Source organism: Leucoraja erinacea, chromosome 9, assembly GCF_028641065.1.
Source record: "Leucoraja erinacea ecotype New England chromosome 9, Leri_hhj_1, whole genome shotgun sequence".
Lineage (NCBI taxonomy): Eukaryota > Metazoa > Chordata > Chondrichthyes > Rajiformes > Rajidae > Leucoraja > Leucoraja erinaceus.
Window position 1 is genome coordinate 18,759,595 of NC_073385.1, and position 132,500 is coordinate 18,892,094.

A 132,500-nucleotide genomic window follows, 5' to 3' on the forward strand; every position below is an offset into this window, starting at 1 on the left:
GATCATTTTCGTAAATGTAAAAGAATATAAAGCAGGATAGTGAAAGCTTCTTTATGTATGTGAAGAGGACTAAAGTTGGACCCTTGAAGACCGAAAAAGGTGAATTTATTATGGAAAACAAGAAAATGGCAGACGAGTTGAACAGGTACTTTGGATCTGTCTTCACTAAGGAGGACACAAACAATCTCCCTGATATAGTAGTGGCCAGAGGATCTGGGGTAACGGAGGAACTGAAGGAAATCCACATTAGGCAGGAAATAGTGTTGGATAGACTGATGGGACTGAAGGCTGATAAATCCCCAGGGCCTGATGGTTTGCATCCCAGGGTACTTAAGGAAGTGGCTCTTGAAATTGTGGATTCTTATTCTTAAACACCAACATCGGGAACATGTTTCCTGCCTCGAGCGTGTCCAAACCCTTAATAATCTTATATGTTTCAATAAGATTCCCTCCCATCCTTCTAAATTCCAGAGTGTACAAGCCCAGCCGCTCCATTCTCTCAGCATATGACAGTGCGATACTTGCGTAATTCATGAGTTGTTAGAGAGAGCACTGTATGTGAAACGGACTGCCGGTGGAGGCTATACAACCGAATACAATTACAACTTTGAAACGACTTTTGGGCAGATATGTGGAGAGGAAGGGTTTACAGGGATCCAGGCCAAAGGCATGCAAATGGGACTCGCCCAGTATGTCAACTTGGTCAGCATGGAGCAGGTGGGCAGAGGGGCCTGTTTTTTGTGCTGTTCAGCTCTCTGCTTCAACTCTCTGGGCAGCAGGGCGAAGGCTGCGGATGCCAATAGGATTAACAAACTCATCAGGAAGGCGTTGTGTTCCATAAATCACCGGATTCAGAAAAAAGAGTTTTATCATCGAGAGCTCGCAGAGACCATAGATGTTGGGAGCTCCAACGACGCAGAAGGTTCGATCAGAATCGATCCGATCGTTGGCGCGGGGGAGCTGAGATCCCCCCCATGCAGGAGCTTGATCGCCCAGACGAGGAAGGCTCGACCGCGGGAGAACAAAGAAAGGAAGAGATTGAACCTTTTTATCGCCCTCCATCACAGTGGAGGAGTCACTGTGGTGGATGTTTATGTTAAAATGTATTTTGTGTGTTCTGTTGCTTTTTATTTGCATGACTGACTTGGCAAATGAAATTTCTCGAAAGTTGCAAAACATACTTGGCTAATAAAGTATTATTGTATTGATTCAGTCAGTAATTAATTACACTGCTAAGTAAGGCACGTACACTCACGTATCCCCGAATATGCCCGAACTCACTCGCAAATCCCGAGTACACAGCAGAGCACGCCGCAGGGTGTTTCCACACACACTCACGTAAACCTGTACGCACTCTCAAACTCATCAGAGCACGCCACAGGATGTTTCGTTCTTGATCACCTGGTACCGGTGGCCATGGCTGAGGTTCTCTCACTGAAAGGGCGCCCCAGCATCATCCTTTATGGCATTTCTTATCAGAGCAGACCGCGCGCCACTGCCCCCCTCCCCGAGCCAACCATGTCTGCAACGTTTCTAAGCCACTAGCGGCAGGGGGCGCGGCGGGTCTACCCAAATATTGCTGTTGTGTTTTGTTCACCAACGCTGCGCTTTCTCATAGAATGGCTCGGGAAAGGCTGCGTTCCCAGACAATGCGAGTCCCCTCACATGGACAGGTGCAAGGTCCATTCTAGGAGATAACGTGTCTGAATCCTGTTTTGACGAGGCGAAGGAATGTGAGGCTGCTAATTTAGCTGATAACTCCATTCCACAAATTTAGATGAAATTGTCTCTTAAACCCTTACACTGCAGAAGGCTGGCTCCGTCCTGGGGGAGGTGTCGGATTTATGAGAGGTGGTCTTGGAGGGGAGGTTGCTCTTCAAACTGCGGAGCATCCTCGATAATACAGCTCCCCACTTCCATGACAGACTGGTCAACCTGAGGAGTACCTTCAGCAACAGACTGGCTCCACCAAGATGCAGTACAGAACGCCACAGATCCTTTCCCCCTGTGGCTATCAAACGTACAACTCCTCTATAAACATCGTACCTGTCTAACTGTTAAACGTTGGGTCAGTCCCAGCCTGAACTACTTCATCTGGCAGCTTGTTCCATACACCCACCACCCTTTGTGTGAAAAAGTTACTCCTCAGATTCCTATTAAATCTTTTCCCCTTCAACATGAACCTATGTCCTCTAGTCCTCGATTCCCCTACTCTGGGCAAGAGACTGTGCATCTACCCTATCTATTCCTCCCATAATTTTATACACCTTTATAAAACCACCCCTCACCCTCCCGCACTCCAAGGAATAGAGATCCAGCCTACTTAACCTCTCCTTATAGCTCACACCCTCTAGTCCTGGTAACATCCTCGTAAATCTTCTCTGAACCCTTTCAAGCTTGACAATATATTTCCTATAACATGGTGCTCAGACCTGGACACAATATTCTAAATGCGGTCTCACCAATGTCTTATACAACTGCAACATGACCTCCCAACCTCCATACTCTGACTGATAAAGGCCACTGTGACAAAAGCCTTATCTACCTGATGGATAAGCTCTAAAGGCATACAGGTCTGAAGGTTAATTGACTTTGCTAAAATTGTAAATGGCCCCTAGTGTGTGAGATAGTGCTAGTGTACGGGGTAATCGCTGGTCGGTGAAGGTTCTGTGGGCCAGAGGGCCTGTTTCTGCACATTTTCTAAAATCTAACGGTTTAATCCAGCCGGAGGGCTGTGAAAACTCATTTATTGATTTCATTCAAAACAGAGACCATTAGATTTCAGGGCAATAAAGGAATTGAGTGATCTGCGGACTGTGCATGGAAATGGTCTTGTGATCATTATCTCTTGCTATATTTGCGGGTACTGTGTTTATAGGCTGGTATTCTGCTGCATGTAAGAACTTCATTCTTATTATCAGTACATTTGACAATTTTTTACTCCAAACCCTTGGCATAAGTTTAAGCTGAGAAGGGAAACATTTAAATAGTACCTCAGTTTCCATAGGCCCCCTTCGGTCATGGCTGACCATGGGTGTCTCCATGGTTGGAAGACGCCTGCGCGTGACTTTGTTTAACGTGGGCAGACTGGTGCACAGACAACCAACACACAGTCCTTGACAGATCTGGGTCAGGATCCAGTTGCATGGAGTCCAAGACGACCTCAGTACACGTAACAATTAACTAAACTAATAGTAACCCGAGAGGCAACATTTTTCACAAACGGTGGTGGGTGTATGGAACGAGCTGCCAGAGGAAGTAGTTGAGGCAGGTACTAACACAACATTTAAAAGACATTTGGACAGGTACATGGATAAGAAAGGTTTAGAAGGATATGGGCCAAACACGGGCAAATGGGACTCGCTTAGATGGGGCATCCTGGTCGGCATGGATGAGTTGGGCTGCAGAGCCCGTTTCCATGTTGTATGACTCTATATGGATAGGATAGGTTTAGGGAGCAAAACAAGAAACTGCAGGTGCTGGTTTACAAAAAGAAAAAATACAAAGTGGGTCAGGCAGCACCTCTGGAGAATATGCGTAGGTGACCTTTCGGGTCGGGACCCTTCTTCAGTCTGATTGTAGGGTTAGTCATAGCTACAACCAGGAAACCATGGCCCACCAAGTCCATTCTGATCATCGATCACCTGTTCACACTAGTTCTGTTATCCCACTTTCTCATCCACTCCCTACATACTAGGGGCAATTTACAGACGGCCAATTAACCTACAAACTCGCACGTCTTTGGGATGTGGAGGAAACTAGACCAACTGGAGCCAACCCACGTGATTACTTTCCAGTCTGAAGATGGGTCTGACGCAAATCATCACCCATCCAAGTGCTCCAGAGATGATGTCTGACCTGCTGAGTCACACCAGCGCTTTGTCTTTTACTCAGGATTCTACCATCTGCAGGTCCTCGTGTCTCACTTCTACCTAACATGGCACTGAGGAAGGGAAGAAGTGTAAGGAGATAGCAGATATTAGTAGTAAGCACAAGGTAGTGATTGTGGGAGATTTCAACTTTCCACACATAGACTGGGAAACACATTCTGTAAATGGGCTGGATGGGTTGGAGTTTGTAAAATTTGTGCAGGATAGTTTTTTGCAGCAATACATAGAGGTACCTACTAGAGGAGGGGCAGTGCTGGACCTCCTGTTAGGAAATGAGACGGGACAGGTGGCGGAGGTATGCGTTGGGGAGCACTTCGGGTCCAGTGATTACAATACCATTAGTTTCAATATAATTATGGAGAGGGTCAGAACTGGACCTAGGGTTGAGATTTTTGATTGGAGAAAGGCTAACTTTGATGAGATGCGAGATGATTTAAAAGGAGTGAACTGGGACATTTTGTTTTATGGGAAAGATGTAGAAGAGAAATGGAGGACATTTAAAGGGGAAATTTTAAGAGTACAGAATCTTTATGTTCCTGTTCGGTTGAAAGGAAACAGTAAAAACTGGAAAGAGCCCTGGTTTTCAAGGGAAATTGGACATCTTGTTCGGAAAAAGAGGGAGATCTACAATAATTATAGGCAGCATGAAGTAAATGAGGTGCTTGAGGAGTATAAGGAATGTAAAAAGAATCTTAAGAAAGAAATTAGAAAAGCTAAAAGAAGATATGAGGTTGCTTTGGCAAGTAACTGAAAGTAAATCCAAAGGGTTTCTACAGCTATATTAATAGCAAAAGGATAACGAGGGATAAAATAGGTCCATTGGAGAGACAGAGTGGACAGTTATCTGCAGAGCCAAAAGAGATGGGGGAGATATTGAACAATTTTTTTTCTTCGGTATTCGCCAAGGAGAAGGATATTGAATTATGTGAGGTAAGGGAAACTAGTAGAGTAGCTATGGATACTATGAGGTTCAAAGTAAAAGAAGTACTGACACTTTTGAAAAATATAAAAGTGGATAAGTCTCCAGTCCTGACAGGATATTCCCTAGGACATTGAGGGAAGTTAGTGTAGAAATAGCCGGGGCTATGACAGAAATATTTCAAATGTCATTAGAAACGGGAATAGTCCCCGAGGAGTGGCGTACTGTGCATGTTGTTCCATTGTTTAAAAAGGGTTCTAAGAGTAATCCTAGCAATTATAGACCTGTTAGTTTGACTTCAGTGGTGGGCAAATTAATGGAAAAGAAACTTAGAGACAATATATATAAGCATCTAGATAAACAGGGTCTGATTAGGAACAGTCAACATGGATTTGTGCCTGGAAGGTCATGTTTGACTAATCTTCTTGAATTTTTTGAAGAGGTTACTAGGGAAATTGACGAGGGTAAAGCAGTGGATGTTGTCTATATGGACTTTAGTAAGGCCTTTGACAAGGTTCCTCATGGAAGGTTGGTTAAGAAGGTTCAACTGTTGGGTATAAATGCAGGAATAGCAAGATGGATTCAACAGTGGCTGAATGGGAGAAGCCAGAGGGTAATGGTGGATGGCTGTTTATCGGGTTGGAGGCAGGTGACTAGTGGGGTGCCTCAGGGATCTGTGTTGGGTCCTTTGTTGTTTGTCATGTACATCAATGATCTGGATGAAGGTGTGGTAAATTGGATTAGTAAGTATGCAGGTGATACCAAGATAGGGGGTGTTGTGGATAATGAAGAGGATTTCCAAAGTCTACAGTCATTTAGGCCATTTGGAAAAATGGGCTGAAAGATGGCAGATGGAGTTTAATGCTGATAAATGTGAGGTGCTACACCTTGGCAGGACAAATCAAAATAGGACGTACATGGTAAATGGTAGGGAATTGAAGAATACAGTTGAACAGAGGGATCTGGGTATAACCATGCATAGTTCCTTGAAGGTGGAATCTCATATAGATAGGGTGGTAAAGAAAGCTTTTGGTATGCTAGCCTTTATAAATCAGAGCATTGAGTATAGAAGTTGGGATGTAATGTTAAAATTGTACAAGGCATTGGTGAGACCAAATCTGGAGTATGGTGTACAATTTTGGTCGCCCAATTATAGGAAGGATGTCAACAAAATAGAGAGTACAGAGGAGATTTACTAGAATGTTGCCAGGGTTTCAACAACTAAGTTACAGAGATAGGTTGAATAAATTAGGTCTTTATTCTCTGGAGCGCAGAAGGTTAAGGGGGGACTTGATAGAGGTCTTTAAAATGATGAGAGGGATAGACAGAGTTGATGTGGACAAGCTTTTCCCTTTGAGAATAGGGAAGATTCAAACAAGAGGACATGACTTCAGAATTAAGGGACAGAAGTTTAGGGGTAATATGAGGGGGAATTTCTTTACTCAGAGAGTGGTAGCGGTGTGGAATGAGCTTCCAGTGGAAGTGGTGGAGGCAGGTTCATTGGTATCATTTAAAAATAAATTGGATAGGCATATGGATGAGAAGGGAATGGAGGGTTATGGTATGAGTGCAGGCAGGTGGGACTAAGGGGAAAAAAAAATTGTTCGGCATGGACTTGTAGGGCCGAGATGGCCTGTTTCCGTGCTGTAATTGTTATATGGTTATATGGTCCATTAAAATGTCAGCTGATAACGTTGCAAGGGCAACAGAGTGAGGTGTGGTGCATTTACCGATCTGCCTGCACACCTTAGTGTCTCTTTATCAAGCGGGAGAGTCGATGATTACTGTCACCGGCTCAGAACTGGCTACTCCAGTGGAGATCAGTTCCCAAACCTGCCGACCTTCTGGAATTTCCCGCACAAAGAGGTTGCACTGAGAAACAACACGACCACAGAAAACGTTTTATTTGACATCCCCATTTAATCCACAACCACCACAATCTTGAGTTTCACCCCGGTTCTAAAAACGTAATTGTAAAAAAATCTACAGCATCTGAACGTGAACAGGAAGAAAATAGAACAGTGAGAATTATTAAAGAGCCACGTTATACAAATACATCAAAACCAGGAAATATCATCAGTATAGAACAGTGACTGTAGAACAACTCTACGTCAACGGTATTTGGTCCATTAAATAGAAGGTCGCCACTAAATTGTATTACAATCTATACAGGGGGAAGATATTATCAAAGCATATACAAAATCTCTCTCAAATCTATCACAGATGTTCCACTACCTATTTTCTAATCATGTCTTCCCACCCCCCAATCTCTGAATTCTGGAGTATTTTACGCCCCTATTCTACCGGCGTCACAAACTCTGAGCATTCCTTCCACAATTCTACCAAACTACACTTACAGACAAACAGAACTTTTCCAGACACCTGCAGTTAGACTTTTCAGTCCAAAACAACCAAATAAGAGTTGTGGAGAGGAAAGGCCTCTGATCCCAAATCTTTTCCATCCTTGGCTACACATTCGCTTCTTTACCATGGAGTCCCCATGGATCGTGCTCTTCCCAGCTGCCTCTCATTGACCAACTGAGAGTAGGGAGCAACATGGATATCTGGCATCCCGTGATCCCAAATCATTGTCCATTTTCCCTCCCGGGGCTCACTAATGGTCCAAAATCTGTCGCAACACACAAAGTGCTGAAATAACTCAGTGGGTCAGGCAGCATCTGTGGAGGGAATTGAAGACGACCTTTCTGGTCAGTACCCTCTTCAGACTGGTGGATTTGGATGGGGTGGGGAGAAAGCTGGAAAAGAGCTGAGTTCCTCCAACACTTTGTGCTTTGCTCCAGATTCCAGCATCTTGTGTATCCAAAATCTTGTCAATGAGCCTTTAATGGTCTCCATAATTGGGATCCACCACTCTCAGACGAGGCGATTCTATACATCCACAAATATCTGGGTGAAGACATTTCTCCTCAATTCCATCGTAAATACCTAAGCTCTTATCCTGAGACTGTGACCTCTGGTTCCAGGGCTGAAGCAGTCTCAATCTTTTTGTGAACTCCTCTGTCACCCAATCAAATCACCTCTTCTTGCTGAACTCCTGGCTAATTCTACTCAATGTGAAGAGCACCGATGGACCATAAGCATTAGAAACTCAGATTAGAGTCATAGAGTCATACAGCACAGAAACAGGTCCCTTGACCCAACTCATCCATGACAACCAAAATGCCCTATCTAAGCTAGTACCATTTGCCACATTTGGTCCAAGTGTCTTTTAAATGCTTTTATGGTACCTACCCCAAATACCACCTCTGGCAGCTTGTTCCATACACCATCACCCTCTGAGTTTACAGGAAACAATAAAACTCAACTGGATGTAACGGTGGAACTTTATACGGACTGCCCCCAGGTTAGGGCAGGGCTCCTTACCTGAGAACTGTTCATAAACCCCAATAGTCCGCGATGGAAATAGGGCCACAAACCAAGTTACCACATGGCAGAAGATGTCTGCATACCATGCTGCCAGTCTCCCAAACATTGGTTCCAGCCTTCTAAATGGTTGACCGTATATATATATATAAATGCTGTACATAAGATGGGTGTTCATAAGCTGGGAAGGACCTTAGTAGTAGTCATTGCTATGGTGCCTCTTGTAGCCCCAGGATACCAGTCATATTTAAGAATTTGCACTGACAGCAAACCAAGAAGGAAAACAAACCTCTCAACTAATATGTTACAGAGTGTGAAATAAGTATTGGCATTTACACTTATTAAGTTATATATAAGTTTCACAAACTTATTGTCAAAGGAATCGTAATACCAATGTTTACTCACTGTCGCTCTAAGGCCTTTTGTGGTTAATGACTGTTGACTGGTAGAGCTAGTGATGACAGCTTTTCTCCCAGTGTTACAGCACATCCTCTCCCATTATAATGAAACAGACTGAACAAACACCAGTGAGTGAGTGAGTGGCAAACACCAGCAACCAGCTCACTCTCACACTTTTATTTTAGTAAGCTTTTTGGAGTCATATACTGTAGTAATACCAAAGATCATAGAGCGGAGCAAGATAGTCCACTCCTGCGAAATCCGATGGACTGACGTGTGGTACGCACCGAAGTGTAATTTCAGCCATTTCAGTAAACCCGACCTGACTTCAGTTATGCCTCTCGCAGTGTAATGAGCGTTTCGAGGGAACAGTTTGTGTGTTTTTAATTGTTTTAAATGTTTTTTTTTAATTTTCTTTTTAAATGCAGTAAACCTTCATCAATTTCACCCATCACTGTCAGCATTGCCTTGGTCGCTATTTGTTGAAGTAAGTGTGTGTGTGGAAACTTGCGTGAATGTTAATCTGACTGGAAGCCAATTCTGACTGGACACACGAAAACGGCACATACCTTGTACAGGGAGGAACTGCAGATGCTGGTCTAAACCGAAGACAGACACAAAAGGCTGGAGTAAATCAGCAGATCAGGCAGCATCTCTGGTGAAAAGGAATAGGTGATATTTCGGGTCGACCATGTTGCCATGACCCGTTTGATGTCATCCTTCGCCCTGCTCCTGGTCCTGCTCCAGGCAGGAAGATTGTTCCCGATGTTGGGGAAGTCCAGGAGAAGGGGTCACAGCTTAAGGATAGGGGGGAAATCCTTTTGGACCGAGATGAGAAAAACATTTTTCACACAGAGGGTGGTGAATCTCTGGAACTCTCTGCCACAGAAGGTAGTTGAGGCTAGTTCATTGGCTATATTTAAGAGGGAGTTAGATGTGGCCCTTGTGGCGAAATGGATCAGGGGGTATGGAGAGAAGGCAGGTACGGGATACTGAGTTGGATGATCAGCCATGATCATATTGAATGGGGGTGCAGGCTCGAAGGGCCTACTCCTGCACCTATGTTCTATGTTTCTATGGTCTCGGCCCACACTGATCTGCCGGACATGCTGTGTGTCTGAGTGTGTGTATGTGTTTGTTCGGCGGAGTCTGAGGGGAGAAGTGCCTGCACCAAAAGCAAGCGAACGAAAGCAATGATCATAGAGCGGCATAGGTGACATTTTGGGTCAAGACCCTTCTTCAGACTGACAGTCAAGGGAAAGGGAAACAGGAGATATAGGCATATCTTCCATTCATTTGTACTTAGTACCGTCTATATCTCTTGTTCCTCTTTCCCCTGACTCAGTCTGAAGAAGGGTCTTGATCTGAAATGTCACCTTTGCCATTCTATGATCATTGCTTTCGTCCGTGTGTCTGCGCGTTCGCTCGCTCTTGGTGCCGGCGCTTCTCCCCTCAGACTCTGCCAAACAAACACACACACACAGCATGTCCGGCAGATCGGTGCGGGCCCAGACCAGGAGCTGGGCGAAGGATGACATCAAACGGGTCATGGCAGTTATCGAAAAACTACGGAAATGGTAAGGGGGAAAATTAAAAATAAACATCCGAAGGAAATAGATGTTTAACAAAAAAAAGGGGGGCTGGTGATCGCTCCGTGTCCGTGTCGGGGGGGGGGGGATGGTTTGAGTTCCTCTTTCCACTGACTCAGTCTGAAGACGAGTCTCGACCCGAAATGTCACCTATTCCTTTTGACCTGAAATACCGCCCGACCCGCCGCATTTTGTGTCTATCCTTTAATCTCTCAGCTTGATATAGCAGAATCTTCCTGAATTAGCTAGACGCCATGACAGAAGCAGGTTAGGGAAATGGCGCTGAAGATTACCCATCAGCTACAACGGCCTTTTCGCAGAGTGAACCATCTTGCCCCGCTCTATGATCTTTGGTCATACAACACGTAAACAGGCCCTTTGGCCCAACTCTTCCATGCCATCCAAGTTGCCCCATCTAAGCTAGTCCCATTTGCCAAGTTTGGCCCAGATCCCTTTAAACGCTTCTTATCCATGTACATGACCAAATGTTTACGTAATGTTGTTATAGTACCTGCCTCAACCACCTCTCTGGCAGCTCATTCCGTACACCTACCATCCTCTGTGTGAAAACATGTTTCTATTATAAGCAGCACTGTGGCACAGCAGGTAGAGCTGCTGCCTCCGAGTGCCAGACCCAGGTTTGATCCTGACCTCGGGTGCTGTCTGTGTGGAGTTTGTACATTTTCCCCGTGACTGCATGGGTTTCCTCTGGATGATCTGGTTTCCTCCCACATCCCAAAGACGTGCAGGTTTGTAGGTTAATTGGCCCTCTGTAAATTGCCCCTAGTGTGTAGGGAGTGAATGAGAATGTGGGATAGCACAGAACTAGTGTGAACGGGTAGTCGATGGTTGGCGTGGACTTGGTGGGCCGAAGGGCCATGCTGTGTCTTTATACTAAAACTAAACTAGAAATCTTTCCTTCACAACATAGTTATGTCCTCTGATTCATCGTTACTCTGGGTAAAAGCATTTGTGCAATCACCCTAGCTATTCCCCTCATGATTTTATACATCTCTATAATATCACCCCAGACTCCTATGCTCCAAATAATAAAGTCCTAACATCCTCATAAATCTTCTCTGCACTGTTTCCAGCTTAATGACAAACTTCTTCTAGGAAGGTGTCCAAAACTTAACAAATATTTTCTGTTGGCAGGGAGAATAAAAAGAGCCGGTTTTCTCACAGCCAGGGGACTTATGGAGAGAGGCTGATGGGGTATCATCACAGATTTTCCCACGGACCCCTGGACTAGAATTCCAATAATTTCTGACTCAACATTGAAGTACTTTCTATTGCCTAAGGCTGACACTTTCAAAGCTTTGAAGTCTCGATTATTTTCCTAACAGAAGGATTAATATAAGATAGGTGTCATATGAATTCAACACCATGTTCTCAATCTCTGTCTATTGTTGTATCTACATAGTTGTATTGTTGTAGTTACATAGTCTTAAATTAATAGCTTAGCTGCCTGCATCTTGGATTGATTTGAATGATGCAGCATGGAAACTTCGACTAACCATCGATCACCCGCATATCCATCGAGGTAATAGATTGAAAAAAGTTTCCCCCAACTCCCCACCCCCCACATAAAACAAACCAAGGAAAACTAAAACATACTTTTTAACATATACTAAAAATAACAAAAAGAAAAAGGACAGAGACTGTGGACATGGCAGCCGCCGGTGGTTTAGACTACAACTGATGCCTGTATGGAATTTGTATGTTCTCCCCGTGACCTGCGTGGGTTTTCTCCAAGATCTTCAGTTTCCTCCCATACTCCAAAGACGTACAGGTGTGTAGGTTAATTGACTTGGTGTAAATGTAAATTGTCCCTAGTGGGTGTAGGATAGTGCTGGTCGGCACGGACTCGATGGGCCAAAGTGCTGTATCTCTAAACTAAACTAAATTAAAAGCAGGTATCTCAAAGCTCACGGTCTACCAGACAGCAATGATCCCTGCCCTATTGTACGCCTCTGAGACATGGACTACCTATAACAGGCACCTCAAAGCACATGGTCCACCAGAGAGCATTGGTCCCTGACCTCTTTCAAGCCTGAGACATGGACTACCTATAACACACAGCACCAGGGAGGTGCTACCAATACTACTTTTGCAACATCCTCCATACTTGTTGGTAAAATAAGTGAACCAACATCAGCATCCTCTCACTGGCCAACATTTCTAGCATTGAGGATCCAAGCCATCCACGTCAGCTACTTGTCTGACTACCAGGCACTCCGCAATGGCAGGACATTTCCACGTCAATAAAAATGTTTCAAGGACATTCACAAACCTTCCTTGAGAAAAATATAACATTCTTTGTTGACCTGTGGCAATCCTGGGCCCGAAAAATCGTTGAAAATGGAGAAGGGACGTCCAGGAAAGCGCTGTGGACCTTGAGTTTCGAGAATGGGAGCGCACGGAAGCCAAGCAAAAGCAGCACCTCCTGACTAACCCACCATCACACCCTTCCTGCAGAGTCTGGGGGTTCTGCATTGCTCTCATCCGGCACCTCAGAACCTCTATAACTGGAATGATAACAAGTTGTTTGTAACCCTGAGAGACTGCCAAAGAAGAATATATTAATTTCCAATAATTTCACTGACCATTGTAAGCGTAGGTGCTGATTTTACAGTTGTCTAACTTGTACACTTGCTCAAGATCTCTTTCTACCTCGCTTTGTCCTGCTGGATTGCATTATAAGTGATGAATTAACTGTCTTTTTTGTACTTACAGCGGGAGAGTGATTCCGCACTTATTGGCAGCTTCACACTTATTCCCACTGGCTTTTCAACTTAGCAAATAACGGCACTGCTATGCTGCCAATCTTCAGCACAGGTCTGAAGGGGAAATCGAGAGGACATGGTGGAAATGTGTTCTACTGCTCCTCCAGTGCCCCCTGCTTCTGCACAACCCACTGGTTTTCTGCTTGAATACAAGCCCAGCTCTCAAACACTGAACCAGAGTCCTCAGATACAATGCAATTCTCACCAATCTTACCGCCACAAAAACATTTGTGTCGTATACAAACATTCAGGTGGAATTAAAATTAAATCCCCCCAAAACTTACGAGGCCATCCCCCAACTCACAAACTTTTTTTTTTGGTATTGCTAACTTGACCCCGTTAGTCTCATGATACATAGGCACCCAAGAATTGTCCATGACTCGGGACAAGTCGACCTCAATAAAAACCATTAGCAATTTGAATCTGATTTCCATCAAACTTATTTTCCTTGGATAAAATTGACTTGTATTTAAAAAAAAAAAATCTATAGTATTCCAAAAGTTAACCTGTTGCAGTGTCTCAATTCTCAAAGTGAAGCTCGACACTGTCACCAAATAGTTGGCTTATCGGAATGTACTGAATACTTGAGTGATGAAAACTGCATCGTGAATTGCATCAGGAAAGGGTCTTTCAACAGACAAATGTTATTGTTCTTTATACAAGGGTTTCTTCGTTGAAAGACAGCAGACCAGAGCTCATCTCACGGAGAACACCCAGCTCCCTGGATACAGGCTGAGACATGTTGATTGTCAAGTGACTGCGAGCAGACACAGTTGGCATGATCACCATTATAGCATGCACACTGAGAAGGGGGATGAGCTGGAAGGCCACTGAGTTCCTCTAACCTGGAGGCAGGCCGGCGGGAGGGCAGTCGCCTCAGGTCGCCGGATTCACCTAAAAAGTAAAGGCATACACCACGCCGACCACCACAATGTTGCCGATGGTAGCAATAATCGCAATCCATAACCAGATGGCATCGTTGGAGGGAGGGGCAGGTTCCTCGGGCTGGTTTGCTGAGGGGGCTTCATTCATGTTGGTCGAGGAATTAAAGGGGGAGAACTCGGTGTTGCATTCGTCGATAGGCGAATCCATGAAGGCACCTGTCATAACAGGGATCTGTAAGAGCAAGCATAATACAAAGATACTCAGTGCCATTTCACTCTGTTTATAGAGACCTAACCTTGAAACCAGATCTGCCAGTGAATAGAACCTTGGCTGATGTCTTTTGCCATCCCATTTACAAACCTTGCCCCACATCTCTGGATTACTCCAACTTACAAAACCCTATCAAGCTGCAATGTCACTGACCCTTTCCTTGAGGCGAGTTTCAGTTTTCCATTCCCATTCCGTGTTTCTTGGCTTTGCCCTCGAATGGTCATAGAGTCATAGAGCTGTACAGCACGGAAAAAGAGCCTTCGACCCACCACATCCACGCCGATCAAGTTTTCATATTAGGCTACTCCCATTTTCCTGCAGCTGGCCCATAGTTTTCACTTTAATTTTATGATTTTGGCCTCCATAGTATAGCACAGGAACAGGGCATCAATCTACAATGTCTGTGCCGAACATGATGCCACAATAAAATAATCTCCTCTGCCTGCATATGATCCATACCTCCCCATTCCCTGCATATCCATGTGCCCATGTAAACATAGAAACATAGAAAATAGGTGCAGGAGTAGGCCATTCGGCCCTTCGAGCCTGCACAGCCATTCACATGGCTGATCATCCAACTCAGTATCCTGTACCTGCCTTCTCCCCATATCCCCTGATCCCTTTAGCCACAAGGGCCACATCTAACTCTCTTTTAAATATAGCCAATGAACTGGCCTCAACTACCTTCTGTGGCAGAGAATTCCAGAGATTCACCATTCTCCGTGTAAAAAACGTTTTTCTCATCTCGGTCCTAAAAGATTTCCCCCTTATCCTTAAACTGTGACCCCTTGTTCTGGACTTCCCCAACATTGGGAACAATCTTCCTGCATCTAGCCTGTCCAACCCCTTAAGAATTTTGTAAGTTTCTATAAGATCCCCCCTCAATCTTCTAAGTTCTAGGGAGTACAAACCGAGTCTATCCAGTCTTTCTTCATATGAAAGTCCTGATATCCCAGGAATCAGTCTGGTGAACCTTCTCTATACTCCCTCTATGGCATTTCCTCAGATTAGGAGACCAAAACTGTACGTAATACTCCAGGTGTGGTCTCACCAAGACCCTGTACAACTGCAGTAGAACCTCCCTGCTCCTATACTCAAATCCTTTTGCTATGAATGCTAACATACCATTCACTTTCTTCACTGCCTGCTGCACCTGCATGCCTACTTTCAATGACTGGTGTACCGTGACACCCAGGTCTCCTTGCATCTCCCCTTTTCCTAATCGGCCACCATTCAGATAATAGTCTACTTTCTTGTTTTTGCCACCAAAGTGGATAACCTCACATTTATCCACATTATACTGCATCTGCTATGCATTTGCCCACTCACCCAGCCTACCCAAGTCACCTTGCAGCCTCCTAGCATCCTCCTCACAGCTAACACTGCCCCCCAGCTTCGTGTCATCTGCAAACGTGGAGACGTTGCATTCAATTCCCTCGTCCAAATCATTAATATATATTGTAAATAGCAGGGGTCCCTTAAGGTCTCTTAAATGCCACTATCGTATCTGCCTCCACCACCACCTCTGGGAGCATGTTCTAACTCCTCACCACCACCTCTGGGAGCGTGTTCCAGGTACTCACCACCCCCAATGTAAAATAACTTGCCCTGAACATCTATCTATATATTACTATATATCTCTCATCTTGTTTGTTTCTATGTCTGCCTGTGTGAGTGTCTGTGATGTCCTGAAAACGGTACATTTTTTGGTAGCACTACAATTTTTGGCCCACCTTACTCATCATTGTCCTATGGTGTATCGTGGCAGGTTTAGTTCAGATTGATGGTGTATTTTACAAGTTATTCACATTTTAAACTTTACAAACACCATTTCGACAAAAATCATTTCCATCTGTACTGGCAGTTAGCAGCGTATGACGTCACAATGGGATCTAATTTCCATAAACTGCCCGTCAGCAGTGTTCCACCCACAATTACATCACAATGGGATCCCATTTACAATTTAAAAAACTCAGTTTAAAAAAAACCCAGCAGCTTCCACCTCACAATGACGTCAAGGGGGGTAAGGAGGGGAGAGGGGTTATGGACAGAGGGAGGGAGTCACTGATGGTAGGGGAAAGGAAAGGGAGGGAGAGGGAGAGAGTGGGGGAAAGGATGAGAGGGGAAAGAGGGAGGGTGAAGAGGACGGGGAGCAGGTGCTGGGGATGAAGGGGAATGGAGGAGGATAGGGGTAAGAAGAGGTATGGCGAGGTGCACTTGAAGAGGGTTGCCGTGACTCGTGTCACAGCGGGGATCTCTGGCGTCACATCGGGAGCCCGTCAGCCGCGCCAGCGCAGTTGGGGGCTATGGGGTGAGTGGTGAAATATTGCGTTCGGAGACCAGCCCTCCTGTGTGACAGGGACCCAACGGGTCCCACTTGGTCCAGTATATATTACTAAAACTCTCATCTTTGGGAGATCCCCAAACCCTGCCAAAACGCTACACGACAGCGCTATTTTTGGTCCACATTATTCACCATTGTCCTGTGATGTGCTGTAGTAAGTTTTGTTTAGATTGATGTTATATTTTAAAAGTTATTGGCACTTTAAACTTTACAAACAACACTTTTCCACTTGCCCTGCCCGTCAGCCACGTTCGACGTCACAATTACGTCAAAATGGGATCCCGAATCTCATTTACATTTTTAAAAATCGGCATTTTCAAAAAACTCAGTTTTAAACAAATTCTTCCATTTTCATTAACAGCTAACATTGTGTTTACTAGAGAAAAAACGCGATTTTCATTGAGAATTCCATTTTTTTAAAATTGCGATTTTCATTGTGGAGGTGTGGGATAGGGGGGGAGTTTTGATTTTAAAAAAAATCATGATTTTTATTTTGGGGAGGGGGGGCGTGGGATAGGGGGGAGGTGAGGAGTCGGGGAGCAGCGGTATAAAGGGAGAGGATGGGGGAAGGGAGGGAGAGGGGTTATGGAGAGATGGAGTGACTGGTGGTAGAGGAAAGGAGAGGGTGGGAGAGGTGAGGGAGGGAGGGGAGGAGAAGAGGGGAAAGAAGAGGGAAGGTGAAGAGGACTGGCGTGGGCCAAACCCCGTGGCTGTAGCCAGGCCTGGGCTTTGGGCGCTGGCGAGCGGACACAGACATGGACTGGGCCCTGAGCACAGCTCCAGACTGGGGTAGGAAGAGGGACCTGGGGCAAGGTCTAGGCCACAGCCTCGGCCTCTCCCTTCCCCTCCCGCGGCTCCAGGCCGCTCGGCCCGTCCCTCCCGACAGCTCCCGCCTCAACTACAACTTCATTGCCGACGTGGTAGAGCAAACGGGGCCGGCGGTGGTGTACATCAAAATCCTGGGGGGGGGGGGAGGGGGACTGGGGGGACTGAGGGAGAGGAGGGGGTAGGGAGGGAGATGGAGGGGAAAATGGGGAAGGTGAGGAGGGAGAGTAGGGAAGGAGGAGGGGATAGAGGGAGAGGAGGGGGGAGTGGGGAAGGTAGGGAGTGGGGGATAGAATGAGAGGAGGGCAGTGGGGGAGGTGAGGAGGGAGAATGGGGGGATGGGATAGGGGGGAGGTGAGGAATGGGGAGGAGGGGGTCAGGGAGGTCGAGTTAGGGAGGGGGAGGGGTTATGGAGAGAGGGAGGGAGTGACTGAGGGTAGGGGAAAGGAGAGGGAAAGGTGAGGGAGGGAGTGGAGGAGGGGAGGAGGAGAGGGGAAAGGTGAAGTGGAAGGGGAAGCAGTGCTGGAGGATGAGGGGCAATAGAGGAGGATAGAGGGATGGCGAGATAATGGAGGAGGAGAGGAGGAAGAGGGAGGAGGGGAGGGAGGGGGGTGAGGGGAGAAAGCATAGGAGGGTTGGTGGAAGGTCGGGAGAGGGAGGATATAGAGGAGGGGAATAGGGGACTGAAGAGGGAGAGTGAGATGTGTTCACATTGATCTTATTTTTTACAAGTTATTGCCATATTGAACTTTAAAAACGTCGCAGTTGCGCTCCCACTTGCTAGCTGTGCCTGCGCAGTTGGGGGAGGGTTGCCATGACTCGTGTCACAACAAGGATCTCTGGCATCACAACGGGAACCCATCAGCCCCGCCTGTGCAGTTGGGAGCTATGGGTGAGTGGTGGAATATTGCCTTGGGGGACGGGGCCCAACGGGTGCACACTTGGTCTAGTCTCTTTTAAACCTAGCTTCTCTCACCTTAAAACTATGCCCTCTAGTCATCAACATCTTCACCCTGGGAAAGAACCTCTGACTGTCTACCCTATCTATGCCTCTCATAATTTTATATACTTCTATCAGGTCTCCCTTCAATCTCTGGCGTTCCAGAGGAATCAACCAATGTGTGTCTCACCTCTCCCTGTCGCTAATACCCCCGAATCCATGCATCATTCTGCTAAATCTACTCTGCACCCTCTCCAACGTCTCCACATCCTTCCTGTAATGGGGCGACCAGAACTGCACACAATACTCCAAATGCGGCCTGACCAAAGTCCATGTTCTAAATTCTTTGAATATAGAGGATTACATTTTTAAACATTAAAACTTGAACTGTGTTCACATCAACACAGAAATCACAAACCTAGTTTAATGAATATTTTAAGTCTCCAACTGTATTGTATCTTTAGGCATGGTACATGGTGTTTTCTCCAAATGTGTGTGTTTATATTCTGAAGTTATTGGAGAACTGATTTATGTGAAGTGCCTGCTTTTCAAATAACAATTCAGCAGACAGTTTGGAGCTTGCAGTTTAAAGTCTCATTGCGTAAATAGTTGGTTGTTGTTTCGTAAATAAATCTCTACCTCTCAAAATACACATTTGCCATGTTCCATACATTCTGAAGGCATTATACCAACCAAGCACCGGAACATGGAATCCGCAGGATGTCTTTTTGGACCCCTGATCCAATTCCTTTGGAGATACAAGCCCTTCGGCCCAACGAAGATAGACACAAAATTTTGGAGTAACTCAGCGGGCCAGACAGCATCTATGGAAAGAAGGAATGGGTGACGTTTTGGGTCGAGACCCTTCTTCAGACCCATTCCTTCTCTCCAGAGATGGTGCCCATCCAGCTGAGGTGCTCCAGCATTTTGTGTCTTTCTTCTGTTTAAACCAGCATCTACAGTTCCTTCCTACGCACCTTCAGCCCACGGAGTCCATACCAAAAATTGACCACCCGTTCACGCTAGTTCTATGTTATCCCACTTTCTCATCCACTCCCTACACACTAGAAGCCATAAAACCTACAAACCCACACGACTGGGATGTGGGAGGAAACCGGAGCACCTTAAGGAAACCCACGCAGTCGCAGGAAGAACGTACAAATACCACACAGACAGCACCCAACGTCAGGATCGAACCAGAGTCGCTGGCACTGTGCGCAGTAACTCTACCAGCTGCACCACTGCTCTGCCCAATGTACTCATACGAGATTTGAAATGAAAAGGCAATTATTTACCGCAGCTTTTTACAATATACATTAATATACATTTAGATGAAGGAATTAAAAGTAACATTAGCAAATTTGCAAATGACACAAAGCTGGGTGGCAGTGTGAACTGTGAAGAGGATGCTATGAGGATGCAGGGTCACTTGGACAGGTTGGGTGAGTGGGCAGATGCATGGATAATGTGGATAAATGTAAGGTTATCCACTTTGGTGGCAAGAACAGGAAGGCAGATTATTATGTGAATGGTAAACACAAAATGCTGGAGTAACTCAGCGGGACAGGCAGCATCTCTGGAGAGAAGGAATAGGTGACGTTTCGGGTCGAGACCCTTCTTCAGACTATCTGATTAACTGATTGGTGTCAGGTTACGAAAAGGGGACGTACAACGAGACCTGGGTGTCCTGTACATCAGTCACAGAAAGTAAGCATGCAGGTACAGCAGGCAATGAAGAAAGCTAATGGCATGTTGGCCTTCATAACGAGAGGAGCTGAGAAGAGGAGCCAAGAGGTCCTTCTGCAGTTGTACATAGAAAAAATCTATGTTGTTCTGCCGTTGTTAATAGAAAAAATCACATGTGGTTAAAGTGCACATTGTCCGATTTTAATAAAGGCCATTTTTTACAGGGCCCTGGTGAGACCACACCTGGAGTATTGTGTGCAGTTTTGGTCTCCTAATTTGAGGAAGGACATTCTTACTATTGAGGGAGTGCAGCGTAGTTTCACAAAGTTAATTCCCGGGATGGCGGGACTGTCTTATGCTGAGAGAATGGAGCGGCTGGGCTTGTATACTCTGGAATTTAGAAGGATGAGAGGGTTTTTATTGAAACATATAAGATTATTAAGGGATTAGATGCAGGAAACATGTTCCTGATGTTGGGGGAGTCCAGAACCAGGGGCCACAGTTTAAGAATAAGGGGTAGGCTATTTAGAACTGAGGTGAGGAAAAACGTTTTTACCCAGAGAGTTGTGAATTTATAGAATTCTCTGCCTCAGAAGGCAGTGGAGGCTGATTCACTGGATGCATGCAAAATAGAGTTAGTTAGAGCTCTTAGGGCTAGTGGAATCAAGGGATGTGGCGAGAAGGCAGGAACTGATTGTGGATGATCAGCCATGATCACATTGAATGGCGGTGGTTGCTCGAATGGCCTACTCCTGCACCTATTGTCTATGTATCTAAAGTGCCCTCCATAATGTTTGGGACAAAGACTCATCATTTATTTATTTGCCTCTGTACTCTACAATTTGAGATTTGTAATAGAAAAAGTCACATGCGGTTAAAGTGCACATTGTCAAATTTCAATAAAGGCCATTTTTATACATCTTGGTTTCACCATGTAGAAATTACAAGAGTGTTTATACATAGCCCCCCATTTCAGGGCACCATAATGTTTGGGACACAGCAAGGTCATGTAAATGAAACTAGTCATGTTTAGTATTTTGTTACATGCAATGACTGCTTGAAGTCTGCGATTCATGGACATCACCAGTTGCTGCGTGTCTTCTCTGGTGATGTTCTGCCAGGCCTGTTTTGCCGCCATCTTTAGCTTATGCTTGTTTTGGGGACTAGTCCCCTTCAGTTTTCTCTCCAGCATATAAAAGGCAGTCACACTTGGGTTCAGATCGGGTGGCTGACTTGGCCACTCAAGAATTGACCATTTTTTAGCTTTGAAAAACTCCCTTGTTGCTTTAGAGGTATGTTTGGGATCATTGTCTGGCTGTAGAATGAACTGCCGGACAATGAGTTTTGAGGCATTTGTTTGAACTTAAGCAGTGTCTATACACTTCAGAATTCATTATGCCACTACCATCAGCAGTTGTATCATCAATGAAGATAAGTGAGCCAGTACCTTCAGCAGCCATACATGCCCAGGCCATAACACCCCTGAAGCGGTATGCTTTGGATCATGGGCAGTTCCTTCTCTCCTCCATACTTTGCTGTTGCCGTCACTCTGATATAAGTTAATCTTCGTCTCATCTGTCCACAAGGCCTTTTTCCAGAACTGTGGTTGCTCTTTTAAGTACTTCTTAGCAAACTGTAACCTGGCCATCCTATTTTTGCAGCTAACCAGTGGTTTGCATCTTGCAGTGTAGCCTCTGTATTTCTATTCATGAAGTCTTCTGCGGACAGTAGTCATTGACATATCCACACCTGAAGAGTGTTTCTGATCTGTTGGACAGGGGTTTGGGGAATTTTCTTTATTATAGAGATAATTCTTCTGTCATCAGCTGCAGAAGTGTTCCTTGGCTTGCCAGTCTTTTTGCGATTAGTAAGCTCACCAGTGCTCTCTTTCTTCTTAATGATGTTTCAAACAGTTGATTTTGGTAAGCCTCAGGTTTGGCTGATGTCTCTAACAGTTTTATTCTTGTTTTGGTCTCATAATGGCTTATTTGACTTTCAATGACACAACTTTGGTCCCCATGTTGATAAACAGCAATAAAAAGTTTCCAAAGGTGATGGGAAGACTAGAGGAAAGACTAGGTGCTGAGAGCTCACTTATACCTGCATTAAGGAGGCAATTAAACACACCTGAGCAATTACAAACGCCTGTGAAGCCATGTGTCGCAAACATTATGCTGCCCTGAAATGGGGGGACTATGTATAAACACAGCTGTAATTTCTACAATGGTGAAACCAACATGTAGAAAAATGGCCTTTAATAAAATCTGACAATGTGCACTTTAACCACATGTGATTTTTCTATTACAAATGTCAAATTGTGGAGTACCGAGGCAAATAAATAAATGATGGGTCTTTGTCCCAAACATTATGGAGGGCACTGTATCTATGCAATAGACATGAATATTTAAGTACATGTTGGATTGTTTCCTTCAGAACGCCGGAGGCTGAGAGGAGACCACCATTCAAGCGATCCACCATTGTACCAGTGCCTTAGAATGTCTCTCCAGCTTGCTTGAATGACTACCGAACAGTGGCCCTCATGACCGGTGGTCATGAAATGCTTCGAGAGGCTGATGAAGAACTACATCTGCGCCTTCCTCCCTCGCACCATGGACCCACTGCAGTTCGCATACCGTTCAAACAGATCCACGGATGATGCGGTCTCTCAGGTTTTGCACAGCACTCTATTTCACCTTGACAGCCAGAAGGGGGGCTATGTGAGGATGCTGTTCATTGATTTCAGTTCAGCTTTCAACTCCATAGTCCCCACCAGACTTGCTGAGAAGCTGCTGGAACTGGAGCTGAACACTCCCGTGTGCCTGGGTCGTGGACTTTCTCACCGCCAGGTCCCAGGTAGTCAAGATGGGGAGACATACCTTCAACCCCCTCACCCTGAACACAGAATCCCCCCAGGGTTGTGTCCTTAGCCCCCTACTGTACACCCTGTACACACATAACTGTGTGGCCAGGTTCAGCTCCAACTCCACCATCAGGTTTGCTGATGACACTGTGGTGGTGGGCCTGAACTCCGATAACAATGAGATGGCCTACCTGGAGGAGGTGGCTGACTGGCACTCTGGTGTCAGAACAACAGCCTCCTCTTGAATGTCACTAAAACTAAAGAGCTGATTGCGGACTTTAGAAGGGCACAACAACCGAGGACGTACATGCCACTGGGGATAAATAGGACTACTGTGGATAGGGTGAGCAGCTTCAAATACCTGGCAGTCCACATCACAGAGGATCTGACATGGACAACACACACAGCCGCACTGGTGAGTAAGGCAAGGCAGCCCCTTTACCACCTCAGGCAGCTGAGGAAATTCAGAGTCTCTCTTAGGATCCTTCAATCCTTCTACTCTGGTACAGTAGAATGCATCTTGTCCGGTAACATCTCAATCTGGTTTGGCAACAGCTCTGCCCAGGACAGGAAGGCTCTGCAGAGAGTAGTGCGTTCGGCCGAACACATCATGGGAACTACACTTCCCCCCCTGCAAGACCTATACACCAGGAGATGCAGATCTAGAGCCAACAAGATCAAGAAGGACTCCTACCACCCCAGCAACAGACTGTTCCAGCTGCTACGGTCAGGTAAGCGCCTCCGCTGTCACGCTGCAAAAACAGAGAGGATGAAACGGAATTTCTTCCCACAGGCCATCAGGACTGTAAACTCTAATCTCACCAGGGCGTAATTACCGTTGTGTCTTTTTTTAAAATGTAAATACTGGTTCTATTCTGTTCTGATGTTCTGTGTTTTGCACAATCCTGCAGGCATTGGCATTTTCATTTCACTGTACATCTTGTATGTGCATGTGACAAATAAAGTTGACATGACAGCCCTATTCTCCCGATTAATTACATTTCTACCTTAGTAGAAAGAAGTATTTTTAAAGCTCTGGTCAGGCCTGCCTCTGATATTTAGCATTTTTTCTGTTACTCATTCTCTTAGAAATTTTAAAATACAAAATAAATCTCCATTAAATCATCACTTATTCTTTAATATTCCAGAAACTAAACCTCTACTGTAATCGCTCATAGCCTAACACTTTAGACCCTGTGAACATCCATTTTTCTCCTTCTCCAGAGACAATATATCCTTCCTAAAAGTGTTAAGGGTCACAGCGAGTCATATGGTACAGGAACAGACCTTTCAGCCCAACTCGTCCATGCCGATGCTCCATTTGTCCACGTTTGGTCCATATTGCTTTAAACTAATATTCATGTACCCGATGAGAAGGAATTTCCACTTCCACCTATATTCACCTTTAGACTTTAGAGATACAGCGCGGAAACAGGTCCTTTGGCCCACCGAGTCCATGCTAGCCAGCAATCGCCCCGTACACTAACACTATCCTACAACACTAGGGACAAATTACAATTTTACCAAAGCCAATGAACCTACAATCCTGTACATCTTTGAAGAGTGGGAGTACACCGGAGCACCCGAAGAAAACCCAAGCAGTCACGGGGAGAACGTACAGATTCCATACAGACAACACCTGTGGTCAGGATCGAAGCCGGATCGAAGGGGATGGGGAGCCTAGTAACATGTGGCAAGACAGTAATCTCAGTCACAATGTTAGCCCATAAGGTTGGGTATAGTTCGATCTTCCAACTTATCTCTCATTACAGATCTTGGACATTTTCTCTGTACCTGTAACACTATATTCTGCACTCCCGTATTTTACCCTACGCACTACCTGTTGTATTTGTGTATGGTTGGATTGTACTCATGTCTAGTATGATTTGACTGGATAGTATACAAATAAAGCTTTTCAGGTATCTTGGTATATGCAACAAGAATAAACCAATAACAGGGAACAAAGAGGTTCGTGATTTCACCACGTGAACTGACTGTGGAACATTGGTGTAGACACTAAGGTGCTGGCGTCTTAAGTAAAATACAACCTTTGTTGACGTTTTGATGTGCAGCACAAATTGCTGAGAATATGTTCCTAAGGAACCATTACTTTCTTTGTATTCCAAGTTCTGAAATGCGCCAGTACCTTCTGAAAATGCTCCATGTCTTAATTTGAAGGTGGAATAATATATTTGCTGAAAGCGTGCACCATCAGACTCAGGGACAGCTTTCTCCCCACGTTATCAGGCTTCTGAACGCTCCTTCCATAAGCTAGAGTACTGTCCGATTTTCCTCTACCCAACTGTGCACATTGGATTTTGTCTCTGGAAATTAAACACTACAAAGGTTAGAACTTCCCCTTTCAAGTCTGACTTGATTGTACTTTTGGATAGTATTATCTGATTTGATTGGATAGCATGCAAAACAAAGCTTTTCACTGTACTTTGGTAAACCTAAACCTGGATTATTTGCTACATTCACTGCCCAGGCATGTGAAGTTAACAACATCTTTCTGCTTGGGGATTTGCTACATGCACAGATAACTAATGAACATCTTTACTCATTCATGTGATGAAGAAGGAGCTTTGCTAATCTCTTCCAGAGTGGAATCATTGCCAGCTGTCGACTGTCAGGACAAATTCATGTTGTGCTTTTATATTAACAGGAAATAATTGGGTGCACACAGGTGTGAGGTGGAAATGCTGGGTTCTCCTTTATTCTCACAGTATTAAATGAAGAGGGACTGATGAGGATTTCCACAAAAAGAGCCACAGATAACCCGGTATCAGGATGGACAATAGGTGCAGGAGTAGGCCATTCGGCCCTTCAAGCCAGCACCGCCATTCAATGTGATCATGGCTGATCATCCACAATCAGTACCCCGTTCCTGCCTTCTCCCCATATCCCCTGGCTCCGCTATCTTTAAGAGCCCTATCTGGCTCCCTCTTTAAAGTATCCAGAGAACTGGACTCCACCGCCCTCTGAGGCAGAGAATTCCACAGACTCACAACTCTCTGTGAGAAAGTGTTTCCTCGTCTCCGTTCTAAATGGCTTACCCCTTATTCTTAAACAGTGACCCCTGGTTCTGGACTCCCCCAACATCGGGAACATGTTTCCTGCCTCTACCGTGTCCAAACCCTGAATAATCTTATATGTTTAAATAAGATTCCCTCCCATCCTTCTAAACTCCAGAGTATACAAGCCCAGCCGCTCCATTCTCTCAGCATATGACAGTCCTGCCATCCCGGGAATTAACCTTGTAAACCTATGCTGCACTCCCTCAATAGCTAGAATGTCCTTCCTCAAATTAGAGGACCAAAACTGCACACAACACTCCAGGTATGGTCTCACTAGGGCCATATACCACTGCAGAAGGACCTCTTTGCTCCTATACTCAACTCCTCTTGTTATAAAGGCCAACATGCCATTCGCTTTCTTCACTGCTTGCTGTACCTGCATGCGCACTTTAATTGACTGATGAACAAGGACCCCCCCAGATCCCGTTGTACTTCCCTTTTTCCCAACTTGACACCATTTAGATAGTAATCTGCCTTCCTTTTTTGCATCTGCCCACTCACCCAACCTGTCCAATTCACCCTGCATTCTCATAGCATCCTCCTCACAGTTCACACTGCCACCCAGCTTTGTGTCATCTGCAAATTTGCTAATGTTACTTTGAATCTCTTCATCTAAATCATTGATGTATATTGTAAATAGCTGCGGTCCCAGCACCGAGCTTTGCGGTACCCCACTAGTCACTGCCTGCCATTCTGAATGGGACCCGTTAATCCCTACTCTTTGTTTCCTGTCTGCCAACCAATTTTATATCCATGTCAGCACTCTACTCCCAATACCATGTGCCCTACCTTTGCCCACTAATCTCCTATGTGGGACTTTATCAAATGCTTTCTGAAAGTCCAGGTACACTACATCCACTGGTTCACCCTTGTCCATTTTCCAAGTTGCATCCTCAAAAATTTCCAGAAGATTAATCAGGACGTGTCAGCATCATGTCAGGAAGGGGCATGGTGCTGTTTACGAGAGGATAAAGCAGCCTGGATTAGGTCAGGAGGGCAATAAAATACTGTTTGCAGGATGGAACAGCCAGAACCATACTCAAACTCAATACCACCCAGGGCACAAAGACATAAAGTGAGAGGGGAAAGATTTAATATGAACCTGAGCGGCCATTTTGTTCACTCAGAGGGTGATGGGTAAATCGGCCAGAGGATGTAGTTGAGGCAGGGACTATAACAATATCTACATTTGGACAGATCCAAGGAGAGTAAAGATTTAGAGGGAATAGGCCAAACATGGGCCAATGGGAATGGCAAAGATGGGGAATCTTGGTCGGCATAGACAAGTTGGGCTAAAGGGCCTGTTTACCAAAACATCCCATGGCTGTTTTCTACGCAGATGCTGCCTGACCCGCTGAGTCACTCCAGCATTTTGTGTTTTGCTCAAGTTTCCAGCATTTGCAGTTCCTACTGTCTGCATGTGTGCCTTGACTCCTGAATGAACCCCACTGTGCATTTACTCAGCTGAGTTCCTCCAGCACCTTGTGCTTTGATCAAGATTCCAGCATCTGCAGTTCCTTGTGTCTTCATATCATTCATCTTCTTGACTGCTTGCTGTACCTGCAAAATTCTTGTCAGTGACTGAAGTCCAACAACAAGGCTCTCTTTACACCAACCATTTCCAATCTCTCTTTTTTTTTAAATACTCAACTTTTGGTTTTACCTATTGAAGTGGATAACTTCAGATTTATCCACATGAATTATCCACTCACTCCACATAACTCACAAACCAACCCGGTTTAGTGTCATTGATATACTCAGAAATATGACCTTGGGCATGCTCATCCAAATGATTGACGTATTTTCTGAATAATTGGGACACAACCATGTATTCATGTGGTATCTCACTAGTCAATGCCTGCCACCCTGGAACAATGTAATTTCTTCCTGCTCTCTGTTCCCCGTCTGCCAAATAACATCCATGTGAATTATGAATGTGCATCAGCTAGTACAATCATAGTTTAGGGTTACACAGAAAAGCTGGAGAAACTCAGCGGGTGCAGCAGCATCTATGGAGCGAAGGAAATAGGCAACGTTTCGGGCCGAAACCCTTCTTCAGAAGGGTTTCGGCCCGAAACGTTGCCTATTTCCTTCGCTCCATAGATGCTGCTGCACCCGCTGAGTTTCTCCAGCTTTTCTGTGTAACCTTCGATTCTCCAGCATCTGCAGTTCCCTCTTTAACACAATCATAGTTTAGATTGAACCACTCATATTTAAGGACCATAAAACATAGCACACTGAACAGGACTTTGTGTAGGAAGGAACTGCAGATGCTGGTTTAAACCGAAATCAGACACAAAAAGCTGGAGTAAATCAGGCAGGCAGCATCTCTGGAGGGAAGGAGTGGGTGACGTTTCGGGGCGAGATCTTTCTTCAGACCCAGTCACCCATTCCTTCTCTCCAGAGATACTGCCTACCCCACTGAGTAACTCCAGCTCTTTGTGTCCAACGTCTGTTTATCTAAAAAGCCTCTTAAGCACCACTACCATATCTGCCTCCACCACGACCTTTGGTCACCCCTTATATCAGATCTTCCCTCAACCTCTGGTGTTCCAGAGAAAAGAATCCAACCTCACCTTGTAGCTAATCCAGTAATGTTGTACTGGGGAAGAGCCAATATCTCTGGATATGTGAATGACCTGCATCCCTTTGCTGACCAATACTGTGACCATCCCACTGGCATTTAAGAAACATTTGAATTAGCACCTGGACCTGCAGGGATATGTATTATGTGCAGGTAGATAAAGGTTGGTCTTGGCGTCACGTTTGGCACAGACATTGTGGGCCGAAAGACCGCACTGTTCTGTGTGGGACATCATCGTAAGTTTGTACCAGTGCAGTATGGTTACAGTGCAGTAAGACAGACTAAAATCCATTTCCCTCTACAAATGCTCCCTGACCCGCTGAATTCCCCCAGCACTTTGTGCCTTCGGGGGCAGCACAGTGGCGCATTGCTGCCTTACAGCAGCAGAGACCCGGGTTCAATCTTGACTTTGGGTGTTGTCTGCACAGAGTTTATATGTTCTCCCTGTGATCACGTGGGTTTTCTCCAGGTTCTCTGGTTTCCTCTCAAACTCCGAAGATGTACAGCTTTGGAGTTTAATTGGCTTGTATAAATTGTCCCCAGGGTGTAGGATACCGCTAGTTTACGGGGTGATCGCTGGTCGGCGCGGATTCGGTGGGCCTAAGGGCCTGTTTCAGCGTTGTATCTCTAAAGACTAAAGTTCACCAACAGAAGAGCATCTAATAAAGGGATCTGGTTGCCGTGATTTGTCAGGCTTCTCTCCTTGTAAGAAGTATTCTGCAGAGAAAAAACACTGTCCCTGACTCCATCACTCACTGCTAACCTATGGCAGATGGGAGATCAAACACCAGTTTATGCCAAATATTAATTTCTGCTGTAAATCTCTACAAAGTATTAATAAACAGATCTCCGGATTGACACAATAGCCAGCAAAACAACATTAGGAATTACAAACAAATTCAGACGCTATTAAATTAGAAAGGTATTAAGATAAAATTGTCTGCAGTAGTCTCGGAAAATAGGCTTCAGGAAAGGTCAGCAGATGAGCGGTGGCAAATATTTAAGCAGCAATTTCATAATGCTCAAAAAAATATATCCTAATCAGAAAGGGGAATTCAATAAGAATGATAAATCATGGACACAAAGTACTGGATTAATTCGGCGGGTCAGGCAGTATTTCTGGAGAACATGTACTGGATCTTATACTCAATCCACCAGTTCTCGCAACACTTTTTTACACTCTTGTTCTACACTCTTGGCCATGTGCAGGTCCTCGCTCTGTCTCTCCTGCAGCTCCAGGCCTCACTCACCCAGACCTGCAGTGTACTTCAACAGTACTTTATCCTCCCCGCCTGATCTGGGCCACAATGTCTGAGCTGAACATGATGCTAAGATAAATCAAACTCCTCTGCCAGCACATTTCCTTTGGATCCTTCAGATGTTCCATACTATCCAGAGCTATCCTGTTAACATGGACTCGGTGGGCCGAAGGACCTGTTTCCATGCCGCATCTCGAACCTAAACTACCTCCTCTGGCAGCTTGTTCCATTTACCCACTGAGTGAAAACGTTGCCGCTCAGGTTCCTATTAAATCTTTTCCCCATCTCCTTAAACTTACGTCGTCTGGTTCATGATTCCCCTAACCTGGGTACAGGATTCCGTGAATTGAGAAATGAAGACATCGCAGAGGTCTGATTTGAGTATTAACAATTCAAGCCCATCCCTATGTTTATAATGTATTTTCTTTCCGCAAGGCATTGAACACTCTGTTTTACCCGATTTCCAACGGCATGAGATTTACAGACACACTGCACAATCCATCAGACACATGTTAAATTGACAGTATCCTGGAAGATATTAAACACTATGCAATCTGTGTCAAACATACAACCCTGTGCAACACATCGTTTCCAAGACATTGAGAGGAGGAGGAGGTGAATGATGCGAGTTAAACAAATTACAAATCCACTTAACCTTTTGATCAGAAGATAGCAGCTAAATGTTAAGTGAGCGAAACAAGACATTTGAATCAAAAACATAGAAAATACGTGCAGGAGCCAGCACCGCCATGCAATATGATCATGGCAGATCATACAAAATCAGTACCCCATTCCTGTTTTCTCCCCATATCCTTGATTCCTTTAGCCCAAGGAGCTAAATCTAACTCTCTCTTGAAAACATCCAGTGAATTGGCCTCCACTATCTTCTGTGGCAGAGAATTCCACAGATTCACAACTCTCTGGGTGAAAAGGTTTTCCTAATTTCAGTCCTAAATGGCCTATCCCTTATTCTTAAACTGTGACCTCTGGTTCTGGACTCCCCCAACATCGGGAACATTTTTCCTGCATCTAGCCTGTCCAATCCTTTAAGAATTTTATTTGTTTTTATAAGATCCCCTCTCATCTTTCTAAATTCCAGTGAATATAAGCCCAGTCGATCCATTCTTTCATCATATGTCAGTCCCGCCATCATGAAATGCTTTGAGAGGCTGGTGAAGAATCACATCTGCGCCTTCCTCCCTCGGAACATGGACCCGTTGCAGTTTGCATACCGTCCGAACAGGTCCACGGACGATGCGGTCTCCCAGGTCTTGCACACCGCTCTCTCCCATCTGGACAGCCAGAAGGGGGGCTACGTGAGGATGCTGTTCATAGACTACAGTTCAGCCTTCAACACGATAGTCCCCACCAGACTGGCCGGGAAGCTACTGGAATTGGGGCTCAACACCTCCCTGTGTGCCTGGGTCCTGGACTTTCTCACCGCCAGGCCCCAGGTAGTCAAGATGGGAGGGAATACATCGAAGTCCCTCACCCTGAGCACAGGATCGCCCCAGGGTTGCGTCCTCAGCCCCCTATTGTACTCCCTGTACACACATGACTGTGTGGCTAGGTTCAGCTCCAATTCAATAATTAAGTTTGCTGATGACACTGTGGTGGTGGGCCTGATCTCAGACAATGATGAGAGGGCCTACCGGGAGGAGGTGGCTGATCTAGCACTCTGGTGCCAGGAGAACAGCCTCCTCTTGAACATCAAAAAAACGAAGGAGCTGATCATGGACTTTAGGAGGGCACATCATCCGAGGACGTACACTCCATTGAGTATAAATGGGGATCCTGTGGATAGGGTGAACTGTTTTAAATATCTGGGAGTCCACATCTCTGAGGATATGACATGGGCATCACACGCCTCAGCACTGGTGAGTAAGGCAAGGCAGCGCCTTTACCACCTCAGGCAATTGAGGAAATTCAGAGTGTCTCCGAGGATCCTCCAGTGCTTCTACGCAGCGGCGGTGGAAAGCATCTTGTCCGGGAACATTACCATCTGGTTCGGGAATTGCTCTGCCAAGGACAAGAAGGCTCTGCAGAGAGTAGTGCGTTCGGCCGAACGCACTATGGGAACTTCACTCACCCCCCTGCAGGAACTATACAACAGGAGGTGCAACTCCAGAGCAAACAAAATCATGAGAGACCTCTTCCACCCCTGCAACAGACTGTTCCAGCCGCTACGGTCAGGCAAACGCCTCCGTTGCCATGCAGTGAGAATGGAGAGGTTGAGAAGGAGTTTCTTCCCAGAGGCAATTCGGACTGTAAACGCCTTTCTCACCAGGGACTAACTGTACAGAACGTTTTTCCTTCTATTATTTATTATGTAAAATAATATGTGTGTTATGATTGTGTTTATAATTTGTTTGGTTGTTTTGTTGTTCCGCGAGCATTGCCACTTTCATTTCACTGCACATCTCGTATGTGTATGTGACAAATAAACTTGACTTGACTTGACTTGACTTGACTTGACTTGACTTGACACATAACAATAATGTCCTTCCTCAAATTAGGAGACCAGAACTGCACTCAATACTACTGGTGCGGTCTCACCAGGGCCCTGTACAACTGCAGTAGGGCCCCCTTGCTCCTAAACTCAAATCCTCTCGCAATGAAGGCCGACATGCCATTAGCTTTCTTCACTGCCTGCTGTACCTGCATGCTTACTTTCAGTGACTGACTTACAAGGACACCCATGTCTCGTTGCATCTCCCCTTTTCCAAATCTGACACCCCATTCAGATAATAATCTGCATTCCTGTTCTTGCCATCAAAGTGGATAACCTCACATTTATCCACATTATACTGCATGTATCCACTCACCCAACCGATCCAAGTCACCCTGCAGCCTCATAGCATCCTCATCGCTGCTCACACTGCCATCCAGCTTTGTGTCATCCGCAAACTTGGAGATGTCACATTTAATTCCCTCATCTAAATCGTTAATATATATTGTAAATAACTGGGTCCCTGCACTGAGCCTTGCGACACCCCACTAGTCACTGCCTGTTATTCTGGAAAGGACCCGTTAATTCCTACTCTTTGCTTCCTGTCTGCCAACCAGTTCTCTATCCATGTCAAAACCTTACCCCCAATACCATGTGTTCTAATTTTGCACACTAATCTCTTGTGTGAGACCTTGTCAATGGCTTTGCGAAAGTCCAGATACACACCATCCACTGGCTCTCCCTTATCCATTCTACTTGTTACATTCTCAAAAAGTTCCTGTCACTGCTTTTCAAATGCGTTGCTATTACATCTTTAATAATCGACTCAAGCATCTTCCCCACTACCGATGTAAGGCTAACTGGTCTACAATTCCATTTCTCTCTCTCTCCTTCCTTAAAACCAGGTTGCCAGTAATTAGCGAGGAGGAGAGTTGGTAACAAGTTTGAGCACATTCAAACAGGAGGAACGCCTTCCAAAGGTGCCGCGGAGAACGGCCAGCGGAGCCTCGAGGGTTGACAGAACCTGCGTCTGGCCCATGCGTCGACGGAGCCTGTGGCTGAGGCCTTGGACGGCGCTACGGAGGTGGCCGGAGAGGACCACTATGGAGTGCAACTATTTGCATGAGTGGAGTGCAACTATTTGCATACCTTGACAAGGTATGCGAGCAAAGAATTTCACTGTGACATGTCACGTGTAAGTGACAGTAAAGTATTCAATTCAATTCCTTCCACCTATATTCCTTCCTCTGGTTTCACATTTCATAATCATAATAATCATAATCATACTTTATTAGCCAAGTATGTTTTGCAACATACAAGGAATTTGATTTGCCATACAGTCATACTAATAAAAAGCAACAGAACACAAAATACATTTTAACATAACTATCCACCATAGTGACTCCTCCACATTCCTCACTGTGATGGAAGGTGAAAAAAAGTTAAATCTCTTCCATTCTTTGTTTTCCCGTGGTCAGGGGCCTCTAACCTTCCATTGACGGGACGATCTTACTCCCTTAGCCGGCGGTGGGCCTCCTCGTCAGGGCGATCAAGCTCCTGCATCGGTCGGGAGGGGGGGGGGGGGGGAGGACTCAGCTTCCCCGCACCGAGCGATCTACCTCAGGTCGGGGCTAGTCGAATGTTGTGTGGTTTTGGAGCTTCCCGACTCGTCTCTCCCGAGACTGCGATCTCTTTGAAGTTAAAGTCCATGGTTGGAGCGTCGATCCCAGGCAGGGAATTGGCTCCGATGGCAAGTCCACGTGGTGCTCAAAGTCAGTCCCGAGCAAGGCATCCAGCTCCGCGATGCTACTGCACAGAGCGACCGGAGATACAACCCGGAAAACAATCGCATCTCCAGCAAGGTAAGAGATTACCCCCCCCCCCCCCCAAATTACAAAAACTTTTTTAAACAAATAAAAAATAATCTTAAAAAGATGAAAAGGACAGTTGAGGCTGACATCGAAGCTCCGCCCGGTGGTTCATGCCTCTTCTCCCCTTATTTCACACTTTTATCTTTTCATCTCTGGCAATGGAGAAGGCCCAGGACAGAAAGGTCAGTATGGGAATGTTAAGGGGAGTTGAAATCCCGGGAGTTCCCGTAGGTCTAGGCAGACCGAGCGCAAGTCTAGGCAGACCGAGCGCAAGTGTTCAGCGAAATAATCGGCAAGTGTACTTTGATTTTGCTGATGTACAGGAGGCCATTTCGGGAACACTGGATGCAGTAGTTCTAGGATAGATGAGGTGCATGTGAACCTCAGTCTGTTTATTATGGATTTTACAGAGTGCTGCATTTACTTATCCCTGTCTGAAGAAGGGTCTCGACTCCTCTCTCCAGAGATGCTGCCTGTCTCGCTGAGATACCTCAGCATTTTGTGCCTATCTTCAGTTTAAACCAGCATCTGCAGTTCCTTCCTACACATGCTTACTTATCTGTTGTGCTGCTGCAAGTAAGAATTTCACTGTTCTGTTTCATTGTATTGTATATCTTTATTGTCATTTCCTGAGTATTCACATACCCCAGAAGAAACAAAAAAAACGTGCTCAACCAGTGTCCATTGTGTGCATTGTTGGGGGGGGGGATAGGGGGTTGTAATTCGGGCGCAGAAGGTTGCACCTGATAGAGGTCTTTAAAATGATGAGAGGGATAGACAGAGTTGATGTGGACAAGCTTTTCCCTTTGAGAATAGGGAAGATTCAAACAAGAGGACATGACTTCAGAATTAAGGGACAGAAGTTTAGGGGTAATATGAGGGGGAACTTCTTTACGCAGAGAGTGGTGGCGGTGTGGAATGAGCTCCGTGAGTGGTGGAGGCAGGTTCATTGGTATCATTTAAAAATAAATTGGATAGGCATATGGATGAGAAGGGAATGGAGGGTTATGGTACGAGTGCAGGCAGGTGGGACTAAGGGGAAAAAAATTTGTTCGGCATGGACTTGTAGGGCCGAGATGGCCTGTTTCCATGCTGTAATTGTTATATGGTTATATGGTTATTAAAAATAAATAGAAATAAAAATACATGTATCATGAACAATTTAACACTCTACTAAACATTCAACAGGCGTTCCGATCGGCAGCGGCACAACAGTGGCTCTGCTGCAGTGTGTCCAGGTTGGTGGTTGGTGCGGAGAGTTTGGCAGGGGGCAAAGTCCATTTAGCCGTCTTATATCCTGTGGGAAGAAGCGGAGGAGCATCCTGCTGGAAGGTGCTCCTGTACGCTGATGCAGGAGAAAATGTCATGTGAGGGGTGGTCGGGGTCGCCCATGGAGTGGCTCTGCTGATACATCCAGCCTGTATATGAAGCGAAAGGGAGTGGAGTAATCCTGCTGGCGGTCCACAATCCTGGTTGGAGGTTCGTACGCCTTGCAGCTCCCGAACCAGGAAGTGATGCCGTAGGTCAATGTGCTCTCGATTGTCCCCCTATAAAAAGTCCGTAGGTGTGTAGTGGGGAGACCTGCTTTACGTAGTCTTCGGAGAGGGTGTAGTCGCTGCTGGGCTCTCTTGACCAGTGCTGTGGTGTTGGCCGGGACGTCAGGTGATGTAGTCCTAGGAACTTCACGGCTGTTTCCACATCAGCTCGCGGTGCAGAGGTGCTGTTGTTTCTTCTGCAGGACCATCTCCTTAGTTTTTCGGCAGCACCAACCTGTGAGCAACCACCCCTGTACGCCGCGGTTGTTGATGAGACCCACCACTGTTCTTAACAGCGAACTTGTTGGAAGTTGTTGTTGAGTCCCCAGCAGTAGAAGTCGTGTGTCAGAGACTAAACAGCAGGGGGCTTAGGACACAGCCTTGGGGTGGGCCAGTGCTCACGGCTATGGGTTTTGATGTCCTACTGCCCACCCTGACTGTCTGCTGCCGCTGCGACAGAAAGTTCAGGACCCAGTTGCATGTGCTAGCATCAACCCCCCCATAACTCCAACTTTTCCACCAGGCTGCGGATGATTGTATTAAAAGCAGAGCTGAAGTCTATTGTCCTGGCATTTTTTTTCCATTGAGGTATGGTATTCAGTGTTGTTGAGACTGCTGCAATTTGGATCGATTGGCAGAACTGCGGTGGGTCTAGAATGACAGGTAAAAAGCTTTTGATCTGCTGCTATCCAGTCGCTCATCATCAATGCAGGTCCTTCCTACCACTGGCTTACTTATGGCAGGCTGTTTGTGCTGCTGCACAGGTAAGAATTGGCACTCTTAAGACAGTTGGGCACTGTTTCAGGACATATGACAATAAAATACTATTTACATGAAAGAGCAGCAGGCTGTTCCCCCCCCAATGTCCTGACCGGTATTTAATTATCAATCAACATTCTCAAAGCAGATTATCCGGTCATTATTGCACTGCTTTTGGTAAGAACTTGCTGTGCATACATTGCCTTATCAGAACATGACATGGACTCTGGAGACACAAGGAACTGCAGATGTCGGAATCTTGAGATAAACAGAAAGTCTAGAGTAACTTAGTAGGTCAGGAGTATCTGTGGAAGGAATGGACAGGCAATGTTTTAGGTCAGGACCTCTGTCCAAAGAAAGATACCGAGCTGAAACGTTGTCCATCCATACCATCTACAAATGCTTCCTGACCCACTGTCTTATTCCAACACTTTGTGTTCAGGAACTGGACTCCACCGGCCATATAACCTGTTCCATGTGCCAGTTCTTCTGTGACTGTGAATATTTATATGACAAAGCTCAAACTGCAAGAGCGTAAAAACAAACAATTTGTATAACTGTAACATGATGTATAAATTCCCAAATTCAATACCTCGGCCAATGAACGCAAGAATACCATACGTCTTCTTCACCACTCTACCTATCTATGTCACCACTTTTAGGGAACTTAAATAAAAGCAGAACATTAGCTATCTTGCAGTATTCGGTGCATTAAGGTCATTTCGATACGAAAATCTTTGACAGTGTCCCAACAATCTCCTCCCTTATTTCCCACACTATCCTAGGATAGAACTGGTCAAGTGCCAGGGTTATATACCACTCCTTCAGAGTGTCGGTAGGCTTCAGGATATCTCTGTTCTCTTCTCTGATCTCACAAGCTTCCACTTTTTTCTCCACAGTAAATACAGATGAGAAAGGATTCATTTAAAACCTTATCTATTCTGATCCATCAGGGAATCTACTCTCTCACTATATACTCTCTTCATAAGCTTAGAATTCAAGGGATGTAGGATACATTTAAGATGAAAAACAGGGCACAAAAGGTGTATGAAGGTAAATAAATCTCTCTCAGTAGTCCCTGAATTGTTATTTAAATAATTTTCCAAAAGTGCTATGCGTAAAATGTACAAATTGATTAGTAGGACTGGATGTTGCAATCCCTAAGGTTCTTCACAACTGACACCCGGTATTCTTTGGGGTGACCACTAGGTGATTTTGCTACCAATCAGACACATCTTCAGTTGTGTACCTCAACATCACTGGGTGTTTCGGCCTTTTATCACAAGACACCCTCAGTCGAGGCAGGCCAACCGCAGGGTGATCAGCCCTGGGTGTGTGTCTTATGGTTAGCCTCTAGATGGTCACGTGGCAGCCCAGACAGCATCTTTTCTCTTCAGCCACAGCCAGTGACTGCTCCATTCTGCTTTTTTCCTTCCATCTTCCTCTCTACTGCTGACTGTGGCTGGTTGGGCTCTGGACTCGTGTCCGTTGGTGGAACAGTACTTGGTTCAGCTTCGCCTGGGATGCTGTTACCCTGTGATACCCTGTGGACTGGGCTTCACTCGACTGATTTTGCCTACCTCTTAGAAGGTAATGGTCAATGCAAACTATAGACCTACAACTTTTAGACTTCACTTTAGAGATAAAGTGCTAAAATAGGCCGTTCGGCTCACCGCGTCAGCACCGACCAGGGATCACGCTGTACACTAGTATTCCCTGCACACTAGGGATAATTTACAATTTTACTGAAGCCAATTAAACTACAAACCTGTGCATCTCTTGAGTGTGGGAGGAAACCAGAGCACCCGGAGAAAACCCACATGGTCAAAGGGAGAATGTACAAACTACGTAGTCAGCACCTGTAGTCAGGATCGAACCTGGGTCTCCGGCGCTGTAAGGCAGCAACTCTACTGCTGTGTCACTGTGCCACCCTGTGAGCTCAGAAGTCCATTTCATCCAAGGTGGACTTTAAGAGTCAAGAGTGTTGGAAGGAACTGTAGATGCTGGTTTAAACCGAAGATAGACACAAAAAGCTGGAGTAGCTCAGGCAGCATCTCTGGAGAGAAGGAATGGGTCACGTTTCAGTTCGAGATCCTTCTACAGGGCGTCTCGAGTCGAGATCCTTCTTCAGGGTCAAGAGTGTTTGCTTGTCTTATGTACTGACAATAAAATAATGAAATTCTTATTTGTAGCAGCTTAACATGCCCAAATCACACTGCACACAGATAAATAACATAATTATTAAAATCCCATTTTGGGGTTATTTTGTCTATAGTCCTGCAAATTATAGTGCTTCAAGAGTTAACCTAAGTACTTCAGTGTCTTAATAAAGTGCTGACTGTCGATTTTCTTCCACAGTGCTGCTTGATTTAGAATTAGAATTAGATTCCTTTATTGTCATTCAGACCTTTCGGTCTGAACGAAATTATGTTGCCTGCAGTCATACACAGAACCAATAAAAACAAAACATACAATGAACACAAATTAAACATCCACCACAGTGAGTTCACCAAGCACATCCTCACTGTGATGGAGGCAACGTCTTAGTCTCCGTCTCTTCCCTCCTTGTTCTCCCTCTGCGCTGAGGCGATTGATCCAGGCCGGAGATGTCGCCCTCCAGTCCAGTGGACCTCCGTGGTGATGTTGCCGCCGCCGAAAGCCGGAACGCCGTCTCCGCTCCGAGACGGCCCGCCACAGCATCAGCTCCGGGCCGCCGCCCCAGCTCCAGGCCGCCGCCCCAGCTCCGGGTCCCGCAATCTCCGCTCCGGGCCGCTGCCACCAGCTCCGGGTCCTGCAGTCTCCGCTCCGGGCCGCTGCCCCAGCTCCAGGCCGCCACCCCAACTCCGGGTCCCACAGTCTCCGCTCCAGGCCGCTGCCCCAGCTCCGGGTCCCGCAGTCTCCGCTCCGGGCCGCCGCCCCAGCTCCGGGTCCCGCAGTCTCCGCTCGGGGCCGCTGCCCCAGCTCCGGGTCCCACAGTCTCCGCTCCAGGCCGCTGCCCCAGCTCCGGGCAGCCGCCCCAGCTCCAGGCCACCGCCCCAGCTCCGGGTCCCGCAGTCTCCGCTCCGGGCCGCTGCCCCAGCTCCGGGTCCCGCAGTCTCAGCTCCGAGCCCCGCTGCGTCAGCTCCAGGCCGCCGCCGAAAGCCAGAACGTCGCACCAGCAAGTCGGGCCACCGCTGCCTCAGCCCCGAAGACGGCCAGCCTCTCGTTGGTGAGTCCTGGCTGGCTCTGCCTCCGGAGCCTCGGGGTCAGTCGCAGGCTGGAGGCCGACAGCTCCGCCATTAGGCCTCAGCGCAGACGGAGGCAGAGAAGGGGGATACGCCACACGAAAAAGTCGCATTCCCCCGAAGGAAGAGACAGAGAACATGTTTCACCCCCCCCCACACAACCCAACAAACTAAAACTTAACCAAAATAAGACAAAAAAAACAACAGAAAAAAGTAAAGACAGACGGACTGCAGGCGAGCCGCAGCTGTTAACAGCGCCGCCACTTCCGGAAGACAATTGAGTCCGCTGAGTCCCTCCAGCAGACTGCTTGTTGCTCCAAAAGGTTCTCTCGTGATAACTAATTCTCGAGCTCTGGCAATAAACATCTTTGTTTTCAAGAGAGGGTTAGATTTAGCTCTTATGACTAAAGGAATCAAGGGATTAGGGGAAAAAGCAGGAATGGGATACTGATTTTAGATTATCAGCCATGATAATATTAACTGGCAGTGCTGGCTCGAAGGGCCGAATAACCTACTACTGCACCTATTTTTCTATATTTCTATATCGTTGTAACATGGTAACCAGAATGGTACGCAGTCTATTCTAGCTACAGCTTATTATTTGATTCAGGTCCAATAAAACATCGCTACTCTTGCTGGAAATAACTGAATTTATTACTGTTCAGACGTGAGCCACTTGCATTAATAGTTTGGTGCAGATGGTGTGATTATTAACAAGCGATAGTTCTTTCTTGAACATTGCACCTATTATTAAGAGCAATTCATTTTTCTGTAATAAATATTTGGTTTACAAAAATGAATGACACTATTTTCATTTTTGTTGGATGCTAAGTAAGCTAAAACAGTCGTGCAGCTGGTAGAACTGTTGCCTTGCAGCACCAGAGACCCTGGGTCAATCCTGACATTCAGTGCTGTCTGCGTGGAGTTTGCGTTAGGTTTCTTCTGGGTACTCTGGTTTCCTCCCACATCCCAAAGACGTATGAGTTTGTAGGTTAAGTAATCTATAAATTGTCATCAGGATGTAGGGAATGGATGAGAAAGTGGGATAACATAGAACTAGTGCGAAAGGGTGACTGATGGTCGACGTCGACTCGGTGAGCCAAGGGACCCGTTTCCTTGCTGTATCTTTGAAGTAAACTAAACACTTGGCCATACAAATAGATAGGAAGGCACATGCTGCCTGAAATAATTGAAATTTGCTTCGGACCTTACAGACAGTTTTAGCTGAGGGTTGATGAGAAAGACTTAAGTTTCTCTGGTGTCTTTTAGTAGCTCAGGGTCTTACAAGCCTTTTTGACCAAAGATGTTATGTTCTGAAGCATAATCTCTGAGGTAATTTGAAAACAAACAGAAGACTACAAATAGCAATGGAATCATCATGTTGGCTGCGAAAAAGGGCCAAATGTATTCAAACACCGTATCCCTGCTTCAATTTTTATTGCTCTTGTAATGTTTTGCATTTTGAACGTGTTTCAAATATCCAAGAGATACACAGTAGTAACTCAGGAGTTCTCGAGTGATTCATGAAATGTGCAGCTCAAGAGTTGAAAAGATGTATTGCAAAATTTGAATTGCGTAATCTGAACTATGAAGTCAAATCGAAAAGCATTTAACGCTATAAATATTTAAACTGCTTTTACATCTGCTGTCCATGGGAGATGGCAAGTGAAAGATGTTCTCACGAAGGACAGTATGGACTGAAGAACAGAGACAAGTTCTGGAAACAAACTTTAACAATCAACTGATCTAAGATTGACCTTGAGGAGTCTTCTCGCTATTTAATAGATAGGTGATACAATGTTGTTTCCATCCTGGCACAGAAATAATTTAGATCGAAAGCCATCCCATCATTACGTTGTGGATGTCACAATTAAGTTATGAGATGTGGAGGCCACCATTAATAGTGGCGATGGCAGAGGTCATGCATTTCAAACTGTCAGGCGACTGTGATGTATTGTATTGTATTGTATTCAAATTTATTGTGATTGTCTCAATTTGAGACAACGAAATGAATTTCCCTTACAGGCAGTATCATAAAAAAAAAAAAAAAAAATAAAAATAATAATAAATAAATAATAAAACATATTAAAAATAAAATTGAAATTGAATTTTAAAAAAAGCACAAACACAGAAAGTCCACGACACAACATAACATAAATGGCACCAAGGTGAGGATGGCACCATAGTCCAGCCAGCCTCCCCTCCATGTTCATCCGTGGTCGGGGCCTTCCGAGCACCCGCAGTCGCCGCCCCGGGTGGCCCGATGTTCAGGCCCTCACGCCGGGCTGGTGGAACGGCCGACGCCCGATGGTGAGCATCCTCCTCCTCAGCGGCCCAGACCTCCTGATCAGCCGCCTCCCGCTGCCGGAGTCTGCAGCTCCTGAGTCCACAGGCCGAGCCGGGCAGTCACAGGACCCTGCGCTGTCCATCAGCGCCGCCCGCGTTGGGAGCTCCGCAAACCGCACCTCCAGGATGTCGGTGCAGCAGGTCCAGCACTCCGGGCTCCAGACGGCGACCCCCGGTAAGGCATCGCCAGCCCCGCGATGTTCCAGCGCTGTCCCGCCGCTGCTGGAGCTCCGGTCGATCCCGGCAGGAAAGGCCGCGCCAATCCAGGTAGGTAGGCCGCTGTGGGGGGAGGGGGGGGGGGGCGAGGACGCGACTCGAATAATAGTCGCGTCCTCACCAGGAAGCGGCTGAAGGACGGTATCCCCCGCACCGTGCCCTCTTCCCCCACATAAAAACACCAACAAAACATTAAAAAAACACACTTTTTCAAACTAAATAAACAAAAAAACAAAAAGATACCGGGCTGTAGGTGGAGGCTGCTGACACCAGCGCCACCAGAAGTACAGTACAATGTGGCATTTCTCCAGTCCTTCCATTAAGAATGATCATGTCTGATGAACAACCATTTAAACGATGCATCTGTGCCAAGTACAAGCACCAAACAACAGAAGGCATCACTCGACCGTTAACTCTGTCGCTGCCAACAAAAATCCCAAAGAACATTAGGGAAGGTTAAGCTTTGAGACGAGTGGCCAATAGTTCTGGCCAGAGACTCAAGCTCAATCCTGACCTCTGATGCTGTCTGTGTGGAGTTTGTTTGCTCTCACTGTGACGCTCCGGATGCTCGAATTTTCCCCTACATCTCAAAGACGTGCGGGTTGGTAGCTTAATTGGCCTCTGTAAAAAGTGCCCCCAGTGTGTAGGGAGTGAATGAGAAAGTGGGATAACATAGAATTAGCGTGAACGGGTTATCGATGATCAGCATGAACTCGGTCAATCGAAGGACTTGTTTCCATGCTGTATCATTCAATCAAAAAACATTTAGGTGCTGGAAGAAACAGGGCCTACGTTTCCATGATGTTTTGCATCCTTTCAAGAACTTTAGACTTTAGAGATTGTGTGGAAACAGGCCCTTCAGCACACCAAGTCCACGCCGCCCAGCGATCACCCCGTATACTAATACTATCCCACACACTGGGGATGATTTACAACTTTACCGAAGCCAATTAACTTACAAACCTGTACGTCTTTGGAGTGTGGGAGGAAACCAGAGCACCAGGAGAAATACCCACACAGTCACAGGGAGAACGTACAAACTCTGTACAGACAGCACCTGTAGTCAGGATCGAACCTGGGTCTCTGGCGCTGTGAGGCTGCAACTCCACCATGGCGCCACCGTGCCGCCCTTAAACTTCTCAAAGTGTTTCATCACCAACAACCTTGGCAATCAGAGCTGGTAATTTGTGCACAGCAAATCGCACAAGCAGCACTAGAATGATGACCATCCCACCAGCAGTACTAGAATTATGTCCAACTAAATGGCAAGCATGCCACACACTCTCTTTGTCACATTGTCTACTTGTGCTGCAGTTTTTAAAATGTTTTCACTGCATAATATGTATTGGAATCAAGATATTCAATAGGATTCAATGGGCTGCATTCTTCTGCTGTTCAATAAACTGTCCACATGTAAGGTAGTATTGAGGCAGCATGACACTGACAGTCTTTACAACTGGGTAAACTTCTGCCCCCTCACCTAGAGACAAGAGATCTCATGGAACTATTTCAAAGACTTCTCCCTCACATCCTGCCCAATATACAAATCCCTTCATCACAATACCATATGACCTGGGCAGGTGATGATCAAAAGTAAGTAAGTTTATTGACCAAGTATTCACATACAAGGAATTTGCCTTGGTGCTCCGCCCACAAGTAACAACGTGGCAGTTACGGATGACTCAGAAAACACTAAACATTAATAACAATAAAATATTAATGCTAAAACACCATTGATCAAGCATGTGAACCAACAAAATACCAGATCAAAGGGAGACTACAGATTTTTGGCTGTTGAGTAGAGCAACTACTCGTGGATAAAAGTTGTTTTTATGTCTGGCAGTGGCAGCTCTCCTAAAGTCTACAATCAATTCCACTGTCTTAAGAGCATTGAGCTCTAGGTTGTTGCGACGGCACCAGGACGCCAGCTGTGACACTTCCTGTCTGTAGGCAGATTCCTCCCCATCCTGGATCAGTCCAATCAGGGTTGTGTCGTCCGCAAACTTGAGAAGCTTGACAGAGGTGTCTGTGGAGGTGCAGTCGTTGGTGTAGAAAGATTAGAGGAGAGGAGAACGTACGCAGCCTTGCGGTGCTCCTATGCTGAGCGTTTGTGCGTCAGAGATGTGCTTTCCCAGCCTCGCGATGCTTCCTGTCTGTTAGGAAGCTGGTGATCCACTGACAGAGGTAGAAAAGGGCCAAAAAATAGACATATTGTAGTGGCCTGGATGAGGTCAGGAAAAGGCCAGACGCCAGGCAGGTTCAGAAGTCATTTAATCAATCAAGGCAGATATACAGTATGCCCGCGAGCAGCCCTCGGGAAATCCCGTGGCCAGACAATCATCCCTGTCCCTCAAGAGCCGAGGGGGATGACCCAAGGAGTGGCTTAACCCCCTGGAACAGCCACAGGACCCCCCCCCCCCAAGAACCAGAGGCACGAAACGGACAGGAGGGCGCACGCGGCGACCAGCCTGGGTGTGCGCACAGTAACGGGTAACCGACAAACAGATGCAGGGGATGGAGTAGCCACTGGAGGAGGTACCCTAGACGGAGGGTGCCCTCGCTTACAGGGCCTCACTACCAGCACCGGCCGATCAATGTCAATGTGTGCCGGCTTCAGCCGCGCAACCGAAACAGTCTCATGCCGGCCCCCCCATATCCAGAGCCATGTTCCAGGACCCGGAAGGGATCCTCGTACGGCCGCTGGAGACGTGTCCAATGAGCATCCCTGCGCAGGAAGACAAACTGGTAGTCCTCCAGAGCAGAGGGAACGTGCGGATGGAAGGACCCATGACGAGACGTGGGCACCGGCGTCAGCTTGCCCACTGTCTGCCGAAGACGTTGCAGGGCGTCCGAAGGCTGCTCCACCTGGCGCTATGCCGGCAGGATGAACTGCCCGGGCACTGTCAACGGGGCCCAATACACCAAATCGGCGGAGGAGGAGGCCAAGTCCTCATTGGGTGCAGTGCGGATCCCCAGCAAAACCCATGGCAGAGCGTCCACCGAGTCCGAATCATTGTGCGGTGCCTTCAGGGCATCCTTGAGTTGGCGGTGAAAATGCTCCACCAGTCTGTTCGCCTGCGGATGATACGTCGTCTGATGGTGTAGGCGAATCCCCAGGAGGCGTGCCATATCTGACCACAGTTCCGATGTGAGCTGAGGCCCCCGGTTGGATGTTATGTCCAGCAGCATCCCGAACCGGGCGATCCAGTGCATGTGGTTGAATCGCTGCTGAGGGATGGCGAACTCCTGCAACGGCGCACGAACGTGTCGCCGCACCTTGGCGGTTTGGCACGGGATGCAGGTGTGCGCCCAACGTCCAACCTCCTTGCGCAGCCCATGCCACATGAAGCGGGAGGTTACAAGGGCTGTTGTCGCCCGGATGGAAGGATGAGCAAGTCCGTGGAGCATCTCAAACACCCTGCGTCACCAGGCGAATGGGACGATGGGTCCCGGAAGTCCAGTGGAGACATCGCACAGTAGCGTTGCGCCCCGAGGAACACATACAACGTCCTCCAACTGCAGGCCCGATAACGCCTTGCAATAGACGGCCATTTCCTCGTCGACCAGCTCTGCGGCTGCCAGGGCGGAATAATCAATACCCTTATCGACTTGGAGAACGACTTGAACTGCAGGTCACGGTAAGGCATCAGGCCACCCTGTTGCCTTGGACGAAACGGATGGAGGTGGTGTACTCGGACACATATGCCAACTGCCTCTGCTGCCGCGCAGACCACGGGTCTGAAACCTTGGCAAACGTGAAAGTTAGCGGCTTGTGATCTGTGAAGGCAGTAAAAGTCCTCCCCTCCAGGAAGTAGCAAAAGTGGCGTATGACAGATAGATAGATATAGATAGATATAGATAGATATAGATAGATAGATAGATAGATAGATAGATAGATAGATAGATAGATAGATATGCCATTTATTGTCACTATACATGTACAGTGAAACTGAAAGCTGCTCGTACTCAGTGCATACATACAATTTTACACAAAAAACAAGAAACAGAAAAACAAAACAGAAGGGAGATGGGGGGGGGGGGGAATAGGTGCACAAATTCTACGGCGCTACATACATATATACATATATACAGATGGAAGTCCGTGTTGGGCGGTGTGTAGTCAGTGCATGTGTGGATTTGAATTTATGGTAGATATAATTCTCGGGAAGCAGCTATTCCCGAGTCTGTTTGTCCTGGATTTGATGCACCTATAGCGCCTTCCAGAGGGCAGCAGGTCGAACAGTCCAAACGCAGGATGGGAGCTGTCTTTGGTGATCTTCTTTGCCCTGCTAAGGCAGCGGGAGGTGTAGATGTCCATCAGGGAGGGGAGAGGGCAACCAATGATCCTCTGCGCTGTCCTGGTTACCCTCTGAAGCCTCTCCCTGTCTGCCATGGTGCAGCTGCCATACCATGCTGTAATGCAGTATGTCAGCAGGCTCTCGATGGACGAGCGGTAGAAGGTCAGCAGCAGGTTAGAGTCCAGGTTGTGCTTCCTGAGGACGAGGTACAGAGCAAGGAACTCATGGTCGAAAGCGCTGTAACGGCGCTGAGCACCATTGAGATGCCTGCTGAAGAAGGCGAGTGGCTGCCAGCATCCGTCAACGAGCTGCTCCAACACTGCCCCAACTGCCACCTCAGAAGCATCCACCGTCAGGGCGGTCGGGGCATCCTCTCGTGGATGGACGAGCATCATGACCCCAGCCAGGGCTTCCTTAGCACTCTCGAATGCCGCTACTGCATCGTCGGACCACTCAACCTCTTTGCTATGACCAGCGATCAGGTGGAAAAGCGGGCGCATGATTGCAGCCGCCGCCGGCAAGAAACGGTGATAAAACGCAACCATCCCCACGAATTCCTGCAGGCCCTTAACTATGATTGGACGGAGGAACCGGCGAACAGCATCCACCCTGGCCGACAGAGACACCACCCCTTGTGGAGTTACGTGGTGGCCAAGGAAGTCGATGGCCGTCACCCCAAAACGGCACTTGGACGAGTTGATAGCCAATCCATAGACACTGAGGCGCTGACACAGCTGACAGAGGTGGATGCAGTGCTCCTGCCGTGAGCGGCTGGCCGCGAGTATGTAGTCCAAGTACACAAATACAAAGTCCAGGCCACGGCACATACAGTCCATAAGCCGCTGGAAGGCCTGCGCGGCGTTCTTCAACCCAAACGGCATCGGCAAAAATTCAAACAGTCCAAATGGTGTAATAATTGCTGTCTTAGGGATATCATTGGGGTGGACCAAAATCTGGTTATACCCTCGCACGAGGTCCACCTTGGAGAACACCGATGCTCCGGCCTGATGGGCATTGAAGTCCTGAATGTGCGGGACCGGTTACCTATCGGCCACGGTCGCATCATCCAGGCGAAGGTAATCCCCACGTGCACCAGCCCCTCCTGCTTTGGGGACCATGTGGAGCGGTGACACCCATGGGCTATCGGAGGGGCGCACAATACCCATCGCCGCCATCAGACGGAACTCCTCCCACGCTCGACGGAGCCTGTCCGGTGCGAGACGACGCGCCCGGGCATGTACGGGCGGGCCAGTATTCAGAATATAGTGCTCCACCCCATGCTTGGGGGCGGAGGAGTGGAAGTGGGTTTCGAGGATGTTCGGAAAATCCGCCAGGATACGCGCGAAAGTCACATTCACGGACGACAGGGGACCACCAGGGTGTGCAACCGGATCACCAACGCGGAGGAAGACCGGCTCCAGCGTGACGGAGTACGCCAGGCAATGCCACTTGACATCCACGAGGAGTGAATGGGCTCGAAGGAAGTCGGCGCCCAGCAGCGGCTGGGAAACATCGGCGATGACAAACTTCCACGAAAAGCAGCTGTGGCCAAAGTTGAGGGTGATGGTGCGAACTACATAGGTGCAAAAGGCACTCCTGTTCGCCGCAGTGAGGAAGGGGCCGCTTTTGACCGCACGGATGTCAGCGATGGAGGATGGCAGCACACTCACCTCCGCCCCAGTGTCTACGAGGAACCGACCCCCGGTGCGGCGATCCCAGGCGAAGACACGATGAATGCGGCCGGCCGTCGGAATCACTAACGACCGTCCCCTGTGTTTCCCGGGAACGCACAGTGGGGGGCGATATTGCCTGGCTGCAACTCCCCATCGGTGATGATAATAGCACCAATCCCCTCTGCTGGCGTCTGGTGGAACTGCAGGTGAAGTTGGCTGGGTTGAACCATTGCGACCTGTGCTGGCATCGGGTGGAACTGCAGGCGGGCCTTGCTGGAGGGATGTTCCTGCACAGGAACGCCCGATGGCGGCCTGATTTCGCCCCGGGGGCGAACTTGGAGCTGCGGGAAGGACGGCCAGCACTTCCAGGTCCCGCTGACGGGACATCCACAGCTGGTCGGCGTGCTCAGCCAGCACCTGCGTGTCGGCAAAGGTATCGATGGTGAGCTGCAGGCAGATGTCGGGCGGGAGCTGCTGCAGGTAGGCATATTTAAATAACAAAAACAAGGTTCGTAGTCCCCCATTTCGGCAAGCATGTCCTCTCGGAGGGCCGACGGTCAGCCAGGCCGTCCATTCTGAGAATCCAAGCTGCCCGGTCAAACTCACTAAGGCAAAACCTCCTGATGAGCAGGGCCTTGAGGCCTCTATATTTGTTAGCTGCCGGGGGGCGCTGAGGTAAGGTTTAACCCGCCTCGCAGTCGCCTGGTGAAGAGCGCTGACCACGTAAAAGTAATTAGTTTCATCTACCGTCATTCCTCGCAGAGCAAACAGTGCCTCAGCCTGCTGGAACCATATATCAGGCTCTTCGGTCCGCAAAGTCAGGAGCTTCAGCGCAACGGCGTTGTTTTCCATCACGATGCGTGATGAACATCGGGGTCACCAGTTGTAGTGGCCTGGATGAGGTCAGGAAAAGGCCAGACGCCAAACAGGTTCAGAAGTCGTCTAATCAATCATGGCAGACCCACAGAACGTCCGCGAGCAGCCCTCGGGAAACCCCGTGGCCAGACAATCGTCCCTCTCCCTCAAGAGCCGAGGCGGATGACACAAGAAGTGGCTTGACCCCACCGGGACTGACACAATAGGAGCATAAAATGGAGACAGCTTCTCCTGAACGAGAGCTGCACTGTAAGAGATATTAAAGCAAAGCCTTCTCTGTTCTCAGCTGGGTGCAATGAAACCCTGGCAGGATGTCTTGCTGTTGTTCTGCCTGAAAGTTTGAGCAACATTCCCAAAACACATGATCAGTTCATTCATCTCAGTGCCTTTATTTGGGAAGTCTTGCTCCGCACAGCTGTTGCTATTCCCTGCATTCAAACAGTATCCACATTGCTAAAGTTGGGCTGGAGGGGGTTCCTGTGCTTATACTGATCGAGGATGTTGGAATGGGCAGATGCACCGCTCACCAACTATAGAGAGCAGTCCATACCTCCCATTGGGGACCTTTGAACTTCAATTATATTTTACTGCACTTGATCTTGCACTAAACATTATACGTTTTATACTGTATCTGTACATGGTGGACGGCTTGATTGTAATCAGGTGACTGGATATAGCATGACCAAAAGTCTTCATTATACCTTGGTACACATGACAATAATAAACTAAACGCCTGATGAAATCCAGCAGAGACATGTGAAGTTTAGCATATCGTAGGAAGAACAAGAGAGAGACAAGGAACTGCAGTTGCAGTTGCAGAATCTTGACTAAAACACAAAGTGCTGGAGGAACTTAACGGGTCAGACAGCATCTGTAGAAGGAATGGACAGGTGTTGCAGGATCTTCATGCTCAAAGGCAAAGCAAGGGAAGCCAAACCAGAGGATATAAATCAAAAAGTACAAGACTTGTCCCTCCCTTCTCGCCATTCCCATCTTGCAGAGCATACAGAAGCTTGGAAGTGCGCACCACCCGTCTCAGCCACAGCTTCTTCCCCTCTAATCAGGCTTCTGAACAGTATTTTCATAAGCTAGGGTACTGTCCGATTCACCTCTACTCCATTGCGGACATTGGACTTTGTCACTGGAACTGATGCGCTACAATGCTGTGAACTATATTCTGCACTCTGTACCTTCCCCTTTGCTCGAGCTATTGTACTTGAGTTTGGCATGATTGTATTTAGGTATAGTATTACCTGATTTAATGAGATAGCAAGCAAGCAAACAAAAGCTTTTCACTGTTCCTCCTTACACATGATAATAAACCTAAAGGACAAGGAGATCCTGAGATGTATATTCTCCTGGATTCCTACATGACAACAGGAGCTACACTGCTTTTGTGAGGCTATTGCAAGTCTTGTCTTAGTAGAAGATACAATGAGCTGCAGATGATGGAATCATGAATAGCATGCAAAAAATAGCATGCAAAAATTCCCACTTCGATGAAGCTGTTGAAGATGGTGATGCAGAAGGCACTGCCGCGTGGAACTCCTGCAGTGATGTCCTGGGTATGGGAAGAATTATCTCAAATACCCACCACTATCTTCCTTTGTGCGAGGTGAGACTACAGTGAAGTGACTTTGCCTTGATTCCCATTCACTTCAATTTTAACAGGGTGCTTCAATGCCACACTTGATCCACCACTGCTCTTCTGTTATGAGTTGTCACTCTCAGCTCAGCTAAGGAACCAAGTTCTTTGGTCCAGAATTGGACCAAGATTGTGATGGTTTTAAACTGGGCATCAGTGAACAGAGCAGTCCAAAGAAAAGTCCTGATCTGAAACTTTGCCTATCCATTCCCTTCATGGATGCTGCCTGACCTGTCTAGTTCTTCCAGCCCTTTGTGTTTTGCTCAAGATTCCATCATCTGTATTGTTCCTTGTGTTTCCAATAGTAAGTCCTGCTTGAAGCACCGTTGGCAATGGCTTCCACCTCTTCAGCAGTTATTGTGAGGAGACTAATTTTGTCCTTTTTGTACAGGAGCCATATCTGGGCAATTTTACATATTGTCGGATGGATGCCAGTGTTATAATTGTACTGCGACAGGTTGGCATGTGTGACGGTTAGTTCTGTAGCAATAGTCCAGTGTTATTTTTTTGCTGAGGATAGTCACAAAATGCTGGAGTAACTCAGCGGGACAGGCAGCATCTCTGGAGAGAGGGAATGGGTGACATTTCAGGTTGAGACTCTTCTTCGGACAGAAGGGTCTCGACCCGAAACGTCACCCATTCCCTCTCTCCAGATTATGCCTGTCCCATTGAGTTACTCCAGCATTTTGTGTCTATCTTTGGTGCAAACCTGCAACTGCAGTTCCTTCCTACACATTATTTGTATGCCATCTTGTCCTAAAGACTTTTCTGTATCCAGTGCTCCAAGCCATTTCCTCACATCACACAGAGTGAAACAAATCGTCTGGTGACGGTGGAGATCTCAGGAGGAAGCAGAATTGGAACATCTATTCAACACTTCTTGCTGAACATGATTGCAATGTTGAAATACAAGGAACTGCAGATGCTGGAATCCTGTGCAAAACACAAAGTGTTGGAGGAACTCATCAGGTCAGACAGAATCTGTGCAGGGAACGCAGGTGATGTTTCTGTCTGAAGAAGGGTCCCGGCCTGAAACATCGCCTGCCAATGGTGACCCTCGGACTTTACTGGCTTTACCTGACACTAAACGTTATTCCCTAATCATGTATCTGTATATTGTGAATGGCTCAATTGTAATCATGTATTGTCTTTCGGCTAACTGGTTAGCACGCAACAAATGTTTTTCACTATACCTCGGTACAGGTGACAATAAACCAAACTGAACTGAAACTGATTTCCTTCCACAGATGCTGCCTGACCTGCCGAGATCTTCCAGCATTGTGTTTTGCTCGTGATTGCGATTGCTTCAGCCTTTTCTTTAGACAGTCCTCACAATTGTTGGATGTATTTTTGGAGTTTCCTCCTCTTGTTAGCATTTCAATTGTCCCCCCTCTACTCTTCACAACCAGATGCAGTAGAAACACAAAGCTTCAATCTGATCTGTTAAATATATTACTTAACTGTGTATTGCACGCTGTTTTTCTTTGCAGTTTATTCACACGCTGTCCTGACTAGCAGCTTCATTCAGCTTCACTTTTAACCCAGATAGTTGTGTTGCTTGACTAGATTACTAACCCTAAATCAAAGATTCAAATCCCAATCCAGCAGCAACAGTGGATTTACAGTCAGTTAAATAAATACTCAAGATTTTTGTTTAAAAGAGACGGTGCCAATAATGGCAACCAAGAATCATTGTAAAACCCATCTGGTTCACTAATATTTTTCAGTAAAGGAAATATTCCTTTTGAGACTGTCCCCTGGCTCTGAACACTCCAGCCAAAGGGAACAAACCTGTATCTCCACATCTATCCTGTCAAGATACAGATACATTTTGTAGATTTTGATCAGATTACATCTTATTTCTATAAACTCAAGAGAGTATAGGTCCAGTCTGTCAGAGTTTAATTCCTATTCATAAATTTCTCTTTTCCTCCAAGGCCCTTTAATCACGATCCCAAAACAATGCCCCAGCTGCGTCCCAACCAGTGATTTATAAATGTTAAGCACACAAGCATCAGTAAATAGGAGAGTAAGAAAAATCAAGGCTCTTTTCACAGTAATTTCCTTCAGACATTTTAGCACACAAATTTTAGGTCCCTTTGCCTCCGCATTCCCTTGAAAATGTAATTTATTTTTGATTCTTCCTGTTCTTCCTCCAAAAATGCTTCATTTTTGATGAGGTAATAGAGACCAATAGATGCAGTAGATGTCATATACATGCAAATGTCATATACATGCAGTAGATGTCACATACATGCAGTAGATGTCACATACATGCAGTAGATGTCATATACATGCAGCAGATGTCATATACATGGAGTCATAGAGCACAGAAACAGACCCTTCAGGTCAAATTGTCTATGCCGACCAAGATGCCCCATGTAAGCTAGTCCTATTTACTCGCATTTGGCTAGATTCCTCTAAAACATTTACATCCATGTACCTGTCCAAGTGTCTTTTAAATGTGTCATAGTACCTGATGCAACTAACTCCTCTGGCAGCTCATTCCACATAGGCACCACCCTGTGTGGAAAAAGTTGTGCCTCAGGTTCCTATTAAATCTTTCCCCACTTACCGTAAACCTATGTTCTCTGATTCTTGATTCTCCTACCCTGGGCATGCACCCTATCTATTCCTCTATAAGATCACCTCTCAGCCTCCTGCGCTTTAAATAATAAAGTCCTAGTCTGTCCAACATCTTTGCTACAGAGGGTGACCAGAACTGAACTCAATATTCCAGCTGCAACCTCACCATCATTATGTGCAACTATAACATATAACCCCAATGTCATGACATTTTGCCTGTCAATTCTATTTACAAATGCTACCTGGTCTGCTGAGTTACTCCCTCACTTTACATTTTGATCAAGATTCCAGCATCTGTAGCTCTTTGTGTCTTCTATACTGGATTCTCATACTGACGAAGGCCAGTGAGCCAAAAGTTTTCTTCATCATCCTATCAACTTGCAATGTCATCACCCTGGCTACCTGCAACAGTTACTTGAAGTCCTACCACAAATGTCTGTATACCAAAATAGTGGCACAAGTAATTAAAGAGGTCAGCAGCAGTGTGGAGAATAAACTGACCGACAGGCTGAAATGAGAGTTGTGCTAACTGGCAGTATATATCCTTGGCGTGCAGGCATTAAACACGCACAACATGTACTGTAGCACCGAATGACGGATCAGAGGGCTGCAGTCAAACATTATTCAGCCCCCCACGGCCACTGTGGAATTTAAACTCACAAAAGGTTACTGACCTGAAATGCTCACTGTGTTACCCACCCAACCCCACTTTCTCCAACCCACTTTCTCCCCCCCCCCCCCCCCCCCCACCACACCCCCCCTCGTCCCTCTGCCTCACCTGAACTTGTACCGATTTCTCCCATCCTCTTCCCCTCCCACCTACATTGTTCCTGTCTTCACATCTTCTATTCCTATCTCACACCTTTAGACTTTTCATCGACACAAAATGCTGGAGTAACTCAGCGGGACAGGCAGCATCTCTGGGGAGAAGGAATGGGTGACGTTTCGGGTCGAGACTTTTCTTGTGTCTATCTTCAGTTTAAACCAGCATCTGCAGTTCATTCCCACACATTTAGTCTTTTCATCTCTGGCCTTTGCATCAAAATCCCCCCTCATCTTTATCCATCTATCACTTGCCAGAATTGCACGCCCCACCTACCACCACAATCAGTCTGAAGAAGGGTCTCGAACCAATATGTTACCTTTCCATGTTCTCCAGAAATGCTGCCTGACCCATTGAGTTACCCCAGCACTTTGTGTCTTGATCTATGGACTGTGCCTTTGCTTGCACTATGGACTTTGATTTTGCACTGTTTTTGGTAACCTAATATTGAATGATTGTACTATCGATGATTATATATTTTTCTGTGTTATCGCACTTATGGACTTGTTATGGTGTAAGAATTACAAGTAAGAATTTCACTGTTCAATTTCACTGTTCAGTTGTCAGTACGTAACAATAAAACATTCTTATCTCTCTTGATATTAAATCTCTCCATAGATACTGCCTGACCTCTGGTTTTCTGCTTTAATTTCATTCAGCATTTCAAGATTGCTTTTCCATCTCTCATTCTTATCCATTTTGGACCATTATGTGATCTTGCACCCAAAGTAATTTAGTTAGCTGTTACAGGCTCGGCGAACCACTCAATTCATGTGCAATGTACAGGATGAACCTCATCCTTTTAACTCGCTTTCCTTTGAAAAAGTTAAAAAGATTTATCACTGTTAGACTTCACTGAAGGTAATTCCTGAGGCTCGAGATCTCCATTTCCATGGTGATCAGCATTCAGCCCGTGATGAGCCAGATGCTTGTGCAAATTAGAAATATCAGTGGTGGACTGTCAGAGGAAAAGCTATTGGCTGATTGGAAATCTAATATAGAAGGCTGGATCGTGAACCATTTACCATAGCAACAACACAGTAAAGAGCCAAAAAAAAAATCATTTGGTCTCTTCTGAGAGCGAAGGCTGTGTCTCGGGTCCACACACTTTAATTTAAAACCACACTGTGATACATTTCCTTCCCTGCCCTCATCCAGAGCACTTAAAACAAGTGATAATTAGCAGAAATTTGCCTCCCACCCACACTGGTGGGTTAACTGCTTGTTTCCTTCCTCAGACTCTTGTCAGATAATGCTTTTTGGCAAAGGAGCTCGAGTGGAAGTGAGGGACATGCATATCGTGCCCCTTTCACCATTGTGAGATGTCCTAAGTGCCTGTCACTGTGGCAACAAAGGGGAAGCAGGAGTCACATTACGCGTTGAGCTCCCACAAGATGCCACGTGATCATGTTCGAATAGCCCACGCTCATGACGTGGGGAGAGGAATAAATATCAGTGCTGGGACATGAGGGAGAGAACTCCCCTGCTCTTCTTCCAAGGAGACCAGAGGATCTTTGACATCCACCTTTGACTGCAAACAATGACACAGTTTAATCTCATCTATAACGCTACATGGTGATCAGAGCCCATCTCCTTGTTGACAGTCTAGACATTTTTAGCAAAGTGAACTGTCAGAACTCAAGCACATGGTTGATTGATTAGAAATCTATTACTGGGTGCTGGATCGTTAATTGATTACTACTGCAACCACGGAGCAAAGGGCAATCAAAAAAAATCTAGCCTCATCTGACAGAGAAGGCTGCATGAAAGCAGACTTCCCAAAATGCTGCACTGAGCGCTCAAATACACCGAATGAGGTCGCTTGGATAGCTTACAACTCGACAATATAAATTGAATGCTCCAAATTTCAAGTAATACCCACCCTACATCCTTCTCTTTTCTGTGTCCCCCTTCTATACATTTCACCCACCACCTCCCCTCCACCACCCCCGCCAGTCCCAATGTTACTTTCCCCTCCGCTGTACTCAGCTTCCATCCCCAACACCCCAGTTCCCTCTTATCCCGCCTCTTTCCCGTCCCCTCTGTCTCCTTCCACCCATATTTATCATTCCCTCCGGCTGTACATTTCACTCATCTCTTCTTATCTGATGTCTCCTTTTGAGCTCTAGCCTTTGTCACTTACTCTGTCGTTCCCAATCCAACCCCCATCTGTATCCACCCAACACTTGCCAGGTTTTGTCCCCCAGCTCTCTTCCAACTCCCCCCCCCCCACCTCAAGCCACCCCTTATCCCCCCCCCCCCCCCCCTCCACCTCCACTCCATTCAATTTGAAAAAGGGTCCCAACCCGAAACATCATCTGTCCATTCCCCTCCACAGATACTGTCTGACCCACGAGTTCCTCCGGCACTTAGTATTTTGCTCAAGATTCCAGCATCTGAAGTTTCTTGTGTCTCCATGAACGAGATCAGAGCAGGCAAAGACTTGGAGCAGACAACTGTGTGACAACAAACACAACAGGAAAATGAGGTTGCTGTTTGGTGTGGTCATAGGTGAAATGAGTCCCATGAAATTCAATGCTGGAACAATTGTAGCTTCCAACTTATCTTAACAGTTTAAACTTTGCAATTATCGAAATTACTAAATTTGCAAGTGACATCAGTTGGGAGAATAGTCCACGCTGAAGAACGTAGAACAGTATAGGATACTGGAGTAGCTCAGCAGCTCAGGCAGCATCTCTGGAGTGAAGGACACATTCTTTCTCCAGAGATGTTGCCTGACCCACTGAGTTACTCCAGCATTTTGTGTCTACCTTCGATTTAAACCAGCATCTGCAGTTCTTTCTGACACATAGAGCAGTACAGCTTAGGAACTGGCCCTTCGGCCCAGTGTCCGTGTCAAGCATAATGGAATTAAACTAATCTTGTCTGCCTGAAAATGATCCATATTCCTCTATTCCCTGCATATTCATGTGCCCATCAAAAAGCATTTGAAACGCCACTATTGTGTTTGCCTTCACCATCAAACTGACAGCAGGTCCCAGGCATCCATCACTCGGTGTGTACAAAACTTGGCCCGAAAATCTTTAATGTACTTATCAACTTAAGAGACACTTAAAAATGTTAAGAATAGATTAGCAAATGGATTTTAAGACAGGCGACATTAAAAAAAGAACAGGAATGGGTCAAAATGGCCCCTCGAGCCTACTCTGCCATCCCTGGAAATCACAGCCTTTCTAGGCTTCAACCTAGCTTCACCTTCAATCCATCTTTACTCCTCCTCTCAGCTGTCCCAGATTTGATCCTGACCGTAGACATTTTCCCATATTTCAAAGACATCCAGGTTAATTAACATAGAACAATGATGGAAGGATCTGCAAAGAGAGACACAAAATGAAAGAGTATCTGCAGGACAGGCAGCATCACTGGATAGAAGGAATGGGTAACGTTTCGGGTCGAGACCCTTCTACAGACTCAAGTCTTCAGATCTTATCTGCCTGCACATGATGACGGCATCAACTGGTAGAGCTGCTGTCTCACTGCGCCAGAGAACTAGGTTTGATCCTGACCTCGCGTGTTGAGCATGTGGAGTTTGCACATTCTCCCTGTGACTGCGTAGGTTTCCTCTGGCTTCCTCCCACATCCCAAAGATGTGCAGGTTTACAGGTTAATTAGCCACTGTAATTTGCACCCCCCAGTCGATGAGAAAGTGAGATAACACAGTATGAACGTAGTGAACACATTGTTATCAATGGTCAGCATGGATGCGCTGGGTCGAAGGGCCTGTTCCTATGTTATACCTCTAGACATGATAAGTAAGCCTGCATTCCCTACATATCCATGTTCCTAAAAACCTCTTAAATGCCACAAACGTATCTGCCTCCACCATCATCCCTGCCTGGGGATTCCAGGCACTCACTGGCGTCTGTGTAAAATATGTGCCCTGCACACCTCCTTTCAACTTTCCCCCTCACTTTAAAACCATGCTCTCTAGTCTTTGACCTTTCCACCTGGGAAAAGGGTTCTGACTGTCCACTCCATTTATGCCTCAAATTTATGCCTCATATATATATGTGTGTGTGTGTGTGTGTGTGTGTGTATATATATATATATATATATATATATAAAATATAGACACAAAATGATAGAGTGTGTGTGTGTGTGTGTGGGTGTCTCTGTATGTGAACAAATATGTGTGTGTGTGTGTATATATATATATATATATATATATATATATATATCAGGTCTCTCCTCAACTCCAGTGTACCAGAGTTGTCCAACCTCCACTTATAGCCAACACCCTCTAATCCCGGCAACATTCTGGTGAACCTCTACTGGACCTTCTCCAAAGCCTCCACATCCTCTCTGTTATGGGGGCAACCACAATTGCACACAATACTCCAAATACATCCTAATTATTCAAATGATCACTACAAATTGTGCCTGGAACATAGATGTGTGGAAGAGTTCAGGGCTGTAGATGGGAATGTAGGGAGAATAGTTTACAGGTAAAGGTTTGCCACAGAAGGATGGGGAGGCCAAGTCAGTGGATATTTTCAAGGCAGAGATAGATAGATTTTTGATTAGTACAGCTGTCAGAGATTATGGGGAGAAGGCAGGAGAATGCGGTTAGGAGGGAGAGATCGATCATCCATGATTGAATGGCGGAGTAGATTTGATGGGCCGAATGGCCTAATTCTACTCCTATCACTAAAATTAGTGGGGTGAATGGGATTCCAACAGCCAGTACAGTCTAAATAGGTGAAACGTAGAGAAGAGGGGGTGAAATGTAAAGCCGGAGGGAGGAATATGGGTGGTAGGGGAAGTGGAGAGAGGAAGAGCATTGTCCTATCCCCACCTCGCTTTTCCAACATTCTCCCTCCTACTCCATGTGTGAAGAAGAGTCTCGAGCCGAAATGTCACCTGTCCACACTCCCCACAAACGCTGCCTGACCTGCTGAGTTCTTCCAGCACTCTGCGTGTTATTCCACGGATGCTTGAAAGCTAATGAAGTTTGCACGGACAGATTCCACTTTAAATATTAATGCAGGAATTCATAATGGGGCAGATGGAAAGATGTTCAAGCAGACATGACATTTTATTACATTAATTATCAATTGGGTTTTAAAGAGTTTCGTTTGGCGGTCATTGCCCCAGTGAAGGATCGATCGCTCACGTTAGAGTGGATTTATAGCTGCAACATTAGTCTTTGAAGCAGCGCCCAGAATGAGAGCAAAATAGCTAACAAATACCTGTATCTTTTTCTCGAGCCAAAAATCTCAAGGTGATCCTCCTGTGTTGGCTCATGGTGACCGACACCTTCATCTTTGCTCACTACCTCCAGAATCTACAATCCCTGCCAAAACCAAAAGGCAGAAATCTGTTGTCCTTGTCTGTATTTACATTGCCCTGTTCACCCACCACACGTTGACAAAAGAAAGTAAACCTGCCTTCATCGGTCAGAGCATTGAGTATTAAGAGGTAGGAAGTCATGTTGCAGCATTATTGGACTTCAATTAGGCTGCATTTGGAGTATTGTGCGCAATTACAGGAAGGACGTAGAGACGTTGGAGAGGGTGCAGAAGTTTACCAGAACGATGAAAGGGTATTAGCTATTAGCTAACGGGAGGTTAGACAAACTTGGATTGTTTTCTCTAGAGCATTGGAGTATGAGAGAAGACTTGATAGAAGTATATAAAATTATGAGAGGCATAGAGAGAGTAGAAAGCAGTGGAAAAATCTTCAGCGGCAGCCAATCTAGAAGGTAGCTCATTACCAGCTTCTCAAGAGCAATTAGGTGCAGGCAATAAAAACTGGCCTTCCCAGCCCAATCCCAAAGAATAAATAAATAAAGTTACACACCCCAAATAACCAAGAATATAAACCAGGCAAAGAAGTTGGGGGATAGATAAATAAATCACCAAAAGGTACAACAGATTAAAAAGGCTGTTCTAAAAAATAATCTAAGCTCAGTCTGCCATTTCGTAGAGAGAAAATGGAAAAAAAAATTACAAATAACATGCCCCCAAACTTTGGCCTGTCAGAGCATCGCACATAGTCCAGGTCTCCTGCTAAAATAAGACACATAGCAGCACTAGAGGCGTGGAACAGATTTGCACTGATTGCACCCGTACAGAGGTTTTGATCACTGGCAAAAATTGAAAGGGGTGGGGCTGTTTCACAGGAAAGTTGCTGAAATTAACCTGATCGGGATTTCAATAGGCTTGGAATAGTGATGTTCAATTGTTGGGAGAGCAAAGGTGCTTGGAATACAAACTAGACGGATAAACACACTTTAGAATTCTAGAGAACAGAATGTGGGACTCATTCTCAGAGAGAATACTCAAACTGAACTTTAGAAATGACTTTAAGGGGAAGCTGACGATTTCATAAGGTCCCCACTCACCCTCACACTCGACAAGTCATTATGGCTGCAGTCTACTCTTCAGGGTGGGGCAATAAGTTCCTGCATCTGGTGTCTCACTGGTATTGATTAGTATTGGTAGTATTCTATAGTGGAGAATATAGTTTTCTGCATTGTAGCACATCAGTTCCAGTACAAAAATAATTTCTCCCTCCACCATTCTTTCAGGCAAAGAAAGAAACAAAGTGCTGGAGTAAAGGGCCTGTCCCACTTGGCCGTCATATGCGCACCATTTACACGACCTGGCAGCGTATGGGTGGCGTGTGAGTTGCGCGGGACGAGCGTGGAGGAGTGTGGAGTTGCGCGCGGTATCACGCAGAGCTCCACTATTTCGTTCTGCATAAAATCTTTGGGCACCACCGGCCTGTCGCGTAAATGAAGGCTAAGTGGGACACCTTGGCGCGGCGCAACTTCACACCTCCAAAAGCAGCAGAAGCAGGCAAGTGATCGCCGAGCTCAGCCTGGGGCTCAAGGCCATTGCGGATCCGATCCACCCCCACTCCTACTCCCAGAGTGGGGTCAAGACGATTGGAGATAGACATAAAATGCAGGAGTAACTCAGCGGGACCGGCAGCATCTCTGGAGAGAAGCGATGGGTGACGTTTCGGGTCAAGACCCTTCTTTCAGACTGAAAAAGAGTCTCGACCCGAAACATCATCCATTCCTTGTCTCCAGAGATGCTGCTGGTCCTGCTGAGTTACTCCTGCATTTTGTGTCTATCTTCAAATGACGTCACACGCTCCAGACGGCTGTGCGGACACATGATGTCGCGATCAACCATCTCGTGACCGTTGCGCATCAGTCACTATCAGCCAGTCGCGTAAATGACGGCCAAGTGGGACAGGCCCTTAACTCAGCAGGTCCCGTCCCGACCCGAAACATCAGGCAGCATCTCCAGTCCCTTAGTCTCGTTTGCTCCAAAATAAACATCCCAACCACCAATGGTCTGTCTGCTATTCACATAATTAACAATGATCTATCCATCCCTCGTTGTAAATCTCTACGCTATCCTTTGTGCATCCACATCTTTTAGTAATCCTCGAGTGGAAAGTCCCTCCTCCCACCCAGCTGAGGTGCTCAGACATCAAGAGGGTTTTGAGTTTGGCACGATGCTCCTTTCTTGGGAGGATAATCCCAGCAACAAGGGGTGTAAAGCAGAACAGGGAAGGCAGGGCTGTGGTCTTTGCGTCTACTGCTGTCTCCAGGTTGTTTCCAGCGGTGAGTGTGTCAGACAAAACCTACCTTCCATCTAACTGCGTAAGGCTGAGCCGTAAGGTTTGTGATTTGCTGCTTCCCCCCGGTGAAAAATTAAGCTCAGAACATGATTGACCACTGACGTGAGTGATTAGACCGCAGCAGGTTAGTTGCCATGGACACGATTGCATGCCAGAGGTCACTGGGTCCTGGTGGAGGCTGGGAACAGAACCATCTCACTTCCCTGTTAACCTGTGTCAGGTTTCGGCAAAGTGCCATGACGGTCACGCTTTTTCATCGGGAATATAGCTGGAAGTGTGAGGTAGAGGCTACGGAGAAGTAGGGTGAGGTGGGAGAGTAGGAATTGAGGTGGAATTGGGCTGAAAAATTGGTAGGGGGTGAGTGCTGTTTGGAGTGTTGGGTGTGAGGTGAGAGCGCGGATGGTTAATGGGACAATAGTTATGGGACAAGGTTATCGGGAGAAGGTAGGAGAATGGGGTTAGGAGGGAGATAGGTCAGCCATGATTGAATGGCGGAGTAGACTTGATGGGCCGAATGGCCTAATTCTATTCCTTATGACCTTATGAATAAGGGGTCAGGGGAAGTTGATGTAGGAGCATGGAATGAGTCATGGAGCATAGGTTGGGTGGGAAATTGGAGATGGAGAATAGGGATGACATGGGGTTTGGGCAAAGGGTGATGGTGGAAAAAGTGGTGAGAGGGCTTGATAGTTTGGCTTGAACACTGGGTGTATTGTAGATTTTGGCTGAGAGTGTCCTGCAGAGTGTGAGGGTGGAAGGGGACCTCACAATGACAACTTCAGCTTCCCCTTAAACTGATCTCTAATATTCAGCTTGAACATTTTCACTGTTCTCTGGGGCAAAGATTCTGAAGTGGACTTACCCATGTCTAGTTTTTATTCCAGGTGCCTCGTCTTTGCTGTCTCGACACGTTGGTACTGGTAGCTTCCACATTACTCTATCTATTGTACTTGAATTTGGCGCGTTTGTATTTATGTAGAGCATTTTTTAATCTTATTGGATAGCATGAAAACAAAGCTTTTCACTGTACCTCATTACATGTGACAATAATAAACCTAAACCTAATGTGTTCTTGAAGAGCTGTGCTCTGTAGGGCACAGTGAAATTGGAGCATCTCAACCAATGTGAACACAATGGGCTGAAGGCCTTCTTTCTAGGCTGTAACGTTGTCTATAACAGCACTACCTTCAAATGACTTCTCAATAAAGGCCATATACAGCCACGACTATGCAGCCAAGTACAAATACAATAAAATCTACACATTCACGGACGACACCACCATTGTGGGCCGGACATCAAATAATGATAAATTGGAATACAAGAAGGAAATTGAGAACCTCGTGACCTGGTATGAAGACAACCTTACTCTCAATATCAGCAAGTCAAAGGAGATAGTGATCGACTTCAGGAAGCAAAGCGGTATACATACCCCAGTATATATTGGTAGTGACGAAGTAGAGGTGGTTGTAGACTTTAAGTTCCTAGGAGTAAATATCACAAGCAACCTATCCTGGACTATTCATATTGAAACAATGGCCAAGAAAGCACACCAACGCCTCTACTTCCCTAGAAGGCTTAGGAAGTTCTGCATGTCCCCAACAGCTCTCACCAACTTCCACAGATGCTCCGATGAAAGCATTTTATCTGGATGCATCACAGCATGGTGTGCGAACAGCTTCATCTAAGACAGCAAGAAATTGCAGAGAATTGTGGATGTAGCCCAGACCATCACGCAATCCAACCTCTCTTCCATTGACTCTATCTACACAACACGCTGCCTCAGCAAGGCCAGCAACATAAACAATGATTAGTTTCACCGTGGTCACTCCCTCTTCTCCCCTCTTCCATCAGGCAAGAGGCAAGTGTGAAAATTCACACCTCCAGATTCAGGGACAGTTTCTTCTCAGCTGTTATCAGGCAACTGAATCATCATCTCAACAATTAGAGTCCTGAGCTACCATCTACCTCACTGGAGACCCTTGGACTATCTTTAATCAGACTTTGTTGGACTTTATCTTGCACTAAACAGTATTCCCTTTATCATATATCTGTACACTGTGGACGGCTCAATTGTAATCATGTATAGTCTTTCTGCTGACTGGTTAACATGCAACAAAAGCGTTTCATTGTACCTTGGTACACGCGACAATAAACTAAACTAAATTAAAGATCGCTGCTCACTGATACCATATGGGACAGTGTGTTAGTCAATTGGGGGTTCAGGTGCCTGTTGTTTACTTGGCTAGTTACACACTGGGCAGGCTACACCCCCGCTGAACCAGGGTGGGTGGAGCATGACCCACTCTTCTTTCCCCAATAGGTCTTCATCCCAGATAATCCACATGTAATGAATCATTCCCACCCTCAAATATCCCACAGGACATCAACCATTCTGTAACGCCTGGACTTTCCTGACACCTTCCAAGCAAGAAGATAGTAGAGGGAAGACCGCAGCACTGACATTGGTAGACAGTAGGTGAGGCATGAGGGTGAGTGGAGAAGGACAACACACACGTAAATAACCAAGGGCAAGAGAGAAATTGGAAAATTCCGTGATTGGCGATAAACACAAATCATGTACACATAATTCCCGAACAAAAAACAGTTGAAGGAAGTCAGTGGGTCAAGTAGCATCTGTAAAGAGAAATTGATTGATTGATTGATTGAAAGATACAGCATGGAAACAGGCCCTTCAGCCTATACAATCCACGCCAATCATCGATCACCTGTTCACACTAGTTTTATGTTATCCAATTCCCTAGACACATTAGGGCCAATTTACAGAGACCAATTAACCTAAAAACCTGCGCGACTTGGGGATGTGGGAGGAAGCCCATGCGGAATGGACAGACGAGAATTCAGGTCAGGACTTCTTCAGGCTGATGGAGCAGAGCGGAGAAAGCTGATAGAAAGCGGAAAGGGGAATTAAGCTGGTGTGATAGGTTGATTGGCAGATGCGTTGGATGGGGGTGGATATAATAATAGCCGGAGATGGAGAGGACTGGTGGTGCAAATGGTGGAATCTGAGAAGCAAGGAACGTGAGGAGTGAAATGTGGAACCAGAAAAATGTGTGTGAATGAAAAATGTGGGACGGGAGTAAGATGAACAGATGGAAAGAAGTGGGGGGAAGAGAAAGATACTGGGTGGCAGGAGCGAGGGAGTAAAAAAAAGGTGTGCGAGGAATTGGAGCTGGGTAGATAAGTTGGAGATGGGGGTGGGGGTATTGATATTGGAGAATTCCCACCCCAACATTAGGGACTAGGATTTCAACAGTCTAAGGTACGTTGGCTTATTCTGTCTTTCACCCCCACTTTACAAGCGAGGAAACAACACCAAAAAGAGAATCCTTTTGAAAATTCCCATTGTTTGAAATTCCCTCCATTTAGTGTTGCGATGATTTCAACCTGCCTTCATTTCCCCTCTCCTGTCTCTACGCCTCACCTTCCCATCTCCTATCACCTGTCGCCAGCTTCCTCCATTTCCTCCTTCTTTACCTCACCTACCAATCCCTCCCACCCTCCTTCCCAACCTTCCATCCCTCCCTCCTTCCGTCACTCCTTCATTCCTTCTCTTCAATTTCGACCTCCCATCCTTCCTTCATTCTCTCCTATCCTTTCACTCCACTCCTATCCATCATCCTTCAACCCCTGCTCCATCCCTCACTCCCTCCATCCTCTCTCCCTCTGCTTACTTTCCTCTCAATCTATCTCTCCCTCCCTCTCAACTCCCTCATTCCCATGCCACTCTCCCTCACTTCATCCATCCTCCAATCCCTCTCTGTTCCTCACTTCATCGCTCTCTCCCGCCCTCCCTCCATCCCTCTCTCCCCACCTTCCTCACTTTCCGCATCCCTCACTCCCTCCATTCTCACTCTCTCCATCCCTTTCACCGTTTTCCTCACTCCCTCCATCTTCACCCGCTCCATCTCTCCTTCATTCTCCATCCCCCCATCCTCACTCTCTTCATTCCCCTCTCCCTTGCACCTCCACCTTTTTAACTCCCATCATCCCTCTCCCACTCTTTCCAACCTTCTCTCCCTCCAGCTTCTTCATTCCTCCTTCATCCCTCCTCGCACCACTCCCTCGCCCCCATATCCATTCTCCTTCCTCACTCCCTCCATCCTTCTCTCCAACCCTCCTCATTCTCTTCATCCCTGTCCACTCTCCATCCTTCATCCCTCACTCTTAAGCGCACTTCCTCTCACGCCCTCCATCCCTCTTTCTCTCTTGCACCTTTCCTCACTCTCTTCATCCGTCTCTCCCACCTTTCCTCACTCATTCCATCCCTCACATTCCCCCGTCTTCCTCACACTTTTCACCCCTCCTTCCCTCCCACACACCCCCTCCCTATTCACCTTCACTCTCTCCATCCCTCTCTTCACCTTCCTCGCTCACTTCATCCTTCAATCCCTTCTTCCTCTCTCTTCATCACCATCACCCCTCATCCTGCTTATATACTTTACACCTTCACTCACTCCATCCCTCAATCTCTCCTTCATTCTCCATCCTTCACTCCCACCCTCATCCTCTCCATCCCGCTCTCTCTTCACCTTCCTCACTCTCAATCGCTTTCTCACCGTCTTCACTCTCCATCCCTCCTTCATTCTCCATCCTTCCATTCTCCATCCCTCACTCCACCCTTCCACCTTTCCTCACTCTCCCCCTCCCTCTCCTTACACCTTCCTCACTTTCAATCCTTCCCTCAGTCCCTCCATCCCTTTCTCTCTTCACCTTCCTTCACTCCCTCCATTCCACTCTCCCTGTCATCTTCCTCACTCACTCTCTCCGTCCCTCTCTTCTTACATCTTTCTTACTCTCTCCTCTCCCTCCTTACACCTTTCATCACTCTCTCCATCCCTCTCTCCCCGTCTTCCTCACTCTCACCCCTCCATCTCTTCTTCATTCTCCATCCCTCAATCCCACCCTCCATCCCTCTCTTTTCGCCTTACCTCTCTCTCCATCCCTCTCCCCTTCACTCCCTCCATCCCTCCTTGATTCTCCATCCCTCACCCCCTCCATCTCTCTCTCTTCACTACTCACGCTCTCCATTCTTCTCTCCCCATGTCTTCCTCTCCACCCCTCTCTTCTTACACCTTCCTCACTCTCCATCCCTCTCTCCATCCCTCTCTCCCCGCCGTCTTCACTCTCTCCATCCATTCTCCATCCCTCACCTTCCATCCCTCTCTCTTCACCAATCTCACTCTCTCCATCCCTCTCCACCGTCTTCTTCACTCTCTCCATCCTTCACTCATCCCCTCCACCCCTCTCACACTCTCATCACCCATCTCACTCTCTCCATCCCTCCTTCATTCTTCATCCCTCACCCCTTCCATCCCGCTCTCCCTCTCACTCCATCCCTCTTACTCCATCCAACTCTCTCCATCCCTCACTCTCGCTCCATCACTCTCTCCACCCATCCCTCTCTTTCTCCATCCAACTCTCTCCATCCCCCTCTCTCTCCCCCCTCTCCTCTCATCCTCACTCTCTCCATCCCTCTTTCACTCTCTCCATCCCTCACTCTCTCCATCCCTCTTCTCTCACTCCCTCCATCCATCTCTCTCTCCATCTCTCACCATCCCTTTTCCCGCTCCCTCGCCCTCACCTGCGCGGCCATGAAGGAGAGGTCCATGTTGGCGGCCGCTCTGCCGGCGGTGAGGTGGGGGCTGGCGGTGAGGTGAGGCGAGGCGAGGCGAGGGGGAAGGCGAGGGCGATGGACGTGGTCCTCGGGCTGTTGTTGTTGTTGTCGTCGCTGCTGCTGCTGCTCGACAGTTGACGCCGCCGCGCGCCGCTCTCTCTCCCTCTCTCTCTCTCCCGCGCGCGCGCGCGCTTCTGAGACCCGCCACCGGGGCGCGCGTCCGCCGTCGCCGTCACGTTCAAAGATCCTAGAGGAGCTCCTCAATAATCTTTGGTCACGTTCGCTCGCCCCCCCCCTCCCCTCGGTTGCCAGGACAACCCTCCCTTAGCAACGTCGGGCCTGGCCTCCAGCCCGCAGCCTGAACTGGGCGTCAAAGTATTATTATTATTATTATTATTATTATTATTATTATATTATTACTATTACTGTTGCTACTATTGTTATTATTATTATTAATAGACAATAGACAATTGGTGCAGGAGTAGGCCATTTGGTCCTTCGAGCCAGCACCACCATTCAATGTGATCATGGCTGATCAACCCTGTTCCTGCCTTCTCCCCATATCCCCTGACTCCACTATCTTTAAGAGCCCTAATCTAGCTCTCTCTTGAAAGTATCCAGAGAACCGGCCTCCACCACCCTCTGAGGCAGAGAATTCCACAGACTCACAACAGACACAAAAAGTGTTTTCTCGTCTCCGTTCTAAATGGCTTACCCCTTATTCTTCAACTGTGCGGCCCCTGGTTCTGGACTTTCCCAACATCGGGAACATGTTGCCTGCCTCTAGCGTGTCCAAACCCTTAACAATCTTATATATTTCAATAAGATATCCTCTCATCCTTCTAAACTCCAGAGTGTACAAGCCCAGCCCCTCCATTCTCTCAGCATATGACAGTCCCGCCATCCCGGGAATTAACCTGGTGAACCTACGCTGCACTCCCTCAATAGCAAGAATGTCCTTCCTCAAATTTGGGGACCAAAACTGCACAATACTCCAGGTGTGGTCTCACTAGGGCTCTGTACAACTGCAGAAGAACCTCTTTGCTCCGAAACTCGGCTCCTCGTGTTATAAAGGCCAACATGTTGCTTTCTTCACTGCCTGCTGTACCTGCATGCTTACTTTCATAGACTGATGAACTAGGACCCCCAGATACCATTGTACTTCCCCTTTCCCCAACTTGACGCCATTTAGATAGTAATCTGCCTTCCTGTTTTTTATACCAAAGTGGATAACGTCACATTTATCCACATTAAACTTCATCTGCCATGCATCTGCCCACTCCCCCAACCTGTCCATGTCACCCTGCATTCTCATAGCATTCTCCTCACAGTTTACACTGCCATCAAGTTTTGTGTCATCTGCAAATTTGCTAATGTTATTTTGATGATGATGATGATGATTATTGTTATTATTATTACTATTATTGTTATTATTATTATTAAAATGTGATGTTTTGTTGATAGAAAATCATAGAAAAAAGGTGCAGGAGTAGGCCATTCGGCCCTTCGAGCCCACATGATCATGGCCATTCAATATGATCATGGCTGATCATCCAAAATCAGCAACCCTTCCCTTTTTCCCCATACCCCTTGATTCCATTAGCCATAAGAGCTAAATCTAACTCTCTCTTGAACACATCCAGTGAAAAATGCAAGTAGATGATGCCCTGGGCATCCTGACACCATCCTGAACCTCCTAAAAAATCAGGGCTTGCAGCTGCACCTGAAGACCTTCTGTGGTAGGGCTAGCAACTAGGGTTGCCAACCTTCTCACTCCCAAATTAGGGACAAAGGTCAAAATAAGGGAGTTCCCGACGGCAATTCGTTGACCGACTCGGCTGTGGCTGGGCGGATGACGAGTTGGCCTGGGTGCTGGACTGCACATAAAGCCCAGCCGGCGGACCAGCTGAAGAGATTTGGCCTGAACCGATGATCGGCCCATGAGAAGGAGGGGTGATGGTGGTGTCGGCGGCAAGCGAAGGTCCGAAGGTCGGACAGCTGGCCGGGCTGCCGACCGACGGGGCCACGGACAAGGCACTGCTGCTGCACTCCATGGGCTGCACTACGTCGGGATGGGTAAGGCGGGGCCAGACGCGGCGCTCTGACCCGACAGTCCCCTTGACCCCGAGTAGTAGTAGTCAAATACGGGACAAGGGCGGTCTCGTATGGGACAAACCAATTTAGCCCAATATAAGGGATGTCCCGTCCGAATGGCTTGACCATACGGAATGGCCCTCCATCTCAGCATGGTTGGGGAGTGGGGGGACAGTCGGCCAGATCTGCAGCTTGTAGCTGATATTTTGGAGAGAAGGAATGGGTGACGTTTCGTGTTGAGACCCTTCTTCAGAGATGGAGTGTAGGAGGATGAGGGGTGAGCGCATTGATTGAAAGATACACATAGAAACAGGCGCTTCGGCCCACCGAGTCCCTGCCAACCAACCATCACCCATTCACACTACTTCTATGTTATCCCACTTTCTCATCCTTTGGGATGTTGGCAGAAACTGGAACATCGGAGGAAGACCAAGAGTTCACAGGGAGAACGTGCAAACACCGCAAGGACAGAACCGCCAGCGGGCTGGCTACCGAAGCTGAAGGGAGGAATATGCACACATTCTCGCTGTCCGAGCACGACGTGAGGAAGGGCTCTGACACGGGTGAACACGAGAAAAGCTGCAGGCCCCGATGGCATCTCGGGGCGAGTACTCAAGTCCTATGCTACACAGCTAGCTCCAGTGCTCACTACATTATTCAACCTCTCCCTGGACAAGTTCGTGGTCCCTGCCTGCTTCAAAAAATCCATCATTGTACCAGTACCAAAAAATGCCTCCCCAGCCTGTCTGAATGACTACCGTCCGGTGGCCCTTACCTCGGTAGTCATGAAATGCTTTGAGAGGCTGGTGAAGAATCACATCTGCGCCTTCCTCCCTCGGAACATGGACCCGTTGCAGTTCGTATACCGTCCGAACAGATCCACGGACGATGCGGTCTCCCAGGTCTTGCACACAGCTCTCTCCCATCTGGACAGCCAGAAGGGGGGCTACGTGAGGATGCTGTTCATAGACTACAGTTCAGCCTTCAACACGATAGTCCCCACCAGACTGGCCGGGAAGCTAATGGAATTGGGGCTCAACACCTCCCTGTGTGCCTGGGTCCTGGACTTTCTCACCGCCAGGCCCCAGGTAGTCAAGATGGGAGGGAATACATCGAAGTCCCTCACCCTGAGCACAGGATCTTGAACATCAAAAAAACGAAGGAGCTGATCATGGACTTTAGGAGGGCACATCATCCGAGGACGTACACTCCATTGAGGATAAATGGGGATCCTGTGGATAGGGTGAACTGTTTTAAATATCTGGGAGTCCACATCTCCGAGGATATGACATGGGCATCACACGCCTCAGCACTCGTGAGTAAGGCAAGGCAGCGCCTTTACCACCTCGGGCAATTGAGGAAATTCAGGGTGTCTCCGAGGATCCTCCAGTGCTTCTATGCAGCGGCGGTGGAAAGCATCTTGTCCGGAAATATTACCATCTGGTTTGGGAATTGCTCTGCCAAGGACAAGAAGACTGCAGAGAGTAGTGCGTTCGGCCGAAAGCACTATGGGAACTTCACTCGACCCCCTGCAGGAACTATACAACAGGAGGTGCAACTCCAGAGCAAATAAAATCATGGGAGACCCCTTCCACTCCTGCAACGGACTGTTCCAGCTGCTACGGTCAGGCAAACGCCTCCGTTGCCATGCGGTGAGAACGGAGAGGTTGAGAAGGAGTTTCTACCCAGAGGCCATTCGGACTGTAAACGCCTATCTCACCAGGGACTAACTCTACTGAATGTTTTTCCTTCCATTATTTATTATGTAAAAGAATATGTGTGTTATGATTGTGTTTATAATTTGTTTGGTTGTTTGTCTTTTGTACAAAAGTCCGCGAGCATTGCCACTTTCATTTCACTGCACATCTCGTATGTGTATGTGACAAATAAACTTGACTTGAATTGACTTGACCCACGGTAAGGTTCGAACTTGAATCTCTGGCGATGTGAGGCAGCAGCTCTACCAGTTGTGTCACTGTGCCACCTGCGATTGAGGTGATTGCGATCGTGAGGAGCATGGATAAAGTCGAGATATCTAACCAGGTCGCATTGCAATCAGTCAATATTATTTATTCAACCTGTTACAGGAAAATTTGTTGTTAAGCTGGAAAGAGCGCAGAGAAGATTCAAGAGGATGTTGCCAGGACACCAGGGCCTGAGCTACAGGGAGAGGTTGAGCAGGCTCGGGTTTTATTCCTTGGAGCACAGGAGGCTGAGGGGTGATCTTACAGAAGTGTACAGTATATTCACAGTCTTTTACCCAGAGTAGGGGGGATCAAGAACCAGAGAACATGGGTTTAAGGTGAGGGGGGGGGGGGGGGGGGGGGGGGGGAAGATTTATAAGGAACCTGAGTGGCAAACGTTTTCCACACAGGTGGCAGTTAAATGGAACATGCTGCCAGGGGAGGTAGTTGAGGCAAGTACCATCACAACGATTAAAAAACATTTGGAAAGGTACTTGGATAGGATAGGTTGAGAGGGATAATGGGCTAAACGTGGGCAGGTGGTACATAGTGTGTTTGCTTTAACAAATAGTTATTTGTGCTCTTCACCATGTGTTTCCTCCATCCGAATCCTTGAATCCTGCATTATTTCATTACAATAGACAATAGACAATAGGTGCAGGAGTAGGCCATTCGGCCCTTCGAGCCAGCACCGCCATTCAATGTGATCATGGCTGATCATCCCCAATCAGTTCTAAATGGCTTACCCCTTATTCTTAAACTGTGGCCCCTGGTTCTGGACTCCCCCAATATCGGGAACATGTTTCCTGCCTCTAGCGTGTCCAAACACTTACTTATCTTATATGTTTCAATAAGATACCCTCTCATCCTTCTAAACTCCAGAGTATACAAGCCCAGCCGCTCCATTCTCTCAGCATATGACAGTCCCGCTATCCCGGGAATTAACCTTGTAAACCTACGCTGCACTCCCTCAATAGCAAGAATGTCCTTCCTTTATTTCATTACAAGTGGGACCAGTGTCGATGGGTTATGTTGGTCGAAGTGGGTGGATTGGGCTGAAGTATGACTCTGTGACTCTATATCATACACATGTTCAGGGCAAGTTTTTTTACATAGAGGATGGCGGGTGCCTGGAACATGCTGCCGAGGATGGTAGTGGAGGCAGGTACAATAGTGAAAGCTTTTGCATGGGCACATGAATATGCAGGGATGACATGCAGGCAAAGAGAGGATGCATCATGTCCACTTCTCCGTGGATTGTCACCTTGTCGTGGTGGAGAAGCTTGTGTGGACCTGAGATCCTGAGAGCGATGCCGTCTGGAGCTATGCTCCTGGTTGGGCCACCCATGGCGGTAAGGTCAGCCAGGGGAAGGGGGAAGTCCCTGACAGAGCAATCCAACCAAGACCTCAACGGTGGAACAGGCAGAGGACGATGGCTGACCTTAATGGAGCGTCACAACGGCTGGGAAGGCGGGTGAAGGCTGCAGCAGAAAAGGGTCTCCGGTCGTCTTGGACTCCATGCCACTGGATCCTGATCCAGATCTGTCAAGGACCATGGGGTGGCTGTCTGTGCACCAGTTTCCCCACGTTAAACAAAGTCACGCACAGGCGTCCCGTAGCACGAAAGGACAGTCATACTCGTTTTGAGTGACCGCCGATGATGACATCTAGTTCAGCACAGACATTGCGGGCTGAAGGGGCTGTTCCTATGCTGCACTGTTTTATGTTCAAACAAACCAATTTCATTGACACAGAAACTGTATATTAATAGCAATGTACAGTTCACCGTTATATATCTTGTCCACAAAGTCTTCTGCTTAGGGTTTGTTTTTCAGGATTCAGAAGGCTTTGCTGACAGCTGCCATGTGTGAGAGCTGGGGATTTTGGGTTGTTGATTCTCCGGGGACTTGAACTACATCCTTGCTACTTCAATCACAGAATCTGTCTGAGGATCCTGTTTGTGCTTTGGTACAGTTACGCGTGACTGCTAAATCTAATTTCCCTTTCTTCTCTCATCATCCTACGCTGGTTATCACACCGTCACCCGCCAACAGGAGGCAAAGAGTAGGAGTGAACGGGTCATTTTCAGAATGGCAGGCAGTGGCGAGTGGAGTGCCGCAAGGCTCGGTGTTGGGGCCGCAACTGTTTACCATATATATTAATGATTTGGAAGAGGGAATTAGGAGCAACACTAGCAAATTTGCGGATGACACAAAGCTGGGTGGCAGTGTGAACTGTGAAGAGGATGTTAGGAGGTTGCAGGTTGCCCTGGACAGGTTGAGTGAGTGGGAAGATGCGTGGCAGATGCAGTATAATATAAATAAATGTGAGATTATCCACTTTGGCCGCAAAAACAAGGGGGCAGATTATTTTCTCAATGGGATTAGGTTAGGTAAGGGGGAGGTACAGCGAGATCTGGGTGTCTTTGTACACCAGTCACTGAAATTTGGCGTGCAGGTACAGCAGGCAGTGAAGAAAGCTAATGGAATGTTGGCCTTCATAACAAGAGGATTTCAGTATAGGAGTAGAGAGGTTCTTCTGCAGTTGTATAGGGCTCTGGTAAGACCACATCTGGAGTATTGTGTACAGTTTTGGTCTCCTAATTTGAGGAAGGACATCCTTGTGATTGAGACATTGCAGCGTAGGTTCACAAGATTGATCCCTGGGATGGCGGGACTGTCATATGAGGAAAGATTGAAAAGCCTAGGCTTGTATTCACTGGAGTTTAGAAGGATGAGGGGGTTCTTATAGAAACATATAAAATTATAAAAGGACTGGACAAGCTAGATGTAGGAAAAATGTTCCCAATGTTGGGCGAGTCCAGAACCAGGGTTCACAGTCTTAGAATAAAGAGGAGGCCATTTAAGACTGAGGTGAGAAAAAACCTTTTTCACCCAGAGAGTTGTGAATTTGTGGAATTCCCTGCCACAGAGGGCAGTGGAGGCATAAATCACTGGATGGATTTAAGAGAGAGTTAGATAGAGCTCTAGGGGCTAGAGGAATCAAGGGATATGGGGAGAAGGCAGGCACGGGTTATTGATTGGGGACGATCAGCCATGATCACAATGAATGGCGGTGCTGGCTCAAAGGACCGAATGGCCTCCTCCTGCACCTATGTTCTATGTTTCTATGTATTATGTAACAATGGGCCATTGGGTGCTCCACCCTTCATGAGGTAATTTGTTGCTGGCCCTTGCTCACCAGCAGTTTATTCCCCTCCCCACCTCTACTTCCGTCTGCAGAAGGGCTCGTCACCCATTCCTTCTCTCCAGAGATACTGTTTGACCCGCTGAGTTATTCCAGCTTTTTGTGTCCATCTCCATCTCCCTCTCACAACTGCCCGGGCGTAGACTGTTCACAGACTCGGCTGCAGACATCACGGTGAGATAAACACTGGACAATAAATCAGTGCTGACATTAATGACATCTATCTCTACCTCTGCAACATCACCCTGTCCAGTTCCTCCTTGGTTCACCTCTATGCCGAAAGTCTTATCCCCAAGCTTGAAATGTCAAAGAGTAGAGGGCATAGCCTGAGGGGGGGGCAAAGTTTAAAGGAGATGTGCGGGGCAGGGTTTTTTTTTGGAGTGGTGTGGGTGCCTGGAAGGCGTTGCCAGGGGTGGTGGTAGATGCAGATATGATAGTGGTGTTAATGAGGCTTGTAGACAGGCACATGGATATACAGGGAGTGGAGGAATTATGGATCACGTGCAGGCAGAGGAGATCAGTTTAACTTGGCGTCATGTTCAGCATGGACATTGTGGGCCGAGGGATCCGTTCAAGTGCTGTACTGTTCTATGTTCGATGATATGTCAGGCAAGGGGTCTGGCAATTGAGATGATTTAAGGGCCTGTCCCACACACAATTTTATCGGCAAATTTTCAACAAGTTGCAAATCCAGCGGCGACCAGAAAAAGGTACGACTCTTTGGCGACTACTCGCCACCAAACAGGCGTCACCCCACAACGAAAAATCGCGTAAGTGGGAACAGGCCCTTTAGGCTTTTTTTTGCTATGATTCTATGAAGGAGATATGGTGAGGGAGAGGCCACGGAAGAGAGAAGCGAGATCACATTAAGCTGTGGAATATCATTGCATTGTAGTCAGAACATAGAAGAGCACAGCGCAGGAACAGGCCCTTCGGCCCATCATGTGTGTGCTGAACATGATGCCAAGACAAACTGATCTCATCTGCCTGCAGATGATCCACATCCATCCATTCCCTGCACATCAATGGGCCCATCTAAAAGCCTCTTAAACACCACCATCATATTTGCCCCCATCTGCATCCTGGTAGCGTGTTCCAGGCACCGATCACTCTCTATGTAAAAAAATTTGCCCCGCACATCTCCTTTAAACCTTCCCCCTCTCACTGTAAAGCTATGCCCTGTCCACGACCATAGAGTTGCTTCTTTAATTTGCCTGGGTTTGATCCTGACTGTGGGTGTTGTCTGTCAGGAGTTCATACACTCTCCCTGTTAATGTATAGCGGGGACTTTAAATCTTCGACCGCCGGCCTGCGGCCTACACCATCCTGAAGCCGCAGTCTCCGGTGGGGAAGAGCCGACTATGGACTGGCGCTGGACTCTGGTCCCGACCACGGGGGGAAATGGAGGAGGACTGGCCAATTTTTGTGCCTTCCACCACAGTGATGAATGCTGTGGTGGATGTTTGTGTTAAATTTTTATTGTGTATTGTGTGTTCTTTCTCATTGTATCGCTGCTGACATATTCATTTCACTTGCACTTTATGTGCAATGTGAGGAAACATAAAAACATAGAAACATAGAAAATAGGTGCAGGAGTAGGCCATTCGGCTCTTCGAGCGTGCACCGCCATTCAATATGATCATGGCTGATCATCCAACTCAGTGTCCTGTACCTGCCTTCTCTCCATACCCCCTGATCCCTTTAGCCACAAGGACCACATCTAACTCCCTCTTAAATATAGTCAATGAACTGGCCTCAGCTACCTTATGCAGGAGAGAATTCCAGAGATTCACCACTCTCTGTGTGAAAAATGTTTTCCTCATCTGGGTCCTAAAAGATTTCCCCCTTATCCTTAAACTGTGACCCCTTGTTCTGGACTTTCCCAACATCAGGAACAATCTTCCTGCATCTAGCCTGTCCAACCCCTTAAGAATGTTGTAAGTTTCTATAAGATCCCCCCTCAATCTTCTAAATTCTAGCGAGTACAAACCGAGTCTATCCAGTCTTTCTTCATATGAAAGTCCTGACAGCCCAGGAATCAGTCTGGTGAACCTTCTCTGTACTCCCTCTATGGCAATAATGTCCTTCCTCAGATTTGGAGACCAAAACTGTACGCAATACTCCAAGTGTGGTCTCACCAAGACCCTGTACAACTGCAGTAGAACTTCCCTGCTCCTATATTCAAATCCTTTTGCTATGAATGCTAACATACCAGTCGCCTTCTTCACTGCCTGCTGCACCTGCATGCCTACTTTTAATGACTGGTGTACCATGACACCCAGGTCTCGTTGCATGTCCCCCTTTCCTAATCGGCCACCATTCAGATAATAATCGACTTTTCTGTTTTTGCCACCAAAGTGGATAACCTCACATTTATCCACATTATACTGCATCTGCCATGCATTTGCCCACTCACCCAGCCTATCCAAGTCACCTTGCAGCCTCCTAGCATCCTCCTCACAGCTAACACTGCCCCCCAGCTTCATGTCATCCGCAAACGTGGAGATGTTGCATTCAATTCCCTCGTCCAAATCATTAATATATATCGTAAATAGCTGGGGTCCCAGAACTGAGCCTTGCGGTACCCCACTAGTCACTGCCTGCCATTGTGAAAAGGACCCGTTTACTCCTACTCTTTGCTTCCTGTCTGCCAGCCAGTTCTCTATCCACATCAATACTGAACCCCCAATACCATGTGCTTTAAGTTTGTATACTAATCTCTTATGTGGGACCTTGTCGAAAGCCTTCTGAAAGTCCAGATATAACACATCCACTGGTTCTCCCTTATCCACTCTACTAGTTACACCCTCGAAAAATTCTATAAGATTCGTCAGACATGATTTACCCTTCGTAAATCCATGCTGACTTTGTCCAATGATTTCACCACTTTCCAAATGTGATGCTATCCCATCTTTAATAACTGATTCTAGCAGTTTCCCCACTACCGACGTTAGACTAACTGATCTGTAATTCCCTGTTTTCTCTCTCCCTCCCTTTTTAAGAAGTGGTGTTACATTAGCTATCCTCCAATCCTCAGGAACTACTCCCGAATCTAAAGAGTTTTGAAAAATTATCACTAATGCATCCACTGGGGTGCAGCCTATCTGGCCCTGGGGATTTATCGGCCTTTAATCCATTCAATTTACCTAACACCACTTCCCGGCTAACCTGGATTTCACTCAGTTCCTCCGTCTCATTTGACCCCCGGTCCCCTGCTATTTCTGGCAGATTATTTATGTCTTCCTTAGTGAAGACAGAACCAAAGTAGTTATTCAATTGGTCTGCCATGTCATTGTTCCCCGTGATCAATTCACCCGTTTCTGACTGCAAGGGACCTACATTTGTTTTAACTAATCTTTTTCTCTTCACATATCTATAAAACCTTTTGCAGTCAGTTTTTATGTTCCCTGGCAGTTTTCTTTCATAATCTATTTTCCCTTTCCTAATTAAGCCCTTTGTCCTCCTCTGCTGGTCTCTGAATTTCTCCCAGTCCTCTGGTAGGCTGCTTTTTCTGGCTAATTTGTACGCTTCATCTTTTGTTTTGATACTATCCCTGATTTCCCTTGTTATCCACGGATGCACTATCTTCCCTTATTTATTTTTTTCCCAAACTGGGATGAACAATTGTTGTAGTTCATCCATGCAGGCTTTAAATGCCTTCCATTGCATATCCACCGTCAACCCATATTGAATAAACCCGTATTGTTATAGAAACATAGAAACATAGAAATTAGGTGCAGGAGTAGGCCATTCGGCCCTTCGAGCCTGCACCGCCATTCAATATGATCATGGCTGATCATCCATGTTGTTATTGTATGGGTTTTCTCCGGTTACTTCGGTTTCCTCACAGATTCCAAAGACATGCAGGTTAATTGGCTTCTGTAAATTGTCCCAAGTGTATAGGATATAGGATGATGCCTTCCATCACAGTGATCACTGTGGTGGATATTTATGTCAAGTTCTGTCGTTCTTTTAATTGAGTTGTATTCTTTTAAATGTATGGCTGCATGGTAACTCAAATATCACTGTACCTTAATTGGTGCATGTGACAATAAATGTGAATTTGAATTTGAATTTGAATTTGAAGTCCCGACCATGGGAGAAAATGGAGGAGGACTGGCCACTTGTTATGCCTTTCACCACAGTGGTGAATGCTGTGGTGGATGTTTGTGTAAATTTTTATTGTGTATTGTGTGTTCTTTTTATATTGTACCGCTGCTGGCAAATTCATTTCACTTGACTTGACTTGACTTGAACTAGTATTCGGGTGATCGCTGGTCGGCATGGACTGGGTAGGCCGTAGGGCATGTTCCATGCTATATCTCCAAACTAAAATAAATTAGTCTATGACAATACCACCCTGATAAAAAGGGTCTAACTGAGTCTACCTTACTTATGCCTCTCATAATTATATAACGTTCTATCAGTCTCCCCTCAACCTCCGACGCTGCAGAGAAAACAATACAAATTTGTCCAACTTTTCGCTACTACCGTCTAATCCAGGTGAGCCTCCTCTGCACTCTCTCCAGAGCCTCCACGTGCATGCTGTAATGGGGCAATACTCCCAATGGGGTCGAACCAAAGTGCTATAAAGCAGTATCGTGACTAGAGGCAGGCTGGCTAATCTTGGTCTCCTGGGGTTGCAAGTCCAAATCTCTCCCCTCTTGTACCCCCAACCGTGTACTAACAGCCAACAGCAGAGGGAGCTAGCACAACACCTCTCCTGGGTTACACAAAAAAGCTGGAGAAACTCAGCGGGTGCAGCAGCATCTATGGAACGAAGGAAATAGGCAACGTTTCGGGCCGAAACCCTTCTTCAGACCTCTCCTGGGTTTCCAGTTCAGAAGGCACCCGCTGAGTTTCTCCAGCATTTTTGTCTACCTTCAACAATTTTACAAAGTGACTAAGTCAACTACTTCTCCAGGAGTCATTGAGTCATCCAGCACGGAATCAGGCCCTTCTTCCCAACACGTCCTAATATGCTGCCCAGGATGCCCATCGAAGTTAGATCGATCTGCCTGCACCCATATCCCTCTCAAGTTTTCCAATCCATGTACCTGTCCAAATATCTCTTAAATGCTATTATACTACCTGCCTCAACTACCTCCTTTGGCAGACACAAAATGCTGGAGTAACTCAGCAGGACAGGCAGCATCTCTGGAGTGAAGGAATGGGTGACATTTCGGGTCGAGGCCCTTCTTCAGACTCCTTTGGCAGCTCATTCCATATACCCTCTGTAAAAACCTGCCCCTCGTGTTCCTATTAAATCTCCCCACTCTCACAGAATGTTTGATACAGAGTAGGGGAATTGGGAACCAGACGTTTAGGTTGGGATGGAAAAGATTTATTAGGAACCTGAGAGGAAACTTTTTCACCGAGAGATATGGAACGAGCTGCCAGAGTAGATAGTTGAGGCAGGTACAGTTGTCAAAGTTTGTTTCTTAAAAAGTAGATAGCAACAAAAACTGTTAAAGGTAAACCATGGCAATCTTTAATTGATTTGTCAAACGGGAGTGGCAAGATCTACAATGAGCACAAACGTTGCTCAGTGCTTTTCGGGCTCCACTCACAGAACAAAGGAAAGCTAGCGCAATTATACGTTTTTCTTATAAGTAAAACACTGCTACCGAGTCTGAATATGGCATGACTGAAAGATGTTATAGCCTTTCAGAATATAGGAAAGCTGGGTCCAAATCAAGGTCATCCAATAACACAGTTATTACTTATCTCTGGAGCGTCAGCTATTTTTTTCAATCTTGGCTTCTTTATGCCTTGAAAATAAGCACGTTATTACGCAGGTTGCCATCTTAATGTCTTTATTGAAAAGACAACCTGTCCTCTACATTGTGTTCCATATAATTTACAAAGTCATTCAGACTTGGCATCGAGCCATTCTTTTGTTCTACTAGATCATGCTTTTGTAGAAGAACGACTCCATTTTAGATTTGACTATTAGCTCTTTAACAGTAGGAGCGAAGGAATAGGTGACGTTTCGGGTCGAGACCCTTCTCCTGGCTGATGTGGGAGTTGGGGGGGGGGGGCGAGAAGAAGAAAGGAAGAGGCAGAGACAGTGGGCTGTGGGAGAGCTGGGAAGGTGGGGGGGGGGGGGGGGGGGGGGGGGGGAGAAAAACAAAGACGACCTGAAATTGGAGAAGTCAATGTTCATACCACTGGGGTGTAAACTACCCAAGCAAAATATGAAGTGCTGCTCCTCCAATTTACAGTGGGACTTTGGACAATCACTTAAGATCAATTAATAACCAGATCAGAAAGCTAATCGAGGGATGAGCTACCAATTCCAATGTGAAATGAGAGAAGTGAATGGTCAGTCATAGAGTCATACAACACAGAAACAAGCCCAACTCCTACATGCCAACTAAGATTCCGCATCTGAATTTGGACCAACTTGGACTGGATTCTTTGGAGCGTCAGAGTTTGAGGAGAGATCCGATAGAATTATACAAAATTATCAGAGGCATAAATAGGGTAAACAATCAGACCCTTTTTACGAGAATGATAGACAATAGGTGCAGGAGTAGGCCATTCGGCCCTTCCAGCCAGCACCGCCATTCAATGTGATCATGGCTGATCATCCCCAATCAGTACCCCGTTCTTGCCTTCCCCCCATATCCCCTTACTCTGCTATCTTTAAGAGCACTATCTAGCTCTCTCTTGAAAGTATCCAGAGAACCTGCCTCCACCGCCCTCTGAGGCAGAGAATTCCACAGATTCACAACTCTCTTGTGAGAAAAAGTGTTTCCTCGTCTCCGTTCTAAATGGCTTACCCCTTGTTCTTAAACTGTGGCCCCTGGTTCTGGACTCCCCCAACATCGAGAACATGTTTCCTGCCTCTAGCATGTCCAAACCCATTAATAATCTTATAAGTTTCAATAAGATCTCCTCTCATCCTTCTAAATTCTAGAGCATACAAGCTCAGCTGCACCATTCTCTCAGCATATGACAGCTTAGTACAATGATAATGTAAGTTTTATTACTCAGATAGTGTTGGGTGCCTGAAAGTACTGGCGAGGGTTGTGGTGGAGGCAGATACAATAGTGGCGTTTAAGATGTTTTTAGATAAGCACATGGACTTGGCACAAGGAATGGATGGATATAGATCACTTGTAGGCTGAGAAGATTGTTATAGCATCACATTGTGGGCTGAAGGGCCTGTTCTTGTGCTGTACTGTTCTATGTTCTATGCCCCTCATTAACATTCCTAAGCCTGTTACCATACGCTGTAGATGCCTGAGTACATATTAGTATATATCCTGCACTAACCTCCATTACATCAAAAATCTATTATGTTTAAGAAAGAACTGCAGATGCTGGAAAAATCAAATGTAGACAAAAATGCTGGAGAAACTCAGCAGGTGTGGCAGCATCTATGGAGAGGAGGAAGTGGCGACGTTTCGAGTCGAGACCCTTCTTCAGACTGGATTCTGAATTGCTGACCCGTTCAGTCTGAAGAAGGGTCTCGACCCGAAATGTCACCTATTCCTGCTCTCCACAGATGCTGCCTCAGCCGCTGAATTCCTCCAGCATTTTTGTCTACCTTCAAAAATCTATATTAAATTGTTTATTAAGTGTTAAATTTACAGAGGGACAGAAGTCTGTCACGGTTGTTCTAATGTCTCATTCCAGCTAATTCAGTGCCCATTGCCGGCTATACTACATTGATTGTGGTCACTTTCATCTCTTCCAGCTGGGGTCCTGATTATCAATTCCCTTCTAAACCGTTCAATATTTCAAATTACCGTGACCATGACATGAAAAATAATCTACTCTCAATAATGATTTTTCAATCGATGCACGGTCCATTAAAGGCTCTATTAATGGATATTTAACATCTTTTCAACACCAAACATCTGCCGTTAATTAGGCTCAGAGCTGCCACTCAATAAAGCTCTGCACCTTTCCCTGCCTCCCTGCGATCATTTCCCATCCCTGAGAAGTCTGTGGAATTCTCTTGTTCAGAGGGCGATGGAGGCCGGTTCTCTGGATACTTTCAAGAGAGAGCTAGATAGGGCTCTTAAAAATAGCAGGGGATATGGGGAGAAGGCAGGAACGGGGTACTTATTGGGGATGATCAGCCATGATCACATTGAATGGCAGTGCTGGCTCGAAGGGCTTAATGGCCTACTCCTTCACCTATTGTCTATTGTCTATTGAGTCCCCCATTTCCCTTTTCTACCGTCTTTCCCCTTCCCCCAGTACCCTCATGCTCTTATCCCTCCTCTTATGTTTCATTCCTTCTCTTCTCCCCTAATTTGAGGAAGGACATTCTTGCTATTGAGGGAGTGCAGCATAGGCTCACCAGGTTAATTCCCGGGATGGCAGGACTGTCATATGCTGAGAGAATGGAGCGGCTGGGCTTGAACACTCTGGAGTTTAGAAGGATGAGAGGGATTCTTATTGAAACATAAGATTATTAAGGGTTTGGACACGCTAGAGGCAGGAAACATGTTCCCGACGTTGGGGGGAGTCCAGGACCAGGGGCCACAGTTTAAGAATAAGGGGTAAGCCATTTAGAACGGAGATGAGGAAACACTTTTTCACACCGAGAGTTGTGAGTCTGTGGAATTCTCTGCCTCAGAGGTCAGTGGAGGCCGGTTCTCTGGATACTTTCAAGAGAGAGCTTGATAGGGCTCTTAAAGATAACGGAGACAGGCGATATGGGGAGAAGGCAGGAACAGAGTACTAATTGTGGATGATCAGCTATGATCACATTGAATGGCGGTGCTGATTCGAAGGGCCAAGTGGCCTACTCCTGCACCTATTGTCTATTGTCTATCCGAAACCCTTTTGCTTTTCACCCTCAGGCTTTGTCACTTATTCCACCCATGCCTGACTGATGAAGGCAAGCATACTAAATGCCTTCTTTCCAGTGTATTGGTTTGTGTTGGGAAATACAAGGAGTACATAGGGCCATAGAGTTGCAACATTGACACTAGAATGTAAGATTTCACTTTTAAAAGCAGGCTGGAAAGACGGAACCGTTGGGATAAAATGTGCTTCATTCCATCTCACCTCAATGGGAAGACACATGAGAGTTCTTGAGCAAGTTGGTTAAGGGCCTGTTCCACTTGGCGATGTTTTCAGCGACCGCCGACATCATTGACTGATGTATCAGGTCACCGAAAATGTTGCGACGTGACGCGGCGTGGTATTGACGAGCTGTGTCGCAACATTTTTTTTGTCGCCGCTGGATTTTGAAACGTTCAAAATCTTTTGGCGACACTGATATGACGCCGGCAGTCGCCGAAAAAAATGGCCAAGTGGGACAGACCCTTTAGTCACAGCGGGGATGGGATTAACTTTGTGGTGGTGGGCCTGATCTCAGACAACGATGAGAAGGCCTACCGGGAGGAGGTGGCTGATCTGGCACTCTGGTGTCAGTACAACAGCCTCCTCTTGAACATCAAAAAAACTAAGGAGCTGATCATGGACTTTAGGAGGGCACATCATCCGAGGACGTACACACCATTGAGGATAAATGGGGATACTGTAAATAGCGTGAGCTATTTTAAATACCTGGGAGTCCACATCTCTGAGGATATGACATGGGCATCACACGCCGCAGCACTCGTGAGTAAGGCAAGGCAGCGCCTTTACCACCTCAGGCAATTGAGGAAATTCAGAGAGTCTCCGAGGATCCTCCAGTACTTCCACTTAGCGGCTGTGGAAAGCATCTTGTCTGGAAATATTACAATCTGGTTTGGGAATTGCTCTGCCCAGGACAAGAAGGCTCTGCAGAGAGTAGTGCGTTCGGCCGAACGTACTATGGGAACTTCACTCGCCCCTCTGCAGGAACTATACATCAGGAGGTGCAACTCCAGAGCCAATAAGATCATGGGAGACCCCTTCCACCCCTGCAACGGACTGTTCCAGCTGCTACGGTCAGGCAAACGCCTCCGTTGCCATGCTGTGAGAACGGAGAGGTTGAGAAGGAGTTTCTTCCCAGTGGCCATTAGGACTGTAAACTCCTATCTCACCAGGGACTAACTTTACTGTACCACTCTACTGCTTTTTTTGGGGTTTTTTTAATTGTTGTTTTTTTCCCTTTTTCCTTCCAACCACAATATTTAATATGTAAAATATGTGATTCTGTTTGTAGTTTGGTTGGTTGTTTGTTCGTTTGTCTTTTTGCACAAAGTCTGCGAGCATTGCCACTTTTCATTTCACTGCATATCTCGTATTTTTTAGTGATGAATAAACTGACTTGACTTGAACTTGGCATGATGTTCAGCACAGATATTGTGGGCTGAAGGGCCTCTTTCTGTGGTGTACTGTTCAATCTTTTAAAGGCAGATGAGATTATTTTAAATTAGGACCATGGTTATCACAAAACATAGTGGGCTGAAGGGCCTCCACCTATGCTACTCTATGCTCTACAGTATATGTTCCCAGCTCCACAATGGTACTTGTGACAGTACTCCATCGACAGAGAAGTATTTTGGGATGGCCCAAGGAAATATACGGGAGGAACTCAGGTGGTCAGGTAGCATCTCGGGAGGACATGGACAGGTGACGTCTCGGGTCTGAAGAAGGGTTCCCACCTGAAACGTCACCTATTCGTGTTCTCCAGAGATGCTTTCTGACCAGCTGAGTTATTCCAGCACTTTGTGTTTTTTTTTGTAAACCAGCATTTGCGGTTCCTTGTTGTCTCCGCCGGAGCCAGAGACATAGGAGACCTTTATGCAGAAGAGTCTCGACCCGAAACATCACCCATTCCTTCTCTCCAAAGATGCTGCCTGTCCTGCTGAGTTCCTCCAGCATTTTGTGTCTACCTTGGAGACCCTTGTTGTTCTCTTTAGAATAAACTGTTTGGAAACTGGCCCTTCGGCCCACATGATCCATGCCGACCATTTATAACTCGTCCGCACGAGTTATATGTTATCCCACTTTCATGGTAACTCCCTGCACACTAGTAGCAATTTACAGAGGCCAATTAACCTCACATGTCTTTCTTTGTGATGTATGCGGAAACCGGAGAACCCGGAGGAAACTCAGAGAGAACATAATATCTCCTCACTGGCAGTGCCAGAGGTTAGGATCGATCGCGGGTCTCTAGCACTGTGAGGCAGCAGCTCTACCCGCTGCGCCACCGTGCCGCCATTGACAGGTGTGAGCCTATGGGTTGCCTTGAGTGCCGGTTTACTTCCAAGAGTATTCCCATCCGTTGCTGATTGTTCCCTCTCTCTGGTAGGAGTTAGGGAGAGCCCTTGTTGTGAGAAGCCTGTGAACTGAAGCTGGAAGATCCTGTGAGGTGCCATCAGTTCACAGATGCCTGACGTGAGTTGGCTTTCAACCCAAAGCCCTTGGGGAGTATTTTGGAGCTTGATGTAACACAGCAGCGGTGAAATTTTGTTCTTCAAACCGACAACAGCTTCGCTGAGTGGGGAATATAACATTCCCTTTGATAGACACAAAAGTGCTGGAGCAACTCAGCGGGTCAGTCAGCACCTCCGGAGAAAAAAGATGGGTGATGTTTCAGGTCGGAACCCTTCTTCAGACCCAACTGAACTCAGTCTGAAGAAGGGTTCAGAAAAAGGATGTCAGCCATCCTTTTTCTCCAAAGATGCTGCTTGACCCGCTGAGTTACTCCAGCACTTTGTGTCTATCTTTTGTATCAGCCAGCATCTGTAGTTCCTTCCTACACGTTCCCTTTTGATACTCTGCCTCCCTCCTTCTGTGGTTGAAGATTCTGAGTTTATCTGGATTATTACGTGCAGTTCTGTTCACTCCATTACAGGAGCGACGTGGAGGCTTTGGAGAGGATGCAGAACAGGTTTACAATAGACAATAGGTGCAGTAGTAGACCATTCGGCCCTTCGAGCCAGCACCGCCATTAAATGTGATCATGGCTGATCATCCCCAATCAGTACCCCGTTCCTTCCTTCTCCCCATATCCCCTGACTCCGCTATCTTTAAGAGACCTATCTAGCTCTCTCTTGAAAGTATCCAGAGAACCGGCCTCCACCGACCTCTGAGGCAGAGAATTCCACAGACTCACCACTCTCTGTGTGGAAAAAGTGTTTCTTCGTCTCCGTTCTAAATGGCTTATCCCTTATCCTTAAACTGTGGCCCCTGGTTCTGGACTCCCCCAACATCGGGAATTTACCTGAATGATGCCTGGATGGGAGGTTCTTAACTCCAGGGAGAGGTTGGACAGACTTGGATTGTTTTCTCTGGAACTTTGAAAGCTGAGGAGAGACCTGATAGAAGTATATAAAATGATGAGAGTCATCGATAGGGTAGACATTCAGAACCTTTTCCCAAGGTGGAAATGTCAAAAGACTGGAGGGGCATAGGTTGAAGGTGACAGGGGCAAAATGTACAGGAGATGTACAGAGATGTTTTTTTTAAAGGGGGGGGGGGGTGGGAGCCTGGAACGTGCTGCCATAGTGTCTCCATAACTCCATTACTCCATGTTTCTGTGTCTCTGTGACTATGTGACTCTAAAAGGCCTGTCCCACTTAGGCGACCTTTACAGGCGACTGCCGGCACCCGTCATAGGTCGCCAAAATTTTCAACATGTTGAAAATTCAGCGGCGACCAGAAAGACGCTAGAACTCTTTGGAGGCCTCTCATGACCATAGGAGACCTCTCACGAACATACAGGCGACCCCTGGCGACATGTTGTGGGCGACCTCTCACGACCAATAGGCCGTATGGTCGTGAGAGGTCTCCTATGGTCATGAGAGGCCTCCAAAGAGTTCTAGCGTCTTTCTGGTCGCCGCTGAATTTTCAACATGCTGATAATTTCGTCGCCTGTAAAGGTCGCGTAAGTGGGACAGGTCCGTAACTCTGTGACGATGTGATGTGACTATAACTCTATGAATTTATGATTAAATGACTCAATCACTGTCTAACTCCATGTCTATGAAGCTATGACGACATCACTCCATAACTATTATTTTCCAGAGAAAGTTATGGGCCTGTCCCACTTAGGCGAGATTCTTTTGGCGACCGCTGGCGACTGTCATAGTTGTAGCAGGTCGACGAAAAAAACGGCGACTGTCGCCGGTTGCTGTAGGTTGATGGAATTCTCCAAAATCTGCACCGGCGACAACCCACGTCATCCGGGCGACAGCACCATCGTCACGCTACGATCGTTGGCGTCAAGCCCACGAGCGCCAACTGTCGCCGAAAAGTTTTGATCATTTCAAAATCCAGCGGCGACCAGAAAAAAGGTACGACTCTTTGGGCGACTGAGGAGACCAGACAGGCGACACCCAGGCAACCATGTGGCGACAGCCTAGTCGCCTGTAGTCACCTAAAAAATCGCCTAAGTGGGACAGGGGCATTAGATTTAGCTCTTAGGGCTAAGGGAATCAAGGGATATGGGGAGAAAGCAGGAACGGGGTACTGATTTTGGATGATCAGCCATGATCATATTGAATGGCGGTGCTGGCTCGAAGGGCCGAATGGCCAATTCCTGCACCTATTTTCTATGTTTCTATTCTATTGCTCTATGAGTCTATGGCTCTATCACTTTATGCCTCTATAACTATGACTCTAAGGTGTTTTGACTGATATTATAATGTAATTTTCCATTGATTTATCTAGGAGTTGCTATGGATTTTATTATATGCATGCTGAAAGTAATAATATGCTAAACTGTTACGCACTGACAATTGAATCTCTGCTTCATTCTTACGATGTCTGATTGAATGTCAGGGAGATTTGTTATCTAGAGACCCTATACAGGAAATGTGTTGCATCTGCTCCTGCCGAAGTCGGGTTCGAGTTGAATATTCATTCAGCTGGCAGATGTGCGGGCTTTGAAATCTCTGGTTGGAATAAATCTCGCCCACATCTCAGCCCGGCCGGGAGCTACAGCACTTGTGATGGCACGGAAGAAATCTCTTTGAAAGTGACATTTCCCTGATGTTCTCAGCTCGACGTGAAGTGACAGGATTTTAGTCCCCGGGGCCTGATTGGCAAACGTCTCCGCTGACTGTTGGATGAGCGCGGGCATCTGACGGGCTGCCACAACGGCTGAACGATAATGTTTCAGGGGTTAGAACAATAGTGAGAGACTCATCGAACATAACAGCACGGAGACTGACCGATCCACCTCATCAAACACTTGTCCCACCCCGGCCATTCCTTCTTCTCCCCGCTCCCGTCCGGCAGAAGGTACAGAAGCTTGAAAGCGCGCACCACCAGACTCAGGAACAGCTTCTTCCCCTCTGTTATCAGGCTTCTGAATGGCCCTTCCATAAGTTAGGGTACTGTCCGATTCACCTCTACCCCGTTGCAAACATTGGACTTTGTCTGTGCAACTGATGCTCTACGATGCTGAGAACTATATCCTGCACTCTGTATTTTCCCCTTTCCTCTACCTATTGTACTGGAGTTTGACTTTATCGGGATTTAGAGTATTATGTTATTTGATGGGACAGCATGTAAAACCAGGTTTTTCACTGCAGCTTAGTACATGGGACAATAACAAACTTAAATCTAAACCTAAACAATATACTTGATTGGGGATGATCAGCCATGATCACATTGAATGGTGGTGCTGGCTCGAAGGGCCGAATGGCCTACTCCTCCACCTATTGTCTATTGTCTACTTAACGTTGTTAGTAAAATGACTTTCACAGTGGACAGTGAGGAAGGATATCTCTGTTCACAACAAGATCTAGATCAGTTGGGAAGGTGAGCCACGGAATGGCAATGGAATTTAACTGATGACGAGTGTGAGGTGTTGCACTTTGGTATGTCAAACTAGGGCAGGACTTTCACAGTAAATGGTAGAGCCCCGGGGAGTGTTGTACAACAGAGAGCTCTGGGAATACAGGTACATGGTTCTCTGGAAGTGGATGTCAGGTGGGCTGTGTGGTGAAGTAGGTGTTTGACACTCTTGTTGCCTTCATTGGGAAGGGTATTGAGTTCAAACGTTTGGCACATCATGACACAGCTGTACAAGTCATTGGTGAGACCACACTTGGGATACTGTGTGTAGTTCCTGCACAGCTACAGGAAGGATGTCATGAAGTGGGAAATAGTTCAGAAGAGGTTCACTAAGCATCTAGGACTAGAGGGTGTGAGCTTTAGGCAAAGGTTGAGTAGGTTGGGGCTATTCCTTGGAGCGCAGGAGGATGAGGGGTGATCTTATAGAGGTGTATACGATCATGAGAGGAATAGATCGAGTAGATGCACAGAGTCTCTTGCCCAGAGTAGGGGAATCGAGGACCAGAGGACATACTTAAGGTGAAGGGGAAAAGATTTAATAGGAATCTGAGGGGAACATTTTTCACACAAAGGGTGGTGGGTGTATGGAACAAGTTGCCAGAGGAGATAGTTGAGGCTCGGACTATCCCAACGTTTAAGAAACAGAGACGGGTACATGGATAGGACAGGTTTGGAGGAATCCGGACCAAATGCTGGCAGGTGGGACTTGTGTATTTGGGAAATGTTGGCGGATGTGGGCAAGTTGGGCCGAAGGGCCTGTTTCTGTGCTGTACCCGTAAACTAAACTAAACTAAAGAAGCTATAGAAGTGGATACAATTATGACTTTTGCTAAGACGGGTGGGTATATGGATATAAAGAGGTTAGAGTGGGATATGGGACAAAAGCAGGCAAATGGGACTCGCCCAGTATGCCAAATTGATTGGCATGGACAAGGTGGGCCGAAGGGCCTGTGTCCATGTTGTACAGCTCTTAAAGATAGCGGAGTCAGGGGATATGGGGAGAAGGCAGGAACGGGGTACTGATTGGGGAAGATCAGCCATGATCACATTGAATGGCGGTGCTGGCTCGAAGGGCCGAATGGCCTACTCCTGCACCTATTGTCTATTGTCTGTTGTCTCTCAGTGACTTGTTTCATCCAGGACTCTTAATTATCTAACATTAATTCGACCACTCCCTTCACATTGACTGTTGATCTTCTGGGTTTCTGGCTTCTACTCGCTGGAGAGTAGAGGCCAGAAAGGAGGTGAGGAGAAACTTCTTCAGTCAAAGGGTAGTTAATTTGAGGAACTCATTGCTACAGAAGGCTGTGGAGGCCAAGTTTGTGGATATTTTTAAGGCAGAGATAGACAAATTCTTGATTAGAACGGGTGTCAAGGCAAGAAAATGGGATTAGAAGGCAGAGATCAGCCATGATTGAATAGCAGAGTGGACTCAATGGGCCTAATTCTACTCCTATAACTTGTAAACTTGTGCAGTCACAGTGGCGCAGTGGTAGAGTTGCCGCCTTACATCGAATGCAGCGCTGGAGACACAGGTTCGATCCCGATTATGAGTGCCGTCTGTACAGAGTTTGTACGTTCACCCCGGGACCTGCGTGGGTTTTCTCCAAGATCTTCAAATTCCTCCCACACTCCAAAGACGTGCAGGATTGTAGGTTCATTGGCTGGGTAAATATCTAAAATTTCCTGATTTTAAATTGTCTGACAATAATCTTAGTGTCTGTAATATGGTAAAATATCTTGGGCATTTTGTTACAGAACAAATGACAGATGATGAGGATATTTATAGGCAACATAGGTACAGGTGAATATTCTCTTGCGTAAGTTTGGTGCATGTACAGATGTGGTGAAGATGTCGCTGTTAAGAGCATATTGCCCACCTGCACAAGTTTGCAGAGACTAAAGGTGGCCTTTAATGATGCCATGAGAACACTTCTAAGGAAACCTAGATGGCGTAGTGCTAGTAACATGTTTGTGGCTGCAGGAATCAGAACTTTAGCAGCTGTCCTAAGAAATCACATGTATAAATTCATTTTCAGAATAAATGACTAAAAATGTAATTATCGTGGCCTTGTCAAACATAAGGTTTAGCACTACACGCTACCAATCCCAGCTGTGGAGACACTGGTATCACTGTCTCGTTGTAGGACTCTGATCTTTCTTTTGTATTCAGGATTTTAAATCATGTATTGTGGTTTTTGTACATAATTTATGATACTTTTATAAGTGATATACCTGTACTAAGATTTTAAATGTATTTTATGGTGTTTTTATATGCAATGTATTTTTATGTAATGTCGTCCCTTGTCTGGACCTTGAGTCCGAAATAAAGTTTAAACTTTATCTCTAAACTAAACCAAACAACTCTTATTTCCTTACAGAATTAACAAGGCACTTTGGGCAGCACCAGCTGATAGAGCCACTGCCTCACAGCGCTAGTGACTCAGGTTCAATCTTGACCTCGGGTGCGGTTTGTGTGTAGGACTTGCACATTCTCCCCCTGTGTTTCCACCGGGTACTCCAGTTTCCTCCCACATCCCAAAAACGTGCGGGTTTGTAGGTTAATTGGCCCTCTATAAATTGCCCCATAGTATGCAGGGAGTGGATCACAAGAGGCAGAAAACATGTTCCTGATGTTGGGGGTGTCCAGAACCAGGGGCCACAGTTTAAGAATAAGGAGTAAGCCATTTAGAATTGAGACAAGGAAACACTTTTTCTCACAGAGAGTTGTGGAATTCTCTGCCTCAGAGGGCCGTGGAGGCCGGTTCTCTGGATACTTTCAAGAGAGAGCTAGATAGGGCTCTTAAAGATAGCGGAGTAAGGGGATTATGGAGAGAAGGCAGAAACAGGATACTGATTGGGGATGATCAGCCATGATCACATTGAATGGCGGTGCTGGCTCGAAGGGCCAAATGGCCTACTCCTGCACCTATTGTCTATTGCCTATTGGATGAGAAAGTTGGATAAAATACTGTAGAATTCGTTTGAACGTGTGATGAATGGTCGGCATAGACTCAGTGGGGCCGAAGGGCCTGTTTCCCCGCTGTATCTTTCGCACGGTCAATGAGCTGCCAGTTTGTAGCAGTTACAGGAATCTTAAACGGACCTGACCCAACAAGAGGCCAATTTGCGGTGCCGTTGATGGATGCCCCGCTGAACGCTCTGCTGTTTTAAGGCTATTAGCATCTGTTATCTCATTAGGCTGGGGGACTGGAGATCAGGGGCACAGCTGAGTTACTTACTGAACAGCCAGATCATCGAGCTGGGAAGACAGAGTGAGAGGAGGAAGGGAAATCAACCGACTAATTTGCCTTCTGTTCCCAAGGGGCTTTTCAGCTGATGAATATAGTCTTTCTCATTCATGGAATGTTGGAGGCACTGCAGACATTTAGATTGAAATATACAGCATGGAAACAGGCCCTTCAGCCCACCGAGTCCACGCCGACCATCGATCACCCGTTTACATTAGTTCTATATGAAACATTAAAAACAGCTTTTTTCCACAAGTAATAGCTCTACTCAATAACCAAAAATCTGTAACCTCCTTTTGCTCTGGTATTTTATTTAATGCACATGTTTAATCAATAATGTTTTATTATTATTTATTTATTATTTATTTATTTATTATTCACGAACCTGGGGATTAAAGTGGACCCTGAGCTTAGATTTGACTGTCAGGTTAGGGCTGTTGTTAAATCTGGTTTTTTCCATCTGAGGCAGCTGGCAAAAATAAAGCCGATTTTGTCAAGGAAGCACTTTGAGACGGTAATCCATGCCTTTGTTACCACCCGGCTGGATTACTGCAATGCACTGTATCTGGGGGTTAGTCGGTCCTCCATCGCCCGTCTCCAGATGGTACAGAATGCAGCTGTTCGTCTCTTGACAGGCACACGAAAGCATGATCATGTTTCTCACCTTTTGGCCTCTCTCCACTGGCTGCCTATTCAGTATAGGATTCGTTTTAAAATTATTTTATTTACTTTTAAATCCCTAAGTGGTCTTGCCCCCAATTTGCGTCCTACCTATCTGAGCTTCTTCACCCTTATTCGCCCTCTCCGCTCTCTCAGGTCAGATGATCAGCTGCTCCTGATTGAGCCAAAGACTAAGCGGAAGCTCAGAGGGGACCGTGCCTTTGCTGTGTCGGCTCCGAGATTGTGGAATGAATTGCCTCTGCACGTTAAACAGGCCCCTTCTCTAGCTGTTTTTAAATCACTCCTGAAGACATATCTATTCTCCATGGCCTTTGTAGACCAGTGAGGTGTCGAATTGTTTATTAACTTTATTTGCTTGGTTTTGCTGCGTTGTTTGTACTTGTGTTTTATGTTTTTTAATTTATTGTTTGGATTTTTGTATGTAATTTATGCGCCTCGTGTTAGTTGTATGTTCTGTTGTTCTGCCTGTTTTATGATGTCTTGCTTGTTTTCTTTTTTCTGTACAGCACTTTGGTCAGCTTTGGTTGTTTTTAAGGTGCTTAACAAATAAAGTTATTATTATTATTATTATTAATGTTTAACGTTTTATGTGTCATTCCTAACTGTCACTGTATGTCATGTTGTCACTTGCGGGCGGAGCATCAAGGCAAATTCCTTGTATGTGAATACTTGGCCAAAAAAATTATTTATTCATTCATTCATGTGTAGGAAAGAACTGCGTATGCTGGTTTAATTCAAAGATAGACACAAAACGCTGGAGTAACTCAGCGGGACAGGCAGTATCTCTGGAGAGAAGGAATGGGTGACGTTTCGGTTCGAGACCCTTCTTTAGACCGATGAAGGATCTCGACCCGAAACGTCACCCATTCCATCTCTCCAGAGATGCAGCCTGTCCCGCTGAGTTACTCCAGCATTTTGTATCTATCTTCACATTAGTTCTATGTTAACTCACTTTCTCTTCTCCCACTAAACACTAGGGGCGATTTACAGAGGCTAAATAACCTACAAACCCACACGTTGTAGGGACATGGGAGGAACCCGGAGGAAACCCAAGCAGTCACAGGGAGGTAAAAAGTCCACACACAGACGGCGCCCGAGGTCGGGATTGAACCCGGGTGTCTGATGCTGTGAGCCAGCGGCTCTACCCCAGTTCTGCTACTGCATGGGCTCTGCAAATCAAGATTCCACCACCATCAGATAATGTGCTCTCGTGATTTTAGTTGAAGGACAGGAAGAGATTTAGGCCACTGCCCCAGTTTTAACAAGAGAGGTTGCAACAGTAAGCCTTCAAGAGCTCCATCTGTGTGTCATTCTCTCTATATATAAACAGGCCTATTCGGGGAGGGGAATGTCTGTGGTTAGGTTTAACATGTTCTGCCTGTTTGGAGACATAAGAAACTGCAGATGCTGGTTTACCAAAAAGGCGCTGGAGCTGGGGTAACTCAGGCAGCATCTTTGGGGGACATGGACAGGTGACGTTTCAGGTTGGGACCCTTCTGCAGACCATAGGTAGACACAAAATGCTGGAGTAACTCAGCGGGCGAGGCAGCATCTCTGGAGAGAAGGAATGGTCGCCCAAACCAACATTGTGCTTTCTATGGTGCATCTGAAGAAGTTTGAAGAAGTCAGTTATGTCATAGAGAGGTAGATAACGGGGGAAAGTTTCCTGCAGTCTATCCTCTCTACTCCCCTCATAATAATCTATCTTCTCTATCTTCTTCTCCAAATCTTTCTCTATCTACATAACTAAAAGTCTCATCTTGACCACTTCCTGTCTGCGCTGTATATAGGTTTTGGATAAAACGCTACCATATATCACTGGCCATCTTACTCACAGTCCTCCTCCGCTGAGGCAGTCCCAAGGATTTTTCCGATCGATGAAAAATGAAAAGGTTTTGAGTGTTTAAAACAATCTTCAGATCAGCGGATTGGTCCTCTCGCCTGTCAATCACCACGATGAAGGTAACGCCTGTGCAGAATCAACTGAACTGTGAGTTTGCAATGTACTTGCAATAAATGATTTGTTAGCCCTTAGTGACAATGCAATTCATTGTTTGGCAATTTGGTGGCCTACCCTGCCTGAAATGCTGTGAAATTGAATTTGGTGGCCTGCACTGCCTGAAATGCCGTGAGATTGAGTTTGATGGCCTGCACTCTGCCTGTAATGCTGTGAGATTGACTTTGGTGGCCTGCACTCTGCTAGAAATGGAATTTCAAGGAATAGCCATGAGGGAACTGCCAGCCCACCAGCCCTGAGTGACTAATCTGCCAGCCCACCAGCCCTGAGTGACTGAGCTGCCAGCCCACCAGCCCTGAGTGACTGAGCTGCCAGCCCACCAGCCCACCAGCCCACCAGCCCTGAGTAACTGAGCTGCCAGCCCACCAGCCCTGAGTAACTGAGCTGCCAGCCCACCAGGCCCGAGTGACTGAGGTGCCAGCCCACCAGGCCTGAGTGACTGAGCTGCCAGTCCAACGGGCCTTAGTGACTGAGCTGTCAGCCCACCAGCCGTGAGTGACTGAGCTGCCAGCCCACCAAGCCTGAGTGACTGAGCTGCCAGCCCAAGAATCCATTCGGCCCACAATGTCCATACTAGCCCTCTGGAAACCAGTCCCTTGGGCCCACAACACCCATACTAGCGCTCCAGACCAACCCCCCACCCCACCCCACTGGCCACAAATATTGTAATTGGTGGAGAGGTGGAATATTGCGTTGGGGGACCAGCCCTCCCGTGTGAAAATGGGACCCAATGGGTCCCACTTTGTCCAGTACATAACTAACACTCTGATCTCGTTATCTTCCGGTTCGCACGGTCATTCTATTTGCGCAAAAGTGGTATGCGATAGCGCTACGATTTTTCGCCAGCTTGCTCACCGCTCTCCTTGCACCAAGTTTCGTTCCGATCGGTGGTCTAATGTAAAAGTTAGTGAGGTTTAAAACCCACGCGTGCGCAGATCAATCTACTCTCCTGCCAATCGGCGCCGCATGGATTGGTCTTTTCTCCTGTCACTCCGCGGGGCGGGCTGCCCTTTCCTGCGCCATCGTGTCTTTACTGGAGCTGGGCGAGGCTTTGGATGGCCGGCGGAGGTCTCCAACCAACATAATTTTCGAAGGGAACGGAATCAGCCCAACCCGGCCCGGCCCGGCATCGGAGATGTCGCCAATGTCGCCAAATGGAAAACGGAGACTCTGGTCCCGGCTGAGGAGAACGTCCAGCTACAAGCACCCGATGTAAGTCCTCCAGCCCCTTCCCTTCTGGTCCTCCTCGCTGGCTCCTGTCCCCCTCCCCCATGATACCCCTCCTTCCCCCACAACCCCCATCTTTTCTCCGAGCTCTCCCCACACCGTCCCCACACACCCTCCCCCCCCCCCACCCACACCCCCCCACCCCCCCTCCCCCACCCACACCCCCTCCCCCTCCCACACACGCACCCCCCCCCCCCCACACACACCCCCTCCCCCACACACACCCCCTCCCCACACACACCTCCCCACACCCCTCCCCCCACACCCCCCCCCACACCCCTCCCACACACGCCCCTCCCCACACATCCCTTTTTCTGTCTGAGGGTGGTGAATCTGTGGAATTATTTACCACAGAAGGCTGTGGAGTTCTTTACCACAGAAGGCTGTGGAGGCCAAGTCAGTGGATATATTTAAGGCAGAGATAGATAGATTCTTGATTAGTATGGGTGTCAGAGGTTTACGGGGAGAAGGTAGGAGAATGGGGTTAGGAGGGAGAGATAGATCAGCCATGATTGAATGGCGGAGTAGACTTGATTGGCCGAATGGCCTAATTCTACTCCAATTTCTTATGACCTTATGTCCTTAAAGTTCGGAGAGTCCTTGAAAAGCCCTGGATGAGAACATCCACGCTGTTCCGTGCACTGGCCAAGTTTCAAGAGCAGATGAATGTTCCTGACAAGGAAGCCTGAAGGATGTGTATTTGTATTCAGCTGTGAGCTGGACAACTGAACTAAAAAAATCCTGTGGTGATGACATTGTCATTGGGCAAGGATTTCTGCTTCATGATTAACAAGCTCTCTCTCCTTTGGTTTGACAGATTTAATACAAGATAGTGTGGCATTGAGATGGTTGACACGGGTCAGGTTTACGATACTTATAGATGTGGGGCGAACACCATTAAATTTAGCACCATTAAATATAGCACGCCAAGGCTGGCACTGTGGCGCAGTGGTAGAATTGCTGCCTCACAGCACCAGAGACCTGGGTTTAATCCTGACTCTGGGCGCTATCTGTATGAAGTTTGTACCACGTGATCCTGTGACACGTGGATTTTCTCCAGGAGCTCCAGTTTCCTCCCACACTCCAAAGATGTACAGGTTTATCGGCTAGTTGGCTTGGTAAAATGGTAAAAAATTGTCCCTTGTGTGTGTAGGACAGTGTTAGTGCACGGGGCTTACTGGTCAGTGCGGACTAGGTGGACCGAAGGGCCTGTAAATTCTATAAATGAAACTTAACTGTACGAAACAGTAAAATTACCTTCGAGAAATGTGCAGTTGGTCGAGCCGCTGCCTCACCTGGGATTGATTCTGACCTTGGGTACCATCTGTGTGGAGTTTGCATGTTCTCCTTGCACCTTTAGTCAAGTCAAGGCTTTGGTTGGTTGTACTAAGTGCAGGAATAGGCCATTGTGCCTTGCAAGCCTCTCCCAGTCCTTGTCTGTCCCCTTGCTCCATAGCTCTCCTTTCCTCAACCCATCAAATAGTTATAAACAATAGACAATAGGTGCAGGAGTAGGCCATTCGGCCCGTCGAGCCAGCACCGCCATTCAATGTGATCATGGCTGATCATCCCCAATCAGTACCCCGTTCCTGCCTTCTCCCCATAATCCCTGACTCCGCTATCTTTAAGAGCCCTATCTAGCTCCTGCACCGATTGTCTATTGCCTATAACTATTTGATGGGTTGAGGAAAGGAGAGCTATGGAGCAAAGGGGACAGACAAGGAGGGGGAGAGGCTTGCAAGGCACAATGGCGTATTCCTGCACTTAGTACAACCAACCAAAGCCTTGACTTGACTTGACCAAAGGCCTGTGGACTTTAACACAGTGAAGCTCGCCGCGGTCTCCAGTAGGAAGTGGCCGATTCGGGAGCTCCGTGCAATCCGTCCCGACGCCGGTTTTCGATCATCCCGACGAGAGGCCCTGAACATCGGACCGACCGTAGCGGCGAATGCGGAGGGTTCGTGGCCCCCGTCCACGGGTGAACAAAGAGGAAGATGACTGAACTTTATTGCCTTCCATCACAGGGAGGAATGTTGTTTCCATTGTGGTGGATGTTGATGTTACATTTTATTTTATGTGTGTATTGTGTTCTTTTCACTTACTATGGCTGTATGGGAACTCCAATTTCACTGTACCTTAGTCGGTTAAACACAAACTTGAACTTGAACTTGAAATGTAAGCTGAGTGTGCGGAGAGAGCTTTTGCGCTGTGTCTAACCCCCTGGTTGATGGGAAATTACATTAGAGTGGTTTTCAAAACTTTTTCTCATGACCCACTTGGAACAAATTATACGCCCATGTGACCCAATAACAATAGCTAACTCTGTAGGCCACCTTTAGATCAACCACCAAAAGGAAGTGTGGTTAAAAAACAATAATCCATGTAGGTGTTACCGTTCAGGGTAATAGGTGTGCAGGCAATCAAATTGACCAGGACTAGAAGAGTATTCTACTACAGTTCCTCTTATTCTCTCTCCTTCCTTTCCCGAGCCTCTCACACACTGTCTCCCCTCTCTCTCACACACTCCCCCCTCACACGCTCTCCCCTCCCTCTCCCACAATCTTCCTCCTCCCTCTCCTACACTCCCCCTCCTCTCTCCCTCTTACACTCCCCTGCCGCTCCCTCACATACTCCTCCTCACCACTCCCCCACACTCCCCCCACCCCTCTCACTAACAGACCCCCCTCTTCTCTTGCCATCATCTGAATACTTTCGCCTTACATTCAACCTCCAAGTGTAGAAGCCATAGTCACAAGGCCCTTCGGCCCAACTTGCTTGTCATGACCAACATGACCCATCTACACCTGCCTGCATTTGTCCTGTATCCCTCGAAACCTTTCCTATACATGTACCTGTCCGAATGTTGCTACAGTACTTGCCTCAACTACCTCTCTCGTGGCAGCTTGTTCCATGTACCCACCATCCTCTGTGTGAAAAAGTTTCCCCTCAGGTTCCTATTAAATCTTGTTCCCCTCACCTTCAAAAGATGGCGACACGTCGCGGCAGCGGCCTCTGCAGTCCGTTTAACTGTTTTTTAAATTTTTGTCCTGTTGAGTTTATAGTTTGGTTGTAGTTTATATATTCAAGTCAAGTCACTTTTATTTCTATAGCACATTTAAAAAATCTCTCATTGACCAAAGTGCTTTACATTGCTGGAGGTACTAACGTTATACAACATTAATTCATAGATTAAGTACATACATAAATACATACATATAGCCCTCCCTCAGAGGACGTCAAGAAAGGCTTGAGAGTAAAGATGAGTTTTAAGTCTCGACTTAAAGGAGTCGATGGAGGGGGCAGTTCTGATGGAAAGAGTGATGCTGTTCCACAGTCTAGGAGCTGCAACCGCAAAGGCGCGGTCGCCCCTGAGCTTATGCCTAGACCGCAGGATGTTCAGTAACCCCAAGTCGGCCGATCTGAGGGACCTGGAGGCAGTGGCGTAGCGTGGGGGGGGCCAGAGGGGCGGTCGCCCCGGGCGCTAAATGTTTAGGGGCGCAAAAAAATTGTTGGGTAAAATATTTTTTAAAAATTAAAATGGCCCAGGGAGCCGTTGGAGCGAGGAGGTCTTACCTGGAGCGGTGAGTATAAAAACAGCGCGGGGCTTGCTTCTACAGAGGCCCGGGACGTGCCCCAGCTCCGAGTTCTGGTCGCCGTTGTCCCAACTCCGTGGCCAGGCCGCCGCTGTCGCTGCTGCTGCGCCGCCCCAGCTCCGAGGCCAGGCCGCCGCTGTTACTGTCGCTGTCCCCGCTCCGAGTTCTGGTCGCCGCTGCCCCAGCCACCGCTGCCTCTGCCCCAGCTCCGAGGCCGCCAGCTCCGCCATTAGGCCTCGGCGCAGGCGGAGACGGGAGATACGACAAAAGAAGTCGCATCCCCCGAAGGAAGAGACCAAAAACGTGTTCCTTCCCCTTCTCCCCTTCCCTTCCCCTTCTCCCCTTCTCCCCTTCCCTTCCCCCTTCCCTTCTCCCCTTCTCCCACCCCTCTCTCTCTCCCCCCCTCTCTCCCCCCCCCCCCCCCCCCCGCTAATGAGGGGGCGCAAAACTTTATACTGCCCCGGGCGCTCAAAACCCACCCTACGCCACTGCCTGGAGGTGGTGTGGTGGGTAAGCAGACTTTTGATGTAGGAGGGGGCAAGCCCGTTAAGGGCTTTGTAAACATAAAGAACGATCTTGAAATTTATTCGGAACCGCACAGGGAGCCAGTGGAGAGAGGCCAGAATCGGGGTGATGTGGTCCCTTTTTCGGGTGCCCGTCAGGAGTCTCGCTGCGGCGTTTTGGACCAGTTGCTGGTGGGACAGGGAAGATTGGCTGATGCCAGTGTAAAGGGAGTTGCAGTAAACTAGGCGGGAGGAGATAAATGTGTGGATGATCTTTTCGAGGTCATCAAACTGGAGGAACTGAACATTGATTGTCGACACAGAATGCTGGAGTAACTCAGCGGGTGAGGCAACCGAGATGAGAAGAATCCCAACTTTTATACTCACACAGAGAGTGGTGAATCTCTGGAACTCTCTGCCGCAGAGGGTAGTCGAGGCCAGTTCATTGGCTATATTGTAAGAGGGAGTTAGATGTGGCCCTTGTGGCTAAGGGGATCAGAGGGTATGGAGAGAAGGCAGGTACGGGATACTGAGTTGGATGATCAGCCATGATCATATTGAATGGCGGTGCAGGCTCGAAGGGCCGAATGGCGTACTCCTGCACCTAATTTCTATGTTTCAATGTTTCTATATCCTTTACTCTTGATTCCCTTACTCTGGGTCACCTGATCTATTCCCTCTGACAATATGCACCTCTATAAGATCACCCCTCAACCTGCTGCGCTCCAAGGAATAAATTCCTAGCCTGCTTAACCTCTCCCTGTAGCTCAGGCCCTCAAGTCCTGGCAACATCCTCTTAAATCTTCTCTGCACTCGTTCCAGCTTCACAACATTTTTCCCATAGCAGGTTGACCAAAACGGAAAGCACAACTCAGTCTGAAGAAGGGTCTCGACCCGAAACGTCACCTATTCCTTTGCACCATAGATGCTGCCTCACCCGCTGAGTTTCTCCAGCATTTTTGTCCACACGCAACTCAAAATGTTGCTTCACCAACACTTGCACAACAGTAACATAACATCCCAACTTCTATACTCAACACCCAGACTGATGAAGGCCAATGTACTGAAGGTCGTGACACCATGTTACAGTTGTACAAGATTGTACACACTGAGGTTCTCCTTGTTAATATCGGGCAAGTTGAAATCCGTTCCGGTAATACTCCTCCCGTTTTTACATCTATCTCTGCAGCATGAACAACCAATGTTCAGTGTGTAAAGGGCCAGTCCCACTTGGCCGTCATTTACGCGACAAGCCGGTAGAGACTGATATTGCAAAGATTTTGTGCACTACAAAATCCTGGAGCACCGCGCGATACCTTGCGCAACTCCATATCCCTCCGCGCTGCTCCATGCGACCATCCCGTGCGGCCCACACGCTACCCGTGCGTCACAACGCGACGACCAGGTCGCGTAAATGGCACGCTAAAGACAGCCAAGTGGGACAGGCCCTTAAGAAAGAACTACAGATGCTGGTTTAAATTGAAGGTCGACACAAAATGCTGGAGTAACTCAGCGGGTGAGGCAGCATCTCTGGAGAGAAGGAATGGACGACGTCGCCCATTCCTTCTCTCCAGATAAGCTGCCTTGTCCGCTGAGTTGCTCCAGCATTTTGTGTCTACCTCGGGTCAGAAGAAGGGTCTCAACCTGAAATGTCACCTGTCGATGCTGCCTCACCCGCTGAGTTACTCCAGCATTCTGTGTCGACAATCAATGTTCAGTGCTCTCCAGAATTCTGTTGGAATTGCTGGAAATAGCATAGAGGGGAAAGATTCAGGGATCACACCAACATCCCAGGGTGTTGCTATGATCTATACCTAGATCAGACAAACACTTGCTAAAATGACACAATGCTGGGTGGCAGTGTGCGCTGCGACGAGGATGTTTTGAGGCTGCAGGGTGACATGGATAGGTTGAGTGCGTGGACCGATGCAGTATATTGTGGATAAATGTGAGGTTATAACTTTGGTGGCAAGAACAGGAATGCAGATTATTATCTGAATGGAGTCAGGTTAGGAATAGGGGAGGTGCAACAAGACCTGGGTGTGCTTGTACATCAGTCACTGAAAGTAAGCATGCAGTGAAGAAAGCCAATGGCATGGTGGCCTTCATTGCGAGAGGATTTGAGTTGAAAAGCGAGGAGGTCCTTCTGCAGATGTACATTGCCCTGGTGAGACCACACCTGGAGTATTGTGTGCAGTTTTGCTCTCCTAATTTGAGGAAGGACATTCTTGCGTTTGAGGGAGTGCAGCGTAGGTTCACCAAGTTAATTCCCAGGATGGCGGGACTGACATATAATAAAAGAATGGATCGACTGGGCTTATATTCACTGGAATTTAGAAGGATGAGAGGTTGTCTTATAGAAACATATAAAATTCTTAAGGGATTGAACAGGCTACATGCAGGAAAAATGGTTCCGATGTTGGGGGAGTCCAGAACCAGGAGTCATAGTTTAAGAATAAGGGGTAGGCCATTTAGGACTTAGATGAGAGAAAACCTTTTCACCCAGAGAGTTGTGAATCTGTGGAATTCTCTGCCACAGAAGGCAGTGGAGGCCAATTCACTGGTTGTTTTCAAGAGAGAGTTAGATTTAGCTCTTCGGGCTACCAGAATCAAGGGATATGGGGAGAAAGCAGGAACGGGGTACTGATTTTGGATTTAAGAAGGAACAGCAGATGCTGGAAAATCGATGGTAGACAAAAATACTGGAGAAAATCAGCGGGTGCAGCAGCATCTATGGAGCGAAGGAAATAGGCAATATTTCGGGCTGAAGAAGGGTTTCGGCCCGAAACGTTGCCTATTTCCTTCGCTCCATAGATGCTGCTGCACCCACTGAGTTTCTCCAGCATTTTTGACTACTGATTTTAGATGATCAGCTATGATCATATTGAATGTCCATGCCGGCTCGGGGCAGAATGGCCTACTCCTGCACCTATTTTCTTTGATCTATGCTGAAGTAACTCGCTCCTCAGCTAATTATATAGATGACCCATTTACTATCAGTTAGAGATCTATGTCAAGAGCATTGTGGAAAGTATCCTGACTGGTCGCATCACGGCCGGGTACGGTAATTCCAACGCACAGGGACGCAGGAGGCTGCAGAGAGCAGTGGACCCAGCTTGGTCCATCACGAGCCCTCCCCTCCATCAAAAGCATCCACACCAGGCACTGCCTCAAGAAGGCGGCATCTATCATCAAGGATCCCCACCATTGTCTATTGTCTATTACTTTCAAGGGAGAGCGAGATAGGCCTCTTAAAGATAGTGGAGTCAGGGGATATGGGGAGAAGGCAGGAACGGGGTACTGATTGGGGATGATCAGTCATGATCACATTGAATGGCTGTGCTGGCTTGAAGGGCGGAATGGCCTACTCCTGCACCTATTGTCTATTGTCATCCGGGCCATGCCCTCTTCTCACTGCTACCATGGGGAAGGAGGTAGAGAAGCCTGAAGTCCCACACCACCAGGTCCAGGGACAGCTACTTCCCTACAACCTATGATGGGCAGTCACGGTGGTGCAGCGGTAGAGTTGCTGCCTTACAGCGAATGCAGCGTCGGAGACCCGAGTTCGATCCCCGACTACGGGTGCTGTCTGTACTGAGTTTGTACGTTCTCCCCGTGACCTGCGTGGGTTTCCTCCGAGATCTTCGGGTTTCATCCCATACTCCTAAGACGTACAGGTTTGTAGGTTGATTGGCTTGGTATAAATGTACAAATTGTCCATAGTGGGTGTAGGATGGTGTTAATGTGCGGGGATCGCTGGTCGGCGCGGACTCGGTGGGCCGAAGGGCCTGTTTCCGTGCTGTATCTCAAAAACTAAAACTAAAACCTGGTGGGTTCTTGAACCGACACGCGCAACCCTAATCCCACCTCCGCGACAGAACCTTATAGGCTCCCTTCTGCTTTACTCTGAACTTGTTTTGTAATTGTGTTTGCACTAACGTTTAATTTGATCACTTGTTCTTTTCACTGTCTTGTGCAATGTATGCATAGTTTATATTTGTGGTCCAAGTGCTTGTGATGCTACTGCAAGCAACATATTCTTTGTACTTGTGCATTCTAGGAGTCAGGGGATATGGGGAGAAGGCAGGAACAGGGCACTGGTTGTGGATGATCAGTCATGATCACAGTGAATGGCGGTGCTGGCTCGAAGGGCAAAATAACCTCCTCCTGCACCTAGTGTCTATTGTCTATTGTCAATATGACAATAAACTCGACTTGAATTGACTTGACCAGACCAAAGACCTTCTCCGTGGATTGTCACCTTGTCGTGGTGGAGAAGCTTGTGTGGACCTGAGATCCTGAGAGCGATGCCGTCTGGAGCTATGCTCCTGGTAGGGCCACCCATGGCGGTAAGGTCGAGGGGGAGGTCTCTGACAAAGAGCAATCCAACCAAGACCTCAACGGTGGAACAGGCGGAGGACGATGGCTGACCTTAGTGGAGCGTCACAACGGCTGGGAAGGCGGATGAAGGCTGCAGCAGAAAAGGGTCTCCGGTCGTCTTGGACTCCATGCCACTGGATCCTGACCCAGATCTGTCAAGGACCGTGGGGTGGCTGTCTGTGCACCAGTCTCCCCACGTTAAACAAAGTCACGCACAGGCGTCCTCCTTATAGGGAATATAATATATGTAGACAAGATGAACTTTTTAATCTCTTCCCTGTACGGGGACCCGACTTTTCCCTTGTCGAGTCTCCGTTGCCATTGTCGTTGGGCCTAACATCGTGGAGCTTGCGGACTCACCATCACGGAGCTGGCCGACCTTGGAGCTCGGAGGCTTTGGCTGCAGGCCCTGTGGACGATAACATCGGGAGCTCGCGGGTCCCTGGTGGGAGACCGCTTTTCGGATGAAGATAGATCACTCGACGAAAAAGACGTAGTATGGGCATGGGCAGATTCATGGGTAATTTTCGGCCCATTTCCGTAACCGACTTACATCTCCACACCAAAGATCCCATAGGATACTAAGTCGGAGACGGAAGCCTGTTACGGAAACATCCTCGTAAAAATAAAAGTTATTTGGTCAAAATCTTCTCCTCATTTTCAGAATTTTAATTTATTAACACGTTGTTCCCCCGCAACGTTGATTACACTGCGAGTCGGGTCGGGTCGGGTCGGGTTACGGAAATGGATGAAAAAAAGGCCCACGTTCCGTTCCATTGCGTACTACATGTCAGCCCATTGCATTTAGCAGGATTGGTCTATCTTGCTTTGCTATAGGATCTTTGCCCTTGTTAGACGTCCCAAAATGCAACACCTCACACTTCTCTGTATTAAATTCCATCAACCATTCCTCCGCCTACCTGGCCAATCGGTCCAGATCCTGCTGCAATCGTTCACAACCATCTTCACTATCTGCAAAACCACTCACTTTTGTATCATAAGATGATTTCAAGCTCTTGGAGGTTACTTTGCATTAGATCTAGACAGCGACGGCAAAGATAATTGTAGCCAGGTAGACACAAAATACTGGAGTAACTCAGCGGAACAGGCAGCATCTCTGGAGAGAAGGAATGGGTGACGTTTCGGGTTGAGACCCTTCTTCAGACCAAAGAAGTCTGAAGAAGGATCTCGACCCGAAATGTCACCCATTCCTTCTCTCCAGAGTGGCTGCCTGTCCCGCTAAATTACCCCAGTATTTTGTGTCTACCTTTGGTTTAAACCAGCATCTGCAGTACTTTTCTGCACGTAATTGTGGTCAGATTTATTCAACATCTTATGTAAAATGATGGTTTTCTTCAGTTCTAAGAAGATGACAAACCTCAGGAGTAAGTCATTGTGTAAAGTAAGGGTTTATATATATTTAGCATTCAACCACATGAAGCTTTTATGATCTTGCCATTTGATGTTACGTGCTTCACACTCGTCTTCTGTTGGTTCTGATAAGTGCTCAGATTCAAAGGTATGGCCCTGCAAAACAGCCACAATTGGAATTACTATGAAGACAGCACGCCACAAAAAGCTGAACAGAATTCAGCCACTTACAAATTAGCTATTACATATTGGAAAGTGGCATTCAATTTTCACTTCCAAGGTTTAGTTCACGTTAAAATCTATAATAACTGAGAAAAAATTAATACTTAAATTTTGGAAAAAAACAGCAACCCCCACAATTAAATGCGGATTACGGAAATGACCGAGACCTTGCATTTGGGAAAAATAAGATTTGTATTAACTGACAAACCAGAATTATTTTATAAAATATGGTCTCCATTTATTGAATTATTTTTAAAGTAAATTGGTCTAACACAGAATTAAAGTCATAACTTGAGTTTAGGGTTTGATGAACAACTATACCTAACATCTCCCAGATCTATCATCAAAATCTTTATATTTGTAATTTCTTCTCCTTCTTGCCTTTTTTGTTCTTTTTTTTTCTCTCTTTCTCCTTTTTATTAGTTTATAGCCTCTTTTATTACTTTTTTTTCTCTATTTCTTTCCTTTAAAAGAAAAACGTTAAAAATTGAAGCTAAGAACTCTGTAACCAGTTTGTTGTTTATTATCATTGATACATAAGCTTTTAATTTAAAAAAAAAAAAAAAAAAAAAGCTATATAATTAAAAGTCTCATCTTGACCACTTCCTGTCTGCGCTGCATATTGATTTTAGAAAAAAACGCTACCATATATCGCTATGATTTTTGGCCAGATCTGGTGGCGCTGTTCATGGCTGCCTCTGCCTAGTCGATTTGTCGTTTTATCTTTTTTATTTTTAGTATGTTTAAAGTATGTTTTTTTTTTTAGTATTTTATGTAGCGGAGGGGGGGAGGGTAAGGGGAGAACCGTCCTTCAGTCACTTCCTGGCGAGGATGCGACTATTATCCGATTTGCGCCCTCGCCCCCCTCCTCGCGGCCTATCAACTGGATTGGCGCGGCCTTTACTTCCGGGACGTCAGAGCGTCAGAGCGTCAGCAGCGGCGGCGCAGCGCTGGATACATCGTGGTGCGGACGATGCCTTATCTGGGATAGTCGTTCGAAGATCCGGAGTGTTGGGCCTGCTGCATCGACGTCGTGGAGCTGTGGTTCGCAGAGCTCCCAGCGCGGGTGGCGCTGACCAACATCGCGGAGTCCTGGGACCCTTTGCGGGGGGCCGCCAGTGTTGAATCTCCGCCTAGCTTGGTCTGTGGACTTCGGGAGCTGCCGACTCCTGTTGGAGGTGGCCGATTCAGAGGACCAGGCCGCTGAGGACGTTCTTCCGTTCGACGTCGTGGTTCCATCGTTCCCGGCAAGAGGGCCTGAACATCGGGCCGCCCGTATTGGCGACTGCGGGGGGCTCGGGAGGTCACAACCATGGGTGAACATCGGGGAACATCAGCGAGGAGATTGACTGGACTATGGTTCCTTCCCTCACAGTGGGGAACTATAGTGCTGCTGTGAGGATGTTTGTGTTGTGGACTACTGTGTTCTGTGTTTTTTGGGAGTTTTTTTTATCCGTATGACTGTATGGAAAATAGCATTTCATTGTCTCTTACATGAAGACAATGACAATAAATTTAATCAAATCAAATTAAATCAAATCTTACTCACAGTCCTCCTCCGCTGAGCAGGCCCTGAGGATTTTTCCCATCGATGAAAAATAAAAACGTTAATCACCGCAATGAAGGTAACACCCCTTCCTGGGCGGGGGAGATGGAGGGACAGGACTATAAAACCCCCGGATGCCTGGACGTGACTCAATCACTCTGCAAGATCGCGAGGGAGAGGCCAGGACTCTCATTCTAAGCTGTGAATCAACTGAACTATGAGTCTGCAATGTACTTGCAATAAATGATTTGTTAGCCCTTAATGAAAATAAAATGAGCTGTTTGGCCTGCCCTGTGCTTGAAACTGCAATGGCAATGGAAATGAAATGAAAATGCAATGAGCTGTTTGGCCTGCCCTGTGCTTGAAATGGCAATGGCAATGGAAATGAAATGAAAATGCAATCAACTGTTTGGCCTGCCCTGTGTTTGAAATTGCAATGGCAATGGAAGTGAAATGAAAATGTAATCAACAGTTTGGCCTGCCCTGTGCTTGAAACTGCAATGGCAATGGAAGTGAAATGAAAATGCAATCAGCTGTTTGGCCTGCCCTGTGCTTTAATCTGCAATGGCAATGAAAATGAAATGGAAATGCAATGAGCTGTTTGGCCTACCCTGTGCGCGAAATTGAAATGGAAATGAAATGAAATTAGTTTTTTGGCCTGCCTGAAATCACTAATTTCAGCCCACAATGCCCCAATTAGCAGAGAAACCAATCAATTTTGCCCAAAATGCCCATGTTAGCCCAGGAGGAGCATTTTGGCCCAAAAGGCCCGTGCCAGGCCAGGGAAAGTCCAGAAAAAGTGCCTTTCACCGCGATTTCACTCCGATTTTTTTTTAAAAACCCCATTCGGCCTATCAGGCCTATACTAGCCCAGGAGGAGTCCCTTCAGCCCATCAGTAAGTATTCCCCCTGCAAGTATTAAACCTCACCCCAGTATTTTTCTCCTTCCCTTCATTGGCTCCCTGTGAGATCCAGGCCAGGATAGACTTTCCTCCTTCATTGCTGATGAAAAATGTCTAAAATCGGTTCTCCACCCTCTCCCCCTTCTCTCTCACAGAGTCTCTCACCTGTTTTGGGCAGAATTTCTGGCAGTTTCTGAGCTGCCAGCCCACCAGGCCTGAGTGACTGAGCTGCCAGCCCACCAGGCCTGAGTGACTAAGCTGCCAGCCCAAGAATCCCTTTGGCCCACAATGTCCATACTAGCCCTCTGGAAACCAGTGCCTTCGGCCCACAACACCCATACTAGTACTTCAGAAAGTCCCCCCCCCCCCCCCCCACTACTGGCCACCAATAGTGGAATTGGTGGAGAGGTGGAATATTGCATTGGGGGACCAGCCCTCCCATGTGAACATGGGTCCCAACAGTTCCCACTTAGTCTAGTATGTAATAAATCTGAAAACATAATAATGGAAAATTAGCTCTTTGCACACAGCAGTTTAAATAACACTGGACCAGGGGGGGGGGGGGCACGCACACACTAACCACCCCCCACACACACACTAACCACCCTCCTTGATATTATATTAACATTATTCATTGGCTCCTTTTACCCCATCCTCTGCCCTATCCACTCATGCATAGCCCCCAACTCGCAGGTGGGTCTAGAGTGGGAGGTGGGTAGAGAGTGAGAGTGGAGAGAGAGGGGCAGAGACAGAGAGGGGCAGAGACTGAGGGGGGGGGGGAGAGAGGGGTGGGGGAGGGGGGAGGGAGGGGGGAGGGGATGGTGGGGAGGGAGGGGGAGGGGGGGTGGTGGGGAGGGGGGGGGGGGGGGGGGGGGGGATGGGGGGGGGGAGGGGGTGTAGAGGGGGGTGGACCCGGGTGGGGTGGGAGGGGGGGAAGGGGGGAGGGGGGAGGGGGGGGGGGGGGAGGGGGGGGGGTGGGTGGGGGAGGGGGGGGGGGGGGGGGGGGGGGGGGGCGGGGGGAGGGGGGGGGGGGGGGGGGGAGGGGGGGGGGGGGAGGGGGGGGGTGGGGGGGGGGGGGGGGGAGAGAGGAAGGGGGGAGGGAGGGAGGGGGGAGGGAGGGAGGGGAGAGGGGGGAGGAGGGGGGAAAGGGGAGGGGAGAGAGAGAAGGGGAGAGGAGAGGAGAGGAGAGAGGGAAGGGGAGAAAGGAGAGGGGAGACAGAGTCAAGTCACGTTTATATCTATAGCACATTTATAACACAACTCTCGTTGGAAGGGGAGAGAGAGGGAGGGGGAGAGGAGGGAGGGGGAGAGAAGGGGGGGAGAGAGAGAGGGGGGTAGAGGAGGGCAGGGGGGGAGAGGAGGGGGGGAGAGAGGAGGGGAGAGAGGGGGAGGGAAGGGGGGGAGAGAGGGGGGGGGGAGAGAGAGGAGGGGGAGAGAGAGGGGGGGGGAGAGGAGGGAGGGGGGAGAGGGGGGGGAGTTTTGGGGGGGAGAGAGAGGGGGGGGGGCGAGAGGATGGGGGGAGAGAGGGGGGGGGAGAGAGGAGGGGGGAGAGAGAGGAGGGGGAGAGGAGGAGGGGAGCGGGGCGACAGCCCGTGGGTGGGGCGGCAGCTCACGAGGGGGGCGGGCAGCTCATGGGGGGGGGGGGGGCGGCAGCAGCTCGCGGGGGGGACGTCACTCGCAGCGCAGACGCAGCTCGCAGCACTCAGAGGCATTGTGATGTCATCAGCCAAAGCCGCTCGGTTTTATTTTTAAAGACATTTGAGATTTGTGAACATTTTCATAAATAATTCGAGAAATAAAGCATGAATTTTTCAGTTAAGCCGATTTTGGACTCCACGGGATAAAACTCTACAGGAATATTTAAATATGTTCCCGTTCGTGCGTTGTTTTTTTAGAGTAGACGAGAACACACACGCACACGTACACACACACGTGCACACACACACACACACACACACACACACACATGTACACACGCACGTACACACACACACAGACACACACACGCACGCACGCACACACACACACACACACACACATATCCAAGATCAGAGTTTTATAGTTATACTAGACCAAGTGCAGACCCGTTGGGTCTGCTCCCCCAATGGTGTGATCCCCCAACCCAATATTCCACCATGCAGCCGTCTCCTCCAACGGAACTGAACCCGTTCCCAAATGTAACATTCCAGCACTCCCTCAGCAGTGGATTTAAAAAAAATTCCAATTGCAATACCAATTGGCCCTCCCCCTCCTGTTGAAGCACTTGCTGTGATATCCCATTGAGGTGAAAAGTTCAGAGTGTTCCTGTCTTGCAACTTTGTTTTGAAGTGTGTTGGAAGCTGATAGGAAGGAGCAGCCATCAACGAATCAAAAGGCAGAAAGGTAGCCGGACGCCGGACGGCTGTCACACAGACGACAGTCACACAGTTTTAATATATGATAGATAAGGATGGACACATAATGCTGGAGACATTAAAAGACATTTGGACAGATACTGTATCTAGTAAATAGATAATGCATGAAGTACGTTGGATTGTTTCCTTTAAAACGCGGGAGGCTGAGGGGACATCTCCCTATTCTCCCGATTAATTAAACCAAGACAGATCTGTATCATAAATTCACTCTCTTACCATGACTCCATATCACTTGTCAAGTAAGCATCTTTAAATCTCTGATTTACAATTATTAACTGAGCTATCATTGCTGGGGTTTTTTTTTAAAATATAAGCAACATTTCTACCATACCTTAGCAGAAAGAAGTATTTATAAAGCTCTGGCCTGCCTCTTATATTTAGCAGTTGTTTCTGTTACTCATTCTCTTAGCAACTTAAAAATACAAAATACATTTCCATCTGTCCAAATGTATTTTAATGTCTCCAGCATTATGTGTCTATCTTAACTAAACTGCTGTGTGCAAAGAGCTAATTTTCCATTATTATGTTTTTTCAGATTTATTACATACTAGACTAAATGGGAACTGTTGGGTCCCAGTCACACGGAGGTCCCAATGCAACCCATTCATCAATGCAATATTCCACCAAGGTGTGGGAGAGGGGGTGTGGGGAACGGGTGGTGGTGTGGGGGAGTTTGTCCCAAACATCATGGAGGGCACTGTAGATGGATAGGAATGGGATTTGAGGGAATGGGCCAAACGCAGGCAAATGGGGCTAGCCTACTACGTCAACCACGTCAGCATGAACAAAGTGGGCCGAAGGGCGTGCTTCCCTGCAGTACAGCACTGAGTCTCTGGACCACCGCGTAACCCATCAAGGCTTGGAGTGGTGAAGAAGGGGTATGATATGCTTGTCTTCATTGGTCGGAGCATTGAGTTTAGGGATCAGAAGGTCATGTTGCAGCTTTAATACGACTTTGTTTTGGCTGTGTTTGGAGTATTGCGTGCAGCTCTGGTCGCCCCCATTACAGGCAGGATGCCGAGGCTTTGGAAAAGGTGTTGGGGAGGTGGACCAGAATGCTGCCTGGATTAGAGGATATTAGCTATCAAGAGATTGTGGTCAAACTTGGATTGTTTTATCTGGAACAACGGAGGTTGAGGGGAGAACAGAGAGAAGTATTTAAATTTATTCCAAACCACTGGGAGATTGATGCTGGTAATGGCCGCCTCGTCAACAGTGTCTCGTCCCGTCTCACGTTTTATTATTTTAAGTATGTCTTAAAAGTATGTTTTAATGTTTCTTGGTATGTTTTATGTGGAGAGTTGGGGGGGGTCGGGGGAAACTTTTTTCAGTCATTTACCTCGACGGAGATGCGATTTTTCTCCGTGTCGCATCTCTGCCCCCTCCTGCAGCCTACAACGTGGTGCGGCCCTTTCCTGGAGACCAGCCCGGAGCTTCAAGCCGCGGGCGCGGCGCGGACTTTAACATCGTGGAGCGGGCGATCCTTTGTCGAGGAACGCCAGTGAAAGGGCTCCGAACGCGGGGCCTGTGGACTTTAACACCGTGAAGCCCGCGATCTCCGGTAAGGAGAGGCGAAGAGGCCAACTCGGGAGCTCCATGCCACGGAGTGTTCCGATCCATCCCAACGCCGGAGCTTCGATCATCGCAACGCGAGGGCCTCGGATATCGAACGTCTCGACCCGAAAAGTCATCTATTCCTTCTCTCCAGTGATGGTGCCTGTCCCTCTGAGTTACTGCAGCATTGTGTGTCGATCTATACTGTTCTATATTCTACCAACCAGGCACTGGTAAATTACATGAGTATAGATCAGCATTTGATGGTCAGCATGGACTTTGTGGGCCGAAGGGCCTGTTTCCTTGCTGTAGGGCTCTCTGACGCTGGTAGCAAGTTTGTTACAGTCAACTCCATCACTAGGGATGTCTGAAGAAGGGTCTCAACCCCAAAACGTCACCCATTTCTTTTCTCCAGAGATGCTGCCTGTCCCGCTGAGTTACTCCAGCATTTTGTGTCTATCTTCAGGTTTAAACCAGCACATGCAGTTTCTTCCTAACCATCACCAAGGCAATTTTTATTTCATTTTCCCTCCTGATTGAGATTATATAAGTCCTGATTCTCTCGTTGGACTAGCAGGGTAAATGCATTATAAGAAGCATTTTGATTTTGATCTCTGCACACCACCGCTACACTGTGCTGGAGCCTGTTTGATCTCAAATCCTAATAATTCTTTTGATATCGAAGAACAGACAATCTCGATTTCAAGGCCAGACGGAATATTCCAGTACTTTGTTCTGACAAATTATAATAAGGTTATTACTGACAATTGAATCAACCTTTTCCAGATGACAGCAATCATCTTGAGTAACACAATTGAATTACTTTAAGGTGACATGCAGAACGTGTTATCACAAAGTCCACGATCTGTAGACCATGCTCTACAAAAGGAGCAGGTAGACAAAAACGCTGGAGAAACTCAGCGGGTGAGGCAGCATCTACGGAGCAAAGGAATAGGTGACGTTTTGGGTCAAGACCATTCTTCATACTGATGTGGGTGTGGGGGGGGGGGGGGGCGGGAAGAAGAAAGGAAGAGGCGGAGACAGTGGGCTGTGGGTGAGCTGGGAAGGGGAGGGGAAAGAGGGAAAAATCAAGGACTACCTGAAATTGGAGAAGTCAATGTTCATACCGCTGGGGTGTAAACTGCCCGAGCGAAATATGAGGTGCTGCTCCTCCAATTTGCGGTGGGACTCACTCTGGCAATGGAGGAGGCCCGGGACAGAAAGGTCGGATTCGGAATGGGAGGGGGAGTTGAAGTGCTGGGCCACCGGGAGATCAGGTTGGTTAGTGCGAACCGAACGGTGGTGTTGGGCGAAGTGATCGGCAAGCCTGCGCTTGGTCTCACCGATGTAGAGCGGCTGACACCTAGAGCAGCTCTTTCTTCTACAAAATTACTTTGCGCTCATTGTAAAAGTAATATTATTTCCTCGTTAACGGGTCTGTCCCACTTGCCGACTGTCATAGTCGTAGCAGGTCGCCGAAAAACTGGCGATCACCTACATCATCCTGGCGACAACCTACAACAGCACCTTTCCAGAACCAGGGGCCACAGTTTAAGAATAAGGAGTAAGCCATTTAGAACAGAGACGAGGAGACACTTTTTCTCACAGAGAGTGGTGAGTCTGTGGAATTCTCTGCCTCAGAGGGCGGTGGAGGCGGGTTCTCAGAATGCTTTCAAGAGAGATATGGCTCTTAAAAATAGTGGAGTCAGGGGATATGGGGAGAAGGCAGGAACGGGGTACTGATTGTGGATGATCAGCCATGATCACATTGAATGGCTTACACCTGCACCTATTGTCTATTGTCTATTGTCACCTACGCCAGGAGGCATCAAGCTACGCTCATTGGCGTCAAACCCACTGTCGCGGAAAATTTTTCAACATGTTGAAAATTTAGCGGCGACCAGAAAGACGCTACGACATTTCGCGTGACTGAGGAGACGACTCATGGCGAATACCGGCGAACATGTGGCGATAAACTAGTCGCCTGTAGTTGCCTAAAAAAATCGCCTAAGTGGGACAGGCCCATAGGACATTCACTAAGTACTTTATCATTCAACCTCCATAAATATGATATGAGTTTTATGTGTGGCACTTAACCTAATCGATTCAGGCATCTGCTCAAGCAAACGAGAAATGTTTCTCATTCATAGAGTCAATTAGTTAATGGTTTCTGTAATGTCACGTGCAACAGGTACAGTTAAATAAATGTTTTTGCATTCAGCTCAGCATTAGACAATAGACAATAGGTGCAGGAGTAGGCCATTCGGCCCTCCGAGGCAGCACCGCCATTCAATGTGACCATGGCTGATCATCCCCAATCAGTACCCCGTTCCTGCCTTCTCCCCATATCCCCTGACTACGCTATCTTTAAGAGCCCTATCTAGCCCTCTCTTGAAAGTATCTAGAGAACCGGCCTCCACAGCCCTCTGAGGCAGATTCCACAGACTCACAACTCTCTGTGAGAAAAAGTGTTTCCTCGTCTCCGTTCTAAATGGCTTACCCCTTATTCTTAAACAGTGGCCCCTGGTTCTGGACTCCCCCAACATCGGGAACATGTTTCCTGCCTCTAGTGTGTCCAAACCCTTAATTATCTTATATGTTTCAATGAGATCACCTCTCATCCTTCTAAACTCCAGAGTATACAAGCCCAGCTGCTCCTTTCTCTCAGCATATGACAGTCCCGCCATCCCGGGAATTAACCTGGTAAACCTTCGCTGCACTCCCTCAATAGCAAGAATGTTCCTCCTCAAATTAGGGGACTAAAACTGCGCACAATACTCCAGGTGTGGTCTCACTAGGGCATGGTACAACTGCAGAAGGACTTCTTTGCTCCTATACTCAACTCCTCTTGTTATGAAGGAAAACATGCCATTCGCTTTCTTCGCTGCCTGCTGTACCTAATCCCAATACATAATTATCCCAGTACATAAGCACAATCCCCCAGTCAGTACAGAATGGACGGAACAGCCCACTGAGTCCTTATGCAAGAGGCACGAGGTTTTGGCATCATTTTGCAGTCCCAGCTGCAGCTGGTCTCAAAGGCCCATTGCAGCCATCGCCTCCATTCTGGACATCCCACATATCTTCGCCATACAGCACAAAAACAGGCCCTTGTACCTGTCCAAGTGTCATAAATGCTGGAGTAACTCAGCGGGTCAGGCAGCATCTGTGGAGAACATGGATAGGTGACATTTCGGGTCTGGAAAAGGGTCCTGACCCGAACTGCATCCTATCCATGTTCTCCAGGGATGCTGCCCGACTTGCTGAGTTGCCCCAGCACTCTGTCAATGGGGGTTTTACGAATGAGTGCAGAACTCTGTGCTAAGTGTTCAAAGACACACACTGAACAAAATCCACACTGTTATAGACCCTGCCTCAACTACCTCCTCAGGCTGGTCGTTCCGCACACCCACCACCCTCTCAGTGAAATATTTGCTCTCTTCCCCCCTCTCACCTTCAACCTATTCTCTGTGTCGCTGGAGTTGGGATGCACTGGCTCTGCTACCTAGACAACTTCTTCTTTCGAGTCCATCATCTAGGTTTCCAATGTTGGGCCAGGCTCTCGCACAGCGGACAGCCTTCTCGTTTGCCACCACTAGATCTTCCAGGCAGCATCGTTCACCAAGAAGTTGGCGTTTTAGTGGGTGTGGCATGGATTGTACCTCTGTATGGAGCACCAAGGCAAATTCCTTGTATGTGAACACTTGGTCAATAATCTTATTTACTTACTTACTTAGAACATAGAACAGTACAGCACAGGAACAGGCCCTTCGGCCCGCAATGTCCGTGCCAAACATGAAGCCAAGATCTCCTCTGCCTGCGCGTGATCCATATCCCTCCATTCCCTGCATATCCACGTGCCTATCTAAAAGTCTCCTGAATGCCATTATGATACCTGCCTCCGCTACTACCCCTGGCAGAGTGTTCCAGGCCCATACCACTCACTCTCTGTGTAAAATAACCTGCCCTGCACATCTCCTTTATGGCCCTGTCCCACTGTACGAGTTCATTCCAAGAGTTCTCCCGAGTTTGCCCTGATTCAAACTCGGAGATTTACGGTAATAGCCGCTCGCAGGTACTCGGGGCTCTCGTAGACATTTTTCAACATGTTGAAAAATCTTCACGAGTCTTCCCGACCTTGCCTGTCATTAGTGAGTCTTGCCAAGTACCTGCCGTTAGCGTTATGAGCCGCTAAGAGACGTCCCCGAGCTCCGACGTACCCGCTACGTTCATTCTCCGTGCTTACCACGTGTTTGATTTTTTTTTAACTCAGTTAGCTCTTGGAATGAACTTGTACCGTGGGACAGGGCTTTTAAACATTCCCCCCCTTAGCTTAAAACAATGCCGTTTAGTCTTTTCCCACCTTGGGGAGAAAGGTTCTGACTGTCTTTGCCTCTGATCATTTTATATACCACCATCAGGCCTCCCCTCAAACCCCAGCGTTCCAGTGAAAACATTCCAAGCCTGTCCAATATCCTTCGGTAGCCAACATCCCCTAATCCAGGGATCATCCCGGTAAAAGCACCCTTTCCAAATCCCCACATCCTTCCTATAATGAGGCAACCAGGCACCAAATGCAGCCTAAAGGGCCTGTCCCACTTGCATGCGATTGCATGCGTTTGGCGCGACCAAACGGAAACGGAGTTCACGTGAAGTACGCGCTAAGTTCGCGCGTGACATCATTTGCGTCATACTTACCAATCAGCTGGGCAGGAAACAGGCCGACTGAATTTGGGCGTCGCACGGCGTCGGGCGGTGACGTCATCACGCAACACCACGCACTAGGCGTACACCGTCGAGGCGCTGTTTACGCCATCAAGACGCTGTGTACGACCGCAATGCGCCTGCGTGCCGACAGGCCGTTGGCGAGCAAAGATTTTGGATACTGTCAGATTTTTGGAGCCCCGCGCGATGTCGGGACCAGCCCCGCCCAACTCCGCGCTTCTAAGTGGGACCGGCCCCGCGCGGCCATACGGTGCCCGTATGCCTCAAGCGACCACGTTTGGTCACGCCAAACGCATGCAAATGGGACAGGCCCTTAACAAACGTCCTATAAGGCTGGTTATGAAATAACCTGCTGCATCTCTGGCGAACTATATTTCAAGAGAGAGCTAGATTTAGCTCTTAGGGCTAAGGGAATAAAGGGAAATGTGGAAAATGTGAGATTATCCACTGGTGGCAAGAAGGAAGAAGATTATTATCTGAATGGTGTTAGGTTAGGAAAAGGGGAGGTGCAACGAGACCTGGTGTGCTTGTACATCAGTCACTGAAAGTAAGCATGCAGGTTTGGCGGATGTAAGAACGGCAACCAAGATTTGTGAATATTTATTTCAGAAATAACTCTTTGGTTTACAGGTCCTCACAATCACATCTGACCACAACAGTGGTCAACTACACAACAGTGGTCAACTACACAACAGTGGTCAACTACACAACAGTGGTCAACTACACAACAGTGGTCAACTACACAACAGTGGTCAGCTACACAACAGTGGTCAGCTACACAATTATGGGGCGAAAGAGAAACCGTGGGAAAACATCAGCCCCTCTCGAGTCACGTAACCGCGGCTTCCGAATGCCGGGTTCGATACCTGCGTGCGCCAGCAGGCGCCAGTACACAGGTACAGCAGACAGTGAAGAAAGCTAATGGCATGTTGGCCATCGTTGTGAGAGGATTTGAGTTTAGGAGCAAGGGGGTCCTACTGCAGTTGTACAGGGCCCTGATGAGACCGCACCTGGAGTATTGTGTGCAGTTCTGGTCTCCTAATTTGAGGAAGGACATTATTGCTATTGAGGGAGTGCAGCGTAGGACCGGCCACAGCGCTGCGGAGCTTACTGCACGGCGACCCGGTAAGGCATTGACCGCTCCCCGCCTCTCCGACCAGGTAGGGGACTAAGAATTAAAGTTTACCCCTTCACCCCCCCTTCACATAAAAGCCCTCCAAACTAACTGACTAACATTTAAGCAATGATTTACAGATGTTTAAGCGTCTCCCGGTCTCCGGGGAGGAGGCAGCCGCTACAGTAGTACAGACCTGGGTTGACCGTGGGTCGTTTCGGGTCAAGTTTGGCGCCAAACGCGAGCTTTGGTGCGCAGACGACATCTGGAAAAAATGGCCGGTTTTCGGAGTTTTCCGGTTTCCGGAACACCGGATAAAAGGTAGTTAGAAGCCCTGAGGACAGGGAATCAACTTTTCCAACCTTTTATTTGTCAGACAGTCCTTTTGCAGAGTGTGAGGAAATTAAATACTTAGGTCATGTCATATCTGATGACTGGAAGGATGACAAAGACCTCTACCGACAGCGCTGTAACATTTATCTTCAAGCCAACATTCTTATAAGGAAGTTTTATATGTGCTCTGACCATGTGAAGTGTTCCCTGTTCAGAACCTACATCACACCGTTATATACTGCTCAATTGTAGTCTAAGTATAAGAAAAAGAGTATGCAGAGGCTTAAGGTAGCATACAATGATGCAATGAGGTTGCTACTCCGTGTCCCTAGGTGGCATAGTACCAGTCAATTGTTTGTGTCCACTAGAGTGCCAACCTGTGAGGCACTCTTAAGACAGCTGATGTTTAGTTTTATGTGTCGCCTGGACAAGTCAGAGAACCACATAATTGAAGCCTTAGTCAGCCCTCTGAAAAGCTGCTATAGATTCACTTCTAGGCTAAGATGGCATTGGTGCAATAGCTTATATATATTTTAGGCTAATATGCAATTTCTTAATGTATCTTTGTAATTCTTTGTACTGTTTGATGTGTATATGGACCTGTGTCTGAAATAAAGCTTTAATAAATTGCAACATTATATGCACGTAGTGGCCAGTGCGATATCCGTAGTGACTCTTGCGTGTACCGTGGGAACTCCTGCGAACGGTGAACCCGGAAGCTGGACAGAGGGGACAGAAGGCGAGTAAAAATTATCTTCTGTGGGATTGAATTTAAAAAATAAAGATTTGCATCCGCATATGGACATCAACTTATTCATGACTTATGTTAATGAGATTCAAGAAAATAACTATAATCTTTAAAAGGGACTTTACTGAAAGGTCCCGCATTTTTATGGTCCGTGAGAAATTTTTCACATGTACTTTGTATTGTATTGTATTGTATTCAAATTTATTGTCATTGTCTCAATTTGAGACAACGAAATGAATTTCCCTTACAGGCAGTATCATTAAAACAATCACAAAAAAATAAATAAATAAAAAATAAATAATAAAACATATTAAAAATAAAATTGAAATTGAATTAAAAAAAAGCACAAACACAGAAAGTCCACGAAACAACATAACATAAATGGCACCAAGGTGAGGATGGCACCATAGTCCAGCCAGCCTCCCCTCCATGTTCATCCGTGGTCGGGGCCTTCCGAGCACCCGCAGTCGCCGCCCCGGGTGGCCCGATGTTCAGGCCCTCACGCCGGGCTGGTGGAACGCTGACGCCGAACCCCGACGGTGAGCATCCTCCTCCTCAGCGGCCCGGACCTCCTGATCAGCCGCCTCCCGCTGCCGGAGTCTGCAGCTCCTGAGTCCACAGGCTGAGCCGGGCAGAGCCGCAGGACCCCGCGCTGTCCATCAGCGCCGCCCGCGTTGGGAGCTCCGCAAACCGCAGCTCCAGGATGTCGGTGCAGCAGGTCCAGCACTCCGGGCTCCAGATGGCGACCCCCGGTAAGGCATTGCCAGCCCCGCGATGTTCCAGTGCTGTCCCGCTGCTGCTGGAGCTCCGGTCGATCCCGGCAGGAAAGGCCGCGCCAATCCAGGTAGGTAGGCCGCTGTGGGGGGAGGGGGGGGGGGCGAGGACACGACTCGAATAATAGTCGCGTCCTCACCAGGAAGTGGCTGAAGGACGGTATCCCCCGCACCGTGCCCTCTTCCCCCACATAAAAACACCAAAAAAACACAAAAAAACACACTTTTACATAACTAAAATAAACAAAAAAACAAAAAGATACCGGGCTGTAGGTGGAGGCTGCTGGCACCAGCGCCACCGGAAGTACAAAAAGTACTTCTTTGAGAGATACAGCTCAGAGTCCTTGCCGACCAGCGATCGATGCCTTTCCGAAGCAGGGTCCGGAACGCTACCAATCAATGTTCTCCAGAGACCCGTGTAAGGAGTGAACTGCACATGCTGGTTTAAAACGAAGACAGACACAAAAAGCTGGAGTAACTCAGCGAGTCAAGCAGCATCTCTGGAGAAAAATAGGTGATGTTTCGGGACGAGACACATCTTCAGACTCAATTCCGATTAGGATGTCTGAAGAAGGGTTCCGATTCGAATCGCTACCTATTCTTTTTCTCCAGAGAAGCTTCCTGACACCCTGACTTACTCCAGCTTTTTATGTTTTTCATCCCAGATCTGACTTACCTGCTGAGTTACACCAACATTTTGTGTCTGTGTTCACTATGAACATTGAATTATTTAATTTTAGGTAACTTACACCCTCTCTCTCTCCCCCACCCACACCCGCCCACCCCCTTCTGCCCCCCCCCCCCCCTCCCCCATGCAGTAAAATGTCAGTTAACCAGTCCAAGGTTTGCAACGCTGGTTCCCTCTTGGGATCACACTATCCCTAGCCAACAATTGGCCTATCAGGGAACCAAATATAGACATAAAGTGCTGGAGTGACTCAGTGGGTCAGGCAGCATCTCTGGAGGAAAGGGTTAGGCGACATTTCGGGTCGGGACCCCTCTTCAAAATACCCTGCTGAGATCATCTGTTGTTGGCCCTGATTTGTCCCGGTCTTTTCTTGCTTCCAGTTCCCCCCTACAATCATCCCGAAGAAGGGTCCCGTCCAAAAATGGAATCTATTCCTTTTTTCCAGAGATGCTGCTTGGCCCGCTGAGTTACTCCAGCATTTTGTGTCTAACTTGCTGATTCAGACAGTTTTTGATTTACTCTGAAACACACGTTGGAAATTTAAACTTGGGCGCAACTAACATCGTCTTACTACCGTGGGAACTCTTTAACTCAGCGGGCAGGCAGCAGTTAATTGTTGCTCCCTTCAGTTTCCCAGGGGGTCGGGACGGGACTGGAGTTGGGAGGGAAATGTGGGGGAGTCGAGGGAGAGGAGGGGGAGACAGATGGGGGTGTCTTCATTTACTGGCGGCGGGTGTCTGTCACTGAAACAAGCAGGTGAGATTTCACATCCACCTTGTGTGTGCCTCTCTCTCTCTCTCCCTCCCTCCCTCTCACACAGGCTGAGAGACTCTGCCTCAGTAACTGTGCTCACTCCATCTGTGTCTCCCACATACACAGTAAAACTTTGCTTTGTGTGTGTATATACCAATTCAACCAAGGGAGGATATTTATAGTGTGTGAAAAAAAAAGTGACATCATTTGTGCCACGTGATGATTTAATTACACTTGACAGTTTACAATGGTCATTCAAGATTTAACGGGAAAGCTCGGGAGACCAGACAAGTCACTCGCACAAATAACAGAAATGCCGAGTGCCGTGGGAACTCTTTGTCTACCCCCCCGGTTATATCGTGTGATATCGTGCTAGACCACGACCACTTAACTCTGGCTACATCTTGCGTCAAGTCGCCCCGTGAAAAAGGCCTATCAAGGAGCCTGATGACTGTAACGACCAGGTTCAGGAATAGTTACTTCCCCACAGCCATCAGGCTATTAAACTTGGCTTGGATAAAACTCTGAACATTAATAGCCCATAATCTGTTTATTTGCACTTTATCGGTTTATTTATTCATGTGTGTATATTTTTATACAATGGTATATGGACACACTGATCTGTTCTGTAGTCACGCGTACTATGTTCTGGTGTGCTGAAGCAAAGCAAGAATTTCATTGTCCTATCAGGGACACATGACAATAAACTCTCTTGAACTCTTGATCTTGAATGTGTATATAGACACACTGAACTTTTTTTATCTCGGTTATGTACTACTAGACCAAGTGCAGACCCGTCGTGTCCGCTTCCCCAATGCACCCGTTCCTTACGCCGCCCCCACGTGAGGTGTGGTCCTCCAACTCAGGCCGATCCCGAACGTAAGATTCCAGCACTCCCCTTGTCCCCCGTCAGCAGTGCTCTTGAAAAAAAAACCCCAGTCGCACCTGCCCTGCTTGTTGCCATGGCAATTCGCCCTCTCCCCGCCAGCCGAGCCAATGTGACATCATCAGTTGCTGGTCGGTTTGAAATTCAAAGTATTTTAGAATTTTTTAAAACTTTAATCAGTAATAAGTCGAGAGAAATAAAGTGTGTTTACATAGTCAGTCTGAAGAAGGGTCTCGACCCGAAACGTCACCTATTCCTTCGCTCCATAGATGCGGCTTCACCCGCTGAGTAAAGCCCCTGTCCCACTGTACGAGGTAATTCCAGAGTTCTCCCGAGTTTTCCCCTGATTCGAACTCGGAGAATGTCCGTAGCGGGTCCATAGGAGTTTGTGAATGTCCGTAGCGGCTCGTACGAGTAACGGTCGGTACTCGGGAAATCCAGTAAACTCATGACTGGAAAAATCGAACGTAGACAAAAAATGCTGGAGAAACTCAGCGGGCGAGGCAGCATCTATGGAGCGAAGGAATAGGTGACGTTTTGGGTCGAAACCCTTCTTCAGACTGATGTGGGGGTGGGTGGGGGGGTGGGGTGGGAAGAAGAAAGGAAAAGGCGGAGACAGTGGGCTGTGGAAGAGCTGGGAAGGGGAGAGGAAGGAGGGAGAAAGCAAGGACTACCTGAAATTGGAGAAGCCAATGTTCATACTATCTAATAGCGTCAAGTTGGGAAAAGGGGAAGTACAACGGGATCTGAGGGGTCCTTGTACATCAGTCTATGAAAGTAAGCATGCAGGTACAGCAGGCAGTGAAGAAAGCGAATGGCATGTTGGCCTTTATAAAAAGAGGAATCGAATATAAGAGCAAAGAGGTCCCTCTGCAGTTGTACAGAGCCCCAGTGAGACCACACCTGGAGTATTGTGTGCAGTTTTGGTCCCCTAATTTGAGGAAGGACATTCTTGCTATTGAGGGAGTGCAGTGTAGGTTTACAAGGTTAATTCCGGGGATGGCGGGACTGCCATATGCTGAGAGAATATGGAGTTTAGAAGGATGAGAGGGTATCTCATTGAAACATATAAGATTGTTAAGGGCTTGAACACGCTAGAGGTAGGAAACATGGTCCCGATGTTGGTGGAGTCCAGAACCAGGGACCACAGTTTAAGAATAAGGAGTAAGCCATTTAGAACGGAGACGAGGAAACACTTTTTCTCACAGAGAGCTGTGAGTGTGTGGAATTCTCTGTCTCAGAGGGCGGTGGAGGCAGGTTCTCTGGATGCTTTGAAGAGAGAGCTGGATAGGGCCCTTAAAGATAGTGGAGTCAGGGTATATTGGGAAAAGGCAGGAACGGGGTACTGATTGGGGATGATCAGCCATGATCACATTGAATGGCGGTGCTGGCTCGAAGGGCCGAATGGCCTACTCCTGCACCTATTGTCTATTGTCATACCACTGGGGTGTAAACTACCCAAACAAAATATGAGGGGCTGCTCCTCCAATTTGTGGTGGGACTCACTCTGGCCATGAAGGAGGCCCAGGACAGGAAGACAAATTGTTTGATCCCGATGTGCATGACAATTATACACTCTTAACTCATGACTCTTTTTACGTGCTGGGTTTTGTGTGCCTTCCTCTGTGAAGACAAAATAAATAATTGTTTAATTTCTCTGCCATTTCTTCATTCTCTGGTGTAAATACTGTGTCTGTCGGACACCCACACTTGCTCTCTGCAGATTTTGGTTTTATTGTACCAATAAAAGCTATGACAAGTTTATTTCACATTCCTTGCCTGTTGATCTTCATATTTTACCATGTGTTTATTCATTGCGTTCGTGGGCGGCGCAGCGGTAGAGTCGCTGCCTTACCACGCCAGAGACCCAGGTTGGATCCTGACCACGGGTGCTGTCTTTACGGAGTTTGTACGTTCTCCCTGTGACCATACAAACTCTGGTTTCCCCCCCACACTCCAAAGACGTACAGGTTTGTAGGTGAATTGGCCCTCTGTAAATTGCTCCTTGTGTGTAGGGTGTGGATGAGAAAGTGGGATAACATAGATCTAGTGTGAACGGGTGATCAATGTTTGGCATGGACTCGGTGGACCAAAGGGCCTGGTTCCGTGCTGTTTTGGCAGATGAGACGAGAGTCGATTGTTCAAACGAGTTTATTAACAAAACAAGTAAACTGACAAAGTATCTCAACACAACCAATAAACAGATCCAGCCACAACGGTGGACCACAGTGACAGAAGGGGCATCGCCCAGAAAGTGGGCGAAACACAACGCCTCCGCAGAGTCACATGTCCGAGGCACCCGACCGCAGGGTTCGACTACCTGCGAGCACCAGCAGGTGCCGCTTCATCACTAAACTAAACTAAACTCTGCTGAGTTCTAAAATACTCCTAATACTCAGTTCCACTCTTTTTCACAACTTCACAATGCCTTCTTTTACGTTATAATTTTAATTAAATTATTAAAATGTTAATAGGAACCTCAGGGGTAATGTTTTCATAAATTCATAATTTCCAGTAGAAGAATTAGGTCATTCGGCCCAACAGGTCTATTCCACCATTCAATCATGGCAGATCTACCTTTCCCTCTCAACCGCAGTCTCCTCACTTCTCCCCGTAACTCCTGACACCATTACTGATCAAGAATCTGTCAATCTCCACTTTAAAAATATCATTGACTTGGCCAGAGCCTTCTTTGGTAATAAGTAGCGTTGCCCAGCCTGCAGCCGTCTGTCCTTTCACACTTTTAAATTTTTTTTAGTATGTTAGAAAGTTTTGTTTGGAGCTCTAGTCTTTTTATGTGGTGGGCGGTGGGGGGCGTTGGGAAGGGGAAACTGCATTCCTCAGTCCCTGACTGGTCGGTCATGCGTTTTTTCTCCGAGCCGCATCTTCGCCCCTTCCTGCCTGGACCGGATGGAACTACAGCTTTGACGGCGGCGTAGCGCTGACGCAACATCGCATTACCGAGGGTTGCCTTGCGGTAAACTCCAGAGTGCTGAGACCGCCGACTCCCAACATCGCGGAGCTGTCATTGCGGAGCTTCCAGCCGCAGGGGCGCTGACGTTTAAACACCGTGGAGCCTGGGATCTCTCGCAGAGATCGCCAGTGTCGGAGCTCCGGCCAGCGCGGCCTATGGACTTCGAGAGCTGTGGTCTCCGGGGAGGAAGCGGCCGTTCCAGGCATTCCAAGCCGCTGAAGAGCGGGCCTGTAACAACGGGCCGCCGTTGTGGCCACTGCGGAGGCCTCAATAGGCCCCGACCACGGGGTGAACAAGAGGAAGTGGACTGGACTTTGCTGCCTTCCCTCACAGTGGGAACCATTGTGGGGGGATGTTTTTATGTTTTATGTCAACTCAAATTTCACTCCACCAATTGGTGTACGTGACCATAAATGTCCTTTGTCCTCACCTTCTCCGTCATGGTCTGGTTTGGCTCAGCCACCAAGCACAACACCCGGAGGCTGCAGCGAATCGTCCGATCAGCTTAGAAGGTTATTGGCTGCAACCTTCCCTCCATTGATGAACTGTACACTGCAAGGGCCAGGAAGCGAGCGGGCAAGATCATCTCTGACCCCTCTCACCCTGGCCACAAACTCTTTGAGTCACTTCCCTCTGGAAGGCGACTCCAGACTGTCAGAGCTGCCACAGCCAGACATAAAAACAGTTTTTATCCACGAGTAGTTGCTCTACTCAACAGCCAAAAACCTGTAGCCTCCCTTTGATCCGGTATTTTATTTAATTCTTCACATGTTTAAATTATAATGTTTTATTTTTAGTTGTCTACTGTATGTCATGTTGTTACATGCGAACGGAGCACCAAGGCAAATTCCTTGTATGTGTACATACTTGGCTAATAAAATGTATTAAATTCAATTCAGATTCACCACCCTCTGACTAAAGAAATCCCTTCTCACCCAGAACCCTGAGAGTGGTGTGTGTATGGAACAAGTTGCCAGAGAAGGTAGTTGAGGCAGGTACTATAAAGGGCCTGTCCCACTTACATGTCCTTGGCAGGCAAATTGAGGCGCACGGGCATCATGTGGCCGCGCAGGGCCGGTCCCACTGAGAAGTGCGGAGGGGTATGTAGTTGTACGCGACATCGCGCAGGGCTCCGAAATTTTTGTTCCCCAAGATCAATTCACATGTTTCTGACTGCAAGGGGCCTACATTTGTTTAACTGATCTTTTTCTCTTCACATATCTATAAAAGCTTTTGCAGTCAGTTTTTATGTTCCCTGCCAGTTTTATTTCATAACCTATTTTCCCTTTCCCAATTAAGCCCTTTGTCCTCTTCTGCTGGACTGAATTTCTCCCAGTCCTCTGGTAGGCTGCTTTTTCTGGCTAATTTGTACGCTTCATCTTTTGTTTTGATACTATCCCTGATTTCCCTTGTTATCCACGGATGCACTACCTTCCCTGATTTATTCTTTTGCCAAACTGGAATGAACAATTGTTGTAGTTCATCCATGCGGTCTTTAAATGCCTTCCATTGCATATCCACCGTCAACCCTTCAAGAATCAATTGCCAGTCCAACTTGGCCAATTCACGTCTCATACCCTCAAAGTTACCTTTTTAAGTTCCGAACCCTTGGTTCTGAATTAATTATGTCACTCTCCATACTAATGAAGATCCCCTCGATGGTAGGGAGGTCAAATAAAATAACTTACCCCATGCATCTGCTTTAAATGTTGACCTTTTCACCTTAAAGCTTTGATATTTCCACCTGCTTCAAAGATTCTGACTCTCTACCCTATCTATGCCTCTCATAATAGAGGGTGCCTTCTGCACCCTCTCCGAAGCCTCCACATCACCCCTGTAATGGGGCGACAAGAACTGCACACAATACTCCAAATGAGGTCCTATAAAGCTGCATCACTAGTTCCTGACTCTTATACTCAATGCTCTGGCTGATGAAGGTAAGCACACCATACGCCTTCTTTACTACTTTTTTTAAAATGTAGTGTAGTTTAGAGATACAGCGGGCAAACAGGCCCTTTGGCCCACCTAGTCCGTGCCGCCCAGCGATCCTCGCACATTAACACTATCCTACACACACACTAAGGACAATTTTTACATTTACCAAGCCAATTAACCTACAAACCTGTACGTCTTTGGAGTGTGGGAGGAAAACCGAAGATCTCGGAAAAAAACCCACGCAGGTCACAGGGAGAACGTGCAAACTCCGTACAGACAAGCGCCCATAGTCAGGATCGAACCCGGGTCTCCGGCGCTGCATTCGCTGGAAGGCAGCAACTCTACAGGTGCACCACCATGACAACTAGTCTATCTACTTGCGTTGCTACTTTCAGGGAATTAGGGTCTTGGACCTCATTATCCCTATGTACAACCTGGAGGATATCATCTTTATTATATATTAGTTTTATGGCCAGCATTTGCTATATTGGAGAAACTTGAGAGCTTCAAATAATACCATCTATTTATCTCTGTCTAACCATATTGACACCATGGCCAAGAAACCTCACCAACTTCCTCAGCAAGGTCTGGATATTTGGCATTGTCTCCACTGATAAAAGTATATAAAATCATAAGAGGCATAGACATAGGATAGACAGACGTATCTCCCAGGATAGAAATATCAAATATTGCAGGGCATTGCTTGAAGGTGAGAGGGACAAAGTTTAAAGGAGATGTGTGGGGCAAGATTTGTATACAGAAGGTGGTGGGTGCCTGGGACCCGCTGCCAGCAGTGGTGGTTGAGGCAGGTACCAGAGTATTTGGCATGTACATTTTTATTTTTCCTTTCTTTCTTTTTTTCTTCCTTTTATTTTCTTTCTTCCTTCTTCCTTCCTTCCTTCCTTCCTTCCTTCCTTCCTTCCTTCCTTCCTTCCTTCCTTCCTTCCTTCCTTCCTTCCTTCCTTCCTTCCTTCCTTCCTTCCTTCCTTCCTTCCTTCTTCTCTTCCTCTTTTCCTCTTTTCCTCTTTTCCTCTCTTCCTCTCTTCCTCTCTTTCCTCTCTTCCTTTATTCCCCTCTTCCTCTCTTCCTTTCTCAAAAGGATTTGAGTATAGGAGCAGGGAGGTTCTACTGCAGTTGTACAGGGTCTTGGTGAGACCACACCTGGAGTATTGCGTACAGTTTTGGTCTCCTAATCTGAGGAAAGACATTCTTGCCATAGAGGGAGTATAGAGAAGGTTCACCAGACTGATTCCTGGGATGTTGGACTTTCATATGAAGAAAGACTGGATAGACTCGGCTTGTACTCGCTAGAATTTAGAAGATTGAGGGGGGGTCTTATAGAAACTTACAAAATTCTTAAGGGGTTGGACAGGCTAGATGCAGGAAGACTGTTCCCGATGTTGGGGAAGTCCAGAACAAGGGGTCACAGTTTAAGGATAAGGGGGAAATCATTTAGGACCGAGATGAGGAAAACATTTTTCACACAGAGAGTGGTGAATCTCTGGAATTCTCTGCCATAGAAGGTAGTTGAGGCCAGTTCATTGACTATATATAAAAGGGAGTTAGATGTGGCCCTTGTGGCTAAAGGGATCAGGGTGTATGGAGAAAAGGCAGGTACAGGATACTGAGTTGGATGATCAGCCATGATCATATTGAATGGTGGTGCAGGCTCGAAGGGCCGAATGGTCTACTCCTGCACCTATTTTCTATGATTCTATGTTTCTATGTTTCTTCCTCTCTTCATTTCTTCCTGAACAATGACGAACTTAATTTGATTAAATGAATTCTCCCTCAGTACCAGTGGGTATAATTTCAGCATTTTAACTATGGAAATGTTTCAGGCACAGGAAATGAATTTAAAACTGAACGTCTGTTGTTTATGTAACGGTTGCCAGAAGATTTGATTAGCATCAGCTGGCATCTGTTACATGAAGAGCATCCGTTCATTTGATTGTCGCCAGAGTTTCTGTCATCCTATATTTGAAGCATACGGTTCCTTTGATCACCGATACTTATCGCCAGGCTCCAAAAATCTGGGGTGACACGGTAGTGCAGTGGGTAGAGCGCTGCCTCACAGCGCCAGAGACCCGGGTTCGATCCCGACTGCGGGTGCTGTCTGTACGGAGTTTGCATGTTCTCCCCGTGACCTGTGTGGGTTTTCACCGAGATCTTCTGTTTCCTCCCACACTCCAAAGACGTACAGGTTTGTAGGTTAATTGGCTTAGTGAAAATGTAAAAATTGTCCCTAGTGGGTGTAGGATAGTGTTAATGTGCGGGGATCGCTGGTCAGCGTGGACCCGGTGGACCGAAGGGCCTGTTTCCGCGCTGTATCTCTAAACTAAACTAAACTAAACTAAATATTGGCTGCAACCTTCCCTCCATTGATGAACTGTTCACTGCAAGGGCCAGGAAGCGAGCGGGCAAGATCATCTCTGACCCCTCTCACCCTGGCAACAAACTCTTTGAATCACTTCCCTCTGGAAGGCGACTCCGGATTGTCAAAGCTGCCACAGCCAGACATAAAAACAGTTTTTATCCACGAGTAGTTGCTCTACTCAATAACCAAAAATCTGTAGACTCCCTTTCTTCTTCTTGCGTATGGCGTGCACAGCCTTAAGTTGTAGGACAACTTGTTCTATTTGATCTTATTTGATTGTGCACACCGGGTTGATTGCATTAGTCAAAACAAGGCGGATCACGTGAAGGATGCAATCTCCCACCCCTAGCCTCCCTTTGATCTGGTATTTTGTTGGTTCACATGCTTGATCAATGTTGTTTTATCATTAATATTTTATTGTTATTAATGTTTAGTGTTTTCTGAGTCATTCGTAACTGTCACATGTTGTTATTTGTGGGCGGAGCACCAAGGCAAATTCCTCGTATGTGAATACTTGGCCAATAAACTTACTTACTTACTTACTTACTTACTTACTTAAACTCTGTGACTCTAGGACACAACACTAACCACTACCTCAGTAACTATCACCAATTATGGGCTGTGTTTTGCTTACACTGGGAGACTATTATAATCTAGTTACCATGTAATATTTATTGTTGCTGAATATTAATGTACTGTGTGGCGCAGCGATAGGGCCCGAAAGGAAGGCGAGGAGCCAGGAATTTCGGGAGGACTTTAATTTGATCTCCTGTCCAGACGGGTCCGCAAGAGAGAGATTGCGCCTAAACCCTTGCCATTTATCCCTGTAGCTAAGGGCCGCCCCCGGATTCATCAATTCCCGTGCCGAGGGGTTCGATAGTGGACATGGCCCGACCCTTGGGAGCTGCCACAACTGTATTATTGATTATTATACAATTATTTGTGTGCTTTGCGTTACGTGGCCATCTTATAGACAATAGGTGCAGGAGTAGGCCATTCGGCCCTTCGAGCCAGCACCGCCATGCAATGTGATCATGGCTGATCATCCCCAACTCTGACGTTACGCCAAGCTCTACTTCAGCGACTATGGACTTGATTTTGGTTGCACGATGGACTATTATCTGGTTACCTAGTATTCCTGATTATTAGTTTATTATATTATTGATAATTGTATATTTATGTGAGTTGGGCTAATGTGCCTTTAAAGCTGCGACAAGTAAGGATTTCATTGCTGATACTGATGGCAATAAAACACACTTCGTACCCTCTATCGGCAAACGCTGGAGTAACTCAGCGGAACAGGCAGCAGCTCTGGAGAGAAGGAATGGGTGATATTTCAGGTCAAGACCCTTCTTCAGACTGCCCATTCCTTCTCTCCAGAGATGCTACCTGTCCCGCTGAATTACTCCAGCGTTTTATGTATCTTATCGATGTCGACCAGCATCTGTTTAGGAGCACCAAGGCAGTCGCGGTGGAGGTCTACAAAGTGGGACAGGCCCTTTATTCATTCATTCATGCATCTACAGTTCATCCATACATGTTCCAGTCATTCTAGGTGCGGCAGAGGTTTACCTGCACCTCCTCCAACCTCATCTATTGCATCCGCTGCTCTAGATGTCAGCTGATCTACATCAGTGAGACCAAGCGTAGGCTTGGCGATCGTTTCACCGAACACCTCCGCTCGGTCCGCATTAACCAACCTGATCTCCCTGTGTTCAGCACCTCAACTCCCCCCTCCCATTCCGAATCCGACCTTTCTATCCTGGGCCTCCTCCATGGCCAGAGTGAGCACCACCGGAAATTGGAGGAGCAGCGCCTCATATTCCGCTTGGGCAGTCTGCACCCTTGCGGCATAAACATTGACTGCTCCAATTTCCGGTAGCCCTTGCTGTCTCCGCCCCTTCTCCCCTTCTCAGCTCTCCCTCAGCTCTCGGACATCAGTCTGAAGAAGGGTTTCGGCCCGAAATATTGCCTATTTCCTTTGCTCCATAGATGCTGCCGCACCCGCTGAGTTTCTCCAACACTTTTGTCTAGCTCCTCCATACACAACTATCAATGTGGATCAGTAACAACATCTCCTCCTCACTGACTATCAACCTCAGGGCTGCTTGCTCAGCCCCCCCCCCCCTGCTCTACTCCTTGTGCACCCGCCATTCTGTGGCCAAGCACGGCTCCGGTGTCATTTGTACATTTGCCAGCGACGCAACGTTTGTTGGAGGTGATGAGTTTGCGTGCAAGAGAGAGATAAGACAATCTACAAATGTTCAGATCAGTGAAGATAGAGCATGCATCGTACTATTTTAAGTTGCACCTTA

At 47.2% G+C, this 132,500-nt stretch overlaps 1 protein-coding gene across 1 annotated transcript; it reads right to left on the bottom strand.

Annotated features, from left to right (window-relative positions):
• Positions 1-9,977: 9,977 nt before the first annotated feature.
• LOC129700592 (AF4/FMR2 family member lilli-like) lies at positions 9,978-68,407 on the bottom strand. Its single transcript, XM_055641210.1, has 3 exons — positions 68,371-68,407; positions 67,218-67,573; positions 9,978-14,083 (listed from the first exon to the last, which is right to left on the bottom strand). Exons 1-3 carry the CDS (start codon positions 68,405-68,407, stop codon positions 13,862-13,864), a joined length of 615 nt encoding a protein of 204 aa, XP_055497185.1. The 3' UTR covers positions 9,978-13,861.
• Positions 68,408-132,500: the final 64,093 nt, after the last annotated feature.

Bases quoted from the DNA above. Each gene is read 5' to 3' on its own strand.
- LOC129700592 (XM_055641210.1), bottom strand. From the start codon at position 68,407: ATGGTATCTGGGGGTCCTAGTTCATCAGTCTATGAAA. The intron at 67,574-68,370 runs GTAAGCATGCAG...GACGTTGCTAAG, and splicing joins TAGTTCATCAGTCTATGAAA to GGAGGGTTGTCCTGGCAACC. The intron at 14,084-67,217 runs GTGAGGGCGAGG...TTGCTCTTACAG, and splicing joins TCTCCTTCATGGCCGCGCAG to ATCCCTGTTATGACAGGTGC.